The sequence below is a fragment of the Amphiprion ocellaris genome, chromosome 3 (assembly GCF_022539595.1).
Source record: "Amphiprion ocellaris isolate individual 3 ecotype Okinawa chromosome 3, ASM2253959v1, whole genome shotgun sequence".
Lineage (NCBI taxonomy): Eukaryota > Metazoa > Chordata > Actinopteri > Pomacentridae > Amphiprion > Amphiprion ocellaris.
In genome coordinates this window covers 13,690,906-13,818,344 of record NC_072768.1, presented here as the reverse complement: position 1 = coordinate 13,818,344, position 127,439 = coordinate 13,690,906, and the positions used below count along the sequence as shown (strand labels likewise).

Genomic DNA, 127,439 nt, shown 5'->3' with positions numbered 1-127,439 from the left:
ACAAGTGAGCAGCATAAAGTCAGAAACCAAAGAAGTGTTAAGTTTCACTTCACTGTGAATCCTGCAACACCACACCTCTGAATGACAATAACACCCAGACAACTCCTGCCTTACTGGATCACAGTGATACATTCTTAACTATCATCTCAGCTGAACGTATTTAAACATTCAATTTTCCCTTTTTTATTTTCACTTTAATGACACTTTTTCTGACAGTATGTCGAAAAAGTTGTCACTCCAGATCTTCACTATATGATGTTTATTCTGAGTGAAATAATTAAACTCAACATTTTATTTTTAGGGTTAGGGTAATCCAATCAAATCTGAATATTTTTAGATGTACATAAATCTCTACACATTTCTCCTTAATTCAAACTTTTTCTCATTTTTGAAGACAAGAATTTCAAGTAAAGTTCTGTGAGTTTGTGAAGATTTTTTAGATTTGTAAGGTTAACGATGAAAAGCTCTAATTTTGTTGTTTATGTAATGCTTGTTTGTATCATTCCTACTTATCCGGACTATTTCGTGTGCTGTTGTGATGCTAAATCCCCAGCAAAGATTAGCTTTACCTTTTCCCTCATCTTACTCCTACTACTAATAATAACCTGTGACATGTACAACAAAGTAAGTTTAACATACCGGAGATATATTTTTGTTATCTGGCTTCACTAAACCAAACAAACACAGATTATGTGCCAGTAAAAAGGAATATAGAGCAATGAAAAGGTCTTAGCTCTGAAAACTCTTACTTTCAGCCTCTTGCTATCTGCACACTGAGCTCAATATGGTCTTCCAGTGATGATCGTGACATTTTCAAAGTTAACGTGTTTATCTCTGCTCCAGAGCAGGTTTGGTCTTCAGCATAATGTACCGCCATCGTAGCCTTAAAAATCCAGGATTGAACCTGATGTTACCTCGCTAACCCCAAATCTTGCTTCACTGAACAGGCCTCAGGTGAGGGATAAAACAAAATATAACAGAAATGACAAAACTTTGATATACATTTTCTTTCATACAGTCCTGCTGATCTTATATTTAACAGTAAGAGGTGTTACTTTGAGTCATGTTTCCTGTTTCATTGGAGTCAGATGGGAAACACAAGCTAGTGGAAGACCAAATAATCGTTGGAGCTGATGGTGAGAAAAGTCAAACACTGTTGTTGTTGTTTTATTTGACTCTGGAATATTTGACTAAAAGTTTTGGTTTCTGGTCATTTTGACTAGATATATTTCCTTTTAGCAGCCTAAATCTAATTGTCAAATTCTATTATCTATTGTCAAAATTCAAAGCATTTAAAAAAATTAAAAACAAAATACACTGTTTTGGGTTATTTAGGATTGATGCAAAATTATTAGTTATTTGTAAGATAAATGATTAGTTAACTATGAGAAAATACATATTTTTTAGATATTTAAAAATGTTTTTATACTAGTTACAATTTCCTTCCATATTAAAATGCTTTGAATATGTCATGAGCTCTTTTGAATTATAGCATCATAATGTGGGGAAGAAGTTAATGGAGAGAACATTCCTCAGAAAATATCTTCAAGACAACGACACAGTTAGCACCAGTTTGTCTCTCAATTAGCATCCATCAGTGTCACAGAGGTCACCAACCATTTCGTGCTTGAATTGCCGATTTGTTTCCCAATAAAAGCAAAGATGGCTGCCCACCTGGGTGGAAAAGAATGGCACAAAATGTATTTGCATATTTTATCATGAGGTGGACATGGTGTTTTGTCATTGTGATGATTAGAAGAGTCTTTATGGGTTCTGATAATATAGTTTAGAACAGCATCAAGCCTATTGCTGCAGTGTAATGAAAGAGAACACTGGCAGCTCGAAAATTGGTAAGAAGCTATAAGTGACATGACATTAGTGCTTTTTTTGTTTTGTTTTAAACTTTATTGTTTTGGTTATATTCTGTTAGTGTTTCAGAAAAATGGTTTTACAGTAATGCTAATGGACAACACAGATGTTCTACTGTTATAGTTAAGCTTAAAATGTTTATTTTTTGTCTTCCATCAAACAGCAAGTTACACAACAAAAGCATAAAACCATTTTAAGTTTGCTCTTTCAACTAATATTTTGTGCATTTTTTGAAGCATATTTCTTTTCAGTAAGTAATTTCTTCATTTAATTATTGTGTTATATTTTAAGGCAAACTATCAGGGTAGAAGCAGCTTCATCTTATTATGTACATTACACATACTGTATGGCTGTAAAGTAAATATCTGTGCTTCGGGCAGAAGTCACTTGCACAACATTGTATGATTGCAGCATCTTTATTCAACTGTGTATCCTTGTTGTGTTTTATTTTACAGTTTGCACTGGCAGGGAAGTCTTTTAGACCAAATAATACACCAAAGCATTCAACACCAACCAAACTTCAGCTGTGATGACACCAAAATCAAGATGAGGTGAGTTTGTTTGCAGAGTATTATTTTCATTGGGCTTTGGTTTGAGTCAATCTGACACATTTATGGCAAATTACTTGAGGACATGTATTCTGTAACCTGAAGCAATTTGTTCTGTTTAAGGAATTGCACAGTTTTTTTCTGATGATGCTGAAGTCTAAAATGTACAGAAACTACCATTCAAATTAACCAGCTTTTTTCTTAACAAATGTTAATCTTCTATCGTTGATAAAGTTCAGTTACATGCTTGATTCTTATATTTTAAAAAAATATTTTAAGTTGTACAAAGTAGTTAAATTAGGTTTTAAAAAACTTTACAAAATCGCAAGGATTTGTTGTGTCAACCAACTATTACTCAAAGCCTTACCGGTTTCCCATGAGCATATATATCCTTCCAGTAGGTGGCACACTTCTGCTACAAAACAGTAAGAGAGAGGTGGGAATAACACTTACACACTAATTAACAGCTAATATTACACACAAAATAATGTTTAAATGTTCAAATCTTAATAACACCAGTGTCATCATTCAATGTATGGTATAGTGATAAGTAAATTGAAGCATATTTCAGTCTCTTTCATCTGAGTGCTGCTGAAACTGTCATCACAAAAATAACCAGTGACTCAGGAGACACTTTAGGTTTCATTTTAAATGAAGAAAAGCCCTCACCGCAGCATCTGTCTGATCCAATGCTCTGTTTCCTGCCTCTCTTACGGACACTGTGTCTAGTCAGGGTAAGGGGTCTGTATGATTCCTTCTGATGTTTAGTATCCGAATTAGCATTTTCTTGATCTAATTTCCATAGGTACTTGCAAGCACAGAATTTTGCCAAAATCATACTTTTCACCAGACTGCACAGCTGCTCAGTGGTTATTACTGTCGCCTTGCAGCTAGAAGACCCCCAGTTCGTGTCCCGGCCTGAGATCTTTCTGCATGTTTGCATGTTCTCCCTGCGCATGCGTGAGTTTTCTCCGGGTACTCAGACTTCCTGATTCACACCTGATTCTAAACTGTCCGTAGGTTGTTTGTCTCTATGTGTAGCCCTGTGATAGACTGCTGCCCGGGGTGTCTCCTGCCTTCACCCTAAGTCAGCTGGGATAGGCTCCATCCCCCTCGTGACCCTAATGAGGATTAAGCGATGGATGATAATGGATGGATAGATACTTTACACCATCCCTTTATACCCACAGAGCAAATGGGATCCTTGTCAGTGTTATGTGAGGCTATTCAAACATAGCATGCACCGATAGGCCTATCCAAACACAGACTTAAGCACACAATGAAAGAACGCACCAACCTTATGATTATTTTATAGTACTTTAATAGGGGCGTGAAGCAGAATATATAAATCCAGTTATTCTCAGTGTATAAACTGCAGTGCTGAGTAAACATACAGTTTGAAGGAGCAACACACTCAGTCTAACAAAACTGCTGACTTTACCTCATTACTTTCAATTTAACATTAAACTGAATGGATTTAAGATAAGGTGCTATGCTATGCTTGGAGCAGTAAGTCCATTCAGGGTTTAATTTTCGAAACAGCTACTTGGAGTCTTGGTCTCCAAGTCTTGTGGGGGAGGAGAGGAGGGGTTTGTAGTAGGAGGATTAACAAAATGATTTAAACCTATTTTCACTTATTTTCTTTCACTGAGAAGCAATGCTCTGAACTCCAAGCTCACCAGGCCAGCACCTAAGAAACAGTTCCCTGTACACCCGAAATATGTTCACTCTTCCAATCACACAAGTTAGCTCACAACAACAATGTTTAATTGAGGGTCTTATAGTCACTCCAGCTGGTGGTATAATCATGTAGCCTGTGTGCCACCCCAGTATGTTTATCTTTTTTTTACTTTCCGAAGTCCATTCACTCTGTGTTTGATCTGGGCTTCTTGGGACCAAAAGGAAATTACAAAATTATTTTTGCATGTTCTCAAATAACATCGCAGATGGAAGCTCCTCCAAGAGCAAACATGGCTTTGAACAACTCCCACATGTAGATAGCTGTATGATGAGGAAGGAAGCTCCATTTCTCAGTAACAGGGAGCAATATGTTTATTCAGGGAGGATAGATTTTTGGCTGAATTGCCCAGAGACACATTTGAATAGAGACAGGACTGTGCAAGATGTTATCAATATTGATATAGCACTATTTAACTTTCAACACCTGTTATCATTGCACACATGCACTGACATGACTGTCACTGAGGCCTGTTCAAACAGTAGTGTGTCAGAATACAACACAAGCTTTTCCATAGAAATGTGACAAAAAGCCACACAAGAAAATGATAAAAATACATGAACAAATTTTCCCCATTTTCATACTCCACTGGAAAACAAAACTGCTACATAAGCATATACTACAAATGTATAGCATCTAGTCTAAACCTCTGTTATGTGTTTGAATATATTTTATGCAACATTCAAGTAGGCTTTAAAATGTTTATGTCTAACAGCTAGTACTGAGTTATGATACTTCTTCTATTTTTGTGTATCTCATACTTCACCATGTCAGATTAAACATCAAGGCAACCTGAGTAAACAAAAAACACACATTTCTAATGATAATTACATTTACTAAAGCTGAAAAAGTTATCCAATACCTCAGCGACCAATGTGACAAAGTAACCAATAGAGTTCAGGCCCGGATTTTGCAAAGACCGCTCCAAAATCTTAATTTATTTAACTTTGAGCCAATCAGAGATAGACTTAAATCTCATGCTTTTGGATCATTATCTTGCTGCATAACCTAATCAGGCCTGAGCTACAAATTACAGAGTGATGAACTGATGTTCTTCTTCAGGAGTCCAAAAATGTGCTGAGGTTAATTGATTATTCTAAATTTGCAGCCCATGTCACAACCAACTCAGTCAAAATATAGAAGTAGATATGCATTTTTTGCCTACCATGTGGACAAATAACCTCAGAAACATATTTGAGAATTTCAGAAAGAGTCTCTGCACACATGAAGACACATTTCCAGCTAAATTTTTCAGTATCAACACGATGCCTTTCTGTTTGCTACATGTCAGTCCAATGGTTTCTGTTGGCTCTACAGTATGAAAAGAAAACACTACGAGCTGTCACAACACACAGTGTCTACTTTGATGGATTCTGTGGAATGGTTTGTTGACAAAACAAACATGACATTTGTTCTGATGATACTAGGAGCTAATGTTACTTGTAGCAGGCACAGTAATGACTAATGTACATGGCAGGTCCATCTCAGTCTGTGTTCTGGCCATAAAGAAGACAGGGTTTAAGCTGATGTGCCAGATCCAAACAAAGAAAAACGAAAGAAAGAACTCTTTATTTTACTGACATTCTTAGGATTTGATCCTTATCTCAGTATGAAATTAGCATAAAGTATCAAAGTAACATGGTACAGTCCAAATTTGAGACAGGTTTGGGCCACGTTTGGCTTGGCTGATATCTCATCTGGATTAAAGCCTGATGAAGTGAAATTAATCAAATAGGAAAGTGGGAGATTGGATTCCTAAAAATCCATCCATCCATTATCTATACACAACTTAATCCTCTTTAGAGTCGTGGGGTGCTGGACTCTATCCCAGGGTGAAGGCAGGGGACACCCTGGACAGGTCGCCAGTTTATCGCAGGACTACACTTAGAAACAAACAAGCATACTCACATTCACACCTACAGACAATTTAGAATTACCAATTAACCTGAACATGTTTTTGCACTGCGGGATGGAGCCAGAGTATCCAGAGAAAACCATGCAGAAAGATCTCAGGCCTAGGCCGAGCCACTGTGCAACCCTATTGTAATTCCACACCCAAAAAAATAAACTGATCTTGATTCAGTATTGAATAGTGATCAAAGGGGAAAACTTCCAAGCAGAGTGAATACTCTTCATAGACACTGTAGACAGACCGTAATGTGAAGGATCCTCTGACACATTTAAAAATAAGGATAATTATTTGTTAAATATTACTGTATTTCTTAAAACTCTGAAAAGCCACACCAATACTTATCTTTAAGATTTATTCATTTACAAAATGTATGCATAAATATAGATTGGGAAACACTGGAACATGAGATAAAATTAGTTGCAAGATTTGACTCCATCTTTTTCTGAAGATAGTCGTGTTCATCCAGAAAGGCATAATGGGGTGGAGAGATACTGTGCGAGATGCGTCATAGTTTGAACAGCATCCTTCACCCGTGACACCTGTGATCCTCTTTGTGAATCGATAATGATTAAGTAAACTGGAGTGATGACATTTGCTGTCATATTTTTCCTTTCTATACACTGATAATGTGTGCTCACCTCAGTTGGAGAATTTCCAAATGGCACTCGTGTACTTGTCTTGTGTGGCAGGTGTTATGAAGATGACAAGCAAAAATTACATTTGTACTTCCTGCATTCAGTGACTCAAGAGCTCCAGTTACATTAGTGACCACATATAAAATGCAAATTAATCTTTAAATTCCCTTTCTTTCTATGAAACATTCTTTTATTCTCTTAATTTTTAAAATAATATTCAGGTTAATATGTAAACTTGCTAGTATAAATCTGTAAATATTCTGCTGACTGTTCTAGAATATATAAGAAACAAAAAAATTGTATATACTGTCTATGATTAGAACATTACCATCTTTGCTTTGTGCAAAGAAGAAAAAAATCACAGACAATCTACCTACATACAAATACAGCACATAGGGCTGTAACAGCATGCTACAATAGTTTAATCTGCACAAAACTAAATCTAAAGGAAGGTCATTCAAATGTTGTGGAGGCAGTTTATATACAGTGGAGGTCATGGTGGCCTGAAACTAATTTCCCAGAAATGGTCAAAATGAAAGATGAAACAATGCTGTCATCCCTACATCTAGCATGACTGGATATCACATTGATAACCTTTATCCAAAAATGATCTCACCTGCCTGACTCTTTCACTATTGATTCTGAGTTTATCAGAGCAGGTTCACTAATCCTAACCTATGCCTGCATCAGATCCTCTGTATTAGCAAATGCCAAGTTTCCATGCGCTAGAACAATGCTGTCTGGAAAAGCAAAGCGGACCTGATACACCCACATTTCAGAGTTTTTATAAGTCTTGGTCAAATGTTTGGTCATTCCTGGCTCCAATGATAAATGGATTTACTTTTAACCAACACTCGGTCCTTAGTCGATATGGAGGCACAACCCACAGCTCAAAACGCTCTGCTTCAGTGAGAAAAGCATGCATCTCCTGTTTGAATAAGTCAACACACTCATGTTTTCCTCATGACAACCAGGACCTAAATGCAGTGGTGGAAAAAAGTTTTCAGACACCCTTAAAGTTTTATGCAATCTCAAATATTACCATGAAATATTTATGGAAAAATCTTTTCTATGTTTCAAAAGGTGTAGCTGCATTAGACAGGCAAAAAGAAATACTATATATATATATATATATATATATATATATATATATATATATTATATATATATATATATATATATATATATATATATATATATATATATGTGTGTGTGTGTGTGTTTTTATTGTTTACAAGAAAAACTAACAAAACTAAATTCTTGACAGTTTCAATATGTCAGTTCTCAACATTGTTGGTATCAAAGGCAACAAAAAACAGAGACTGTGTTTAAAACTGAACGAAAAATAAATAAACCATCACATCATCAGATTAATTTTTAGTAGTCCTGCCATTAGCATGCAGTAGAGCTCTAATCCTGGCTGGCATGTTCCCCACAAGCCTTTCACACTGTTGAGGGGTAATCTTGTCACATTATTCTTGAGTTACTGCTTTTAATTATTCTAAATTCTTTGGTTTTCGCTTTTGATAATCCACCACAGATTTTCAATGGGACTCATGTCTGGGGATTGAGCTGGCCACTCTAAGACCGAGATATTGGGCTCCTCCACTCATGCATCCCTAAACCATGATACTGCCTCCACCATGCTTGACAGTAGGTACTGTACATGCGGAGATAATGCTTCGCCTGGCCTTCTGCATACCCTCACATTAGCAGGAGGAAGATAAAGCTGGAAACTGGACTCATCTGACCACAGAATCTTCTTCCAATTCCTGGCTGTCCAGTTCTTACGTGCTTGGGCCCAACTACACCGGGCTAACTTCCGCCTCTCATTGATCAGGGGCTTCTTGACAGACAAACATTTTTCCACCACTGCAGAAGTGTTCTTGAATTAACTCATCAATTGCAACTCTACGGCAGTTCAGTTTCAAACTTTTCTCTTGCTGACATTAATGTTTTACCAAAGATTAACATCAACACAGATGCTTTGTGACACAGACAGACAAGGATGAAGAGATGTTGACAGTATTCTATTCATGGGTGTGATCTTACATAGAGTCAAAAGTCACAAAGCTTGGCGTGCAGAATGGATCTCTCACTCCTCCTAAACTGCAAACATCCAGTGAAGTATAATACATGACCTTGGCAGTGTGGTAGCAGTTGCCTCCACTAACCCCATCAGGACAGGGACAACTGAGTGACCATGAGAGGAGTCAGGATGCTGCTTGAATGGGTGATACCATGGTTCATCCTCAGCCTCAGACTATCAGCAGCCACCACCGGTATGTAAACCAATGGGACAGAATGTGAGCTAAGATGAAACCTTATCCAACTGTATAACCTTGGAGTGTCTGTTAGGCACTGAGTGTCTATTAAGTATAAAAGGCCACATCCTGTGAAGAACAATTGATCAAATGTAGAAGGTTTTTCTATTTTTTTTTTTTTTTGTGCATACTGGATGATAGAAATGTAAACACAGTCTGCTTTTGTCTGACTCTGTAATAGTGTGCAGTTATGATCTAAATGTTTTTTTGTTTTTTTTCAGTTATGGTTCAGACAGTGACCAAAATGCCAATAGTTACAGGTAATAATTTGTTTTTTTCAAAGATGAAACAAAACTAAACTTTAAAAAAAAAAAAAAAAAAAAAACATTTACACTACGAACTGCTGTGTAAGGAAAGTTTTTTGCTCCGCAAACTAGAGCTGAGATCCTCTCACAATGGCCAGTTGTGCAGCATATGGGGAAACTACCACTTCAAGACTTTCGATGGAGATTTCTTCGATCTTCCATTCACTTGCAACTACATCCTGGCGCACCAGTGTAAAGGCAGCTATGACAGTTTTAACATTCAGCTCCAGCGACAGGACATAAATGGTGTTATCACTGTTCAGAAAGTCTTGATGAAGCTGGATGTAGTTTTGGTGGAATTAACCAGCACTTCCATTAAAGTCAATGACAACCCGTGAGTTTGTTTGAATAATCTCAACTTTAATTACCAGCTGGGTACACTAACTGTTAATGTTTAATCATGAAACTGTTATGATTTCTTTGTCCTCTCTAGTGTCGATATGCCATTCAGCCAGACTGGCATTTCAATAGTAAAAACTGCTGAGTCCTATGTTCAAATCGAGGCAAATCTGGGTTTGGTCATCATGTGGAATCAAAAAGATTCCCTCTGGGTATGTGTATTCACAGTTTTTGTTTGTCTGTTTGTTTTGGGTTTTTAAAAATCTGTTTACATCATACATTTTTGTATATGACCTGACTGGACCATTCTGTAATAAATAAATTACCTTGAGCACAATTTGAAAGATTACCAAATTGAATTAGGGGACTTTATCATTTCTTTTAGCCCATGTTAAATCAAAATCTAGTTGTGTAGGTTCAGTGCCTTTCTAAAGGGCATGGCAACAGTTTGTTTTTTCTGGCAACGCTGATCTGATGGGAAGGTCTATAAAAATCAAATACTACCAAGGTTAGTGTAGCAATGTGTCACTAGTGTGTTAAAATTTATATTTTGTATACTTTAGAAATGTTAAAGAGAACAGCACACAATCACTTTTAGAGAGGCTCGATTATTAATACATGGAGACAGTAGTTGACAAAGCAAACTTCAGATGGAGATTTTAAATTAAAATAAACCATGTTGTTCCTATATGGCAGAACACAAAAAGCTTCACCAGACACTGCACAAAGGGCATCTGGCAAAAATGTAACACTGGGGGATTTCATCTTAATATCTGTGCTTGAATTTTTTTTTTCTAACTGGTTTTAAGATCGAGCTGGATGCAAAATTCAAGAATCAAACCTGTGGCTTGTGTGGCGACTTCAATGGAATCCAGATTCATGATGAGTTCATTCAATCAGGTAAATACAAAATGTTGATGTTTACAACTAACTGAAACACTGAAATCAGTCTTTAAACTTGATAAACCATCCCTTTCCTCTTCAAACAGGGGATTCTGTAAATCTTGAACTGTATGCAGCGCGGTGGAAAGTCAATGGTCCCACTGACAACTGTGAAGAAACAGCCTCTTTAGCCAAACAGACTTGTGCAAAGCAGGTATGGGAAAAAGTGTTTGTTTTTAATGACTTCATATTGTTTAGGTGCTGTTTAATAAGATATACTGTTACCCACAGACAAAGACCTGTGAGAGCCTGCTTACTGGACCTGCATTCCTCAGCTGTCAAGACCTGATTGACACCGACTCCTTCATTAAAGCCTGTGAGGAAGACTTGTGCTACTGTAGCAGCAATACTTCATGCTTGTGTTCGACAATATCAGAATACTCCCGACAGTGTTCTCATGCTGGCGGGAGCCCACAGCAGTGGAAGACCACACAACTATGCGGTGAGAACAGGAATAAGAATTGTCCATTCTCAAGCTTTGATTTTGTTACTGAAGTTACATCTCAATCTGTGCTTCTAAATTTACATTTTTGTATGCTGAATAGCAAAAACATGCCCCTTCAACATGGAGTATAAAGAATGTGGTAATCCGTGTACTGACACCTGCAGCAACCCTCGGGGAAGCCAAACGTGTGATGAACACTGCACAGATGGATGCTTCTGTCCATCTGGTAAGTTTCCTGGGTTGAAAACATCCATCAGTAATTTGTGGAGCTGAGTTGCCTGAAGCAATAGTTCGATATTTGTTTTCATCAATATCAGTGTAGGAAAGGTTATAATTTCACAGATGTTACGTGCTTGAATTATTTCCTGACCAAAAATAGACATCAGTGTGTCCTCTCTCTGGGTTCTCAGTCAGTCTATTTAACTGTGGGGAAGGGCAAGGTTCCACCTTAGGATCCCTTCCTTTTTACCAACACTACCAGTCAAAAGTTTGGACACAGCTTCTCATTTCATGTTCTTTTATTTCTATTTTCAGGTTTATTTACATTGTAGATTCTCACTGAAGGCATTAAAACTATAAATGAACACATGGAATTATGTAGTAAACAAAAAAGTATGAAATACATCAAAAAATGTTTTATATTTTAGATGATTACTGCTTTGCACACTCTTGGCATTCTTTCAATAAGCTTCATGAAGGGGTCACCTGAAATGGTTTTCCAACAGTCTTGAAGGAGTTCCCAGAGATGCTGAGCACTTGTTGGCCCTTTTGCCTTCAGTCTGTTGTCCATCTCATCCCAAACCATCTCAACTGAGTTTAGGGAGGTGACTATGGAGGCCAGGTCATCTGACGTGGCACTCTATCACTCTTCTTCTTGGTCAAATAGTCCTTCCACAGCCTGGAAGTGTGTTTGGGGTCATTGTCCTGTTGAAAAATAAATGATGGTCCCACTAAACGCAAACCGGATGGCATGTCATGTCGCTGCAGGATGCTGTGGTAGCCATGCTGGTTCAGTGTGCCTTCAATTTTAATTCCATATGTGTTCATTCATAGTTTCAATGCCTTCAGTGAGAATCTACAATGTAAATAGTCAGGAAAATAAAGAAAAACCATTAAATGAAAAGGTGTGTCCAAATTTTTGACTGGTAGTGTATGTCAGATGTGTTCCAATAGTTTTATACACTTTTATGCTCATAACACTGTTATTCGCTCTCCTGTTATGATATAGTAGAAATATAGAACTCTGTATTGTCCAATTTCAGCCTGGTTCAAAACTATTTCATATCAACAAACTTGTTTTACGTAAGAAAAAATCCTTATAATGATGTTGGGTATGTGATATATTGATTCATATCCTTTTGACCTGAACATTATTTTTGACGATGGGCCACATCTCGAGAAAGTTTAATTCACATTTGCATCACCCGCACATATATGACTCTTTTACAGGGTTGTGTAAAGCAACTTACTGTTGGTCTAAGACTAAGTATGTCATTATGCTTTTCCCAAGGGACCGTCTTTGATGACATTACACAAAGTGGGTGTGTCGCTGTGAACCAGTGCTCCTGCTTGCACAACGGTCAGCGATACGACCCTGGGGAATCCTACTCAAAAGCCTGTCAAAACTGGTAATTTTTACATTCACAACATGTGTTCATAAGATGGTTTGTGCAGTTGACATGACTGACCTCTATTGACAGCACCTGTTCTCGGGGTCAGTGGAACTGTCAGGATGTGGACTGTCCTGGTGTCTGCTCCGTCCGTGGCGGCTCTCACTTCTCCACCTTTGACGATAAAATGTACACTTTCCATGGTCACTGCTCCTATGTGCTCGCCAAGGTATTTATTCTGTCCTTTAACTGAGAAAGAAAATGACAGTAAATGTAAATAATAAAATAAAATGTAATTAAGTGTATTTTCTCTGCTTGACTATAGGATACTAATGGGACTTTCAGTGTCCTTGGGGACTTGGTTGAATGTGAAAAATCAAACAGGGCAACTTGCCTGACAACAATCACTCTACGACTGCGAGAAAACACGGTAAAACATATTTAAAGGCTTATTTATGTTGTTTTCTCCATCTAATATAAGTTGTACATCATTCAGATAATGTGTCCTGATGTACCACCTCACTTTGTCCTGCAGATGTTTGTAGTCGAAGCCAGTGGGCAGGTTTTACACAACAAACAGGTCTCCCAGCTTCCATTTTTCACGGGTGAATGTCTTTTATGGAATCACGACCCATAAGTGAGTTTGCTCAAATTGGAACAACTGATTTTGGATGAAACTTTTTTTTTCTTTTCAGATGAAGTCACAGTCTTCAAACCATCTACATTCTTTGTTGTAATCAACACCACCTTCGGGCTTCATCTTGAGATTCAGCTCGTACCAACCATGCAGGTCTACATCAAAGCCAGCACTTCCATTAAAGGAAAACTCAGCGGTGTGTTTTAAATCTGGAACAGAATTCATTAAAGTGTAAAGAATGAGCGCCTTGCATTCATCATTTTATTGACTAATGAATCAATGTGTCATTATCTTTATCCAGGTCTTTGTGGAAATTTTAATGATGTTGAAAGTGATGACCTCAGAGCAAGAAACGGACTGATTGAGGGAACAGCTGTGACATTTGCCAACACGTGGAAGACCAAAACAAGCTGCCCTGATGTGACAGATGTAGTTGCACACCCCTGCGATTTGAGTGCAGACAGAGGTAGGTTACAGACATCATGCTCTAGGTTTTAGAGAAGGACTGTGCACATTGATGCCTAATGTGCTTTCAAAGTTGAGTTATTTCTTTGCCATTAATGTTTAAAAACTCTATTCTGACCTTTCAACATATTGGAATTCAAGTGGTCTGAGAAGAAACTAAACCTCCTCTTGGCTCAATTTGAGGCCTTATAATATCATATCTTGTGATGGGAAGTTTTAGCAAATCACAATGCTTTTTCACTAAGAATATACAAATGCAGGACAAGATTCTGCCAACGGTTAAACAGTGGGGTTTGAATCCTTTGAATCCTACTTTTTAGCATGTTGCAGTCAGTGGGGTTCGGCTGAGAGCTGGGGGTGAAGTTACATTTTAACATCACTCTTCACAGTGCTCTACCTGTGAACATGTCTTTTTCTCTCTGCAGAACAATATGCCAAGCACTGGTGCTCCATGCTGTCAGACCCAGATGGGATTTTTTCAGAATGCCATTCTGAAGTAAACCCCGAAGACTATCAAGACGTAAGCAATGATTCTTATTCCTATTGCATACAGCCTAATGTGTGTGTACATATTTGTGGTATTTTACTTACTAGTGAACTATTTATATTTTAGTGTCTCATTTCACCTGTTGCTGCTCTTCTGTCTAGTCTTGTATTTATGACAGCTGTGCCTGCGAAAAGAGTGAGGAGTGCATGTGTGCTGCCATTTCCTCCTATGTCCATGCATGTGCTGCTGAAGGTGTCATCCTGGAAGAATGGAGGGCCAGCATATGCGGTAGGTTTAATCCAAAGCAGTTCGTGGTGGACTAAATTCAATCTGTCTTTCTTCAGTTTTTCTTCACTGAGTGACCTTTTCTTCTCTCAACAGACAATTACACAGAAGTCTGTCCTTCTAATTTTGTGTACGACTACCAGATGACAAGCTGCGGTCGCACCTGCCGCTCTCTCAGCCAGTCAGATTTAACATGTGAGGTTAACTTTACCCCTCTTGATGGCTGCGGCTGTGCTGAGGGAACTTATCTAAACGAGAAGGGAGAGTGTGTGTTGGCCAAACGGTGCTCCTGTCATGTCGGTGACATGGTTGTGCGCTCTGGGCATGTCATCACGGTGCATGGACAAACTTGGTGAGGATTTCAGTGTTTCCCGTGAATCAAAGCAGAACATTATAAACATTCTTAGTTTACTGATGGTAAACAGACAAGCAGACAGTAGATGAAAGAGAAACCTTAGGAAACCTTGAGGAAACTGTGTGTCATTCGGGTTATCTGAAGTACTCTTTTCATATACTCTTTAATATAAATACAAACAAAAATGTTTTGGAAGGTATAGTGAAGATGAACATAATGACCACTAGGGGGCACAGTAGTATTGATTTTCAACTGATTAATTGACGTATAGTGTTGAAGTTAACTGTCTTTTTGCCTAAGCAAAATCATTGGTGATGAATTTGATTCTCATTAAATATTTTTCATGGAACTGATTGGAATAAGTGAATGAATTTAGGGGTGGGATTAAATCAGCTTTAACTTCTTCCCACTCCCTTTCAAACATGTTGAAGTTTTGTTTTCCTCTCATTCTCTTTATAGGAGAAGCATGATGTACTATTTTAGTTGTTTTTGTGACTCATTCGTTGAATATTTTTAAATTACATTTTCAAAATAAACAAATAAATAAATATTAAGCATTATTCTTTGTATGCACTGAAGTATTCTACTTTCTGGCTTCAGGTCTCACCAGTAACACTGTTTATGGCAGCATTATTGTAGCAATAGATGTAAAACTGAATGCTAGTCTATATTTGTGCTAATAAATGTGTACTTTAATCTGTAATGTGTTCACAAATCTACAAGTGCTTTCAGATTTGAACATGGGTAAAAAGATCCCCCATTGTACACGCAGTGCCTTCTGCAAGTGTGATTTCGTGAAGCAGATGTTCTTGTTTCTGGTTTTCATGCAAATAGTGTAAATAAATGTACACAATTGCACATATAATTAAACGTTTAATGTATCCCAAATGTAACTGTAGATGGAATTGTAAGTGTACTGTCAAATGTGTTTCTCTTCTTTGTCCACTTTTCTTATCTTGCCTGTCTTTCTATGCATTGCAGCTTCTGTCATGGTGGAAGATTGGACTGTAAAGGAAGCCACATAAGTGAAAGTAGGTACAAAGCACTCTGACCATCGATAGTTAAGCACAGCATCAGCAACACCAAACATGCAGTAATGTCCTTTGTAACACATTGTCGTTGTCATCAGCATGCACTGCTCCAATGGTTTTATTCAACTGCTCAAACGCAAAGCCAGGTGACACAGGATCCGAGTGCCTAAACAGCTGCCAGACACTGGACACAGAATGTGTAAGACTGGGATAATAGTTCATGACTACTGTTAGATATTCTAGTCAAGTATACAAAAATCACACGTTTAATCAATTACTGCTGTGCTGCGTAGGTCAGTACACAGTGTATCTCAGGCTGCGTATGTCCTGAAGGCCTGCTGTCAGATGGTAAAGGAGGCTGTATAAAGGAGGAACACTGCCCATGTCTGCATAATGGAGAATCCTATAATCCTGGACAATCAATCACTGTGAGATGCAACACATGGTGAGCCTTTTACGGTGCACTGTAGAGCTGTGTCACCTCGCCATTGGTTGTAAGCTTCTGGAATTGTGGATACCCACGTAATAAATCTTCTTTATTTTAAATCTTAGCACATGCAAAAACAGACAATGGGAATGTACAGCTCACGAGTGTGATGAAACCTGTACTATATATGGAGCGGGGCATTACACCACTTTTGATGACAAGAAATTTAGCTTTAATGGGGACTGTGACTACATCGTCTCTCAGGTATAGTACAAAACAATGTTCAGTCTTTGTGACTCGCCAAATCCGTCTTGTGTTACTGACCTAAGAATCTTTCAGGATTATTGCGGAGATGATGACAAAGGCTCCTTCAAGCTGCTGACTAAGAACGTCCCCTGTGAAACCACTGGAAACATTTGCTCCATGAAAATCAAGCTCTACTTAGGGGTACGTAACTATGGAAGTTAAGTGCATTCACAGATGGAAAAAAAAACTAACTTTATCTCATAATTTGGAGAAAAAGGTTAAGGTGGTCAGTTATCTCTATGCTTTGAAGATTGGGGGTGATGGTTCTGGTTGATCCAACATACTGAATATGACCTTGATTATCCTTGTAAGTGGTAAAAGTCTTCACTTGTGAGAATCAGGTGTAAAGTTCTACAAGAGACAGAAATTATACCTCAATCAGCCACAACATAAAAGCACCTTGCACTGTAATAAGATTATTCATGTTATTCAGTTGTCAGTGGTTTCAGTGTTGTGGCTGATTGGTGAAATGCTGCCATGGATACAGTGTGTTGCACTGAAGGCAGCAGCGTGGACTGTGTTTCATATGTGCTTCCATTTTTAGAAAAATCATATTTAGGAAATTAGGATTTTTTTTTTTTTGGGGGGGGGGGTGTAATACACATCCACACAAACACTACTTTATTCAATTAAATTCTGTTTTTAAAATGCTCAAAATTGCTTTGCAGGATTCCAAATAATCGTACTTTGTTTCTTTCAGAATAATGAAATTCTTCTGTCAGAAGAAAATGCCAAAGTTATCAAACAAAGCAAAGGGGAGGACATACCCTTTAAATTCCACTCTGTGGGTTTATATATTGTCATTGAGGCAGAGAATGGTCTTGTTGTCATTTGGAATAAGAAGACAACACTCATGATCAGACTCAGCAGCAAATTCAAGGTGGGTGAGCACAAATTCGGATGGTCAGATATTAGATAATTTTACAGACCTAATTATTCTCATTGTATCCCAGGGCAAAGTCTGCGGCCTGTGTGGGAATTACGATGGGAAAATCAAGAATGATTTGACCACAAGAAACAAAGAAGTGGTAGTTAAACCGCTTGACTTTGGAAACAGTTGGAAAGTGCAAACTAAATGCCCAAATGCAAAGACTCAACAAAATCCCTGCAGTCTCTACTCAGATAGGATGGCATGGGCAACTAAAAAGTGCAGCATTATCACGAGTGACGTATTTGCTGCCTGCCATTCAAAGGTAAAAAAAAAAAAACAAAACTGGCAAGCATTGTCACATGGCAAATAATCTCTAAGTCACTGTAACTAGTAAATTGTGATTTCTGTATGAGTAGCTGCAGAATGTAGTTAGCAATCTACTTTTTTACATTTATAATGTCATCATTCAAAAAGGTGGAAAAAGAACACTATTATGATGCTTGTGTGAGAGACTCATGTGCCTGCAATTCGGGGGGAGACTGTGAGTGTTTCTGTTCCGCTGTAGCCGCCTACGCAGCAGCCTGTAATGAGGCCGGAGCCTGTGTGAAATGGAGAACACCCACAATCTGCCGTGAGTTCTTCCTATTTTGTATATGTTTATGTGAGGAAACTGAGAAAAAATGCTATGTGTGATGTGTCTGTACCTTCAATATATGTAAGTATGAGTATCTTATTATTACAAAAATTGCATACATTCTTTATCTTGTTAATATTCCTGTCTTTTCTTTAATTAGCTCTATTCTGTGATTTTTACAACCCTGATGGAGAGTGTGAATGGCACTATCAGCCTTGTGGAAAAAAATGCATGAAGACATGCAGGAATCCATCAGGAAACTGCTACAATCAACTTCCAGCATTAGAAGGTATGAATGACAAAAAAGGGCTCATATGTTCATTTTCAAGGTTAGAATTATTCAGTGAGAGGCTACTGACCATGCATGCTCTTTTCAAGTAAAATTTACAATGTGATTATGATTATGTTTTAAATTCAGCTGTTTATTGATGTGTTTACACCACTCAAAACTGTTCACAAGGTTGAGGTTAGATTTTGTGCCTGTACCCATTCTGTTCCAATTTTGCAATTTACAAAGACATTTAACTTTTTAAGGTTGCTATCCAACTTGCCCGCCTGAACAATCTTATTTTGAAGAAGTTTCTATGAAGTGTGTATCAAAGGAGGAATGTGGCTGCTATGATGATGAAGGGAAGCATTATAAAGAAGGGGACCCCATGCCATCAAAGAACTGTCAGAGCTGGTAGGGCACGTCCCAAAGATTAATAATAACTTTTGTAGAGTCTCTGAAAAAAATTAATTAGGTTGTCATATCATCATGTTACTACTATTTTATCTGGTATTAAACCAAATTAAATGTTGTATAAATTTAAATAACTTATATAAATAAGGCAATACTGAAAATACTCACAATAGCACAGAAACAAAGAACAAGTAAATGCATTTTGTTCTTAAGGTTATTAAAGATAAACCTTTCTTCTCTTGTTTCTCTTTCAGTTCTTGCAACTCGACAACCAGGGTGTGCAGCAATGATGTCCAAAGCAAGTAGAATAAACAATATTGGGCTTGTGAATGTTGCTTTAATTGATTGTCGTCACTAAGAAATGTAGCAGACAGATTTACTTAAGACACAACAATATGAACATGTCGAAACAATAATTTCTGTAATGTGCTTCTTTTGCAGAATGTTTTTGTTTATATAATGGGCAAACATACCACTATGGAAAAACAGTCTATGATACCCACGATGGAGATGGAACCTGTATCACTGCTGTTTGTGGAGAAAATGGAAATATTATCAGAGACATGAAACCTTGCACTACTACTGCTCCAACAACTACAACAATTTTTGTCTTTAGCACAACCGGTAAGAACAATACACTTAAGATCATAAAGCCTAGGTGTTTCTTCTTACAGGATTTGACCCTTGTGAGGAAATCTTAATGCTATGGTTTTGTTTTTGTCCCACAAACCACCACAGAAATACCCATTACAACAACTCGAAAGACTCCTAATGTTACAACTGAGGCTGTTACAACTGCTTTGACCTTCTCAACACCAGTGTCCAAAACAACAACATTGCCATCATTCTCGACAACTCTATCTACAGAAAAACCTCAAAAAACCACCGTTGCTACAGGAAAACCTACCACAATACCCACAACAACCGCTGAATCCACAACAATCACAGAAAATCCCTCTGGAACAACAGCAGAAACAACCACTACAGTTACAGAAAACACTAGCACAACAACAACTACAGAAAAACCTACCACAACAACCTTGGAAGCTGTTACAAACACAGTACAATACAGTACTACAGCAGCACAATCAACCAAACCTCTTGTTGAAATTACAACTACAACAGTCACAGAAAAACCCTCTGGAACAACAGAGGCAGCAACAACGGCAAGACCTTCCACAACATTCACAATCACAGAAAGACCCACTACCACTACATCTTTTGAATCCACAACAGAAAAGCCCTCTGGAACAACAGCAGCAACAACCACCACAACAAAACATGCAGCAACAACCACAGTCCCAGAAAAAACCACTACCGCTACAACTTTTGAATCCACAACAGTCACCGAAAGGTCCCCTGAAACAACAGAGGCAACAACCACCATAATAATCACAGAAACATCAACAACTGCTGGCTGCATTGTTTGTACATGGACAAAATGGATGACCAACAGTTACCCTGTCTTTGGTGCAGGTGGTGGAGAATATGAAACCATTCAAAGCATTACTTATCCAGATCTGAGTCTTTGTACAAAACCCCTGGAAATACAATGTAGAGCTGCAAATTACAAAGATGTACCTTTGAAGGACCTAGGGCAAAAAGTAACATGTAGTCCAACAACTGGACTGATCTGTCATAACAATGAACAATCCCCACCCATATGTTTTGACTATGAAATACGAATCAAGTGTTGCCGTGACATATGTGGGAAGAGCACAACACACATAATACCCACAACAACCCTTGAATCAACAACAGTCATAGAAAAGCAACCTACAACAACCACTACAACCAGAGAAAAGCCCATTGCCACGACAACTCTTGAATCCACAACAGAAACGCCTCATACAACAATAGCAGAAACAACCACCACAGTCCCCGAAAAATCCACCACAACTACAGCAACTGCAAAACCTACCACAACAACCACAATCACAGGGAAACCCAGTACCACTACATCTCTTGAATCCACAACAGTCACAGAAAAGCCCTCTGGAACAACAGGAGCAACAACCACCACAAAGCCTGCCACAACAACAACCATAGTCACTGAAAAACCCACCACAACTACAGCGACCGCAAAACCTTTGACAACAACGACAATCACAGAGAAACCTACTGCCACTACAACTTTTGAATCCACAACAGTCACAGAAAAGCCCTCTGGAACAACAGCAGAAACAACCACTACAGTAACAGAAAACACTAGCACAACAACAACTACAGAAAAACCTACCACAACAACCTTGGAAGTTGTTACAAACACAGTACAATACAGTACTACAGCAGCACAATCAGCAAAACCTCTTGTTGAAATTACAACTACAACAGTCACAGAAAAACCCTCTGGAACAACAGCAGCAGTAACAACGGCAAGACCTTCCACAACATCCACAATCACAGAAAGACCCACTACCACTACATCTCTTGAATCCACAACAGTCACAGAAAAGCCCTCAGGAACAACAGAGGCAACAACCACTGCAAAACTTGTCACAACAACCACAATCACAGAAAAACCCAGCACTACTACAACCCTTGAATCCACAACAGAAAAACTCTTTGGAACAACAGCAGCAACAACTATGGCAAAACTTGCCACAACAATCACAGAAAAACCCACAACCACTACAGTGACTGCAAAACCTTCCACAACAACCACAATCACAGAAAATCCCAGTACCACTACCTCTCTTGAATCCACAACAGAAAATCCCACCACCGCTACAACCCTTGAATCCACACCTGTCACAGAAAAGTCTCTCAAAACAACAGAGGCAACAGCCACTGTGAAACCCACCACAACAACCACAATCACAGAAAGTCCCACTACCACTACAACCCTTGAATCCACAACAGAAAAACTCTCTGGAACAACAGCAGCAACAACCACCGCAAAACTTGCCACAACAACCACAATCACAGAAAAACCCACTACCGCTACAACCCTTGAATCCACACCTGTCACAGAAAAGTCTCTCGAAACAACAGAGGCAACAGCCACCGCAAAACCGACCACAACAACCACAATCACAGAAAGTCCCACTACAACCCTTGAATCCACAACAGAAAAACTCTTTGGAACAACAGCAGCAACAACCATGGCAAAACTTGCCACAACTACAATCACAGAAAAACCCACAACCACTACAGTGACTGCAAAACCTTCCACAACAACCACAATCACAGAAAAACCCAGTACCACTACATCTCTTGAATCCACAACGGAAAAACCCACTACCACGACAAGTCTTGAATCCACAACTGTCACAGAAAAGGTCTCTGGAACAACAGCAGCAACAACCACCGCAAAACTTGCCACAACAACCACAATCACAGAAAAACCCACTACCGCTACAACCCTTGAATCCACACCTGTCACAGAAAAGTCTCTCGAAACAACAGAGGCAACAGCCACTGCGAAACCGACCACAACAACCACAATCACAGGGAAACCCAGTACCACTACATCTCTTGAATCCACAACAGTCACAGAAAAGCCCTCTGGAACAACAGGAGCAACAACCACCACAAAGCCTGCCACAACAACAACCATAGTCACTGAAAAACCCACCACAACTACAGCGACCGCAAAACCTTTGACAACAACGACAATCACAGAGAAACCTACTGCCACTACAACTTTTGAATCCACAACAGTCACAGAAAAGCCCTCTGGAACAACAGCAGAAACAACCACTACAGTAACAGAAAACACTAGCACAACAACAACTACAGAAAAACCTACCACAACAACCTTGGAAGTTGTTACAAACACAGTACAATACAGTACTACAGCAGCACAATCAGCAAAACCTCTTGTTGAAATTACAACTACAACAGTCACAGAAAAACCCTCTGGAACAACAGCAGCAGTAACAACGGCAAGACCTTCCACAACATCCACAATCACAGAAAGACCCACTACCACTACATCTCTTGAATCCACAACAGTCACAGAAAAGCCCTCAGGAACAACAGAGGCAACAACCACTGCAAAACTTGTCACAACAACCACAATCACAGAAAAACCCAGCACTACTACAACCCTTGAATCCACAACAGAAAAACTCTTTGGAACAACAGCAGCAACAACTATGGCAAAACTTGCCACAACAATCACAGAAAAACCCACAACCACTACAGTGACTGCAAAACCTTCCACAACAACCACAATCACAGAAAATCCCAGTACCACTACCTCTCTTGAATCCACAACAGAAAATCCCACCACCGCTACAACCCTTGAATCCACACCTGTCACAGAAAAGTCTCTCAAAACAACAGAGGCAACAGCCACTGTGAAACCCACCACAACAACCACAATCACAGAAAGTCCCACTACCACTACAACCCTTGAATCCACAACAGAAAAACTCTCTGGAACAACAGCAGCAACAACCACCGCAAAACTTGCCACAACAACCACAATCACAGAAAAACCCACTACCGCTACAATCCTTGAATCCACACCTGTCACCGAAAAGTCTCTCGAAACAACAGAGGCAACAGCCACTGCGAAACCGACCACAACAACCACAATCACAGAAAGTCCCACTACCACCACAACCCTTGAATCCACAACAGAAAAACTCTCTGGAGCAACAGCAGCAACAACCACCGCAAAACTTGCCACAACAACCACAATCACAGAAAAACCCACTACCGCTACAACCCTTGAATCCACACCTGTCACAGAAAAGTCTCTCGAAACAACAGAGGCAACAGCCACCGCAAAACCGACCACAACAACCACAATCACAGAAAGTCCCACTACAAACCTTGAATCCACAACAGAAAAACTCTTTGGAACAACAGCAGCAACAACCATGGCAAAACTTGCCACAACTACAATCACAGAAAAACCCACAACCACTACAGTGACTGCAAAACCTTCCACAACAACCACAATCACAGAAAAACCCAGTACCACTACATCTCTTGAATCCACAACGGAAAAACCCACTACCACGACAAGTCTTGAATCCACAACTGTCACAGAAAAGGTCTCTGGAACAACAGCAGCAACAACCACCGCAAAACTTGCCACAACAACCACAATCACAGAAAAACCCACTACCGCTACAACCCTTGAATCCACACCTGTCACAGAAAAGTCTCTCGAAACAACAGAGGCAACAGCCACTGCGAAACCGACCACAACAACCACAATCACAGGGAAACCCAGTACCACTACATCTCTTGAATCCACAACAGTCACAGAAAAGCCCTCTGGAACAACAGGAGCAACAACCACCACAAAGCCTGCCACAACAACAACCATAGTCACTGAAAAACCCACCACAACTACAGCGACCGCAAAACCTTTGACAACAACGACAATCACAGAGAAACCTACTGCCACTACAACTTTTGAATCCACAACAGTCACAGAAAAGCCCTCTGGAACAACAGGAGCAACAACCACCACAAAGCCTGCCACAACAACAACCATAGTCACTGAAAAACCCACCACAACTACAGCGACCGCAAAACCTTTGACAACAACGACAATCACAGAGAAACCTACTGCCACTACAACTTTTGAATCCACAACAGTCACAGAAAAGCCCTCTGGAACAACAGCAGAAACAACCACTACAGTAACAGAAAACACTAGCACAACAACAACTACAGAAAAACCTACCACAACAACCTTGGAAGTTGTTACAAACACAGTACAATACAGTACTACAGCAGCACAATCAGCAAAACCTCTTGTTGAAATTACAACTACAACAGTCACAGAAAAACCCTCTGGAACAACAGCAGCAGTAACAACGGCAAGACCTTCCACAACATCCACAATCACAGAAAGACCCACTACCACTACATCTCTTGAATCCACAACAGTCACAGAAAAGCCCTCAGGAACAACAGAGGCAACAACCACTGCAAAACTTGTCACAACAACCACAATCACAGAAAAACCCAGCACTACTACAACCCTTGAATCCACAACAGAAAAACTCTTTGGAACAACAGCAGCAACAACTATGGCAAAACTTGCCACAACAATCACAGAAAAACCCACAACCACTACAGTGACTGCAAAACCTTCCACAACAACCACAATCACAGAAAATCCCAGTACCACTACCTCTCTTGAATCCACAACAGAAAATCCCACCACCGCTACAACCCTTGAATCCACACCTGTCACAGAAAAGTCTCTCAAAACAACAGAGGCAACAGCCACTGTGAAACCCACCACAACAACCACAATCACAGAAAGTCCCACTACCACTACAACCCTTGAATCCACAACAGAAAAACTCTCTGGAACAACAGCAGCAACAACCACCGCAAAACTTGCCACAACAACCACAATCACAGAAAAACCCACTACCGCTACAATCCTTGAATCCACACCTGTCACCGAAAAGTCTCTCGAAACAACAGAGGCAACAGCCACTGCGAAACCGACCACAACAACCACAATCACAGAAAGTCCCACTACCACCACAACCCTTGAATCCACAACAGAAAAACTCTCTGGAGCAACAGCAGCAACAACCACCGCAAAACTTGCCACAACAACCACAATCACAGAAAAACCCACTACCGCTACAACCCTTGAATCCACACCTGTCACAGAAAAGTCTCTCGAAACAACAGAGGCAACAGCCACCGCAAAACCGACCACAACAACCACAATCACAGAAAGTCCCACTACAAACCTTGAATCCACAACAGAAAAACTCTTTGGAACAACAGCAGCAACAACCATGGCAAAACTTGCCACAACTACAATCACAGAAAAACCCACAACCACTACAGTGACTGCAAAACCTTCCACAACAACCACAATCACAGAAAAACCCAGTACCACTACATCTCTTGAATCCACAACGGAAAAACCCACTACCACGACAAGTCTTGAATCCACAACTGTCACAGAAAAGGTCTCTGGAACAACAGCAGCAACAACCACCGCAAAACTTGCCACAACAACCACAATCACAGAAAAACCCACTACCGCTACAACCCTTGAATCCACACCTGTCACAGAAAAGTCTCTCGAAACAACAGAGGCAACAGCCACTGCGAAACCGACCACAACAACCACAATCACAGAAAGTCCCACTACCACTACAACCCTTGAATCTACAACAGAAAAACTCTTTGGAACAACAGCAGCAACAACCATGGCAAAACTTGCCACAACTACAATCACAGAAAAACCCACAACCACTACAGTGACTGCAAAACCTTCCACAACAACCACAATCACAGAAAAACCCAGTACCACTACATCTCTTGAATCCACAACAGAAAAACCCACTACCACGACAAGTCTTGAATCCACAACTGTCACAGAAAAGGTCTCTGGAACAACAGCAGCAACAACCACCGCAAAACTTGCCACAACAACCACAATCACAGAAAAACCCACTACCGCTACAACCCTTGAATCCACACCTGTCACAGAAAAGTCTCTCGAAACAACAGAGGCAACAGCCACTGCGAAACCGACCACAACAACCACAATCACAGAAAGTCCCACTACCACTACAACCCTTGAATCCACAACAGAAAAACTCTCTGGAACAACAGCAGCAACAACCACGGCAAAACTTGCCACAACTACAATCACAGAAAAACCCACTACCACTACAGTGACTGCAAGACCTTCCACAACAACCACAATCACAGAAAGTCCCACTACCACTACATCACTTGAATCCACAACAGTCACAGAAAAGCCCTCTGGAACAACAGCAGAAACAACCACAGCCCAACCTCCCACAACCACCACAGTAACAGAAAAACCCTCCACAACAAAGTCCACTCTTGAAACTACTACTGTGACGCCTTCATCTATTCAGTCTTCAACACCAGGCAGAACAACTGTTTGTTTATGCGTCTACAACGGTGCAACATTCTTTCCTGGTAAGCAATGTGCTGTTGTTGTCATTTGCTGTTTATATTGTCACTGCAATATTTTTGTCATCTCCACAAGGGTTCTTCAAAAAAATTCTCAGCATCACCCAGAAACAGAGGCCGTACTCCCATTTGGGGGCCTAACTGCACATTACACCACAAGACCTTCGACAACAACGACAATCACAGAAAAACCTACTGCCACTACAACTTTTGAATCCACAACAGTCACAGAAAAGCCCTCTGGAACAACAGCAGAAACAACCACTACAGTAACAGAAAACACTAGCACAACAACAACTACAGAAAAACCTACCACAACAACCTTGGAAGTTGTTACAAACACAGTACAATACAGTACTACAGCAGCACAATCAGCAAAACCTCTTGTTGAAATTACAACTACAACAGTCACAGAAAAACCCTCTGGAACAACAGCAGCAGGAACAACGGCAACACCTTCCACAACAACCACAATCACAGAAAGACCCACTACTACTACATCTTTTGAATCCACAACAGAAAAACCCTTTGGAACAACAGTAGCAACAACCACCAAAACAAAACCTGCAGCAACAACCACAGTCCCAGGAAAAACCACTACCGCTACAACTTTTGAATCCACAACAGTCACAGAAAAGCCCCCTGGAACAACAGGAGCAACAACTACCACAAAACCTGCCACAACAACAACCACAGTCACCGAAAAACCCACCACAACTACAGCGACCGCAAAACTTTCCACAACAACTACAATCACAGAAATAAACACTACCACTACATCTTTTGAATCCACAACAGAAAAGCCCTCTGGAAAAACAGCAGCAACAACCACCGCAAGACCTTCCACAACAACGACAATCACAGAAAAACCTACTGCCACTACAACTTTTGAATCCACAACAGTCACCGAAAAGTCCCCTGAAACAACAGAGGCAACAACCACCATAATAATCACAGAAACATCAACAACTGCTGGCTGCATTGTTTGTACATGGACGAAATGGATGAACAACAGTTACCCTGTCTTTGGTGCAGGTGGTGGAGAATATGAAACCATTCAAAGCATTACTTATCCAGATCTGAGTCTTTGTACAAAACCCCTGGAAATACAATGTAGAGCTGCAAATTACAAAGATGTACCTTTGAAGGACCTAGGGCAAAAAGTAACATGTAGTCCAACAACTGGACTGATCTGTCATAACAATGAACAATTCCCACCCGTATGTTTTGACTATGAAATACGAATCAAGTGTTGCCGTGACATATGTGGGACGAGCACAACACACATAACACCCACAACAACCCTTGAATCAACAACAGTCATAGAAAAGCAACCTACAACAACCACTACAACCAGAGAAAAGCCCATTGCCACGACAACTCTTGAATCCACAACAGAAACGCCTCATACAACAATAGCAGAAACAACCACCACAGTCCCCGAAAAATCCACCACAACTACAGCAACTGCAAAACCTACCACAACAACCACAATCACAGGGAAACCCAGTACCACTACATCTCTTGAATCCACAACAGTCACAGAAAAGCCCTCTGGAACAACAGGAGCAACAACCACCACAAAGCCTGCCACAACAACAACCATAGTCACTGAAAAACCCACCACAACTACAGCGACCGCAAAACCTTTGACAACAACGACAATCACAGAGAAACCTACTGCCACTACAACTTTTGAATCCACAACAGTCACAGAAAAGCCCTCTGGAACAACAGCAGAAACAACCACTACAGTAACAGAAAACACTAGCACAACAACAACTACAGAAAAACCTACCACAACAACCTTGGAAGTTGTTACAAACACAGTACAATACAGTACTACAGCAGCACAATCAGCAAAACCTCTTGTTGAAATTACAACTACAACAGTCACAGAAAAACCCTCTGGAACAACAGCAGCAGTAACAACGGCAAGACCTTCCACAACATCCACAATCACAGAAAGACCCACTACCACTACATCTCTTGAATCCACAACAGTCACAGAAAAGCCCTCAGGAACAACAGAGGCAACAACCACTGCAAAACTTGTCACAACAACCACAATCACAGAAAAACCCAGCACTACTACAACCCTTGAATCCACAACAGAAAAACTCTTTGGAACAACAGCAGCAACAACTATGGCAAAACTTGCCACAACAATCACAGAAAAACCCACAACCACTACAGTGACTGCAAAACCTTCCACAACAACCACAATCACAGAAAATCCCAGTACCACTACCTCTCTTGAATCCACAACAGAAAATCCCACCACCGCTACAACCCTTGAATCCACACCTGTCACAGAAAAGTCTCTCAAAACAACAGAGGCAACAGCCACTGTGAAACCCACCACAACAACCACAATCACAGAAAGTCCCACTACCACTACAACCCTTGAATCCACAACAGAAAAACTCTCTGGAACAACAGCAGCAACAACCACCGCAAAACTTGCCACAACAACCACAATCACAGAAAAACCCACTACCGCTACAACCCTTGAATCCACACCTGTCACAGAAAAGTCTCTCGAAACAACAGAGGCAACAGCCACCGCAAAACCGACCACAACAACCACAATCACAGAAAGTCCCACTACAACCCTTGAATCCACAACAGAAAAACTCTTTGGAACAACAGCAGCAACAACCATGGCAAAACTTGCCACAACTACAATCACAGAAAAACCCACAACCACTACAGTGACTGCAAAACCTTCCACAACAACCACAATCACAGAAAAACCCAGTACCACTACATCTCTTGAATCCACAACGGAAAAACCCACTACCACGACAAGTCTTGAATCCACAACTGTCACAGAAAAGGTCTCTGGAACAACAGCAGCAACAACCACCGCAAAACTTGCCACAACAACCACAATCACAGAAAAACCCACTACCGCTACAACCCTTGAATCCACACCTGTCACAGAAAAGTCTCTCGAAACAACAGAGGCAACAGCCACTGCGAAACCGACCACAACAACCACAATCACAGGGAAACCCAGTACCACTACATCTCTTGAATCCACAACAGTCACAGAAAAGCCCTCTGGAACAACAGGAGCAACAACCACCACAAAGCCTGCCACAACAACAACCATAGTCACTGAAAAACCCACCACAACTACAGCGACCGCAAAACCTTTGACAACAACGACAATCACAGAGAAACCTACTGCCACTACAACTTTTGAATCCACAACAGTCACAGAAAAGCCCTCTGGAACAACAGCAGAAACAACCACTACAGTAACAGAAAACACTAGCACAACAACAACTACAGAAAAACCTACCACAACAACCTTGGAAGTTGTTACAAACACAGTACAATACAGTACTACAGCAGCACAATCAGCAAAACCTCTTGTTGAAATTACAACTACAACAGTCACAGAAAAACCCTCTGGAACAACAGCAGCAGTAACAACGGCAAGACCTTCCACAACATCCACAATCACAGAAAGACCCACTACCACTACATCTCTTGAATCCACAACAGTCACAGAAAAGCCCTCAGGAACAACAGAGGCAACAACCACTGCAAAACTTGTCACAACAACCACAATCACAGAAAAACCCAGCACTACTACAACCCTTGAATCCACAACAGAAAAACTCTTTGGAACAACAGCAGCAACAACTATGGCAAAACTTGCCACAACAATCACAGAAAAACCCACAACCACTACAGTGACTGCAAAACCTTCCACAACAACCACAATCACAGAAAATCCCAGTACCACTACCTCTCTTGAATCCACAACAGAAAATCCCACCACCGCTACAACCCTTGAATCCACACCTGTCACAGAAAAGTCTCTCAAAACAACAGAGGCAACAGCCACTGTGAAACCCACCACAACAACCACAATCACAGAAAGTCCCACTACCACTACAACCCTTGAATCCACAACAGAAAAACTCTCTGGAACAACAGCAGCAACAACCACCGCAAAACTTGCCACAACAACCACAATCACAGAAAAACCCACTACCGCTACAATCCTTGAATCCACACCTGTCACCGAAAAGTCTCTCGAAACAACAGAGGCAACAGCCACTGCGAAACCGACCACAACAACCACAATCACAGAAAGTCCCACTACCACCACAACCCTTGAATCCACAACAGAAAAACTCTCTGGAGCAACAGCAGCAACAACCACCGCAAAACTTGCCACAACAACCACAATCACAGAAAAACCCACTACCGCTACAACCCTTGAATCCACACCTGTCACAGAAAAGTCTCTCGAAACAACAGAGGCAACAGCCACCGCAAAACCGACCACAACAACCACAATCACAGAAAGTCCCACTACAAACCTTGAATCCACAACAGAAAAACTCTTTGGAACAACAGCAGCAACAACCATGGCAAAACTTGCCACAACTACAATCACAGAAAAACCCACAACCACTACAGTGACTGCAAAACCTTCCACAACAACCACAATCACAGAAAAACCCAGTACCACTACATCTCTTGAATCCACAACGGAAAAACCCACTACCACGACAAGTCTTGAATCCACAACTGTCACAGAAAAGGTCTCTGGAACAACAGCAGCAACAACCACCGCAAAACTTGCCACAACAACCACAATCACAGAAAAACCCACTACCGCTACAACCCTTGAATCCACACCTGTCACAGAAAAGTCTCTCGAAACAACAGAGGCAACAGCCACTGCGAAACCGACCACAACAACCACAATCACAGGGAAACCCAGTACCACTACATCTCTTGAATCCACAACAGTCACAGAAAAGCCCTCTGGAACAACAGGAGCAACAACCACCACAAAGCCTGCCACAACAACAACCATAGTCACTGAAAAACCCACCACAACTACAGCGACCGCAAAACCTTTGACAACAACGACAATCACAGAGAAACCTACTGCCACTACAACTTTTGAATCCACAACAGTCACAGAAAAGCCCTCTGGAACAACAGCAGAAACAACCACTACAGTAACAGAAAACACTAGCACAACAACAACTACAGAAAAACCTACCACAACAACCTTGGAAGTTGTTACAAACACAGTACAATACAGTACTACAGCAGCACAATCAGCAAAACCTCTTGTTGAAATTACAACTACAACAGTCACAGAAAAACCCTCTGGAACAACAGCAGCAGTAACAACGGCAAGACCTTCCACAACATCCACAATCACAGAAAGACCCACTACCACTACATCTCTTGAATCCACAACAGTCACAGAAAAGCCCTCAGGAACAACAGAGGCAACAACCACTGCAAAACTTGTCACAACAACCACAATCACAGAAAAACCCAGCACTACTACAACCCTTGAATCCACAACAGAAAAACTCTTTGGAACAACAGCAGCAACAACTATGGCAAAACTTGCCACAACAATCACAGAAAAACCCACAACCACTACAGTGACTGCAAAACCTTCCACAACAACCACAATCACAGAAAATCCCAGTACCACTACCTCTCTTGAATCCACAACAGAAAATCCCACCACCGCTACAACCCTTGAATCCACACCTGTCACAGAAAAGTCTCTCAAAACAACAGAGGCAACAGCCACTGTGAAACCCACCACAACAACCACAATCACAGAAAGTCCCACTACCACTACAACCCTTGAATCCACAACAGAAAAACTCTCTGGAACAACAGCAGCAACAACCACCGCAAAACTTGCCACAACAACCACAATCACAGAAAAACCCACTACCGCTACAATCCTTGAATCCACACCTGTCACCGAAAAGTCTCTCGAAACAACAGAGGCAACAGCCACTGCGAAACCGACCACAACAACCACAATCACAGAAAGTCCCACTACCACCACAACCCTTGAATCCACAACAGAAAAACTCTCTGGAGCAACAGCAGCAACAACCACCGCAAAACTTGCCACAACAACCACAATCACAGAAAAACCCACTACCGCTACAACCCTTGAATCCACACCTGTCACAGAAAAGTCTCTCGAAACAACAGAGGCAACAGCCACCGCAAAACCGACCACAACAACCACAATCACAGAAAGTCCCACTACAAACCTTGAATCCACAACAGAAAAACTCTTTGGAACAACAGCAGCAACAACCATGGCAAAACTTGCCACAACTACAATCACAGAAAAACCCACAACCACTACAGTGACTGCAAAACCTTCCACAACAACCACAATCACAGAAAAACCCAGTACCACTACATCTCTTGAATCCACAACGGAAAAACCCACTACCACGACAAGTCTTGAATCCACAACTGTCACAGAAAAGGTCTCTGGAACAACAGCAGCAACAACCACCGCAAAACTTGCCACAACAACCACAATCACAGAAAAACCCACTACCGCTACAACCCTTGAATCCACACCTGTCACAGAAAAGTCTCTCGAAACAACAGAGGCAACAGCCACTGCGAAACCGACCACAACAACCACAATCACAGGGAAACCCAGTACCACTACATCTCTTGAATCCACAACAGTCACAGAAAAGCCCTCTGGAACAACAGGAGCAACAACCACCACAAAGCCTGCCACAACAACAACCATAGTCACTGAAAAACCCACCACAACTACAGCGACCGCAAAACCTTTGACAACAACGACAATCACAGAGAAACCTACTGCCACTACAACTTTTGAATCCACAACAGTCACAGAAAAGCCCTCTGGAACAACAGCAGAAACAACCACTACAGTAACAGAAAACACTAGCACAACAACAACTACAGAAAAACCTACCACAACAACCTTGGAAGTTGTTACAAACACAGTACAATACAGTACTACAGCAGCACAATCAGCAAAACCTCTTGTTGAAATTACAACTACAACAGTCACAGAAAAACCCTCTGGAACAACAGCAGCAGTAACAACGGCAAGACCTTCCACAACATCCACAATCACAGAAAGACCCACTACCACTACATCTCTTGAATCCACAACAGTCACAGAAAAGCCCTCAGGAACAACAGAGGCAACAACCACTGCAAAACTTGTCACAACAACCACAATCACAGAAAAACCCAGCACTACTACAACCCTTGAATCCACAACAGAAAAACTCTTTGGAACAACAGCAGCAACAACTATGGCAAAACTTGCCACAACAATCACAGAAAAACCCACAACCACTACAGTGACTGCAAAACCTTCCACAACAACCACAATCACAGAAAATCCCAGTACCACTACCTCTCTTGAATCCACAACAGAAAATCCCACCACCGCTACAACCCTTGAATCCACACCTGTCACAGAAAAGTCTCTCAAAACAACAGAGGCAACAGCCACTGTGAAACCCACCACAACAACCACAATCACAGAAAGTCCCACTACCACTACAACCCTTGAATCCACAACAGAAAAACTCTCTGGAACAACAGCAGCAACAACCACCGCAAAACTTGCCACAACAACCACAATCACAGAAAAACCCACTACCGCTACAATCCTTGAATCCACACCTGTCACCGAAAAGTCTCTCGAAACAACAGAGGCAACAGCCACTGCGAAACCGACCACAACAACCACAATCACAGAAAGTCCCACTACCACCACAACCCTTGAATCCACAACAGAAAAACTCTCTGGAGCAACAGCAGCAACAACCACCGCAAAACTTGCCACAACAACCACAATCACAGAAAAACCCACTACCGCTACAACCCTTGAATCCACACCTGTCACAGAAAAGTCTCTCGAAACAACAGAGGCAACAGCCACCGCAAAACCGACCACAACAACCACAATCACAGAAAGTCCCACTACAAACCTTGAATCCACAACAGAAAAACTCTTTGGAACAACAGCAGCAACAACCATGGCAAAACTTGCCACAACTACAATCACAGAAAAACCCACAACCACTACAGTGACTGCAAAACCTTCCACAACAACCACAATCACAGAAAAACCCAGTACCACTACATCTCTTGAATCCACAACGGAAAAACCCACTACCACGACAAGTCTTGAATCCACAACTGTCACAGAAAAGGTCTCTGGAACAACAGCAGCAACAACCACCGCAAAACTTGCCACAACAACCACAATCACAGAAAAACCCACTACCGCTACAACCCTTGAATCCACACCTGTCACAGAAAAGTCTCTCGAAACAACAGAGGCAACAGCCACTGCGAAACCGACCACAACAACCACAATCACAGAAAGTCCCACTACCACTACAACCCTTGAATCTACAACAGAAAAACTCTTTGGAACAACAGCAGCAACAACCATGGCAAAACTTGCCACAACTACAATCACAGAAAAACCCACAACCACTACAGTGACTGCAAAACCTTCCACAACAACCACAATCACAGAAAAACCCAGTACCACTACATCTCTTGAATCCACAACAGAAAAACCCACTACCACGACAAGTCTTGAATCCACAACTGTCACAGAAAAGGTCTCTGGAACAACAGCAGCAACAACCACCGCAAAACTTGCCACAACAACCACAATCACAGAAAAACCCACTACCGCTACAACCCTTGAATCCACACCTGTCACAGAAAAGTCTCTCGAAACAACAGAGGCAACAGCCACTGCGAAACCGACCACAACAACCACAATCACAGAAAGTCCCACTACCACTACAACCCTTGAATCCACAACAGAAAAACTCTCTGGAACAACAGCAGCAACAACCACGGCAAAACTTGCCACAACTACAATCACAGAAAAACCCACTACCACTACAGTGACTGCAAGACCTTCCACAACAACCACAATCACAGAAAGTCCCACTACCACTACATCACTTGAATCCACAACAGTCACAGAAAAGCCCTCTGGAACAACAGCAGAAACAACCACAGCCCAACCTCCCACAACCACCACAGTAACAGAAAAACCCTCCACAACAAAGTCCACTCTTGAAACTACTACTGTGACGCCTTCATCTATTCAGTCTTCAACACCAGGCAGAACAACTGTTTGTTTATGCGTCTACAACGGTGCAACATTCTTTCCTGGTAAGCAATGTGCTGTTGTTGTCAGTTGCTGTTTATATTGTCACTGCAATATTTTTGTCATCTCTACAAGGGTTCTTCAAAAAAATTCTCAGCATCACCCAGAAACAGAGGCCGTACTCCCATTTGGGGGCCTAACTGCACATTATAAGGCCTTATATTACTGTCTATACAGCTCAGATGTTTTTTGTACTTTCTTTTGGAAGAGAGAAAAGCTTCAAGCTGGCATGCTGTTGCTCCAGCATAATGCACTTGTCCACACCAGCACAGGTGGCACTTCTACACTTCTTGAAGTCAGATGGTGCCAGGTCAGGTGAGTAAGTTGAATGGGGCAACAGTTCAAAGCCACATATGGCTGCTTCTGCTTCTGCTACCTGTGCTGTGGAGACAGATGCATTGTCCTAGAACAACCGCATGCCAACGTGAAGCTTTTCTCTCCTTGCTGAGAAGTCATGACAGACATTTGAATTTGTCTGGCTTTTTAGCATACAGAATGCCCTGAAAATGGGAGTTACAGCCCTTGTTTCCAGTTGAAGCAGAGAACTTTTTGAAGCACCCTCATACACCTGTCCGTTCAATGCAACCTGGCATGTCTAATCACAACAGGAAAGGGTACCTAAACTATAGGGTCCTGTTTATATTGAGATATCATAATTTACATTCTGAGCTGGCCGGTATTTAGGACCAAGGATGACATGCCACCTCTACAAAATGTGGTATGTGAACAAACACATTCATTATGTTCAAAAGAAGAGCTTTTAATCCAAATCTATGTGGTAGTGACTTAGTGGCTGACTTGCACAATGGAGGAATAAGTGACTGCAGGAAATTTTGGTCTTTACCAAGGTCCATGCCCAGCCTTTGGGCCAACAAATGCAGCAATTGGAATGCTTCATTTTATTCATTATATTGTTGGGTCAAACTTGATCTTAACATGGACTTCCTGTTTAAGTATCCACTGTAAAAGCAAAAATGTGATTAGACTTCACAAAAGCAGCATTATAACAACTGTAACTTGCTTTTGTCTTGTTTTCCCACATCATTACTCATTTTGATCTCTACCTTGGTTTTATACTCATGCAGGTAACTTAATCTACAACATGACTGATAAAAACGGGTGGTGTTACACTGCGTATTGCAATGTGACATGCAATGTTGAAAAGCATTCCATACCATGTCAGTCTACTACTCTGCCACCTCCTGTGATTACCACAACAAGTTCTGGCACTACAACACCCATTAGCCAAACAACAACCACAGGGGAACCGCCCACAGACTGCTCATATCTTATTCCACCAAGGAAGGTATTTGTATTTACATATATACTGTAAAGAAATGAAAATGAAGACAGTTAAAAGAAATATGGAAACATGGAAAATGCCAATACTGTTCCTATGTACTGGTGCTTAATATTAGTCAGAAAGGCTGAAGTTTTGCCTCTACTAGCTTGTTACCAGGCTGACACAAGGTTATCGATTCCTGCTTTGATAAACCATTTTGATTACCATTTTGATTACCATTGGTCCATTGAGTTTTGAGCAACAGCATCTCAGTGAAGTGCAACAACACTCAATTCAACTGACATTGATAGATCAATTTAAATCCATAAATTTATGACAGATACAGATATTTCACTTCTTTCTTGTTTAATCAACAGCGTTTAGCTCCTCCATTTGGCACAGAAATTATGGTCAGCAGAGTTGCAGAAAGTAAAAGCAAAGACAATACCTAATAAGTTCTGTAAATGTAATATAAATTCTAGATTTGTATGTTATTGAATAGAATTTATGCACCTGGAGGTATCAAATATAAAATTCCTGTCACTAATAATAGATTGCTAAAAGTCTGATTTTGTGCTTTACAGCATGGTGAAACTTGGAGTTCGAACAACTGCACCACAGAAACATGTGACAAAGGTAAAGTAATCATAGTACATGTACCATGCAAACCGGCACCTAAACCTGCTTGTGAAAATGGACACCAACCAGTTCGAGTTTATGATGAAACGGGCTGCTGTTTCCAATATGAATGCCAATGTAAGTTGAAATCGAAGCATTTTAAAGTATCACATTCAAGCAACATCTTAAAACTGCTACACATACAGCAAAATTAAAAAAAAATTTAAAAATTTCTATGGTGTAACACTCAATTTAATCGTGATCTGATATCTGCAGGTATTTGCTCTGGATGGGGAGATCCTCATTATGTCACATTTGATGGCAAATATTACAGCTTCCAGCAAAACTGTACATACATCCTGATCAAAGAGATCAACATCAAATACAATTTTACAGTTCTCATTGACAATGAAAACTGTGATGCCTCTGGAACTGTGACCTGTGTTAAAGCCTTGACTGTGCTGTACAAAAGCTATACAGTGATTCTTACACAGCAGAGAATACCGAAGACTGTAACCATGGTAAATATCACCGCAACTAATTGTCTTAATATGTTTAAATAATTTCCAGTGATGATTACAATTAATATGCTTTTCAGCTACAGTAAATAATGTTGCAACTGTTTAGGTGTCCATCAACGGCAAGCGGGTAATCCCAAGCTACTCTAATAAAGACCTCAACGTCACAAGTACAGGAATCGAGGTGCATTTGAGCATCCCGGAAATTAAAGCACGTGTGATGTTCAAAGGGATTTCTTTCTTCGTTAAATTGCCGTTTTCTCTTTTCCACAACAACACTGAGGGACAGTGTGGTAAGCTGATAATTGATTACCTGTTAAAATAATATGTTGAAATGTGAATCGGGCTTCCTGTTACGTTCATAAATTTAAGGAATCATTTCTTTTTAAACCATATTGCTAAACTGGGAGTGACACTCTGCTAAGCATTTGTAGCCCAATAAAAAAAGTCTACAAAATGTGTTTTTACTAATATATTACAGCTAGCTAGAATCCCAGAAATACACTACCTGGATTGGTTGTCACTGACAGGCTATTAGTAAGTCTGACAAGGCCAGTGGCTAATGAATGTTTATATCAGGGAAATGACAAGCCTTTTCCACATGTTTGTTTGTAAAATCTTTCATTTGAATATTTCCTTTCAAAAGGAAACTGTGACAATGACCAGAAAAATGACTGCAGATTACGAAATGGCATGATTCATCCGTCATGCTTTGATATGGCCCGTGACTGGCAAATACATAATATCACAAAGCCATACTGTGAAAAGGTGCCTTCTCCAATCCCAACAGTACCAGCGACATCACCAAAACCATGCCAACCTGAAATTTGTGAAATTTTGATGAGCACGTAAGAATTTCCAAGATAAATATGAGCACAAGACGTCAATTCACTGTGCAGTATTGACTAATCTCCTTTCTTTTATTTTGGACATTATAAGGGTATTTAAGGAATGCCACAAAGTAATTGATCCAAATCCATTTTATGAGGCCTGCAAATATGATGTTTGCCACATGTCAAATCCCAACATGAGTTGTTCCAGTATGGAGACGTATGCCTCAGGGTGTGGTGAGGTATCTGTCTGTGTGGACTGGAGGAATGCCACTAAGGGAGAATGTGGTAAGAGTATTTTCTTCGTAGAAAGCAACCATTTGTTTTCACAGACAACAATTTCTTCACATCATGATGGTAAACCCACTTTCTCTTCTTGAAGAGCATAAATGTCCAGGAGATAAAGTCTACAAGCCTTGTGGGCCGGAGGTTGAACCAACTTGCAATGAGAGGTAATCACTTAGTTCTGTTTAAACAGTACCAGAAATTCAGTAATGTCAGTAGCTTGTAATTAAAAACTAAACAGTGTCTGCAGGTATGCTAGCAATTCAAACAGTCTGCTTCGATTGAGCTAAATGCAACATTTGCATATTAATATTTGCACTCACTTGAGCATGCTAACAATAAACTAAATGTAAAGTGCAGCTAAAGGTGATGTGAAGTGCATTGGTTTTGCAGGTATTTGGACAAATTGCACATTTAGTGTGATGATGGTGCTCGACAAAAAGCTAAAAGGTTACCAAAATAATTACAGTTAATCCTGAGGGGAATGAGAATGTCTATACCAATTGTCATGACATCTGATAGTTTGAGATGTTTCACTTAAAGCTACAAATGTCAACCTCATTAGTGATAGAAAAATCATATTATCATTGGGATTCATCACTTGGTAGCCATGAATTTCTGTGTAAAATTTCATTACGACCCACCAAACAGATCCTGATATATTTCAGCTTGAACCAAAGTGGCTGATTTTAGACTGAAGAGCACCTGAAGAGCCATGTCGCTTGAATAGAAAGAAAAAAGTCCATAAATTAGAAACTCTAGTGTGCAGGACTGGGTGTCTATGATTTGTAAAATAATTAAACCTGTAAACTGTCAATTGTCTTCATATTTAGATACAATAAAAAGTACACCCACCAATGTCAAGAGGAAGAAGGTGACCAGATCAAAGTTTGTGGTGGATTCACAGAGGGATGTTTCTGCCCAGAGGGAATGACGTTGTTTAGTTCAGCTACCGACACATGTGTCACCTCCTGTAAGTTCTGTTGTCTACTGAGGTGCAACCTCATGTGAATCTTTGTTAAAAAGTGAAGATACGGTTAAATTGTTTCTTTTTATTGTTGAAGGTTGTACTGGACCTGATGGCCAACCTAAACAGGTAAATGCTACAATACGTTACATAAACTTACACGTTTTCTCTCTCATATTTGTTGCTGTTATGATATTTACTCTTTTCAATCCCTCAAACAGCTTGGAGACACATGGGAGACCGACTGTCACCACTGTGTTTGTGATGAGGACAGCCTGAGTGTTCAGTGTGAGCCTGTCATGTGTCCTACGCAAAAACCAATCACCTGTACCAAGGAAGGACAGGTGTTGGTGAACCGCACAGTGGACTGCTGCCAGAGCCTAACATGTGGTGAGTGACTTTAGATAGTAAGCAAGAGAATGCTTTAACAGGAGCATGTTGGAAAAGGTAACTGATCTTAAAGTCCCTGTGTAATCGGTAATTAAATCTCTAAAAACTCATCTCTGCATACCAAAATTCACATTTGGTAGTTTGGTTCCCATGGAAATAATCCCTCCATGCCTTAAGGTGACTTAGACGTAACTGAGCAGCATTCATTCCTTGAGAATCCGTGATCTGCGTAGTCTCACTTCTCTCTCCATGCACCCCTCCCTACTCGCTGCAGCTCAAGCACACCAGCTCATCTACACTACACAATTTTAAGCTGCAGTACTGGAGTTACTCCACCATACACGTTTCAAACCGGAATTCAGATTCCCAGTAAGAATAACGATACAGAAAGTCCAACCCTGCAAGTTAGCACGATTGGTTCCTTAAGTTTCTTATTTCTAAAACACTTGAACTCTGAATCTGTGTTTTTGAGACTATCATCGCTGCACTCCACTTTCAAGATGAAAATGTGATACGGTGTTCACAGCTTTTGTCACTCATTGAATGTCTTCTAGCATAAAAAAACAATGTATTGATACGCTAACAAGGTTAAAAAAAAAAAAAAAACAACTCTCTTTTTTCTTTACCAGAAAGGGTCTTTAAAATAAAGATTAAAGAAACACTTTGCAGAGTTTAAACACCTCGACCTGTTTAATCACTATGAGGTGTACCACTCTGCGTCATGGGGAGTGTAGAATCCAGCATACCTGGAGCTTGGAACATGCTAGGGACTAAAAGTACAGATATGTTGGCCTGTGTTGCAACAGTGTCCAGTTTTTGGTTGCTTTTTTTTTTTTAATTTGTAGAGTTGAGTTCCCATTTCTACAGAACAAAAACACTCAGTTGAAACAAACAAAAAAATATATTCAGAGAGGCACTTAAACTGTGCCAAAGAAATATTACCATCATAAGGTAGTCAGGGGCTGCACGGTGGCTCGGTTGTTTGCAAGTAGGCAGGGGACACCGTGGACAGGTCAGCAGTCTATCACAGGGCTACATATACAGACAACCAAGCACACTCACATTCACACCTACAGACAATTTAGAATCACCAGTTAACCTCAGCATGTCTTTGGACTGTGGGAGGAAGCCAGAGAATCCGATGGGAACCGATGCAGGCATGGGTCAGCTGGGACAGACTCAAGCGCCCCCGCAACCCTGCATAGGATTAAGCAGTGTATAGATAATGGATGGATATGGCAGTCACTATTAAATAATTGTGCGTTTCATACAGGTATAATCTGCAACATGTGACTCCATATTATGTCAAAAGGATTTTATAAAAATCGCCTATTGGTAATATGTAGTAACCTTTTTTTCCAGAGGCACCTGATTCATTTCATCTACTCAATGTGACAATTTTTGGTAACCTTGATTTTATTTTTCAATATTATACTAATAGAGTGTGATAAGAACAGCTGTTCATCGCAAAAACCGAAGTGCGACTTGGGATTTGAGTTGGAGATCCTTATATCAAATGATAGTTGCTGCCCCGTTCACCACTGTGGTAAGCTCAGCATATAGGCTTCATTTACTCATCATATTTGTGTGTGAAAGGTTCGATTTTAATGCGATCAAATTTGTAAACATTGTTTTATCTAGTACCCAAAGGTGTCTGTGTCTTCAACAACACTGAGTACAAGGTAAGGAATAACATACTGTATGCATTTTTGTTACAAGTACACCTGCTTGTTAAATTCTCACTATAAGTCTTTGTATGAAATTGATACAGACTTTACATTTTATTGTATACAGCCTGGTGCAGAGTTCTCAAAACGCCCGTGCAAACATTGCCACTGCACTGAAATTCAGGATCCCAGCACGAAGCTCAACAAGTTTCGGTGTTCTCAGATTCAGTGTTCTTCCTGTCCACAGGTACGACTGCATGGAAACACTTCTGCTTATATCATCATTTGTGACTGATACTAGAAAAGTTACATCATTCCATACATTCACATACTTTATTCTCAGAAAGCTAAAAGGAGTGCACAACTGATCTTATAACAGCTGGTGATTTATTGGTTTTATTTGTGCCCAGATGATGACAGGTTGGACGATCAGACATTTTAGAAATCACGGCCTTAAATGGGAATATTCATTTATGATTCTGGTGCTGGAAAAGTTCCATTTAAACACAAAGAGCTGTTCAGTTAACCATGTCAGATCTAGAATGTAGCCATGCAGACATATTGGTGTTTTTCACTCTAGTTGAAGAGGTATAATTGTGAAATTTCTGCTGCCGTTAGAATACCAAAGAGATTAATTAAATTTTATTGCGTGGCTCATACTGAAGAAACTGTCCAGCATTCTAAAAATCTGCTGCTCTAACATTTTTAGCCAAAAGTTGCATTTTTAACTTAGTTATATCTAGTTCAAATTTTGCTTTGCTATAGAATTAAATCTACCTGAATGTATTGTGGTAAAAGAGAAAAACTATCCTTAAAGGTAGAAATACTACATTAATACGACTACTTGGTAAATATACAGACCTAATATGCTGAGGTTACAGACTATATTGATTTGTCCATTTTTCAAATAGGGCTTTCTGCACGAAGTTCAACCCGATAAATGTTGCGCATGTGTTCAGACACATTGTGTTTTGGACGTCGACTCTCCATCTCCTGTAATTATTAAGGTGAGTACAGCATAATGGAAACATCTGCGGAATCTGTGTTTGTATCCTGAATTTCAAGTGATCCTGAATCCAGAAGGTATTTTAACTCTATATTCTTCCTCTACACCTCTATCAGCCCTCTCAGTCTTGGTCGCCACCGAATGACAACTGTACCAAGTACGACTGCAGGAAAGTGAATGATAGTTTCATAACCTCTGCAAACCAAACAACGTGTCCGGAATATGATCCAGAGAACTGTGTTCCAGTGAGTGTAATCCAGTCATAAATAATCCATTACTTCTCTTTTCAGGCAGTCTGTTATCACATTTTTAGATTCAAAATGTGCATACCATATTTGAAAGACAAGGATTAAGGGTCATTTTTTAATTTCTTAATTTTTAATCAACACAAACATGATTAAACAGTAGGGACGATAATATCGATCCACCGATATTATCGGCCCGATATTGGCATAAAAATGCAAAATCGGTCAATATCGTTATCATTTTGTTCTGGGTTTTTTTGCCTATTATGAAATCCAATAAAATAATGCCTCAATTTCGCCGGCATTTACCGGCGCGCAAATGATGACATCATCAAACTGCATCGTGAAGTGTGTAAACAAGTCATGTGGCTGCAGTAACAAGCTGTGGCTGACTAACAATATGTCTGTGGTTTGGAATTATTTCCAAGCCCACATATAGCGGTATCGGTATCGGTTGATATTGGAAATTGAGAGTCAGACAATATCGGCATATGGGTTATTGGCAAAAAAGCCAATATCGGACATCCCTATAAAACAGTTGAGAGTTTTGAATGTATTTAAAAATATCTAAAATATTAAATACAAACAAACAGATCTGCAAATGAGGTAAAATTGTAAATACTGTGTTTAAATAAAACATTTGTGAAAAACCACATGTACTCAAACACACAAGATACACAGTGCAATGGAAATAGCTTTGAATAGTGTCGATTCTTTTTTATACATGTAGGTCATGTACGTTTATTAGTGTTGTCTTCCTCATAATATACATTATATTTTGTCTGTGTTTCAGGGAACTGAGAAGAGTGACATGAATGGTTGTTGCAAAACTTGTAAGTATAAATACAGAGTACACAATATTCCATATTTTTAAAAGTGCAATTACTTATGAATATACACCTCCATAAACCAGTAGCAGTATATTTTATTTTTGTTGTTCTATTTAAATAATTCAAATTAAATGCAAACTTTTGATGTATGATAAATTTCTTTCATGTGGAGATATTTTTCCCATATTATTTCTCTGTTTCTCTGTTACTCGTATTGTTTGTCTCGACATGCAACTAACCCACATGTTCCAGAGTCTGAGATGAGGTCTTCAGTTTCTGTTCTCTCTCTCTTTTTTGTCAAACCACAGAAAAGAAACATATGCAAATAAATACTCTGTCATTCATGGCAGGAATACTCTCACTTCAGGGCTCATCTGACAAACATCAGACAATGTTGTTTTATATATGAACTCAAAATCCTGACCAAGTCACACAAGTGTGAATCCTCCATCCAGTTATCCAGAGCTCCCATTGGTCACTAAAGTCATTTGCCTGTAGCTGCGTTTCCCTTGTAAAGTCATTCATAATGTCTTTCACAGGTACTCCTCGTTTCAACTGTCTGGTGAGAAAGAAAACCACCTACCTGAAGATGAAGAACTGCGAGTCAGTTGCAGTGGAACTCGGAACCTGTGAAGGATCCTGTGGAGCATCTTCATCAATGTGAGATTTATGACAGAGTAGTTCAATACAATCTGCTAACTCAGTCCTGCTAAAATCACCAATGTGAAGAATAATTTTTAAAGGTTTGCATGCTATTTAACCGCAGGCGTCTGACTCTGAACCTGTCTTTACCTGCAGGTACTCAGCGGAAAGCAACGCTATGATGCATTCCTGTTCCTGCTGTCAAGAAATGAAAGTCAGCAACAAGACGGTGGAGATGAAATGCTCCGATGGCATCATGAGAACATACACTTACATTTCAGCTGACAAGTGTGGCTGCAAAGTCGCTGAATGTGAAAAGCAAGGATTAGTGTAAAAACCGTGAAAAGGCAAAACCGACAACCGAGCTTGACTGAAGGGAAAATCTGACGAATATGTTTTGGCAATTCCTATCCAAAATTATCAGACAATAAAAATACTTAATATGTGAAACAGAGCCAAATAAGTGGAACCTTTTAAACAGCAAAAGTGTTCTGGTCTGAAATGTTCTCTTTTAACTAGTGCATTATACGTTCACAACAGCTGTCAACACTTTCTCATCTATTGTCTGGGAGGCATAATGTCCCACGATAACAGCACATATTTGAGTAATGGTTTTGTCTTCTAACTTTTGAAGAAGCAATTGCTTTAAACACTGTAAAATTTTGTGTTTCAGCCTTAAAGGGTGTTTTTTTCCTCCTTTTACTATTAATGATAGAGAGATATGGCTTCAGATATACAGTACATACGATAGCAATACTCTTTCTTTGGTTTGGGAAAAGAGATTAGATTTGTGCCGAATTATGACAAATTTTAAACATGGATTGGAATTTTAAATTAGTATTGATAGTAAAATTATGTAACAATGCTTTGAGCATGTAAAAAGAAGTGTTTAAAGAATGTCTAAGTTTTCTATGTCTAATATGTGGTGTTTCAAATGTCTTTCTTTAGTGTCTTTAAAACTCAGGTTTACTGATCATCATGTGTTCAGAGTATTTATTTCTTGTGTGTTTGTTATGTGGATTTGATGCAGGGTGCATCATGGATGGTGAAGAGAAACATTTAATTTTAATACAAAATGATTTTTTTTTTGAGGTAGGCAAAGATGAGAAACAATGACTGTCCCATTTCTAATTAATAGAGATCCCTAATGTTGGTCACCAGTCCAAAGATTATCTGAGGCACTTTGATTTTAAACTAAAATCCTCTATTAGTACATATTTAAACCAACACATCACACCTCAGAGAGTCTTCATCAGGGTGTAGGGTGTAGTGGAAACACAGTCACATTTAAAATTCCTGTTACACAAGTCACATGATATGGAAATCCTGCTACTTGGAAAAGCACAATTGAAACCTGACAAAATACAAACATATGTGCATCTAGAAAATTTTCCTGCTGGACTCATACTGAAGCAGTGGCAGACTTTGACTGGTTAGTATTCCTGGTCCAATAATCTAGGAACCAAATCTGATTAAAAATATAGACAGAAAACTCATCATTATTCCGATTTTAAGAAAAATGAACAAAAGAAACTCTTTTGTAACATTGTTTGAGGGTGATGGGGACATGGGGAAGTCTTTGGATGGGTCTATGAGTGAGTGAGAAGATTTAATACACAACTTTGAAAATGTAAATAAGTAAAGCAGGCAAAAAAAGCAGGCTAAGAGCAGCTGAAATCATTGGATGGAGGCAGACTTTAAATAGCAACACACCTAGACTACTCATGCTGATGTAATCTAACTATGGAATAACGTAAAGATGAACAAATTAATAAGACAGCCTGTAATTAGTTATATGTTTTTTATTGTATCCACATTTTTGCCATTGTACATTCCTTTTAATGTGAAATATGGAAATACAGTACATGAAATGAGTAAAATATTGATAATTACACAAATTACTGTTAATACTATAACACTACAATACTATTTCAAAATATCTTCATTTTATATTTTAAAGAAGCATCTTTTCAGACGGGTTATTCAAAGTGCTTCAAGAGGCAAAGGTTTAAAAAAAATTAAAAACTTAAAATATGGAAAAGATAAAATTCAAAATAGATCAGGATAAAAATAAATAAAATCTAATAAATCAAAAACAGTTCAGAATTGTTGAATAAAGTGAATACAATGTTCTAGGTAATGTCACAGCGATAGACTAAAAAAAGTGGGGGGGAAAAGATGCGAAAAATGAAAACACGTATTTTATAAAACAAAAGGGATGAATTTAAAGTAGTGGAACAAAGAACCGTCATTAGTAGTATCATATTTGTTAATTTGCTCAAACTGTATCGCAAATATTCTCTTTATCTTTCGGTGTTGAGTAGCTCGGTCTCGGAGTGGAACATTTCTTCACCGCCTCATCCCACCGGAACATTTTTAGTGTTACGCACCGCTTGGCAGTCATGTCGGCGCTGAAGTCAGATCGCTCACTGTTCGAGTCGACAAAATTCAGTTAGAAGTAATTTCTTGCGCCGTTTTTACACTCGAGAGAACGTTAGCCGGTGATTATGCGTTGAGGAGAAGCGAAGTGTTCGCTGCAGTGTCGGTTTATTTTGAGGTAAAGTAAGTTTCGTACCGACTTCTCCCGGAGGCTTTCTCTCTTCTTCACTGCGAGCGTTAGCTAACGTCTGGCTGCTCAGCTAAGTTCACAGAATAAAACTGTCAACACAGCAGCAACCTGCAGGTGTTTAAAGCGCATTTACGTCGCGTTGTAGGAGACAGAACATGTACTCAGGACATTGTGAGCTCCAATCATTCGCTCCCCTCACAGAGAGCTCCATATCTCAGAGTAGTGAAGTAGTCGCTTTATTGTTGCTGCCGTTCATGTTGCCAGTGTTAAATCTGTAACTTCAGGTCGAGTGAGGACAAGACGGTTTGTTCAGAGCGTTGCATTCGTGTGAATTAGCTGCCACACATCCCCTACTGTTCTCCATTTTATTATTTTATATGTGACATTGTGTCGGGCCATGGTTGGTCTTTATAACATGATTATTGTGGATAATCAATGGGAGTTCATCTGTTTTCTCAGTTGTCTGTTTGAGCCATGGCATCACTGTCAGAGGAGGTGCTGCTGGTGGTGAAAAAGGTTCGTCAGAGGAAGCAGGATGGCACACTTTACCTGATGGCTGAGCGCGTAGCCTGGGGTCCAGAAGGCAAAGACCGCTTCACAGTCAGCCACTTGTATGCAGATATTCGATGTGAGTACTGGAGACCCTCAAATCAGAAGCTAATAGAGTTGAAATTGAAATTTTAACCAGTGCAATTAGCAAATCACAGAGGCTACATCTGTGGATTTATGAGGTCTGGCTACTAAGTAATGAGACTAATGCTTTTACTCTACTTTGCTCAATTGAAGCAGATTGAAACTTTCAGGGGTTGTTTATGCTTGCATCTTGATCAGTGTGTCCTCTTTGCTTCAGGCATGCACACCGTATTTGAACAGACATAAGCTCAGTCTCATTTTTAATAGCCATCTCACACATTTTGCAGATCTAGAGTTTAAACACTCGTGTCAGTGGTTTTGCAAATTCATGCTGTGTAACAGTCAAGCCAAAAGTGTTCAGTTTGCTGTCATAGACGAGCAAAAGAAACCAGGAAATAATCACATTTAAACAGCTAGAATTAGAAATTACTTTTTCCCTAAAATTGCCCAAACCAATTAATAAATTATTGAAATATGTCGCGATTAATTTTGTTGTGGTAACCCATTGATCAATAGTTGTAGCTCTTCTTCCCATGGCTTGTTTTACTCGACCAACAGTCTCAAACCCAAAGATATTCAGTTAACAGTAACAGGAAACTAAGAAAAACAGTCATGCTTTTAATAGTATCTTACGTGCTACTACTCCATCTCATGTTTTAAAATATACAGTGAACATTGAACTTATGGTTGATTTTAAAACATGATATTGGAATCTATGAGAAAACTTGCTATTATATATATTTCCAGGCTGCACAGTGGCTCAGTGGTTAGCACAGTCGCCTTGCTGCTAGAAGATCCCCGGTTTGCGTCCCAGCCTGGGATCTTTCTGCATGGAATTTGCATGTGCTTCCTGGGCATACGTGGGTTTTCCAGCTTCCTCCCACAGTCCAAAAACATGCTGAGGTTAACTGATAATTCTAAATTATCCGTGAGTGTGATTGTCTCTATGTGTCGCCCTGTGACAGAGTGGCGACCTGTCCATTGTGTCCTCTGCTTTCGCCCTAATTCAGCTGGGATAGACACCAGCCCCCACACCACCCTAATGAAAATTAAGCAGTGTATAGATAAAGGATGGATGTGTATATTTCCCCAATCGTTCAGCCGTAATTACAAGTAATGCTAAGATACTCGTGTGTTGGTGTATTGCTGTTCCGTACAGGTCAGAAGATCAGCCCAGATGGTAAAGCCAAAATTCAGCTCCAGCTGGTCCTTCACACTGGCGAGAGCACCACATTCCACTTTGCCAATGAGAGCAGTGCACTTAAAGACAGAGATGCCACCAAGGAACTGCTGCAGCAGCTACTGCCCAAGTTTAAGAAGAAAGCCAATAAGGAGCTGGAGGAGAAAAACAGGTGAGACAACAGGCGGTTTTCTCAAGATTGTCCCAAAATGATAAGTCTGCTAATATTCTGTCATTAGTTTCTTATCATCAAAATGTATGAGGATACCAACATTGACTTTATCCAGGTAAAAAGTATTGTCTGTGTAGGAATAAGTTACACAGACAATACTTCTCACAAATTCCAACAAGTCACAAGTTGCAGAGGCTTACCTATAGCCTGTACTACGAAGGAAGTTCAACGTAGTCAGGTTTTCTTTGTGCTAGCTGGCTTGATAAAACCTAAAATCCCAATTGGATATAATGGGTATCATGGCAGTGGTATCAACTTTCTTTGTTAACTCAGGTTTTTTTCATCAGCCTGTGTGTGCTCCTATAAAGGGGCAATAGTCCACAAACTGGACTAATAATGGGTGAGCGACTTCAGTCAAGAGGAACAGGTTGTTAAGAACTGAAAAGAGCTGGTGAAATAGTAGTGCTTCTTACAGCTGATTTAAATCCCAAACTCTGATTTTGAATTTGAGATTCAGACTAAATATGCCTCGCTAACCCAATAATCTCGTTTCGTAGCACAGCCCTCTGTTCTGGTGTATCTAAAACTTAATATTGCATCAAATCTATCTATAACCAAAAAGCTTATCCTTGTTTGAGTAATTTAAAAATGTGGAAAAATGCCTACACTACATTACTATGTAACTTTAAATCAAGTGGCCATGCTAAGGGGTTTACATGCTGCTTGCATATTAAAGCCATGTTAAAGGTCGATGAAAGGTAGATGAATGTTTGCCTGCAGAGTTTGCATGTCACCTTCTTGGGGCTGTCTTTAACCCTCTCAGAATGTCACACCTTAAATTTCCTGCCCGACATATGTAATGTGTTTGCCGTATAACCGATAATATCTATGACTGCAAGCAATCGACCAATCCAAACTTGGTCAACCAAAACTTTTCTCATCAACTTACGATTGATCAACAATTAATCTCTTATGTTTGTTATTTCATCTGCAGGATGCTTCAAGAAGATCCGGTGCTTTTCCAGTTATATAAAGACCTTGTGGTGAGCCAAGTGATCAGTGCTGAGGAATTCTGGGCCAACCGGTTAGGAGGCATCAACAACACAGACCCCGCAGTGGTCAACAACAAACAGGAAGTCGGTATATCTGGAGCGTTTCTGGTGAGTATATTTCGTAACATCAATTAAAGTCTTAACGAGCATTAACCGCTGAACAATTTCAGCGTTCATAACATGCAGCACAGCTAAACATAATTTTTATACTTCACAGGCCGACATTAGACCTCAGACGGACGGCTGCAACGGCTTGAGATATAATCTGACAGCTGACATTATTGAATCCATCTTCAGAACGTACCCTGCAGGTAAACGGTTAATGTTAACCCATCAGCTGTAAACATATCGACTCACAGATTGCTCAGATTTTATTTTACGCAAAGACTTAAAAGATATTACTGATTAACTCTCTGGAAGTCAAAGAGGAAGAAAAGATGTAATGTAAGATTACCTTTATTTAGCTAGATAAAACCGAATGTAGTGCAGATTTTTCTTATCTCAGTACTTGATATTAGTCATGCATCTGGTGTTCCTCATCATGTATATTAAAGATTGTAATTATTGTATTTATATTTACTTGCTTTGTACTTGCAGTGAAGCAGAAGTATAGTGAAAACGTGCCTCATAACCTGACGGAGAAGGAGTTCTGGACGCGCTTTTTCCAGTCCCATTATTTTCACAGAGATCGCATCAACACAGGAACGCAGGATATCTTCTCTGAGTGTGCCAAGCAGGATGAGAAAGGTAGGAGTTATGCACATTTTTTTTTTGTAGGGTCAGTACATGTCTTATCACTTTAGTGCAAAGTAAACCACTCAGCCACAAGTCTGTTTTATAATCTATCATTCAGGGTTAAAGTCCCTGGTGATTCAAGGAGTGAAGAATCCTTTGGTTGACCTCCTGTCGTTGGAGGATAAAACATTAGACGAGGTAAGAATTTATGAAACTCATTGATCATTTACATGCACAACTTTGCTTTTCTTTGCTGCCTTCAACCTCAGAACTTGGTATTTTTGTGACACAGGGTTATGGAATTTGCACAACACTACCCTCAACTTCCAACGCAAACAAAACCGTGAAGGAGAGCAGCAACTCTGCCATTATAAAGCGATTCAACCATCATAGTGCCATGGTGCTGGCAGCAGGCTCACGCAAGGGGTAAAGAAAGTCAGATTTACAAACTCTGAACAACCTGCTAAGTGTCTTCACCTCTCTGCTAACTGCTTCGTGTTTTTAAAGGGAGGCGCCGACTGACCAAGCTAGTGAGACGAGCAGTACCGATGGAAACTCGAGGGATTCTGACTTCTTTCAGCCTCCTGTTAAGAAGGTGTGATGGCTCTGCAGATGCGTAGCCCAGTTATTGCAAAATATAGCCGTGACTCTGTAACAGTCTAAGTTATTTTGTTTTCTTGGCAAATGTTTTAGGTTAAATTACAAGAAGCCATAGAATACGAGGATCTGCAAAGGGAAAACAGACCAAAAACAGTCGCGTTAAACCTGAAGAAGTCTGACAGGTACAGTTTGTCCACATTTATTTTTAGAACTTCTTGTCTGTTTTTCTTTCTGGTTAACTGAAATTGTTTCTTTTATCTAAACATCTATAAGAACAAGTGGGTGGTGGTTGGAAAGTTCTTATTTTGTCAAATTGTCACATTACTCAGTCTAAAGAACCAAGGGTTTTTATTTTAGAATTGACGTGAAATCTTTTCAAATTAAACACTTAATTCATCTTATTTTCATTACCCTAAAAGAGACTTAACAATCACTTAGTTGTTGATGAGCTGTGCCAGCTTTAGCAAAGTCAGTATAAATTTTAGCTCAGCTAAAAATCAACAAGAGGGCTAGTTCTTGGATGGAGCTTTCACTTTGCACTGCTTCATAATAAATACGTCATATGTGCTATTTGCACAGGATTAGCATTACCTGGGGATCTCTGGTAATTTGTGAATTACCCCCCAATGTCTGTGTTTCTTGCAGTGCATTTGCACGAGATAAGTGAAGTCTGTATTTTACTCAAATTTACTGGCATTACAGCCTGGGTATGATATCAAACCTGTGCACCTCGCAACATCCGCTGCTGTCATGCTGTTAAGGTGGTATGTAGTCGTCATGGCAACAGTAAATATGTCAAAGCAGCAGCGTGACTTGAGAACAGTGGGCAGCGTTGTCGGGATAATGGGCCGTCAGGGCGTTTGTATTAAGCCTGTTGAAAAATAGACCTAGAAAAATGTTTCTTACCGCATGCTGCTACGCATGTCATCCATCTCAATATCCTCCAAAATTTCCCTCTCCTCGTTGATCTGATTTTGCTGTTTCTGCGAGTTGTCCATAGGCCTGTTGTGTATAGGCCTATTCCTGCATTTGCACCTAAAATGCTGTTAGTACTTTCCACCACAGTCTCCATAATTCAACAGGGAAAGAGGGAGAAAAAGGTGCGCAATAAATGAAAAACAACTAAAATACCCCAATCACTGAGATGCAGATTTGCACAGGATTATTATTATCACAGGACGTCTGAGTGCGAAATATTGTTTATAATTTGCAGTGGAATTTTTACTTTACAAATCACAGACGTGGCACATTCACACAGGATTGAAATCACCGTCATCCTCCGCAATTAGTACAAATCACCACTGGTGCCGAGGTAATACTAATCCCATGCGAATAGGGCTATATATAAGAGTAATAGAATCTCAGAGTCTTTGTTTACTCTGTTAAAAACCCTCCCAGTGTCTTTAGTTCAACACCACCCTGTCGCTTCAGCACAGAAAGTGAGTGTGTGAGTCTTGAGTAGCGAGGACGGCGCTTCTATTTTACAGCCACTGACTTGTATTTTAGGCTGATAAAACAATCCCGTTGTAATCATCACACGTTTCTCACGTCTCCTCTTTTTTTCTATCAGGTATGCTCATGGCCCTGTGCCGCTTCAGTCCCAGCACTATACAACCAGCCAGGATATCATCAACTCTGTCAACTACATCCGGCATGAGATGATGAATTACAAACCCAACCTCACTGAGGTGAGATTTTACACTGCATTTCTGTGTTTTTATCATGTGTTGTTTTGGTTGAAAGGTAACGTGAAAATCATTCTCATCAGATCTTCACCAGGCGTTTACGCTATTATACACAAAATGACCACAAAGAGACACAAAACAACAAGAAAAAGACATAAATGTTGACAGGCTTAAAACAGCCACAGAAATGGACAGAATTACCTTAATGACACACAAAATGATCACAAAGACACTCAAAATGATCACAACAGCCATAAGTAGACTTAAAACCACCATAGAGAGACACAGAACAACCAGGAAGAGTCATAAATGTTGACAAACAGCCTTAAAACAACCATAAAAGTGGACTAAATGACCTTAATGATAAATGACCACAAGAAGACAAAAAAACCTACTAAAAAGAGACAACATGAACACAAAGACACTCAAAATGATCACAAAAACACACAAAACAACCATAAGTAAATGGAAAAATGGCCACAAAGAGACATAAAGCAGCCAGGAAGATGCACAAAAGGAACACAAAGAGAAAAACCACTACCAGAATAATTCAAAATGATCACAAAGACACACAAAACCAACGTAAGTAGACTTAACATGACAGGACAACTTAAAACTACCAGAAAGAGACGTAAATAACCAAAAAGAGGCAACAATTGACCACAGTTATACACAAAATGACCACAAAGAGACCAAAAAAAATGCAAAAAACAGACAACATGACCACAAAGACACTCAGAATGATCACAAAATCACACAACTACCAGAAAGAGACAATAAATAGAAGTGAGATTCTACACTGTATTGCTGTGTTTTTGTCATGTGTTGTTTTGGTTGAAAGGTAATGTGATAATCATTCTCATCTGATCTTCACCAGGTGTTTTATCTCATCCTGCATTTACACATTCACCAGACTGTAATCAGGTCTGCTCAAACTAAACAGGTTTTGTTATGATTCGACAGTCACTGACCTTTGGACAGAGCTAAGATAATTTTTGATTCTTTCATGGCTCCACAGTCCACTACAACACATATCTAGGTTAAGATCAGGAGGACGATATCTTCCTGTTATACACCTCGAGGTCTCCAGCCTGTAAGCATTCAAGACCCCCCAGATGGGAAACGTCTTATTACTGTCTTAGCAATCTAAATGACAAGAACAGTTGTAAATGAAAAAAAAGCTTGACTTTATTCAAAAGACTTTATAGAAATGGCCCTAATTTCAAATGATTAACACTTGAGTCGGTATTTTAAAATACGTTCAGAATAAATTCTGAGCATTTAGATTGTGACAAAATGGAATCTGCAGATTCTTATTCCAGTCTTGAAATGATTATACATGATAAAGCATGTATAACCAAGCCTCTCAGAATTTGAAATGTGATTTATTTAATCTTGAAATAATTAAGAGCTTGCAAACTAAATCAAGAGTGTGTTTAATTTTTTTGGGCAGCAGCGAAGAGTTGTTTTTGTACTTCATTATTCTGCCGATAGTTTCCTTTCAGTTAATTAATTGATTTATTGTTGCAGCATTGTTGAATTGTTAATTAACTGTTACAGGTGTTGTCCAGCACAGCAGCTAGTTCTGCCATCGCAGCACTTTCTCCAGGTGGAGTCCTCATGCAGGCAGGTGCACAGCAAGCCATAAACCGTAAGTGTGTTTTATAAACGAGATAAATATTACTTACTGTAAAATTGTTGTCATCTGTTGCTCAAGATGAAATGCAGCTGAGCAACACAATGAACGTCAAGCTGCTCCCACTATTTATCATCTATCGTTGTGTCAAACTGGGGCTTATCTTGCAAAATCTAATGTGTTTAATAATAATAATTTAGCTTTTCATGTGTTTTTTTTTTTTTTTTTTTTACAGAGATGGTACCCACTGAGGTTCAAGGAGAGTTGAAGCATCTTTATGTTGCTGCTGGGGAGTTACTGAGACACTTCTGGTCCTGTTTTCCTGTAAACACGCCGTTTTTGGAGGAAAAGGTGACTATAAATGATCCCCTTGGTCTCTGATTCTCATGATTTTGGCAACACAAGAAAATCAGCTGACTTTTCTAAAAAATAAATAAAAGTACTTACACACATGCAAATCAATTATTTGAATTTCTTTGTGATTTACAAATATAAACCACAGTTGTCCATAACAGTGTATCCAACAAGAGATATATATTCCATATATGCAGTATTTCATACATAATAATTAGAATACAAATCTGATTAAAGGTATTCATGCCTGTACAAATGCAAATATAAATTTTGCACTCACAAGCTTTTTGACAATAATCACACCATTTAGTTTTTTCTATTAAATCACGATGTCACCTTGACATTACCATTTCTTTTTCTCTCCGTCAGTGGCAGAAAATGCTGATTTTATTGGCTTTCTGTGTTTACGTTGCACCACAAAATGTCCTAAACTTAAGATTTTTCCATTTCCTATCGTTTCATATTTTTCTTGCAGGTGATGAAAATGAAGTCAAATCTGGAGAGGTTTCAGGTGACCAAGCTTTGCCCCTTTCAAGAGAAAATCCAGCGTCAGTACTTGAGTACAAATGTAAGTGTCCGAGGTATTTACAGTGACACCGAGGCTTTCATCATTTAGTATTGTATTACATCTCTTTGACGTTCCCACAGCTCACAGGGCACTTGGAGGAGATGCTGCAGACTGCCTATAGCAAGTTCCACATCTGGCAAACCCGCCGCATGATGAGGAAAACCTGAGCTCTTCTAGTTTGTCAAAGAGGAGACAAGAAAGACATTAAATGGACAATTGACTTGTAAAGGTCCTCTAGACTGCTGTGAGGAGACCACAGACCACAGCCGAATGGAACATAGTTCACAAGGGCTTAACGAGGATGATATCAAGGGACACTGCTACACCCCCAAATGTTCAACAGAGTCTAACTGCATTTCAGTCACAAATGACTATAATTAGTCTCTCTCTTTTCTTTGTGTTTTTTTTTCTCAGTGGTTGAGAGATTGATGTCGGTTATGGCTAAACAGGACTTTTAAAATAGTGTAACATGACCAAATTTTGGATGGAAATCGGAAAAACAGGCTCTCAGGACAACAGACTGAGGTGTGAGATGCACACAGAGGACTGGCGACGTGTTTGATCCGTGCACTGAGCAGAGAACGAGCGCTTTGACATACGAGGAGTCTCTCTGAACACTGGGTCGATCCGTGGAGCAGCGTTCCACAAAAGCCGAAGCGAGAGGGGGAAGCGAATATAGCAATACTGTAAAGACATTTCACACTTGAGTGCATTAGTGTGTGTGTGACTCAGATCACACTGTCACTGGTTTGTAACGTCTGCACTATCTGTAACTCTGAATTAAAGTGAGGCATAAGGCTTTTATTCCTGCCGCTGTCTATTCAAACTGCAGTTTTCATTCAGTTTCCAGGCAGTAGATGTTATATTTTGTTTTGTGTTAAGAATCACATTCCTCCATCTCCATCATGGTGCATTATAAACTGCATTATCCAGGTGTTACCTCACTAAATGTGAAGCTGCTCTTGGTGGAGATGCTTGAGTTGTGGTTGTGACAGACTGGATCCTCCTGCTGTGAGGAAGCAGAGCTGCAGCCTTCAGGAAGTGTCCTCACATCAGCTGAGCGGGGCTGTCACGGGTCGGCTGACAGCAGACTGACCGCCGACTTTCTCCCCCCCCAAAAATACCGCAACAGATCCAGGGATGTAAGGGAGGTTTGGTGTGGTTTTACAGGCGGTAAAGCTTCAATCTGTGTCCGTCTATCTGGTGAGTTTTAACTGACACAACAGCGAGTGAGCGTTTCAGCTAGCATGTTTGCTAACTTGTTGTTGAGTCTCGGGCGAATGGGAGCTCAAACAGAGGTTTACCGTTTATTTTAATTATAATAATCAGTCAGACATGTAATTTAACATAGCAGAGCTGTGTACTACGGGTTTTTCCTCGTCTTTTCGTGTGGTTACAGTAGTTTTGACAGAAGCGTTAGCATCAGTGTCATCGGACGGGTCTCGTGATGCAGCCATGAATCGGCTGATCGAGCAGCAGCTTCTAATCAATACCGCAGTTTAACTAATTATTATCAATGAAAACTGACATAAATTCGCCGTCTAGTTATTCTTAGTCGCAGCAATTATCAGTATTGAACGTCAGGTGAACCGGCAGAGCTCCAGAGTTTGACATTTCGAGGTTTGTTGAGGGTTATTAACATTAGGACGTTAAGTTTCAGTAAAAAGGTGTGTTAGCTCACAGGTTTAGCTAAAGTTAGTATGTTTACTATAGGGGACTAATACACATTTCAGGTTTAATCAGCAGTTTTAAATTTCATTTTACTTAATGCTTCCACTGTATTGCAGTTCCTTGGGACATACTGCATTCACACTTTCACTTTTATCCTGCTACTGCAGCTCCAATGCTGCATACCAGCGGTGGAAAGTACAAGTACTCTGCTTAAGGGCAAGTTTGAGGTATTTGTACTTCCAACTTCTAAGTTATGCTACTTCATATGGGATACTGTTCTATTCGACTTTTAATATGTACATAAACAAATAACTAGTCCCATTAAAAAAAACATATACCTGTGATAAACAAATAAAGAAATGAGGCAATAAAGGGCTCCTGAAATACATAAAAATAGTCCTTTAAAAAAATGTCCATTTATTTTATATGTTTAGTGCCTCAATTGTTTATTTATTTTCAATGGAATATTAATATATTTGTGTTGTTATTTTTACAATATTGAGTAAAATGGAACTTTATGCTTCAGCTCCACTACATTTCACAGGTACTACATCATAATATTTAAAGTTTTCAAATTGCAAGTTAGTGGTTCCAATATTTTTAAGCTTTTTACTTCTTGCAAAAAGCAGTCGGGTCACATTTCAGATGTCTATGAGCTGTTAGCAGCTCCACAAAATAGATTTTTTTTTTTTAACCAAAAACAAAGCTTAGAACTTAAAACTTAAAAACCTGACATCAGATTTGTAGTTATTCTTCTTTTATCTCCCATTAATCGTCAAAGTTAATAGTTCGAACAAGCGCCACCTGCTGCTGCTGACACACTGATCTTTCACAGTTAATAATCTAAAAATGTTCTATAATATTATACCAGTCAGCCAGTCCAAACCAGTACTTTTATTTTAGTTGGATGTTTCATGCAGAACTTTTGGAGTATTTTTAAATTGCTGTAATGATACTTCTACTTAAGTAAAGAATCTGAAAGCTTCTTCCGGCGCTGTATCTAAAATATGATGCATGATGATGGTTTAATTGTGAAATTTAGTTCCAGCTACACCAACTAGAACAGGGAAATGCTATTTGTATAGTAAGGCTTCAGTAATGATTGTGTATTTGTATAGTTCTCATAAAGCCTAACATCCAAACCAAAACCCTGATTATCAAAGAATCTGTGTTGGACACGAATTCCAGATGTGAACATCCCCCCCAAGGAGCTTGACGTTAAATGTGTCAATTGACTTGTAATATGATTTGGTGCAACATTCAAGAAAAATTTGCTATAAAAACATGGGCTCCAGGGTGGCCTTGGATTAGATTACAGTTTTTCTGAGCCCTTACCTTGTCTGGCAGGGACCTTTTTTCACATTCACTCCTCTAGCAGCTTAATTCAACTATATTTAGTCCAAATTTGTGCACAAACTCACAATGAAATACATCCTTGTTACAGTAGAGTGCTAACAAAGACAGGGACTGTTGTTGGAGTTTACTGCTGCTTATCATCTTCTGTTTAATTGCTTCTCTAAACTACTACAATGCAAAGAAGCATTTAAAGCTCAACACTTTGTTTTACAACATTTTTCTAGCATTCACATTGAAATATTTCCTCCTACAATTTGCTGTCTGGTTAATCCGATGGTTTACAGTTTTAGTTTTACTTCTGCTTCCTTAAAAATACATGTAAAACCACAACAAGTAAGTCAAAGCCAAAGTATACCGTATCATAGTGTATTTTGTAGTGAATAGTGTTCTGTCAGAATGGTCTTTCTGACAGTATTGACTTCAGACTTTAAGAGAAAGTTCATTTAAACAACACTGATTCTACAAAAATAGAGCCTTTCAACCATTTTATAGGATGTTTCATCTCTATATATTTAGTGATAGCTCTTTCTGCTTAATGCTCCTATTAACTACAGGAAGCAGTAAATGTTGCTTGATTCAAAAATGTCTTGTAAGTGTGGTTTGTGCACCATATCACTCTTACAAGAAAGTCTGAAACAGATTTTTTCCAGGCTGCAGTCTAAAGTGGAGTCATGGCTCCACAATTAAAGAGCTACTGAAAGTCATGAGATTCCACACAGCTGAGAGCCGTGGCTTCACATTTATTTTTCAAACTTTACTGACACTCTTTCTTCTGCAGTTGTGTTGGATCACCAGCGAAGATGCCTCTGATACCCGTTGTGCCAGAGAACCACAGTCACGTCCTGGCAGAGTTCGACTGCCTCGATCCACTTCTCTCTGCGCTGCGCTTAGACTCCGGCAGGCTCAAGGTAGGTTTTGCCATCACATCACATCTGAGACAGTCATATTTAGGTTGTTAGTTGAAGTTTTATACATGCCTCCTGGTATTTTTAAAGTGACTAAAAAGTGGAAAAAATACACTGACATGCAAAATTAATTGCCTGCAGCTACAGCAAAAGAAATGTGGATGAAAGAAAAAGAATCAGTTTAAAATTTTCTGTCTTGCTACACAGGAGATAAGGTGCACTTGTTCTAAACGTGACTCACTGTTGTGTTACAGTGCACCTGTTTGGCAGTGTCGAGGAAGTGGCTTGCATTGGGAACATCGGCAGGAGGTTTACACCTGATTCAGAGGGAAGGCTGGAAACAAAGACTCATCCTTACTCACAAAGTAATATCAACTGAAACCTTGCACTGACACAGCTGCATATAAAGAGGATTGTACAGTAGTTGTTTCTCTGAAAGCCTTACTAACGCTGCACCAAATGTGCGCTCTCTTCTTCAGGAGGGGTCTATCACTCAGGTGGCATGTTGCCCTCATGATGAAGATTTTATTGCTGTTTCAACGAGGTCAGAGTTTGTCGATAAATTGAGGAAATATTTTGTAGTTGTCTGTGTTTAAATAAGAATCACCATTCAGCCACCCTCCTCTTTTTCTCTCCTGATGCTGCCGGCTGTTTTGTTCACGGTGTGTGTCTCCCGTCCAGTCAGGGTCTGGTGGCGGTGTGGGAGCTGCAGCTGGAGCGGCGAGGTCGTCCAGAGAGAGTCAGTGTGTCCTGGGAGCACCGAGGTCAGAGCATCACTGCGCTCTGCTGGGATACCAGCACGCTCAGAGTTTTCGTCGGGGACTCTGGAGGGAAGGTGTCATTCCTCCGTGCAGGGTCCTCTAAGTTGGGCAAGGTAACGACTGCTGATCAGTGATAGTTAGGCTGTAGTGTAAAGCTGGCTAAAACATGCACATGCAAAGTCCTTTTAATAAATAGGGTGGTTTAATCATTTTCTATGCATTACATGTCTGATAATGGTGCATGTAATCACAGGGTACTTTTTGTTTTTCTGTCTAAAAAAAAATCATCTGTGTTTTTCTCTTACTGATGTTCAGCTCTCTACATTTATTATGTTTTATTGCGTCTGATTTATATCCATGTCTGTGATTACTTATTTCATTTTCTCTTTTGTCTCTAGGGGTCAGCATTCGTCATCTTCCCTGTCCAGACTGTCACCACTGTTGACTCCAGAGTAGTTCAGCTTGGGTACCAAGATGGCCGCCTGCTTGTGTCTTCCCTGAGCCGCTGCTACCTCTGTGACACTGACAGGTGTGTCTCTATTATTCTGTCCTGAGGGAGGGTCACGTTAATGCCCTCAAATAAGGAAATACTTCCAATACAAAGGTGTAATTTAGTAAGATAGTGAATCCGTAAGGATTATAACAAATTTTGGATTTTTACATTTATATTTTTTTAACCAAAAGCTAATTTCTCTGGTAAGAAATGCATTCTTTGTATCATTTGTCCTGATTTCCCTGCACAGAAAAGGCAGGTATAGAAAGTGGGTAAAAGTAAGTTGGATTATAAGTGATGAAAATGGTGAATAATTTGGGTTCCCAACATGTTGATGTTCTGAAATTGATCCCTCTCCTTGTCTTAAATACCCCTCAGTGGTTGTGTATTTTTCTGTCCCTGTTTGCCTTCAGAGAGAAGTTCTGGCGTGTTGGAAACAAGGAACGTGACGGGGAATATGGAGCTTGCTTTTTCCCTCAGAACAAGGGGTTATTATTGGGTCAGCCCCCGCTGCTGTACTGTGCCCGGCCAGGTTCTCGAATATGGGAGGCCAGTTTTAATGGCGAGGTCCTGAGCACCCATCAGTTCAAACAGCTGCTGGCTTGTCCTCCACTACCTCTCATCACTTACAGGTAATGTATGTTTTTACTTATGAATCTGCTTTCAATGGCCACATTCATAATGTGTCTTCTCTACCTTTTTTCTGCAGAAACGAGCCAAATTACAATCCAATGCACAAGAGTCCACAGTCAGTCGCCTTCCCTAAACTGCTTTATTTAGGGTAATATCAGTTAGTGTTTTTAAATTATTCGATTCGTTTGACTCATATTGTCCGTATATTTTATTGGAAACACATTATTGAACACATGATAATGTTCTTAATTAAACTTTCACAGCAGTAGTAACACACAGAGACATGGCATTTTTGTCACTTATCTAACGATACACATTCCTTATTTGTGCAGAGACCAAAACCTGTTGACCTGGACTGAATCAGCTATTTACATCTTCACACCTCAGAATGGACAAGTACTTCTGTGGAGTGAAGTTAAAGGTGTGTTTTCACAAAACACCGTCAATCCTTAGGAGTACCAGAGAAGTTCTCCCATAATATAATTATATACTGTCACTTCTGTCTAATATTATCCTGTTCTAATTTTCAAAATATTGCAATTATCTAAACATAGACTTGAAAACTTAGTCACAAAATTATCGAGAGATACCCATTTATAATCCCATGATGTGAGTGTGGAAAAATTATGGGAGTTGCAATTCTAGCAAATCCTTTGTTGTATTTATTTGTAAATTAATTCAGACTTTTTCTCTGGTTTTGTAGATTTGGTTGATGTCGCAGTCTACCGCAGTGAGCTCTTCTGTCTCCATGGCAGCGGGCATCTGTCCCACCTCTCCTTGTTATCTGCAGAGCGCTGCGTTGAGCGTCTGTTGCGTAGAGAGTCCTGGTCTCTAGCTGCTGCTGTCTGCTGTATGTTCCAGCACGCAGTCACCATCAGCAGGGTAAGATGGAGCCGACTGCTATACTGACTGGCTTCAGTTCTGTGCACAGTGTAACCCAGATTCCAGTCTTATCCAGCCAAAGCTGTTCTTTGAATTCTTTGCATTCTGGGTTAGTAAGGATAAAGCACAGAATATACATATTGTACACCTAAAAAGAAACGTGCTAATGCTGGATATGATTCCTGCAATTGACAAACAAACAGCATTATAGTTTTTAATTCAGCACATAAAAATGGCACTTTATAGTCCAAAGTGTTATAGCTGTATGAGTTTGTGCAGATGGTAAAAGACAAACTTGAGACGTTTACATGATAGAGGTTAAAGTTTTAGTGCATCGAGCATTTTAGAAATCGGGTATCTTGATAAGATTTTTTCTGATCTCAGGCCAGGAAGTCAGTTCCCATTGACCGCCTTGAACACCTAAGATCTCAGCTCAGTTCCAGCACAGACCTGGAGCTGATTGGCCAGCTGGAGGAAGTCATCTCAAAGCTCGAGCCTCTGGACTCTGCCTCCAGCAGCCGAAGAAGCAGCATCTCCTCACATGTAAGAACGAAAGTCTTTTTCGTTTGATGATTTTCAGTGGAAATAGTTTGCCAGACGATAAGACAATTATAGACGATAAGAATCCAATTTCCTTTTAGTTTTGATGTGGAACAAATGAAGCTCTTTAGCTATTCAGCTGATGAGGAACATTTGTTGCTTTTGCATAAGTTTATATTTTCTGTTTGAGGAGGATTAGCAGGCTTCAACTGTAGAAATAAACTTGTATGTATAAAATCAGCTAATCAACGACTTAAATAAATTCCCCATGACATGTTTCTCCATCATGACTGGTCATGAGGTCCAAAAATGCAAAATAATTTGACAACAAGCAGATAGGTCGCTATTGTGAAAACAATTCAGTACATTTTTATTTCTGTGAACATGCTTAAACTAAGACATTTAACTTCTGTCAATCTGCATGCACGTGTAACAAATGAGTATAGTGATATCAGATGCGTTATTTTCCAGGAGAGTTTCAACGTCCTGGACTGTGGAATCTATCGTGTGATCAGTCGCAGGGGAAGCCAGTCAGATGAGGAAACAGGCTCCCTCATCAATCCATCCACATCAGAGGAGGAGAGGCTCAAGGAATTTAGTTTTGTGCAGGAGGATGATCAGGGAGATCATGGTAAGAATTCCATCTTTAGCACCAGCAGCCAGAAAAAACAGAAAAACTAATGGTAATGCTAAACTGCTGTCTGAAATGACACAAAATAGCTATTTAAATTTATGCACTTCAGATCCTTTTCTTGGTGGCAGTCACGTTTACAGGTTTTAACATAAATAGTAATAAAAAACAATGACTTATTCTCAATAAGTACTTTCTGTATGTGTCACAAATACATACAAATGATGAAAAACTTTAAAATTCCCCGGACTGAAAAGCTCTTTGTCCCTGCTTGAATTTACCTGTGGAGAAGAAAGTGGACACAGCATCCTACTAGAGGTTGTGGTGTTTTAATCTACTGTCAGTCAAAACAAACCCTTTACTAATATGATAACAGTGACACAACAAACCTGGGTTGATTTGGAAAAAGCATAACTCACTCACACTTGTTCTTCTTTCTTCCTTTACTCGTTCTTTCTCTCTGTTACTGGATCTCTTCTCTTTGTGTTCTCTCCATACATGCATATAATTTGTGTGCGTGTTTGTAGCTCGAGCAACTTTACTTTCTCCTCCTTCTGATTTAAATGTTAAAAGAGAGTAAAGTTATTTTCAGTTCTACATCTAACACTTTATTAAAATACCTGAAGAAAATGAACCTGACGTTGAAAAAACCAAACATTTGGACTTGAACATTTGTAGCTGCTAGATGTTTCACTGTAAAAATTACTGATAATAATTTGCCTCTTTCTCTCTTTTGTAATCATCATATCTACCTGTTTCTAATACCTGTCTGTATTTTTGTCACTACAAAGAATGTGTTTCTGATTTGAGTTGAAAAAAATCATTTGAATTAAAAATGTTGCTATGCTGCTGCTGCACCAATGGATTTGCTGTGAGAGCTGAACTATCACTGTGATGACTGACTTGCTTTACAAATACAATCTTCACTTTGCCCCACTGTTAATATCAAGTTTCTTATGTGTTCTTATGTTTCACTGTATCACACATACGTCACCATTTTGGTTCTGTTTTTTTGTGTTGTGCAGCATTTGATTTACTTTCTCTCTACAGTGTTGTCTGGCACATGTGCTTTATCTGCTTGCATTATATCCACTGCCTCTCATCACTCCACTCCAGTACTCCATCCATGTGTGTTTTTCCTCCGACTCTTGCCCCCATCTTCATTCAGATCCACAGAGCAGTGAACGAATGGAGGCAGAACGATCTGATCAGGGCCTGCAGTTCCATCTCCCGCTCTCATTCCGTCCCAAACCCCCCCGCATCGCACTGCAGGCCGTCAAAGACAGGTGAATTGACGTCCGGATAAAAACAGGACAGACGTGCAAATAGCTTTAAAAAGTGTGTCATAGCAGCTCATGCTCTACGGGCATGTAGCTATAGAGTGTAGCTGTGAGTTACACTGAACAAAAAATATAAACGCAGCATGCAGATGGTCTTCTTTTCTGACTTTGAGAAGAAATGTAAAATTAAACTGTTATTGTTCGACCCTTTCTTCGTCGACCCTTCAGAAAGAGTAGAATAACATTCAAGAAATCACTTAACAAACCTATTTAACTCTGTCACAAATGTGTGAAACCATAAACCAGTAATGACTTGTGATTTCTGGTCAATGAGCCCACTTTAGATCTTCACATTATTATTTACAATATAGTAGATTGTAGAACAAATAGTCATTCCCATATGTTAAAAAGAATGGACAGAATTTATGAAATGTTACATGCTGCATTTATATTTTTGATCAGTATATGTTTTAACAGCGATGAAAGTATTTGTGGTTTGTACTTCTGTCTGTTTTTCTTTTGAGGACTGAAACTCCTAGTTTAAACTTTCACTCAAGTGCAGCTGTGCTTTCAGACGGCTTACTTCCTCTTTCTACTGAAGGCCCACATCTTTGTTTTTTTATTCACATGTTCATCTGGGGGCTGGCATGTTTCATTTATAAGCCTTGCAGTCATATAACATCAGTATGAAACCGTTTCATGTTTTTTTAATCTTCTTACCTTTCTGGTAGGTACATTGTAAAACCGTGTAACAAAACTCGTTACGTTCAATTTTCTTTCCGTCAGTGTGTCTAGTTTCGTTAAGAAGACAACAGAGAAAATCAACACCCTCCAGATGAACTCGGAGCTCTTTCAGCGTCCTGAATTCAGGGAGGGCGGACAGGCGGAAATCTCAGCCACTGCAAGTCCATACTCAGAGGAAATGGAGAACGAGTAAGTACAGACCTGTAAAACTGGAAATTTTTAGAACTATTTCTACTGAGAACTAGCATATGTTAAATCCAAAGTAATTTCTTATTTTCTCGTGCTTTCGTTGTGAATACATCACTGCAAGTAAATCAGATGAAACCAGTCAGTTATATTTGTTGTTACAGAGTTTATGATGAAATATCCAACACCGAAGCCGACATGCAGGAACTTCGATTGGCAACAGAGCGAGCCATGTAAGTACTCCACAGCACTTTGTTAGAATCCTGACTGCAGATTTTTTAACTCTTTTTTTTTTTGGTTTGCAGTAAAAACTGAACAGCAGTGATGTATTGAAATATTACAAATATTTTCCCTACATCAGCTCACAGATACAAGATCCTTTGGTGCTACTAGATCCAGTCTGCCTGGGAGAAGCTCTGCTGGATTGGCTGCCGACGCTGGAGCGAATACTCGGACCTGCAGAGCCCGGGTCAGCTGCTGCAACTTCAAGCATGGATGGGCCAGAAGAGGAGAGGGATTATATAAACACCAGCTCAGAGCAGCAAGAGGAGTCTACCTGCTCATTAGAAGAACCCACAGAGATTGTGACAGAGGAGAAGAAAGAGACCTGTGAGCTTGGACAAAAAGAGGGCCAGTGTGAGAACCAGATGACAGCAGACTCAGCTGAAAACGTTGTTTCAAATGGGAGCCCTCCAGAGCCTGTCCGAGTGGCGTCCCCTAAACCTGTTCCACCAGATCTACTAACTAATCTCACCGAGCTGGCCACACTGTACACGGAGCTGAGCTGCTTTAGAAACCAGAACGAACAAACGCTGGGTTGCCTGACTTTCCTGCGCCGTTACTTCTTTCTGCTGGACCAGGAGCGCGTGAGGAGAATGTGTCTGCTGTGTTATCAGGAGCAGCCAGAGATGAAGAGCTCCTTCATGGAGGCCATGCTAGGTCCGACCCTTATCCTCAAATTGCTTGACTGTACAACAACCACTTATTTTATCTATTTGTTTCTGATTTTATTTTAAAAAGAAAAAAAAATTTAAATTAAATTTGAAGGAATGGTCTTCAAACATCCAAAATGTCATGTTTTAACATTAAATCAATGTATCTGCTCTAACTGAATGATGTAAGGAAGAGATAAGGACAACATTGGATTTTTGTCAATATATATTCCAATATTCTACATCTCATTTTGTGATTGCAGTTAGAGATATATAGACTTATTTTTAACTAACTGCAGAGAACATTAAGTCACTCCTGTAGAAGAAAGACCATAGAATTATGCCTACTGATGTCATGAGCAGGTGCAGGTATACAATACAAAACTTTTCAAATGTTCATATTCAGTGGGCAAAATAAGAAAATGACTTAAACTTACATGCCATGTATTTTTCTATGTAGGATTTGTGTCCATATCTCATCCGGTGACTCCACATCTACATCTTAGGACCTTTTATTTTTAATTACTCAGTAATTTAATCTTTGATGACTGACAAGATTTAAAATGTCTTGCTCACTGTAGAGCGCACTCAGTCCAGCAAGGTGGTGGAAGTTTTTCAACGAGGCGATTTGCTGAGATCTCTGAGAAGTCTGAGAGAGCTGCAGCCCTGGAGTGCTCCTCCCCTCCTGGCTCACCTGCACAGGTCAGCACCACTATTTCTTCCTAACACTTCAACACATATTTAAACTTCTGTTCCACTTAGACATGTGACTTGGTGTTACTCTCGATTAGCTGAGCTTCCAGAAAGAATGTTCACACTTTTATGTGGGAGATTGTTATCTAACTCTGTAGAAAGTTTCGCCGAAGTCATGTGAAACCTGAAATCTTGTATCATAATTCTAAACTTTTGAAATGAAAATATAGTGTTGAACCTTAGAAAGTTTGCTATGTCATTTTCCAGGCTGTATGAGAAGCACGGGGAGGCAGCGGTACGATCTTTTTCCCAGTTCTACCCCACAATAACTCCTGCTGATGTAATGACCATGGCTCAGCAAAGCCACTTCCTGGCATACCTGGATAATCTGGTACAGTCACGAGCTGAGGAGCACAGGTACATCCTTACATTCATTTCCTTGTCAAATATAGATACAAAGACACTGAACTCCCTTTGTGGAATAATTTTGCATTATTTCTCCTGTTAGGTTATCATTTCTGCAATCCCTTCTTGAATCAGAATCTCTGAGACAGGATTGGCTGGAGCTCGCTCTTACCCATGATGCTCCTCAGCACTGTGATACTATGACTCCTGATGGACAACCCAGGTCTGATACTGTTAATGTTGTGTGAAAAATGCAAAGTAGCACTTGTGTATCAGTTGTATCCATGTATACAGGTGTATAAAGAATACAAGTAATATATTTGTAACTTTTAGAGGCCCTGTAAATGTACATGGTAAAAAACATGTTTTTACGGTAAAATTCCAGCAGTTGTGCTTGCCAGAATGCTACCGTAAAATTAGGATAAAACATTTTCTGCATTTACGGTAAAGAAATGTATTGATACTGTTGATTTTAGGGTTAGCTTCATTCCATATTTTACTGTAAAAAAAAAAGTTTTAACCTTTCAAAATAGGAAAATTTACATGCAAATGCTATATAAAATAAAATTTGTGTAACTTATAAATATTACAGCATTTTTCCATTATCAGCACAACAGTTAGTATATTTAACATTAAATATATATATTTTTAGCAAAAATTGTGGTTAAAGCTGTCATAAATATTAAAGCATATGTCCGTTATTAACACAAAAGTACATTAATTTGACCGGTAACAAACAGTATTTTTTACATGTAATAAATGCAGAAATTGCCATGTTACTTGTTATAAATATTGCAGCATGTTTCCATTATTAGCACAACAATATGTGCATTTAACTGGGAAAAACTATATTCTTTTCGAAAGTTAAATGCAAAATTATACAGTATTATTATACATATAATGGCATTTTTCCATTTAAAACTGTGCTGGAGTCAGGAAATGTATTTTTTCAAGAGAAAGAAAATCTAAAAAACACTGTTTTCTCCTGATTAACCTATTTACGTTGATTTAATGTTATATACATGGCATCAAAGTGTTTTAGAGTTTACAGATTTTTACCATCATGGTTTGACAGTTTTTCATCGTAAAATGTACATTTTTTACGGTGTAGACATCAACAAAACAAACACAAACTTAGAATCCCCACAGCTGGACAGATGTGAACTAAGCTGCTGTCATGGTTATGCTTCACTACTGGATTCTATTTGAGTCACAACTAGATGAGATACTGAAGTGAAAGTGCAGCACATGAATAAATATAACTGAATTACTGTGTCTCCTGCTGCAGGTGGCATTCACATTGTTTCAGTTGGGGTTATGGTCGTCTTCTGGCTCTGCTGATTCGTCTTCCTGCAGACTTTTCCTCGAAGCAGAAGATGGCAGAGACTTGCCGCAGTCACGGGTATTTCTAATTTTCTTAGTTTGAAAAGGAAGCTGTGTTGTGTTGTTGATTTTTGGAAGGGAGTTTATTGTCAAATACTGTGAAACCTTTTGTATATTCTGTGTTTGTATGCTTACAGGTACTGGACCGGTTACCTCTACCTTTGCAGTGAGCTGCAGCGTCGCACGGAAGCGTTTTCCACCATCTGTCAGCTGGATGACATCAGCCTGCTGGAGGAACCCGATGGTAGAAGTGTTCTATCGAAACATTGTCTCGTAGACAGGAGAATTACATTGATTAAATCTAAAATGGGCTGAGAGGAAAGTGAGTCATCAAATTACGGAGATATGCTGAAACTGATACCTCAGCTGCATGGCCGTCCAGTGCACTTACATACATACAGGAAATACAGAAGAAGTGCTGCCCCACTGTAATCTCATTACAATACAAGATATGAGTCCAATAGCCAAACTAGACAAAGATAAACATCAAAGACAAGCAAATATCATCTAAATCTGAAACTACAGCTCAATTATCTTTATAGGAGGAAAATTCCACCTGTACTATTCTTTTTACAGATTGCATTAGAAGTCAGTATATGTTATCTGATTATATTTGGAGGCCTGACCTTGTTGAATCTTATTAAAATTAGCTGTCATTATTAGCACGTAGCTGGAGTTAGATGTAACTAAATAATCTGTGATCAGCAGCTGTTGCTACATGAAAAGCTAGATTTACTACAGTAGCTACTGAATGAATCCACATTACCATTAATGAAGATAGACTCATTAGTACTAGTAAACTGTAGCTACAGCCTCAAAAGCTGTTGAGCAGCAGAAGATGTTGGCTACTGACAGTTGTGGCACATTGAAACAGCAGAAACACGATGACTTTACTGACTGTTTTAATCTCAGTAAACCCTGGTGTCACAGTGCTTGCCCCAGTTTAACACAAGCATTTATGTTCTGTTGGCCATTTAGGAAAACAGCCAGGTGATAAACATGGAAACTTTACAACTGACTCCTTATAAAGACAAGGTTCAGACCCAGCTGGTCCTTTTACACCTTTATGTTCCACTTCCATTAGAGGATACAACTACTGTTTGTTGTGAAGCTCTGCTACTGCTTCACCTTGTCATTGTGGTGAAGGAGTAAAGTGGCAGCACCTGAAAGTATCTACATGAATTAATTTTGGAGTAACATTAACAACTTTTTTGGCTTTCAGGTGCCCATTTGATTATTAATTCTTACAGTCAGCATTTAGATACAAGTAAAGAAGTATCCAGTTAATTATGAATTTACCTTACTGTGTGTGTGTTTTCACTCACTGGAGTGGCTTCACTGTCTGCTCTGCCTCTGTGTTACTTTGCAGGTGTTGAGCCACAGACCTTGGATGAATGGAAGCTCCTGATCCAGCTGTCGCAGCAGTGCAGCCATGCAGCAGACTCAGAGCAGGTCACAGGTGTGAATGGGAGCAGCTGGTCCAACGGCTCAGCAGACTGCGGAGGAAAGATCAGCCCCGAGAATCTGACCCTGATGCTGGCTCGGACCGCCGGGCCTGACCGAGCTCTGGAGGTCCTGGAGGATTGTGGAGTGCAGCTGGTTCTCTCGCCTCATTCCAGACTGGTCTGTGAGCTGCTGAGAGTCACTGAGAAGAGGCAGAGGTGGGTCGATTACTAAGCTATCAAGCTTTTTCAAGCCTACAAGATGTAGATGTAGACAACAATAAAGATCTCCCAGACACAAATATCTGGGTTTTTTTGTGGCACCAGACTAATGTTGGGATTTCCTGGTTTGATATTCATCTCCTGACTTGGAATTTTTGAAGAAAAACACATAAACAAACCTGCATTTGTTAACATGTTGGGATGCGCATACACTACAACACATTGAAATATTAGGGGAAAAATATACTTTGACCCATCAGCTTAATTCAGTTTGCTTAGAGCAGAATAAAATGTTAGATATATTTGTCAGTGGTCTCGAGAATGTTACAGTTATTTTAGAGATGTTTTGAAGTAAGTAGATCCTGAACCAGAATGCGTGAAAGTAGTTTGTCACATCTTTACATTGTCATACAAAAATCAAACTCTAGAAACGGAGATGTTTTCTTTTCCAGGGCGATGATCCAGACGATGCTGGAGCGCTGCGATCGGTTCCTGTGGTCTCAACATGCGTAATGATACATCACACTCTGTGGACAGAAGCCGCTCTGAAATGAAATAACACAACTAACACTTCATGTAAGTCTTCCCACTAACTGCTGTCGAGGCTGTGACTTCATTTAAACACTGTGATACTTGTCAAAGCTTCCCAGCTTACGTGAAGGTATTTACCGTCTAGTGAAAACAGTATTATCTGTTTAACTTGTCTACAGTTCATTAACTTGACAATTTTATCAGTATTCAGGTGTTTGTACACCTTACAGATTTTTTTTTTATAATTTAGGTGAATTCTTTTTGCATGTGCAGGTAATAAAATATCTCATGTCCTTTATCTTTGTAGTTAAAGGCCAAATCAATCAGTAAATTTTACCGCTGTGACAAACAATAAACTGGCAATAATAACAGTGTAATATTCTAACGAGGTAATATTATGTCAATAAAAGCTGTCTCTTTGGAACCTGTTACTATTTTGGTTGTTTTTTGTATTTTTATTTATGATTAGAAGGATGATAATCAAGCCAGAAGCATTGGGGAAAATCCACAAAAATAGCTGAGTGCAAACACAAAAGAGGCTCAAATCCAGCCTGAAGATTAGTTAATAATCTGCTTTTGTTTATTTCTGCACAGCAAAAGCATTAAAAAACCTCCTTTTACTTTTAGGTTGTTTTTTTTTAAATGATCAAAAACAAAAGCCAACTCATCCCCATTATCCAACTCTGGGGACAGTTTTGGTTCATTTGAGGTTTTAAAAGAAAAAAATCCACACGACTAGAAACCAATATTTATTAGAGGGAAATGTGGGTCAACTGGCCTTTTATCTGCCTGTAAGTCAAATATTTGGTCGCATTTTTGAGAACAGACAATTTCTACAATATCAACACTCCTTCCCGCTCATACAGCAGATGATGGGTATTGTGGATCAACAGAGATAATATTAATAACAGCGTAATGAAATGGGATTGATGACTCATTTGATAGTATCACACACCTGGAGCATCAAAGAGGAGAAAGTGGGCAGGTCCAAACCTGGTGCTTCACATTTGAGTTTTAGTGGCTCACATTGGATGCGGCCACTGAGACCTTTCTGTCTGAGCCTTTGTGGGGCTTTTTTTTCCCTTTTCATCCTCACGCTTAGTTCGTCATTTCCCAAAATCCCTGCTTCCCTCATCTTCCAGCTCACCCACCTGCCTGTGTCACTGGCACCGGGACGATCAGATTGAAACTCTTGGCATGTGGCAAAGACACAGACACACTTGTCATTAAAATAATCAAAACTGACCTCGCTGTCATTGTGAAATTCAGTTTGGCCACTTAAAAATAATAACGGAGCCTGACTTTTTAATCTGCTACTAAAGTTACCGTGACATCTAATATTTCAACTGCCTCTTTGTTTGGTTGATTGGTCCACTACAACAAAGTCATAGATTCTCTGCTCTTTCAAAGGATGGGCAGAGTTGTTTCATTTATTTGAAATGCTGATTTGACAGAGGGTTTTCATCATGGGCGAGAGCGGAGGAGTAAATTTGATTTGAAAGGTTATTAGGTCGCGGCAGTGAGTCCGGTGTTTGATGTTGCGTTCCTGTCACCAGAAGGACAGATAAGGGGATTCTGCACATACCTGTTGGCCCCGCCCCCAGTGTATACATAGCAGCCTGGACACTTGGAGACACACACACATGCTTACACCTGCTGACTTTCAAGATGAGTCAAATTGAGCGCAGCAGCAAGACACTGTGAGCGTCATTCGTCTTCTAAACCTGAAGTGCTTCCTCTTCAGTGAACAGTTTACAGGATCTAGATGGATGCAGCACTCATGGTGAGTTTCTGCTTATTTGTTCAAATACATTTTACAGACCAGTTTGTTTTTTCAACTTATTCATTTGGATGTGTTTTTCTTTCAGGTGTCTGTGTCTCTGCTTGGACTGGCTGTTGTCCTGCTCTCCTTGCCTGAGCATGCTTCACTGAACAGTGTATTTGACAACACCTCAGGTAGGATTTCTGTGTCATTATTACCAAAAAATAGCAAATACCTAAGAGCGCTTCTAACCGCATCTTTTTTCTCCTTTCTGATCATCTCAGAAACTGTGTATCTGGGTTCTGTATATGTTGACGAGGCTCTTCAGAGGGCGACTGAGCTGACTGATGCTGCTTATGCTCGCACGAGTGAAAGGTAAAATTCCTCTGTTTGGGTCTGACATAGAAATATCTCAAACCCACAGCAAAACACAGACTGTGATTTTAAATCTGCGAGGCACTAAAAGACAAAGCTCTCAATGTTTCCAGAGTGACAAAGTCTTTGTCCGAAGGCGCTCTGAGACCCAGTGACCTGCTGGCTCAGTTTAAACAGACTGAAGCCAGAACCAGAGCTCAGATCCGGGCTGCTGAACTGCTGGACAACACAGTGGAGCTGATCAGAGAGATGGTCTACACCAACACTATGACGCAGCCCAAGCCATACGGTAGTTAGCAGCACTGTAACACCACGCATGGATGTTTCTGCACCTGTAAGCCGCATTATTTTTCTGCTCAATTTCAAGGATTTAATTAAGGATGAAACAAACATTTAAATACACCATACTTAAGTAATATCATCTTTCAGATTGTTTCAGGAGACAATTTAATGCATTAACTCTCTTGTCAGTATCCAATCAGCTGCATCACTGTTACACTTATTTCAGAAGGCCTTTAAAGCTATGAAACCTTGCAGTGGTTGTGCAGATTTGAATTCGTAGAACTTCCTCCTGTCACACAGAAATTTGTTGTGAATATGCAGTTTTCAGTTAGTTAATTTCAATGTACTTCCAGTATTTCACAGTGTCGGAAAATGTAACAATACAGAAGATATGAAGAGTCAAAAAGTCTCAGAATTAAACTCCTCCAAAGATGCTGTAAAAATACAGAATCACATTTCAGGAGCGTATTGTAAAAAATGGCTTGTAACTCAAGAGCAAATGATCTGATCTTTCTGATGATGAAGTATTATTATCATCACTTGGGTTTTGCTGTGTTTCCTGTTTGTTCCCACAGAGCTGCTGAGTGGAGCAGATGTGGAGAATCTGCTGCAGGTGACGGGCTGCTCTGCTGAGCTGCAGACACCCAGCTGTCAGACAGGCTGTCTGTCTGAGCGCTACAGATCCATCACAGGCGAGTGCAACAACAGGTCAGAGCTGACATAGAAAAGATGTAGTAACAGAATATTGCTGTCCTTAAGAGGCTTTGTTGTGATTTCTAGGTAACCGTCTCCCTTTTGTGTTCAGACAACATCCACGGTGGGGTGCTGCAAACATCCCGTATTCCCGCTGGTTGCCTCCAGAGTACGAGGACGTGTGGGGGATGCCTAGAGGCTGGGAGCCCAAACACACCTACCACAACTTCAGCCTGCCTCCTGTAAGAGCCGTGCAGCAGCTCTCAATCCCCCTCCGTCCTCTCAGCTGCTGTAACTCCATCATTTCTCGTCTTATTTGTGGTCCAGGTGCGGCTCGTGTCGCAGGAAGTGCTGTTCACTCACAATGACAACATCTCTGTGGACTCCACTCTGTCCCATCTGCTGGTGGACTGGGGTCAGTGGATCGACCACGACGTGGTGCTGACGCCTCAGAGCCCCAGTAGAGCCACATTCAAGACCGGAGCTGACTGCACCCACACCTGCAGCCGAGACACACCCTGCTTCCCCATACAGGTGCGCTTCACTGTCTGCTGCTCTCAGGTGCTTTAATTTTCTGTCTTTTATCTTGTGATCTTATAGTATACCCTAATATGTGTTCACATTAAAGTAAGCTAAAGCTGGGAATATCACCTGCAAACTCTATCAGTACTTTCCTGTTTGTAAAGTAAACCTCAGAAACAGTGCTTCCCATTGTGATGCCCTAAAACAAAGCAATGTCTACTTGTGACTTCCTGTTGCTCAGTATATACTGTTGATGAGTTATGACGAGGTCATGCAATGAGAAAACTGTTCCTTTGTTGGGAAGTAAAGGTATCCTTTAATGTTTGGTCCTTAGGTTTATCTTGCAACTTCCAGGTTGGGAATCACTTGTAAAATAGTTTAAAGGAAAAGAAAACCAGGCAGTTTCAATTTTTTAAAATATATTTCTGATTTCATTTGAAACCAAAAAAAATATATTTAGCCAATAACCCGTTGTGCTGAGGATGGAGCCAGACTATTACAGAAAGTGATGGTTGTAATGTTTTTTAACACCTTTTCCATCTAGTCCAAGATGTGGACCTTTCTCATTATGGATGTTTGCAAAAAGTTTCTGAGTGTGTACACTGGATCTAACATATTTGGAAGAAACTGATAAATGTTCTACCAGACTTGGAATCTGCAGTTTGGATGTTCTTTGTTCTTTAGGAATTGATGTAGATTTTTTTTAAGTCAATATTAGTTTTGCAGACTATGTGTGTTACAAATGAATGGTACTTTACTCTCATCAGTTTCTTGGCTGTTATAAAGCCAATGAATTGCTTTTTGAGAGGAGGGCCAGGACATGTGTCTTACAACCTCCATCTTAGCCATTACTTAATTCAAGATCAAACTGGTTAAAATGAGAACATTTTCCCCCATCATAGCAATTCAAAGCATGAACTTTCTTTTCCAGATCCCACTTTCTGATCCTCGCCATGGCATCCAGAGTTGTATGCCTTTTTTCCGCTCTGCTCCCAGCTGTGGTGCTGGAGTTCTGCCTCATCGCCACAGGGAGCAGCTCAACGCCATCACCTCGTTTGTAGATGCCAGCATGGTGTACGGAAGCACCAACAGTCTGGCCTCCGTTCTTAGAAACAACTCGTCCCCTCTGGGATCGATGGCTCTCAACCCCCAGCACTCAGACCAGGATCTGGCCTACATGCCCTTCCTGCCTCGCCTGCAGGCTCACCTGGACCCTTGCGGTCCTCGCAACTCCACCACCTTGCAGGCATCAGACAGATCTGTGCACCGAGACAACACCACTTCCTGCTTTCAAGCTGGTGGGTTAGTGAATGAATGTAGGGAATCGCCTGCTCTTTTCAGGTTTCAGTGCAGCTACTCTTCACAATTTATGTTTCACAGGTGATTCGAGAGCCAATGAACATTTGGGACTGATCGCGCTGCACACGCTCTTCCTGAGAGAACACAACCGACTGGTCAAAGAGCTGCACCTTCTCAACCTTCACTGGAGTCCTGAGACTCTCTATCAAGAGGCCCGCAAGATCATAGGAGCCATTCATCAGGTATCAGCAGCGGTTACAGCTGGATATTATTTCACATCCACATGTTTTAGAATTCTCTTCATTCCAGGTTGTTTTCTTTATCTTTCTAGATCCTAACATGGGAACACTACCTGCCGCGGATCCTTGGTGAGAGTGCCATGTCTCTTCTGATGCCTCCCTATCAGGGTTATGATCCCGATGTGGATCCCAGCATTGCTAACATATTTGCAACTGCTGCATTTCGTTTTGCCCACGTCACGGTGCAGCCAGTGGTGACCCGGCTGGGCCCAGGATACACCATGAACTCCCAGTATCCCCCACTGCCACTGCATCATTCACTCTTTGCCTCTTGGAGGGTTGTGCAGGAAGGTAAAAAACGATGCCGTCGTTGTGTTTAAATCACATGCGAGTCCTTCTGTGTCTGCATTTCATTTTGTCCTGGTGTTTCAGGGGGGATAGACCCTGTGCTGCGTGGTCTGTTGCTGTCTCCAGCTAAGCTGCAGACTGCAGGTCAGATGATGGTGGAGGAGCTGACGGAGAGGCTATTTCAGGCACAGGGAGGGATGCCGCTGGATCTCGGGGCCCTTAACCTCCAGAGGGGTCGGGATCATGGCCTGCCAGGTAACCAGCCTTCTCAATTTCATCACAGCACACAGACTTTATCATTTTGCTCTGAAAGCCCTCTACTGATTGTAAGCACGGATTGCTTCAACAGTCAGGCTGTATTTTTTTCACTTTCTCAATATTTATATTTAAATTTCTGTTGTTAAGATTTCAATTAACTTATTTTATTCTCTAACAGAAATTACTAACTGTAACAAAAAAAAATGTATTCTAGGGTTAAGATTGAATTTAACTTTAACAATGTTAGAGAACAAACTTAGTTAGGATTGTGAAGAAGTAATTACAGCATTTTGATCTTTTATAGAAAAAAGATACAAGTCATTGTAAAGTCTAAATAAATTATGTTTGTTGTTTTGCTACAATTAAATGCTACATTTTAATTCTTAATTTGTTAAACAGTTCCAGATGTAAGTTTATTAGCAGCGCAGTTTCCCACTAGTCCACATGATGCTTTGTATTTCTTTGTTGAATTCACCCTAATCAGAATGAATCAGATGAAAAATCATTTTGAAACTTTCATAATTTTTTTCCTTTATAACTTCACAAAGGGATAATTGTCTCTCAGTGCAATTTTCAGTTGTTTATGTTTTGGTTATTACTTCAAAACTAAATTATTTTTAAAAATAGACTAGCGCATTATGTAGGCTCAGTGGTTAACATCTCTGGTTTGGACCTGGGATCTTTCTGTGTAGAGTTTGCATGTTCTTTCCGTGTATGCATGGGTTTTCTCCAAGTACTCCAGACATGCTGAGGTTGATAGATAATTCTAAATTGTCTGTAGGTGTGAATGTGAGTGTGATTGTTCATTTCTATGTGTAGCCCTGCGATGGATGGATGAATGGATGGATGGATGGATGGATGGATGGATGGATGGATTTTGGTGTCACATGTTAACACTACTCATAGATTGGTGCCGCTGTATGAGGTGCTGATATTATGACCCAAATCCTCAAATGTTGTATATTGGCGAATAAATGAATGAATGGATGAATAAATAAACCAAAGAAAGACATGTTATTCTAATAGTGTTATAGCTAATATATCATCTATAGTATTTTAGTAATCCCTAATATATATTGTAGCTGATGTCACTGCATGGTCAGATGAGGTATATTACAGGCTACATAATGTGGTTGTGCTACTGGGTCTGTGGCTGGCTGCAGACTCCTCTAGACATGTTTTATTTGTGTTTACAAATCAAATTCAGAAACAACAAACCGAATGTGAATGATTATAAATCAAACATTCAACTTTTCATTTGTGAAATTATCAGAAAAAGGCATCATAAAAGTTTCAAACCCAATTTTCATTTGATTGGCTTTGATGATATGAATTAAACAAAGAACTGCCAAGTGTTACACAAACTCACACTGGTGTATTAATGGCTGTATGAACATGTGTTACTTGTCAGTTTAGAAAAGGACCTTAGAGACCTATCATAGGAATTGATTTGCTTGAGGTGCTAAGCCACCTAGATCTGGCTGCATCTCGTCATGCAGCAGTTTGTCGATGTTTGATGCTTGAGTCTGCAGAATCCTTCCGGAAAATTTCAGAGAATTCTTTAAAAAGCATCTAAAATTTGCTTTCTTTTTTATTTTGCTTTGAGTTGCAGTTATTTCCTCCTGTTACCTGCGCAGTGTTTCCTGTAAAGGATATTTTAAGGTCTGTTCTGAAAAGTGCTACTATTTAGTGCTAGGGATAGAATTTTATTTCACTAGACAAGGTGGTCCATGTCCAATATAAAACACTGCGGGACACATTTGTACTTAAAGCTTTCATACTCTTTCAGGATACGCTTCTTGGCGAAGGTTCTGTGGCCTTCCTGTTCCCACCAATACATCCGAACTGGCTGAAATTCTTGGCAACTTCACTCTAGCTCACAAATTCCGACGTTTGTACGGGACTCCATACAACATCGATGTGTGGGTGGGAGCCATCTCTGAGCCTGCTCTGCCTGGAGGCCGAGTCGGGCCGCTGCTGTCCTGCCTGCTGGCCCGACAGTTCAGAGCACTGAGAGACGGAGACAGGTACAACTGAAATGAAAACAAAATGATTAGTATTATGATGCAAGGAGTGAAGTCTACATCTGCCTTTCTCTGCCAAGGTTCTGGTGGGAGCGGGAAGGAGTGTTCACCAGCACCCAGAGGAGAAACCTGCACGGCGTCTCTCTGTCCCGCATCATTTGTGACAACAGCCACATCACCCACGTCCCTGCCGACCCGTTCTCACGAACAGAGAGTCCAGAGGACATGCTGGCCTGTTCCCACCCGCTCATCCCCCACCTCGACCTCAGCCCCTGGAAAGAACCAGACTCAGGTGAGGAAGTGGGAATAAAGACATGCTGAGTGTAAAATCAGAATTTGTGTTTCCAATGACTTCTCTCTCCCAGATCCCAGCTGCGGTCCGATACCCAGGATTCAGTCCGGCTACTCCGTGCTCTGTAACTCCGTGATTCTTTATCAGTGTGCCTCAGGCTTCAAGCTGCTGGGCTCTTCGTCTGTCAAGTGTGATTCAAACAGTCAGCAGTGGAGCCCTGCGCCCCCAACATGTCAAGGTACAGAGATTAACCCCAAGGCCTGGTCTACTGCATCACATGATTTCCCTCAACTGTGGATTTAAGCTCTGTTAAGACTTTCTGGCCATGCTAGCTTAAATTCTGAGATGCAAAGTTCATGCTTACTCTGAAGTCAACAAAACAATCTCACTGCAATTTAAATGTAAAGCCTCACAACTTTTAATCCAGGGTGGATGAGAAGTTCAGAAAGTGCTAAATTATTAATTTCGTGACAAGTGGTATTACTGACAAGCCACATATTTCCAATAAGTCTTACACCTCTTTAACTTTTTCTTGTCACTGGTGCACTTTAGTTAGCTCTATACTGTATACAACAATCAGCCACAACATTAACCCTGTAAGACCCAAATATAGAAAAAAAAAGAGCAAAAAATAAAATCAAACAAAAAATCTAGAAATAACAATAAGCCCAAATACAGAAGAAAAATGAGCAAAAAAGAATATATGTACATGTATATATATATGTATATGTATATATATATGTATATATATATATATATATATATGTATGTATGTATGTATGTATAAAAACCCAAATATAGAAGAAAATGAGAAAAAAACTATATAGAAAAAAATATCAAAATACTATATATATATATATATATATATATATATATATATATATATATATATATACACACATATACATATATAAATAGTATTTCAAAAAAATAAAACTGATTTATTTCTGCAACAGTGGGTTTTCCAGGGTTAAAACCACCTGTATAATATTATGTCTCCCTCGTGCTGCCAGAACATCTGTGACTTCCTCAGACCTCTGAAAGTTTCCCGTGGTATCCAGCACTTTAACAGCAGATTCTTTAAATCCTGGGAGTTGACCTGGGACCTGCTTGGAACAGACTATTTTTCCCAGTACATCTCACAAATGCTGTATCAGATTGAGATGAGGGGAATTTGGAGGCCGTGTCAACACCTTGAACTGTCTCATGTTCTCTACATCATTGCGGTACTTTTTGCAGCGTGGCAGGAAGCATTATGTTGCTAAAAGAGGCTGTCACTGCCATCGGGGAATATTGCTACTATGAAGTGGTGTAAAGTAACATCCTCATGAATGCCAGGAGCCATGGTTTCCTGGCAGAACACTGCCTAGAGAATCACATTGTAGGAGCTTTCAGTGGTGGATGGGTCAGCATGGATGTTCTGACTGATCTGAAGATACATAGCTCCATATCCTCCTGAGAACCAAGGGAAAACAGTATCTTATAACCTAATTTTTTTGTGATTTACTGCATTTTTGGAGCTAAAACAACTCACAATTTAGAATTTTTAAAAAAAATATTTATATTTTAGAGACAACAGAACAATTTTATCATTAAAAAAAAGCAACACTTCAAAATCAAAATAGGCCGACAAGAAAACAAGAATGTCAATCTATTTTCTAATGAAACTTTAAGAAACTAAATTAAATAACAATAGTGTAAAAAATTAAAAGGTTGAACTAACCCTATCCCATAGTAATAAACAACTATTTATTTATTACTTTACATTCAACATGTTCATTACCCCTCAAAGAAATGTGTTTTTGGGGCAGAAATTTGAACGTAAACAAAGTTAGCTATCAGCTAACCCCAATAAATCGGTCTCATGTCCGTAACAGCTATCATTCATAAAGGGGCTATTATTTTTCCTAACAAAAAGTTTAACTTAACTCTGACCCCAATTTATAATTCTTGACATATTCATAAACAAAAAAAACATGATTACCATACATGAATCAACCATATCTTATCTTTTCTCTTTCCCTGGCATTTTGCTGCCGTCTCCATTTTGTCTCAGCATTAAAGCATAGTTCCTCTCATCCCACCCAATCACTTGTGATATCATTGGAAAGGCCAGGATGTCCTCCATTAAGCATGTCAGGATTTAGTAGGGTAGCGCAAATGAGTCAAAATACGGTATATAGATCGAAAACAAATGTCCAGTACAGAGGACATAGGATATGCAGGAAGCTGTGATGCACTGTCTGTTCTTTCCATCATCGTCAGCATTAAGGTTTCAGTCAGTTTCTGTGGGATCAGACCACACAGGCCAGCCTTCACTCCCAGGTGCATCAGTGAGTTTTAGCAGCGACCTTGATCACACGACAAGACCTGCTGTTTTAGAGATGCTGGGACATGTCGTCTAGCCATAACTGTTTGGCCTTTGTCAGAGTCACTCAGATTCTTGCCCAGTATTCCTGCTTCCAACATATCAGCTTCAAGAGCTGACGGTTCACTTGTTGCCTAGTATATCCCACCTCTTTGCAGGTGTCATCGTAGCAGATAGTCAATGTTCACTTCAGCTGTCAGTGGGTTTAATGTTGTGGCTGTTTGTGTCTAGCTATGATGCTACTCATATCTTTTCACACTATTATGGGATTAAGAATTCTGAACAGCTACCTCTCCCTTCCAGAAACAAAGCTGATTTTTCATTGGTCTGTTTGTTTTGTCTGATTGTTGCAGATATCAATGAATGTGAAGAATTGATTTCTCCTTGTCCACAACAGTGTCTCAACATACCAGGTTCCTTTATTTGCTCAGGTTGGTTCAGATTAATTACACACTTGTGTTACTCTGCTCTTTCCTGTACAACACATCACCCACGTCTGTCTGTCGGTTCTGATCCTCAACATGTCTCTCTGTGATCCAGAGTCCTCTTCGCTGTCTGCTGTCTCTGTTGTCACTGCCGTGATCGTGGTGATTGGTGGTGTTGCTGTGCTGGTGATGATCATGATCTGTTATCGAAGGTACGTCACTGGAGCTACATGGGTGCTGGTTTATCTGTTTCATGCAAATGTGTGACTGTTGACTAGAGTGCCTTCATATCAGAGTAGAAAATGCTCATTTATAGAATAAAATGAAGCCATAAATAGCCAGTGAAATAACTAAAGCAATTATTGTAAAAACTGTTTTTTCATCCCTGTCTAGAAGGACTATTTGAATTTGTGAATATGCTCCTTGCAGATATTTCCCCAAGACAGAAGAGTTGGTCACCGCGGAATGTTGCCAGGGGAAAAGTTAATCACACCAGTTAAGTCAACTTTTCTTGTAATGTTCTTGTTCTATGAAAGTTATCTTAATGTCTTTTTATTGTATTTAACTGACTGTAACAGTAGAATTTTTGTGATGTTAATTTATAAGAACTATATTACGCTAAGGCTGAACAACTCAATGTTACATAACTGCTGCTGTTGTTGACCGCTGATGAAGACAACTAGACTGTTTCTACATATAGACCATGACTTGATCACGTGCAATCATGTTTTGCCTCCTAACTACACGTTACAACAGCAGCCAGGCTGATTCATAAACCCCAAGTCAAACTATTTATTAAGGTCTCTGGTGTTGTGTACAAAGAGGCCATGAAAACAGAAGCTTACAGAAGTTTTTTCAATCCGGAAACTAAAATCTTACTGGAATGTCTGCTCCAAAAACAGATTTTCAGACTATAAAGCCCCTCTGAGCAGGACACGGTCTCAGTATTTCCTCTGTATCCTTGTACCTGCTTCCTGCTTACAAACCTGTTAGGCAACTGTGGGTGTGTGTCAGAGTGTTTTGTGTCGGGGTAACCAGGCAGTTCCTGGCAATGACCTTATTCTAAAACCAAATCAGGGACCGGCCCTGAGTGAAACAAATCTCTGTGTCACCTGGTTGAAATTAGTAACACTGATGAATCACCTTTCTCAAACTCAAGTCCAGGTGTCAAAGCCAAACCAGCTTAACTACCAATAGCTGTCAGGTTTTGTACAATCAAGACCTATAAATGACACACGGTACAAAGGTGATAGTCAGGCTACAATGCCTTGTGTTTAATGGAGCGTTTACAGTTAATTATCAGTACACTGACATTATGAACCTCAAAGCCTTTAATAAGGCTGAGAAGCAGTTATTGCACTTTCTGTCAATATTCTTCATTTTCACCTTCAAAAGAGTTTGTTGTAAAAAATTGGCCATTAATAATAACAAATCTAGACTATGAGGTACAACAAGTATACACTGTGTAATATGGCTATGGTTTGCATTCATGCAAAGTCATGTATGGCTTTTACTCTATGTACATACTGTTCATTGTAGACGTGCAAAACTACAGTTGAAACATGTAATCACTTGCATTAAAGCTCCATTTTTCTGTCTATGTTGTAAAGCTCCCTCTATTTTGTGCATGGAGGTCTAATAATTAATTTGTTAACAATACATGTGATTACTAAGTCCAGGCCGAACATGAAGCTGTTTCTTACAAGAGGCTGAATGTGGCTAATTTATGTTTTAATACAAGGCATCAAGACCAGGAAGTGCAAGAGTGCATCAACATAATTAAGGCCATGCTGAGAAAGAAGGTCTTGGCTGTGGTGTTCGAGCTGATGACGAACTGAGATGCTAGAAAACAATGAGAATCTCTGCTTTGTGGAAACAATATAACATTACATAGTTGTAATAATTGAGGTAAACGACCAGCTAAACTCTCTAGGCTCCGTCCTGTGTTGTGCTCATCATTTCAACAGACTAACGCCTGAAACATGACACATAGAATCTACTGTGTGAAGTTGTGTTTTCTCCACCCGGGAGATTAAAAGCTCACAACAATAAAAAAAACATCCTTTATACTAGTGGAAACGATTACTGGAAGACAGTAGTTAGTTTGGTGGCATGCGGTACGACAGAAAAAAAACATTTCTGGTTTAAACGTCATCTTTAAAGTAATTTTAAGTCTTTCTTGTTGTGCTGGTTTGATTCTAATTGTCTCATTACATATTTCCAAAAGTGGCACATGAACATTTACTGTTTCCCTTGTTGGTTGAACTCTGCTGCAGCACTAATGCTGTACAACCTGATCAAAAACTGACCTGTGTGTTACCATAGTTACTGATCTGAGTAATCAAAATCCTGGGATTATGTTGTCCTGTTGGGTGTTTCAGTGGACAGTCAAGACCTCTAGCCCTGGTCAGTGAGATAGAAACCTAACTTGGCCACAGTCATCTCTCTGCGAAGACGCATCACCTCCCAGAACATCTGCTCCGCTGGACGAGGATGAAGACACGACAACAAAACAACAAGTCAGTTATGTGGAATCCTGTTTTCAAAGCAAGAAAAAAACATCAAGATTTTTAGATTAGACAAATGTTAACTTACCATCATGTCTCACGAGGCCCTGCTGGATGTACCGAATGTAAGTGAAAAAATTGCAGACGGCCGTGATCTGAGAGGTGAAGTAAAGGACAAGGTCACATGCAGCCGCTCCTGGCAGTAGAAACAGAAATGCTTCTAATGAAAGTAGCAGAAAAAAATGATACTCACCCGCGCACGGCTGGAAGGAGAGATGTAATAGTAGCTCCCCTTGTCGCCGAGTTTAATGCGATGTCGGCAGAGTCGCGACATGCCACTTAATGCACATTTTCTACAAGCGGAGAACAAAAGCTGTCAAGAAATTACAGATACAACACGCGGATACACAGTCATTGTTTTATGATAACATACACAGAACATAAGTTACAATTCTTCAGGTATTCAGCAATGAAACCTACGTATCTGAATAAAGCTACATGAAAAAACATGTTTCAGTTGGAAACACATTGTAGAAGAAAAACAGCACAAAACAGGTGCACAGTCAGAGAAAGTTAGTCACAGAAAGACGAGGAGAGAGGACATGGTTGTAGGTGTTATTAATGTCAAACCAGACACATGCAGGGCCCTGTGTGGGTCATTCATTTACAGATTTGTTTACAACTTCTCACACATCTGGATAAGCAGACGTCATTTCATGCTACAGCTTAGTTAGTGAAAAGCTGAACAAACGATTGGTTCCTGAGAGGACTTACGTCTCTACTGCAGCCCTAAAGCCACTGAAAAAAAAGATTTTAGATCAGACAGTGATTAGAAATGTGCCCACTGATTAAACCACTCAGATACATGGTAAGACAGTGAAAAGGAGTCAGCTGTAATCAGAAATCACCAGTGAAGGAACCAAAACCAAATAAGAGTGAATATCCAGTGTTGACCTGACTATTGTTTAGCAGTGATGGTGAAACAGAGGACAGAATAACAGTTATTACAGATGCGGCAACTCACTTAGGACCTCCACACTCTATCGCCGAGGCTTTAACCATCGGTAACGCTGACATGGCCACAGGCTCGATAGTCAGAGAGTTGCTTTCCACTGCGCTCTGAACCAGCTGGGACAGCTGTGGACAACAGTAAGCACTAATGTTTACAATAAAATACTAATGTGGCAGCGTAGTGGTTGTACAACAAAGCAGGCAGAGTCTGACCTCTGATCGTGTGAAGGAGAGGCAGGGTCCGATTTCTTCTGAATAAATTCGACTCAGGAAGGCAGAGGAACGGTCCAGACTCGGATGTTCTTTCCACATCAAAAACTCAGCAAACAGAACTGAGTCTATCTACAGAAAGAAAAAAGAAAATCAATCAATGTCAATAAAGTACATGAAGCTACACTTCAGATGCAATGTGTTTTGCAATCACCTTAGATCATTTTAGAGTCATCACATGAGAAGTTCACGTTCTGCACTCATCTGTCAGGCTAACTCCCATGTCTATGTAACCCACATTCTGATTCTAGGACATATGTAGAGACACTTTTGTTCTCTTTGTCTTTCTGTGAGAGATGATTGCCCTCCTTTCGTCCTTCACACTTACAGCCCCACCTAACCTAACCTATGCTGTTGCTCAAGAAATATGTATTAAAAATCTGATGGATACAAAGTGTTCCATGAGGAGAATCTGAACTACCAGCATCTGCCATTGTAAACTATATTGTCCATCAGATTGATAACAGATATTGGATCGAGACATCAACAAACTGACTATAAAAAATTTAAATGTTCCTTCTACTAAATATACAATACAGACATACAAGACAGTTTTCTCACACTGAAAATCTCGCTGTACACATTTATGGTAGCTGTAATGTTTATAGCACCTCCACAAATATTCAAAATAAATGTTTAAAAGCCCACATTGCACACTTTTAACTGATTCAAGAACATTTTTCCCAGTAAGACTTCCATCTAGCTCCTCATGCTAACAGGAATTTAAGGTTCTATGAATATGTGCTTACTCTTCTCCACTAATGAAGACTTGTAGTTTAACAAGAAAAGAACCAACTTTCACTACAGCCTGGTCGACATTGAATTTTTCAGGCTACTATGATGACAAAAGTATATTATCATTCTTATTTAACACACGGAAAAACATTTTTGATGAGGTTTTGCCTATCATTTGTTACTTTAAGAGTAACAACCATGATATACACTGCACAAGACCATTTAACTGTTAAAAATACAACTTTGGCATTTCTGTTCTGCAATTTCTTGTAATTTATAAGGCAAAACACACACAGATAGTCTATCCACAGTCAACTGATATTTGCCAATATATCTGTAATTATTAATGGGACTTAGTTTAGAAACATTTTGTTTAACCCTTGAATGCACGAGTGATTGGACCCTACACTCTTCTATAAGTAGGTCAAAAATGACTCATATAATAATCAATGTGTTTTTATGTCATTTTTGTCATTTTGGTTAAGAATAATAATTTATATTATTGTTTGCATTATATTTTTTTCCACACAAGAATAATTTCATGTTTGAAACAGGTTTATTTGTCACTTTATAACAGATTTTGAACATTCCAATGATTGAAAAAGACGAATATTTCACACTACAGCATTAGAAGAATGCTAACATCCATTTTGTAGACATTTTTCCACTCTTTCCTCCAGCTGTTGCTGCTCTCGGTCCCTCCATGTTTGTGCACTTCATCACCTCTTGTATGATATTATCAATGATAAAGAGCTTGGGGTAGTAATACAAATATTACAATCTTTTGAAAAGTATAAAAGGCAACTTAATAATTTAAATGGAATGATATTAAAAACATGTTTTTGAGGAATAGCTGGAATATGAAATGATAGAAACTTTTCAGTACAAAGATATGGCAAGAAAACAACCTCACCAGGTCATTTTTGACCCACTTGTGCATCTAAAGGTAAACATAAAAAACATATTAAAAATCCAAAGTTGAAGTCAAGAAGCCCATTTTCATTTAATAGCCACACTGACAAAGAATCAATACTTTGACTCTTCAGTGTGTCTTTTATAAACTGGAGGAAGATGCTCTAAAACTAGACTGGTTTATAAATAAAGAGAATTACAGAAAACTACGCCAGCAGCTAAACACGAAAGACTTCTGAGGCCAAGTGGGAGGGATGTGAGTTACCTGTCTGCTGTCTGTGCCCAGCCCCTCTCTGTGCTGCTGCCATGAAGGGTCATAGTTGACACTGACAGAGTGTCCAGGTACCAGGCAGAGAATCAGAGAGAGGAGAGCAGGAGCAGTAGGCTGACAGAGGAAGAGCACCAGAGACCCACAAGAAGAAAAGTCAGAGAGAGGTTAGTAGTGAGAGAAAGCGACCTTGGCTCAATGCAAGAGATAAGAGAGACTGGAAACGGGGAAAAAGATACAAACAGAGGAACGCAAAGTCCAAAGTTACACAAACACACTTGCAGGGGAGAAGAAACAAACGTACAAACTTCTTGCAGGTTACCTCTCGGTCCTCTTTGGGCTGAACAGAAACAGGTGAAGGTTCTGGTTTTCCGGATGAAGTTGGAAAGCCTCCGCTGGCACTCTTGTTCCGAACGTGGCCGCCGACGTGCTTGTACGCTCCCCTGGTACCTGAAGACTGCAGCTGAGGATGCAGCTGGCGGTTTGGTGAAGAAGGTGTGGAGGTCAACACCAGAGTCTTCAGCGCCGTCACCTCTGCCTGCAGAACGTCAATCTGGGAGACATATGCAGAAAAAAGGCTATTTACAGACCTGTAGTATTCATAAAGAACCACATTAGTTGTTTTTTCAAGTAGCAGAAATCTGATATTGATCCTGAAATGGTTGTAGGTGCAACACAAGTACAGTAATCAAACAAACAAGTTCTGAAAATGACCACTCCTCACGTTTCAGCTGCAGTAAAGAAACACAGCAGAAACTTCACACACCTTCCCCTGAGCCTCCTTAAGCTGTTTCTCTGCTGCTGCTTGTTTGACATTAGCTTCACGCACCATCTTGTGAGCTTCCTGTTAAGAAATACATTGAAACAATAAAAACCTGACACACAATGTGCTCACAAGCCAACAAAAATTAGTAAGACAAATATTATCCTCAAGAGTTGGTGGACACTAAAGAGACCATCTAAAATGGGAGTAAATATTGAAATTGCTTTTATTAGATGAACAGACAATAAATAATAATGTTGGTTCACATTTGCTGGGCAAATAACGCCAACTGTTTTCTAAACTAAATGTAGGAGCAGATTTGAAACATGCTCTGTAAATTATATTGGTGTCAGTGGGTTTCACTTGTAATTGATTGTGTATTTTACCTATATAAGGTAGGAACCTTTGTGGCTAGGTAGGGTTTCCAGCCGGAAGGGGACAAATCAGTTTTTGACCGCTAAACGCCGAACGCCAAATGCTGCACGCCGAACGGCAACTTGTAAATGGGAATTTGTGCACTTTGGAGATTTTGGGAAACCAATAAAGACACTGTGTTCAAGGCAAGTTAAAACGAGTTGGACTTTCATTCGTTAGTTCGGTTATTAAGCGCGTCAATTCCGTTTTTATGGTTCCCGGTTGGAGGCTCTCAGTGGCTTAAAGCATTGGCTTAGCCCCTTTAACACAAGTCAAAAACTGATATGAAAAGTTCAACAACGGCTGCTAGGACTTTTTTGTCGCGTTTTGCTGGTGAGGACGGGAGGACAAGGGAGGCATGGCGGTGGCGGAGGCTTGGAGGAGACACCTGAGCGGAGCATCACCTGTTTACCTGCGTTCCTGGACCCAGCTGCGGGAGAAGAGGAGAGACGCCGGTGAGGACGCGGAGGAGCTTCACGGTAGCGGCTTTGAATGATCAGTCTTCTGAAATAGGTATGTGTAGCGCTACCATTTATAATGATGGCCATCTAAAAATAGTGTGCACAAGTTATGGTGTAATCCTAATGCATTGGTTGGTGAAGTGGAAAAACATTTTGACTGTGTATTAAGTGAACTGTGCGGAATGCTGTATGCCGAACGGCAACTTGTGAATGGGAATTTGTGCACTTTGGAGTTTTTGGGAAACCAATAAAGACACTGTGTTCAAGGCAAGTTAAAACGAGTTGGACTGTCATTCGTTAGTTCGGTTATTAAGCGCGCCAATTCCGTTTTTATGGTTCCCGGTTGGAGGCTCTCAGTGGCTTAAAGTATTGGCTTAGGCCCTTTAACACTAAACTAAAAACTGTTTTTAGTTGCTATCTAAGTGGTGCAGGTTTAAAAACTAGAACACCTGTAATAAATTCAAGTTGTGCATTTCAACACCTCTACAGCATCATCACCGCTTCCCTCATTATCAGCTCTACAAATTACAGTTCACTCAGCAGACCGTCGATTACTGCTGACCTCAAACAGACTGGCCGTCAGCTCCTCCAGCTCCTGTTCCAGCTGATTCCTGACTTGCGACAGACGCTCGCACTCTTTGTCTTTTAGTTTCAGTTCCTGAGACGCAGACGAGAAAATGTCACAACCACTTTTAACAGGGAACAACATTTGCATTGTCATCTCTTTTTTTTTTCTCCAGGGAACACCATCTTTTGTGCGTCTGTGCATGAGAGCATGAAGTAGGTTACAACACCTTCTTTGCGGCGTCCAGCTGTTCCCTAAGGATCTCTGACCCCTTTTCTCTTATTTCCTTTTCTTTGATCTCCAGGGAGGAGCTGCGGAGTCGGGAGAGCTGGCCATGACCTCTGCCTGAGGTGGGCCCAGCCTGACCTCCTCCCTCCACTCTGGACTCTGGCTCTGGATCCAGATCTACCAGCCTTCACAAGACCACAAACAAAGCCATAAATCAGCACAGTAAACCTTTTTTTTTTTTGTCAAACCATAACAGCCAGTATAAAACCTCGTAATTTACTTAGAATCTTATTGTGTGATGTTGACAGATACGTCTATGTCATTCATGAAACAAAAAGTATAGCCTGCCTAACCCTGAGGATGAATTTATCCTTATCATGTAAAATGTCACTGCTTCTACTGAGCCATATTTACATGTTCAGACTTTTCAGAGAAAAGTTTCCAATAAATGAGCACTGGATGTTAAAATCATCAGTCTTTCTTTTTTCATAGACAAAGTGCAGGTATTAAATAGAGCTGCAATGATTTATCAAATAATCAATTAGTTCTAGATAACCAGTTAACCGATTCCAGTAACATCGATTAATGTCAATGTTTGACAGGCAGATTCATCGACAATGAAAACAATCGTTAGCTGCAGTTTTAGTTTTCAATGTTATCCGGATTTTTACTGGCAAAACACTCTGATCAATTATAAAAATAATCTAGTATTTATCATTAGTATGCATAATAACGTGATTTTTTTTCAAAAACTTCTTTTTACTAAACTGATTAATCAAGAAAATGAACAACTGATTAGACAATAATGAAAACGGGTATTTGTTGCAACCCTAATTTAAAACGGAGATCTGTTTAAAACATTATATAATTATAGTTAGCAGAACTTGGAAGCTTTAGAGAACAACGTGTGAGACACTGAAAATAACAGTTAATTACAGCTGTAATTACAAACATCAGCAGTGGCTCCAATGCAGTCCAGAGTCCCAGTGAACCATTAAAATCCATCAGAGCCAGTTTGCATGAATCACAGCCCTGAAACTGAAGCAGATAAACTGCATTCATAACTTTATTATGTGCATCAGTGCGTTTGAATCTTTAAAAACTACTTGCCGATCATCCATTTCTGCAGCCGAACTGTGTCTGACAACATTAAAATAGTTTCTCCTCCAGCTCTAATGTGTCACACATGTTCCCAGCTGACGACCCCGGAGGGACCCCGGACCACAGTTTGGCACCCATACTACATTAGCATTCCCAGCGTTTCATTTTAAATAAACCATCAGAGCTCACATTGTTCTTCGCAGTAACTTTTATCCCGGATTTGTAGTTAAAGTCCACAGCAGCTCACTACCTGCACACATTAGCAGACTTTCAGCTAACTAGCCAGTTAGCTAACAGTTAAAGTTTTCTCCACGGAGAGGTGCTCCGTCAGCGTCCGCCCTTACCCTGTCAGTGTCCGGGACAGCAGACTAACCTCCCAGCCTGTCTGTCCGTCTGTCTCTGTGTCTGTCAGCTGCTCCCCTCCAGCTTCCTCCGGCTGTCGCTGTTATTAAATGAGCAGTTTTATCCCGGACGGAGCTAATGTTAGCGCGTCTCACTGACACAGAGGCAGCCGTTTGGAATCACAGCGGAGGAATGCGGACGCTGACGTAGACAAACAACAACAACAGCAGCAGCAGCACAGTGACACAAACAAAAACAAACAGCCGCGATGCTCCCACTGTCTGTCCGGGTGCTTCTGTCAGCGCTTTCCTCTCTGTATTTCCAGTTAGTGACTCCTGTGTTGCTGCTTACTCCTTCTCCCGCAGGTCACATGACAGCGCATCCACTCCCAAACACACACATCCTGTCCGGACACACACTTCACCTCAGGCCTGCCGGGATCCACACACACCTACCCGCAAATACCTTGATCGGAACCTGGTCGTTGCTCCATTTTAAAAGTAATTTCGGAGTAAAATTAACATTAAGTGTGAGACACTGTGTTCTATGCAAAGCTCAGCCCGTGTTCCACTTTAATATGACACTGAGTGCAGGCAGCTGGATCAATGATTCTCTATATGTGTGACTAGTAATTACAATGCAATATAAAAAAACTTTATTTGTTCCCTTGAAGGCAATTTAACCCTCCTGTTGTCCTCATTTACGGGCACCAAAAAATACTGTTTCCTTGTCTGAAAAAAATCCAAAAGTTCAGCAAAAAAATTCCCCAAATTTCAGAAAATTTGCAAAACCTTCAGGAAGAAAATTCCAATAATTCCTTAAAAGATTCCCTTAAAGTTTTATTTTAAAAAAAATCCCCCAATTTGGCAAGAAAATTCTTGTAAATATTTTCAAAAAAATGAGTTAAAATCTTCCAAAAAAATCCTAAAAACATCTAAAGTGATTACATATGTCAGTAAAACTTCTAATATTTTCTTTAAGAACATTCACAAAAAACCAATCAAAATCCAGCAAAATTCGCTGGATTTTGGTTGATTTTTACGTGAATGTTCTTAAGAAACAATTTTTAACATTTCTTTTTTTCCACTAAAAAATGTGAACATCACAAGGTTCACTGTGAATTTTTTTTTTTCCCCACATTTTCAAACTTTAAAACGGGTCACTTTTGACCCGCAGGACGACAAAAGGGTTAAGGAACACAGAACAACTGGATCAACAAATAAATACTTTAAGGTGCACGCAGATTGAACATAAATAAGTTAAATTAGTCTAATTTATGATGATTTACGGCTATTATCATGTGTAAATGTGACAAAAATGTTTAAGAACCACTGGGTTCATCCGGACCCACCTCGTCCTGAGGAGGTTGAGATTTCAATTCTACTGGTTAATTATTGAGACCATTCTCATTAGCAGCATCATTTTATATTACATGAACTCAACTAAAAACAAACCACAAGTGCCTGCAGAAAGCGGTCAAGTCATCCCTGCCATCTCTGCAGGACATTTACCAGCAGAGGGTCTTCAGAAGGACCAACATCCCCTCTTCACACTCCCACCATCTGATGCTGAACTACCCCCATATTCAAGGACTGTTTCTACCCTTATGTTAAAAGACTCGACATTAATATCCATCCATCCATCATCAACAATGCTAACCACTGAGCCACTGTGTAGCCCCCTACCCTAAAATGTCCTGCAATTTTCTTTTTTGTTCCTGTTGTGCGTTTATGTAGAAATTACATTTGTCAAACTTACGTTAGCAGATTTTTTACACTCTTGAATGCATTAAGATTATTAGTATCACCAAACCTAAGACACTCAACATGCAATCTCAGGATCCTTTCTCTGAGTTTAGTCCTTTTTCTCCCCTAATTTCCTGTCTGCTGTACCCTCTAATAAAAGCTAAAGGCACAATCAAAACAAGTCCTGATCTGACCCTGCTACAAGCCTACACCAACTCTGGTCGTATTTTACTACATCTGTGCGGTGGCTGTTCTGCACAATGAGACTTTACATGCAAAACATGCTTGAGATATAATCATGCACTATCTGAGTTACGCTAGTGGATAAATATAGACGTTTGCTTGCTAGTTTACATAATGTATGAAGTCGTTTGACGTGATGCCTGGCTGCTACTATATTGTGATGATTATGAGTGAAAGCATCTACAGTCCAAGAGGGAAAATTCTTCATAATGAGCAGGAGCTGCGTGTAAATAATTCACAGGCCTTATTACTTTTAGATCAAGGGTGTCAAACATGCGGCTTGTGGGCCAAAACCAGCCCTCCAGAGGGTCCAATCTGGCCCACGGGACGACTTTGTAAAGTGCGAAAATTACAGAAGACATTAACTGCAGATTGTAAATTTGTAAAACCATACATTTTAAATAATTTTTAGACCTTGACAGGTTGTTTTGATCATAAAGTAAAATATTAGATTGCTCATTGTTCTCTTGTCATTATGTGTCTAATTTTTATAATTTTTTTTAATAATATATTTGTCTTGTTTTTTGTCTAACTTTTGTCGTTTGTCGCATGTTTTTGTTGTTTCTTTTTGTTGTTTCGTGTTTCCTTTTAGCCTCGCTTGTGTTTTTTTGTCTATATTTTGTCGTTTTGTTCTTTTTTGTCCTTTTTTTAATCTCATTTGCATCCATTTTTTGTCGCCTTGTAATTTTTCACTCTAATTTTTTGTCTCGTTTTGTTTCATGTTGTCTCATTTTTCTCATTTTGTGTCTCATTTTTGTCATTTTGTGTCTCATTTTTGTAATAGTTTGTCTTGTTTTTGTTGTTTTTTTTTTGTCTGACTTTAGTCATTTTGATCATAAAGTGAAATACTATATCATTCACTTCCAGATACCTGTGACTAAATGTTTTGTTCCTTTATAGACACTCTGTGATATGTAAGTTGTAATGTGTTAATGATAAACTGAGGCATTATGTTCTTGAAACTAAATTTATTTTTTCTTGAGAAATTTCAGGTTGTTCATAATGTTTTGTAAAAAGGTAATTCTTTAAATGTGAACATTTACAAAATGTACTTTTTTTGCACTAAAACAAAGGAAACATTTGGAGTTGTGGTTATTTATAGGTTTTTATGCTCAGATTTTACTGGTCCGGCCCACTTGAGATCAAACTGGGCTGAATGTGGCCCCTGAACTAAGATGAGTTTGACACTCCTGTTTTAGATGTTTTTCTAAGCAGGATTCTTGGAAGCTGGACTGAATATTTTTCCAATAAAACCATCTCTCACAAGGCAATTTGTTAGATCATGTTCACTCTTTCACATATGGCAGGAATCATAAATACGTACCTGTACATGCATGTACTAAGTTAGTGCAACAAATGAGCATCATACATTATGTTAATGTCCTTAACTGTATAAAGAAGGTGAACTTTACCTCGACTGGAGCAAATAACACACCAGATCTTCCAGCCTGACATTTTTAACAACCAAACTTTATGTTTATCCCATACAGGTAAGATCGAACTCATCTTTTTTGCCCCAGAGCTTCGGGATTTAAAACTTACCGTCCAACAACGCAGCCTCCCTCCTCAGTGACTCTGCTGGACTTATGTCTGACTGCAGCTACATCAGGAGTCCCAAAGAAGACGGTGGAGGAATATACTGCTATTCCTGATCTTCCCGCTTTGAGGACTTCATATCCCGGGTTCGATGAAGTTGAAGATGGTGGAGAGGAGGAAATCTGGACGCTATGAATTCCCTCAAAAGCATCCATCTGTCCCTCTCAGGTAGCGCAGAGACTCATTGGAAACTACTGGAAATTGTCACTGTCACACTCACTCAAGGTTTAGCTTGTAGAATAGTTTGAACGGTGTCGGGTGATGACGATATCTGTAGCTGTTCAGCACCTAAAGTACAGAAAAAACTGAATCATATACTGCAACTTAAAGCCACATGAAACTTAATTGTCTTCTGAACAGTCTTCCAGTGGACAAACCATGACCTCTCCAGTGTTTAAACTGTAACTTAACCACACTTTTCCCCTCTGAACACTGCAGAGCTTTACTTTGCAGGTTGTCACGCTAAAGGAATTTTTCTTTGAGATATCCAAAGTAAACAGAAGTTAAGCACAAGTGGAATGTAATACAATTCTACAAAGATTCAAAGACAACAAATACAGAGAATACACTCACCAAAATGGACAAAATTGATTCTCAGTTGTTGCAAGTGCACCAAAAATCTGCAAAAACAGCAGAAATCCTGCTTTGATAATCTCTAGCTTGAGCTCAGTAAAGTCTCCGCACTTCGCCCTGCTGTTGTTCTCCTGGTTAGACTGGAAGGGTTAATCACTAACACCATCTGACTAGGAACAATTCACAGTACACAGTTGTTTCCAGCAGAGGGGGTCACACACAGTCTCACCTGACCTCAAGTCTTTCATGATAACTTACTGAACTTTTCAGGTGGAAAAAATAGTATTTAAAGACGAAATATGTTCAGAGGTGGGTGTTTGATAGAGTCAGAGGTAGACAGAAATGATTTGCTGAACTTTGAATCTTTGCTGAAGTTAATTTTGTAGCCCTATTCCTAATTCAAACACGTCTACTCAGCACTCGTGCCTTTAACCAGCCCATTTGTGGCGTTGTGTGCGCTCCACTCACCTCAGATTTGTTCAGATTAACAGGACCCGGCCTCACAATGCAGCTTTGTTGCAGAAACAGATTAACACATCAAGTGACCGGAGGTGTAGAAGTCCTTCACTCTCATTTTCTTTCCTACTTTTCTTTCCCCAACATTCTCTCCGGACGCTGCCGGCACACATCTCAAAGCCACAGAGAAACATTTCCATTTTCAGTGGTAAGTAGATAATTTGACCTATTGTGACCTTTATATATATAGTATTTCTCTGGTTTATCTCTGCAAAGTTTATTTACAGATGTAGTGGTATATTTAATCAACCAATAAAAAAAATGAGACAATCTATTAAGTTCTTACTTAAGTAGTAAATGGAGATTCATTTTAGTTGATTTAGTTTCCGAACTGTGCTCCGTATAAATCCAAATTTGTGAATTATAGAATAAGTAATAAACATATGAGAACCGTTGTTTTTCCTTGCAGACATGGCCTTATGAGACTGAGGTCGATCACAGACATTGAGCTCAGACGAAGCACAGAAAACATCCCATTGGTCTCCTTCATGTCAGGCCACAGTCTGCCAGAAAGTTGGGCATCGAGCAGCAGAAATGACAGTGACATATTCACGCAGAGTTGCTGATGCAGGTCTGGGGACCTTCTTTAATCTGCTCCTGCGATGGAAGGGCAGCATCTACAAACTGCTCTACAGAGAGCTCATCATCTTCACTCTGCTCTACTACTTCTTCAGTATTGTTTACAGGTAAGCTCTGAGAAGAGACACAGTCCAGCAATCTGCAGACATAGAGATGAGTAGTACTGATAACCAAATATCAGCTCCAGTAATAACATTTTTTTCACTATCTGCTTAACAAATGTACAAGATTTTAAAGCTGTGGTCTTCAAACAAGGATCTTCAGACTCCTGGGTATCTATGAGTTATCTTGAGGACATCAGATTTACCGCAACAAAACTAATTTCTAATAGATGTTAGATTAAAACTATATCAAAAATACAACTATAATATAGGATCAACTGTCTGTTTTTGTTTCAGTTGTTGTAAATATAAGCAAGAACAATTTTCTTAAAAGTGAGAAAAATTTTCACGCAAGTCAGTAGATGTCTAGGAGATCCTTACAACAGCACTTACACAAAGACATGAGTGGGTCATGACATGATGTTACAGTTATACACTGATCAGCCACAACATTAAAGCCACCTGGCTAAAGCTGTGTTGGTCCAACTCTTGCTGCTAAAACAGCTCTGATCTGTCAGGGCAGGGACACTGGACCTCTGAGGATGTCTAGTAGTGTTTGGCACTGGGATGTTGGCACCAGTGGATCCTTTAGGTCGTGTGGGTTGCAGGGTGGGATCTCCATGGTTAGAGTTTGTCACAATTAGATTTAGATCCAGGAATTTGGAGGCCTTGGGCTCTTTGTGGTGTTCCTCGAGCTGTTCCTGAGCAGTTTTTGCAGTGTGGTGGGGCACATTACCCTGCTGAGGGAGGTAGCTGTTGTGGGGAAGCGCTACTGCCAGTGAAGTGGTATGATTGCAACAAATTTTGGAGGGTGGTACATGTCGAGGTAACATCCACATGAATGCCAGGACCCAATATTTCCAAGAAGAACAGAGCTTTCTACATTCATTTTTTCCCACTGTGTTTATTTGCTTAACAAATGTAAGGGATTTTATGGCTGTGGTCTCCAAACAAGGATCTGGAGAGCATTCAATATTATTCAAGCCACCTGTCAGTGGTTTAATGTTAGAGCTGAACAGTGTAGTTTTCAAATAGTTTTTAGAGTCCTAAAAGATAAACATCTCATATTTGACAAGAAAAAAAGGTTTTGACAAAAGTAAGGATTGGGAACCACAGTTATATTTGACTAGTAAGCGCAGCACAACGTCTTTGCCACAGAACTCCTTAGCATTGGAGGACTTACCACGTATCTTTCACCAGATTTGTGTTAAACAACGATCAGAAGAGGCTGTTTGAGAAGCTGTCAATATACTGTGACCGCTATGCAGAGCTCATCCCAGTGTCGTTTGTGTTGGGTGAGTTTAGTTAATGGTTTTATTTCTGTCAAGTTAATCCAAACTGCTGTGAACACCATAATTAAAAACTGCCATCTAATTCTTAACTGTCTTCAAACCAGGTTTCTATGTGACCTTGGTGGTGTCCCGTTGGTGGGGACAGTTTGAGAATGTACCCTGGCCAGACCGTTTGGCGGCATTAGTAGGAGGTCATGTTCGTGGTGCTGACGAGGCCTCCAGACTGACCCGTCGAACGTTGATGCGCTACGCTAACCTCTCTGGTGTTCTCATCTACCGCTCTGTCAGCACAGCCGTCTACAAGAGGTTCCCCACCATGGAGCATCTGGTGCAAGCAGGTATGATGTGATTCAACCGCTAGACTTACTGGAATTGTCCTGGAGTTTTATCATAGAGAGCACACCCAAAGCTGCTCACTTAATTCTCCTGCACCAAAAAATGTTGTTTCCTTGTCTGAAAAAAATCCAGAAATTCAGCAAAAGATTCCTCAAATTTCTGAAAATTTGCAAAACCTTCAAGAAGAAAATTCCAATAATTCCTTAAAAGTTTCCCTTAAAAGTTTTTTTTTATTTTTTTCTTTTAAAAACCCTAAATTTGGCAAGAAAATTCTTGTGAATATTTTCAAAAAAATAGTAAAAATCTTCCAAAAAAATCCTAAAAATATCTAAAGTGATTACACATATATCAGTAAAACTTCTAATATTTTCTTTAAGAACATTCACAAAAAAATCAACCAAAATCCAGCGAATTTCGCTGGATTTTGGTTGATTTTTTTGTGAATGTTCTTAAGAAACATTTTTAACATTTCTTTATTTCCACCAAAAAATGTTCAAAGATTTCCCAAAAATGTTGAAAATGTGGACATCAGAAGATTCACTGTGAAAATATGTTTTTTCCCCACATTTTCAAACTTTAAAACGGGTCAATTTTGACCCGCAGGACAACACGAGGGTTAATTTGCGTCATTTAAAAGTCTTGAAGAAACAGTCAAATGTTCCTTTTGGACATACAGGGTAAAGAACGTAAAGGTCCCAAAGCAAAACAGTTCAGACTTGCTGTCTCCATCTGATGTGGTTGAACTTTCTGTATGCTACATGTAACTACTTGGCGACTGAGACCACAAGTTCAGGTGACAGAAATCAAAACAATCATTATTTGGCTGCTTTCATCTCCACGCTCTATTTTCGCTGTCAGGTCTGATGACATCTGAGGAGCTGAGACACCTGGAGGATCTGCCATCTCCACATAACAAGTTCTGGGTGCCCTGCATGTGGTTTGTCAGCCTGGCTCTGAGAGCACGGACTGAGGGTCGCATCAACAACGACGTGGCACTCACAGCAATCCTCACTGTAGGTGTTCATGTCTGCTGGCCTCAAGAGCCTGAACTTCTTCACTTTGAAGAATTCTTGGCCTAAAGAAACATTTTCTGGTTTTACATTACGTGCTTTTTCTTTCCTCTGTTCAGGAGTTGAATAGTTTACGGGCAAAGTGTATGAAGCTGTACGGTTACGACTGGATCAGCCTGCCTCTTGTCTATACTCAGGTTTCTTTGATACTGCATTGTATGCCGTAACTGAAGAATAGCTGATGATTTGGCATTAGAACAAATACTCAGTCATTTTCATTCATTGTCACAAACTAATGACAAATGAAAAACAATGACAGTAAACTAATACAAGTTATGTTTTCTTACAGTAATTCTTCAAATCCTTGCAATGATTAAGTCAATCACAATGCATTTGATGAATGAAAAGAGAATAAAATAATTAAATTAACTCTGCAAATTCTCTCTGAGGTTGTTGTGAACACTGCCAGACTTAACTAAAGTTAATTATTTAGGTGGCGACGGTAGCAGTCTACAGCTTCTTCCTGGCCTGTCTGATTGGTCGTCAGTTCTTGGATCCAGCTCAGGGTTACACCGGTCATGATCTGGACTTCTACCTCCCTGTTTTTACCCTGCTGCAGTTTTTCTTCTATGTTGGTTGGCTGAAGGTGAGGCACAGCTGATAAATTATGTGATCCACTCACAGAAATTCGATTCATTTGTCCACTTCTAATGTTTATTGAGGATGTCTTTTGTTTCGTCTCAGGTGGCTGAGCAACTCATAAATCCTTTTGGTGAAGACGACGATGACTTTGAAACTAACTGGCTCGTTGATCGCAATTTGCAGGTGTGGATCTAAATCAAAATGTTTGCCTTTTATTGACCACATACGCTGCAAAAACTCAAAATCTTACCAAGTCTATTTGTCTTATTTTTAGTCAAAATGTCTCATCCCATTTAAGATAAATTCACTTAACAAGTGGCATTGCAGCAAGATGGAGGGACTTGTTTTAAGACAATGCATCTTAAATAACTTGTTTTGAGTTGTATTGTACAAGAAAACTCAAAATAAGTTTAATACATCTCAAATTAGAAGGTTACATAAAAGCAAAAATCAATTTTTGAGTGAAAAACTGCTGTTTTTTAGCATGTCTGGCTGATTTTAAGACACCTAAGCTTGACAATCCTGGTAAAATATAGCTTAAAATAAGTTTTCCCAGCTAATTTTAAGATCTCAATATTCTAAATATCATATCTTATTTCAAGAAATCTTACCAAGCCATTTTTCTCTTGTTCGATTGGCAGATTTTTTCACTTATTTCAAGGTACAAGTTCCTTGAAATAATTTTTTTTTCTTGTTTTGAGACAGGCATTTTTCCAGTGTATTTTAGCTGTCTTGTTTGACCTGCTGTGGTCTCCCAGGTGTCCTTGTTGTCTGTGGATGAGATGTACGACAACCTGCCGCTGGTTGAGAGGGACATGTACTGGAATGAATCTGAACCGCAGCCTCCCTACACTACTGCCAGCGCTGAACATCGCAAACCCTCCTTCATGGGCTCAGCGCTGGATATCAGGTTCACTAATGTTTTTGTTTTCTCGCAGACAATTCTCGAATCTTCTCCTTCACATGTGGTTAACCTTCTGCTTGATCTAAACCAGTGTTCCTAAAGAGGAGATGGAGTTTCAGTCCAATCTGGAGCAGATCAAAGAAAATGAGGAAGCCAACTACTCCACGCCGCTGCTTGGAGGACTGGGTCGTCTTCTTGGTGTCCAGTCCCCAAACTTCCCTCGTTCCTCCCGGGTGTCTCTGCTGCGCCGCCGCCCAGGAGCTCCACTAAGTCGCTTCCCTCTTTACCTGCACCCAGAGGCGCCACTGACTCCAAGTCAAGGCCGCCACCCTTCGAACCAGGAGCGAGATCCAGACTACGCCTTCTCCACTTTGCCTTTATATGAGAGACCAGGCTTCTACAGCTGCCCTCAAACACCCATCCACTGTGTGCCTCCTGCGGTGCCCCGACCTCGACCCGCCCGGAGAACCCAGAATGAGTGGGATCGCAGCTGCAGTTCCCTGGCTCCTCCGCTGGTGGGCTCACAGTTTCTTCCTCCTGACACACCTAACCACATCCCCCCGCCGCCGTCCTCTGCTTTCCCATGGCTGAGTGAGGATGGTGAGATGCAGAGTACCCCTACTTTCTCCTTTCCTGACCCTCCGCCCGAACTTTGTCCGATATCTAAACTCAGACCGGGACACGGCCTGCTGTCTCGTCGCCCTCCCCCTCCTCGCCTCACTCTGGACACCCTCCCATCAGGAGACAGCCAGCCTGGACCCCCAAGTGCTCGGGCGGCAGGAGGTGGAGGAGAAAGGGTGTTCTCGTTCAGTCCTCCCTCTCGCACGGCGCCAGCAAATCCCAGTAATCCCAACAGCAGCTCTAGCAGCATTAATGCAACAAGCACCAACAACGCTGGCACGACGGGAAGTCTCTGCAACGGTACAGGTCACGGTAATTTCAGTAACCATGGGAACTTCAGCGCCAACATGAAGGCGAGCAATGGGGGCACCAACGGCGGGCTGAGCAATAACATGAACACTGTTTCCACTTCAGGACCATCGCAGCAAGAAACCAATCAGCAAAACTCACCCAATGATTCAGGGATCTCATTGGCTGAAGGGGACCTGCTGGGCGTTCTGGTGGACGGTGGGGCGAACAAGGCAGCCGGAGGGAGGGAGCAGGACTGAGAAAACAAGGTGTGACACACTGTTTTTTGTTTTTTTTTTGTGTGTGGTATTCAACATGCTTCACACCAACAGGTACTGAACTGTGTCACTTTAGAAATGCTTTACAGCCATCTGGAGCCTGCCTCAAGACAGAGTTATTCTCTCCTTCCTGATGAACTCTCACAGAAGAATTAACCTACTTGTAATGCAAAAAGCACCTTAAGAGATTTAACCGTCAACATATAAAGGAGGAATAAGAAATACTTTCCGGTTTCCTCTGAAACTCAGCCACAAGAGGCCAAAATGTGTATATTCTTAACCTCTGGTAGTCTTAGCATCGTTTCTATCAGTGTACTCTTTAAGAAAGATTACTTGACACATGTTATGGTTCTTTGTCATTAAAATAAAATTGAAAGTAAGCAATAAATAAATAAAAATCATTAAAAATCACATTGTTTTAAGCAATACATAGTGTAACAAGAATGTCCTGGAGGGGTTTGTGGCTGTGGTCCCATTTTTTGGAATATGACTCCTTAAAGGGGGAGTAAGCCATTCCTGAGAGTTTGGGATATTTCAACTCAGCCTTCAGTGTCCTCACCCCCAAATTCAATAATACTAAGAACCGGGCTTGCTGACGAAAAAAGTAGCATTCAGGCCTTACAAGTGTGGAAATGAACGTCTCTTTCTCACCACTGGAGCAGAACATGAATTGAGTAAAAACTAGTGGGATGTTGACGTTGTTTTTACCGGCGAGTAGAACCATAGAGGCAGCTGCAGACACCATCTTCAGATCAGCCAGACGGACAATGTGAGTCTCGGTCTGTGTCCATGAGCAAAGAAGCAGAGCCTGGTGGTGTTGAAAAGTTGCTTTATGGTCGTGATTTCTCTTTGGAAACAGCAAGGAGAGAAGCGGTTAGGTTAGCTAGCCACTTTGCTTTTTTCCCTTTCACAGAGCCAGAGCTGTGTATGGACACCACAGGATGTTTCAACACACAGACAGAAAGGACACCTAACAGACTGAGAAAAGATATTCACTAAATTTGACATTAAGTGTACTGGATTAGAATGACTCACTCCACCATTAAAACGCGTGACTGAAAAAACTTCTACTTCCCTCATCACAGGTTATGGCTTTTGAGTGGACGAGGGTTAAACTAAAGAGCAATTGTTTGTCTGAAGGGAAGCACAAGCATGAAGTATTCCACAAAAGAACAAATCAAACATTTTGAGAAATCAGAAAAAATGAAATTTTATGTAAGAGATACATATTTTTCCTTCTCTTAAGATAAATACAAACATTCAAAGCTGAAATTCACACTTTCCCAAACACTTAAATGTTGCAGTGGTACAGACCAGCCTCCACTCACACTTTATAGTCAAAGAGAAGCAAACACTTACTTAAACCCTAAAACAATGAGTAAAATACAATGACTTACTTTAAGGGATATCTGCAGCAGTCCAGTTTAGAGTGCTACAGTATCTATGGCTTTTTCAAACAGCTAACAAATATAAATAAAGCAGCGTTACGTTGTCATCTGCAGGAGACGTCAGGCTGGTGTCCCAGCTTTGTTTAGCTGCCCTCTTCAGCCATGGTGTGTTTGTCAAAGAGGTACTCAGCCATGCCACTCTGCGGCGCTCCCATACGGTGCAGGTTTGAGATCCAGTCAGCGAGATCTTTGATGGATTTAACCTGCTCATCCAGAAAATGTGTTTCTATGAAGTCACACATCTGTCGAGAAAAAGGACAAAATGTTGCATCTTATCAGAGTGTCAGAATAAAAATGACAGATTCTGTAATTTCTCTGGCTCTGCTTCTTACATGAGGGTCATTGTGCTCAGTCGCCATTTTCTGCAGGTCCAGCAGGGATTGGTTTACACTTTTCTCCAGCTGCAGGGCGCACTCTAAAGCCTCCAGGCCGCTCCCCCACTCATCCCTATCAGGTTTCTGGCACATAGATAGTTCATGAAAACACAACACTAATCTGTTAGATTATAATTTTAGTCCAAGAAAATCTGGAGACTTCACTTTAGACTAGGCAATTATGAGGACATTGTGTGTTTTTTGCAGGCTTTAATCCAGTTTTCCAATACAACATTGTTTCCAGTCGTGGAAGTATCCTTACATACCCTCACATCCTGCAGAAAAATTCTCCCTCCTCGCTTGTTCTGCAGACTCATCAGCTTCTCTGCATGCTCACGCTCCTCTTTGGACTGTTTGTGAAAGAACTTTGCAAAATTTGGAAGGGATTTGTCATCCCTTTCAAAATAGTATGCCTAAAATCCAGCAGAGAAACAGAATAAGAAACATTTGCTGTCACTGGTTTAGCACTGAGCTACGATACGTGATGCTGCTGGCTTGAAAGAATTTCTTACCATGGAGAGATAAACACAAGAGGCGTACAGCTCCAGGTTTATCTGTCGGTTAATGGCAGCCTCACAGTCCTGGTGGAAGTTTTGTCGGATTTGTGAAGTCATTTCTGTATAGATTAAAACAATCAATATATAAGTGAAAAAATAACTTAATCACCTTTATACAGCGAAGGTGGTGAAAATAATTTACCTGCATCTCTGGATGCTTTTCTGTAATCAAGTTTCAGTGGACTATTACTTTCTAACAAAACATCCATCCAAGTTTGGAAGCAACTCCAGGTTCCTGTTCACAATGTCTTTCTTACAATTATTCAATCAATGTTAACAATCGAAAGACTGGCTTAGTTTCAGAGTTGAGAAAATTTACAAGAGTCACAGCTTCAGTGCAAAAGTGAAAAACAAATCACAGTTTGCATTATTCTCTTTAGATTTTTGGCTTTTGAGAGTTTGCATACAAAAATCCCAATAAATCTCAACTGTGTCCACATCTCTGTAACTACCACAGAAATGTCTAGAAAGAAGCAGCTGAGTAGAGACAAGAGTACAGATACAAACACTTGACAATTATAGTGAAAATATATTCTGATGAGTGATTGCAAAGTATACCAATGAAACTACGATCTTTTTTTTGTACAAATCTGATCTTTCTTGCAAACTTTTGGCCTGCAGTGTACATTAAAACAAGCCGACTCCCAGGTCTGTGAGCTCACTGGTTTGTGCGCATTAACCCTTCAAGAGTATAACTGCATTCACATCGATCCAGGTTAAATGACCTTCAAGTCACACTAACAGAGAAAAAGCTGGTTAACTGCTTATTTAATTGAGGCGTTATTAGTCAAATATAATAAACTAGCTCAACTTAAGTCTTCAATTTACAGGTAGTTACTGCTATGAATGTTTTAAACGAGGTGAACATGAGAACACACGCTGGGTCTATGCAGTAATTTATCCAAACCACAAAAACGTTGAAACAAATATTGTTTACCTGCTAATGCAAATAAAGTTGAGTTGGTCTCATGAATGATGCTAACATGGAGACTGGGCACTATATTGAAGGAGAAAGTAGCCTTGACCGGTGATAATACTGACTTTACTGATGCAGCCTAACATGTCCCTGTTAAACCGGGTAGATATCGCGCTAACGGGCTACTAGTTAACTTATCTAACGATGCTAGTCACCGTAAGCATGGAAACCTGCATCAGCTCATCTCATAAACAACAGGACGGTTACTAAGCTAGCTGTGAGGTCGAGCTGTTATTTCAATAAACTCACCTGCTTTTCGACGACTCCTCGCGTTTTACAGAAGAAATGAAGCCGGTTGTGTTACAGTCCGATGTTTACGACGTTATATGTCCACAAACACAGACGTTATTTATCAGACCAGTTAACGGTCCCTGCTGTCAGCGGCGCAGTCTGACTTGAACAGGACGCAGAGACGTTTGCGGGTAAAGCTGCGTCACGGATAAATCAAAATTAAATTTTAAAATGGCCTTATACTCACGTTTATAGTCTGCCAACAACTGTAAATGGATTCATAAAGATTTAAGCCGCGGCCCCTGTATCCACAAGCAATAATATAGTGTTTTATCTCCTGTATTATTAATCATTTCATTACACACGACTGGATGTAAACCTGCTGTTTCCAAGTTTCCCTAAGTTTCCTACACGTGTTCAGATTTAAGTATGGAAGGCTTTTTTTATTCAATATTACATAGATATTACAATGAAATAAATATGGCTATCAAATAAAGCCTGAAAAAAATGCCATATAAAATGTAAGACCTCTGAAATAGAATAAACATATAAATGTTCTTTTCAAAGTAAAACAGTTATATCTTTTTAAAAATGTATTTATGATTTTATTGTATAGTCATAGCTATTTCATGGGAATACTTATGTATTTATCTAATACCGAATAACACAGTTTTCCATAGTAATAAGGGCATCGCTTTGTATTGAAAAGTGGGGACATAATGCCTCAGATGAAAAACATGTTCTAAAAGGTCTTCATTATTTGCACTATTTACTGTTTTCTTTTTCAAATGTGCAGTGTCAGAATTAACAGCAACTCAAACAGCATGATGTCCAAGATAGAAAGGATTTAGGCATTAGAAACTACTCCAGTTAGGTCACAATCTCACCACAAGTTGGTTCTTGCTTACTCTTAGTTATGTTGTGCTGCACATATCAAGTCCTGGGTTAAACATTTGTCATAATTTTGGATCAGAATCTGCATTAGCCAGTTTATCCACAGGAATAGATGGACAACAGGAGAAGGAGCTGGGAAGTTTCTATTATATTTCTAATGGATGCTGTTGGGTCGTTTTAGACTAAGCTTTAAGCTTAAATTGGGGTTTATTTGTAACTTAATGGTATACACCAGTCAGGCATAACATTAGGACCACCTGCCTAATATTGTCTTGGTCCCACTTTTACTACCAAAACAGCCCTGACTTGTGGAGGCATGGACTCCACTAGACCCCTGAAGGTATCTGGCACCAAGATGTCAGCAGCAGCTCCTTTAAGTCCTGTAAGTTATGAGGTGGGACCTCCATGGATCAGACTTGTTCGTCCAGCACATCCCACTGATGCTAAATTGGACTGAGATTTGGAGACCAAGTCAACACCTCAGACTGGTTGTTGTGCTCCTATGATATAATTTATTACATAACTAAGACAGCATCTGAACAGGCTCCATGGTTTTCCTGTGGAGAGTTTCCCAGCCAATATGAATCTCCCCTCGAACAAAGGGCTGGTGGTCATTTTATATGCTTTGGACAAGAAGGTCAAGTATGAGGTCACAACAAATGGTTTCTGCTAAAAGAACAAAATAGCAAACAGAGGACCCCGTCACTCTTTCTCCTGGACACAGAGGCCCCTAAGAGCAATATCAATCAATATCTTGGACATAGGTATCCTTATAAGGATACCTTCTAAAAGGAGAACACATTCCATCGTGATAGGCCACACATCCCAGATTCCATATGATAAGTAACACATCAGATACCACTCCTCAAACCATTCCTGAACCATTTTTGCTTTGTGGCACAGCACATTACCCTGCTGAAAGACGCCACAGAATACCGCTTCCATGTTGTTGTCTGTATTTACACTGCACTGCATGTTGTCTTATTGTGCAAATAAACAGTTTAACAGTTTTTACTTTTGAAAAGTGATAGTCAAAATCATCCATTTGAAGAAGTTGTCAGGACACATCCAAAGTGTCCCCAGTTGTAAATTTGACATACATGCAGGTAATGCTCATTCTTGTTCTGAGAAAGGACAAGCATGAAGCAGACAATAACCTCAATACAGAATCAATTGTGCAGCCATTTGGCAGCTTTCAAGGTCCGTGTACGGATCTGGTAATTGGATTTTCCGTTCTGAAGCGGGTATTGAAAAACAAAAAACGAGTGGTTATTTGATTTTCGTTTTAAAATACAAAAATTAAAATTGAAATACAAGGCGTTTTTCCTTTTCATGAACAAAAAGGGATATATGAAATTTTAAAAATGCTTTGATTGTCATTTTATATTTAGAATAACAAAAAAATAAAATCAGTAAGAGACAGAAACGAAAAAAAAGGTCCGTTTTTTTTTTAATTTTCTGGGACCGGAAGTGGTCATCAGCAAGTGTGGAGCCAAACGACAACAAGATTCTCAGAGGGCGGAGCCAGAGAGCAGTGATTGGTCAGACCATAGATAATATAGAAGACAGCGCGCTAGTGTATCTAGTCTACTATGTATATCTATGGTCTGCACGTCTGGTAGCATCTCTGGCTGCTGTTGATCTTGTTTTTGGAGTAAAACACGGTAAGAAGACAAATACTTACCAGTACCGTTATTTTGTTGTATGTTAAGTCAGCGACTTGCGAAGAGTTGTGTTTTGTCGTGTTTGAGCAGTTGGTCCGGACGCGTTAGCTAGCTAAGCGGCTAAGTTAGCTAGCGGGCTAATTAACACAGGTGGCTAACTTACCGCTGAACACCTGTGTTAGTTGCTGCTGCAGCTGTCCTCCTTATAAGAATGAACTTCTCAACCCGTATTTCTCTGCTGTGTATTTTAGTTTTTAAAAAAGTTATTTTACTTTAAGGTTAACTGAAACCCGCTGAGCTGCACTGAAGTTTAACATTCAGCTGATTTGAATTAAACTGCGCTTAACATTGCGCAACATTACCTCTATGAATCTCCATAATTTCATTAAATTCCTTCTCTCTTCCACTGCTCAAGTTCAATCCAGTATATAAAGTGACATTAATAGTGAATAAACTAACAACCGGCCATTGTATTTATTTATTACTGCATGTATTTGTAGTAAAACATGAGTTGAAACATCCTACTTTTGGATCTAGAACTGCACAAGCTGTTCATTTTCAGTCACCTGACGAGTTAAACTCCCCTTTTTATGTGAGGTTGAAGCAGAAAGTCTGAGTTAACAAAGAAAGTTCTTTATAATTTGCGATACCTGTTATCTCTGACTGAGGCTTTAGTTTTTGTTGAGCTGATTTACACGTAGAAACTTTGTTCAGGAAGATTTCTCAGTAGCTCAGAGGACAGGCTGCTTTTTACACAACCTTGTAAGAGAATGTCTGTCAATGCTTTCAGCAGAATTTAGAAGCACAACACTTCCTAAACAGATATTTTGAGGTTGAACGTTTGAGAGTATATCAGTGTGTTTGTGGTCTTTCTGTTTCTAGGTGGAAGCTGAATTAGTGAGGATGACTCCTGCTCCTGTCATCTCTAAGCTCCTCACACATCTTTACCTGCACATGAGGAAAATCACTCCTGTAGAATGCAGGTATGTTTGTCATTATTATAAAAAGATGTTGCCTGGTGACCTGTCAGAAACCCATTATACAGAGTCAGCCAAAATAATGTTTACACACATCAGGAAAAGAAAAACTTGCATAAATATTTCAATACCAAATTTATTCAGACATCACGAGATTAATAAAAGTTGTCTTTGGCCTCTACAATTACAAGAGGTGCTCAAAGTGGTGGCCACTGGCTTCCAGACATTTCTGTTGTGTTGTAGACGTCACTTGTTGATGCTCCATTCATGAGGGTAGCGCCATCTGTTGGGAAAACATCGTACAACAGGACACAGAGTTGTGATTTGATCAAACTTAGAAAGAGGAATCTAGATGTATAGAAGTACTTATACAAATGAAATATTTATAAAAGTTTTTCTTTTCCTGATGTGTGTACATTATTTTGGCTGACTGTGAACTTAATGAGAACAAAACTGTCATTTAATTGTTGCTTTGAAAGCTTCTTTAGTGAAAACCAGCTGGTGTTCTGCTTTGAAACAAACTGCTGTTGAGGTCTGTGTTTTTAGGTTTAACCCCACAGTTTCTGAATGAACTGATAGTTTGTTTTTTTTCCTGATCAATGTGGATGTTATAATTGATGGTAAAATTTACTGATCATATAATCAGCATGACAATATAACAGTATAACATTCTGACCACCTGACTAATACTGTGTTGGTCCCTTTATGCTGCTAAAACTCCTCTGACCCAGTGGTTCATCAGAACCTCTGGGGATGTCCTGTGGATCCTGTGGGTTGCAGGGTGGGTCCTACCTAGACCAGGCTGATCCTGGACCATCCCACAGATGCTCCATCAGATCTGGATGTGGGGAGTGTGGAACCCAGGTGAACAGCTTAGCTCTGTCGTGTTCCTCGGACCACTGCTGAGCAGTTTAGTTTGTCCTGCTGAGGGAGGCAGCTGGCATCAAGGACTGCTGTTGCCATGGAGACTAGGGGGTTGTTTGTCCTGCAGTGTTTAGGTGGTGGTACATATCAAACATCCACATGAATGTCAAGGTTTCCCAGCAGAACATTGCATTAGAACAAGATGATGGATGTTGTTCTCTTCAGCTGTCAGTGGTCAGAATGTTGTGGCTGATCAGTGGATCTGTCTGCCTTTACTCTGACATCCAGAGTTATACAAAAGTGTAGTATGTATGCAGAGCAGAAGAGATTTACTTTATTGTATGCAGTTTTGTTTTTTTTTAAGGGAGAGCATTTTTTTCTTATCCACCTGAAGAAGACCTAATCTTTCCCTTCAAAGGATAGTTAATAATTACTACGGCTTCCATAGTGGTCCCATCAGAGAAAATCATATCCATATAAAGATTTTTATTAATTCCAGGGCAGGTTCAGTAAAGATTATAATAATAACTACATCAGATAATTCTTGGTTGCAGTTGGAATTTTGCAGCCTGAGAGATGGTTGAGAAGGTTTGCAGTTCTTGTTTTAGCAAAATATGTTATAATAGAAGATCTTTATTGTCATTGTACATGAAATTATCTGCAAACCAGCAAAGTGCATCAGTCTGAGGTATCTAAAAATAAATAAGTAAAGAAAAATGCTTCTAAAGCCAATAATAAACAGAATATTTTGAGGGAATATTCTAAAAAGGAAAGAAAAGCTCCATTCTCACTCCTCTCAGGATAAACTGTCATTAAAATTGACTTTAAATTTAGCTTCAACACAAGATAAAAACATTTACTTTCATTACTGATATTGTCAAGTTTTAATAAAATTCATGCTACTTTTATAAAATGATGAAAGTGAATAAATTGTATTTCTGTGATCTGTGTTTGATTTCTGTCTTTTCTCCTGTCATCCAGATGTTCAGAGGGAGATGGCACATCTGGTCCAGCTGATGGAAGGTCTTGAAGTTCTCTGACTGGCCTCGACTGAAGATGGTCGTCTCACTGGATTTAAGGTTCAGATGCTCAGTAACAAACTCCACCAATGAGCCAACAGGTAAGTTTTAGGTTTATTAAATGTTGCTATGAAGGTATCGCTGTTTTTCTTTGTGAATGCAATGTGCTCCAACTGAAACTTGAATTAGAACTTAGAAGTAAATCCTTCCATCTGAAAGGATTTAGTTGCATTAATAACCTCATAACATTCTAATTTTTATTCAGTCTTGGCTGGAAATAGAATCTCTGTATTGATTCAGGTAAAAACTGAACTTCACAGCATGTTGGAGCAAAACAACCAGATGAAAACTGTGATGGTGTTGGATTGTCAGACCGTAATGTTGCAGCTCAAAGCAGCTTTTCTATCTCAGTTCATTCTGACATTCAGCTATGAATCAACACAGCAGATGGTGATCCATGCTGTGGAAGTCTCACATCTCCTGATTTAATGGAGCTGCTTTGCACTTTTTACACTGTTTATTCACCAACACTTTATTTAATAAAAGTCTCATCTAGTTTTTATGAGGAATGTGATGTTTTAATTTCTCTGTGAATAACTGCAGTCTAATGGAACAGCTGGAGTTGTAACATCTGTCCTGATATTGATCATGAAGTATTGATCAGAATACTTATGGTCAGCAGTCATCCCTGAAGTTTTACATTAAAACCTTTACTTGTGTTGTGAACTTTGATAAGAAGCAGAAACGTTAGCGTTGCCATGGATACATGAGTGTTAAATTCTGTCCATGTTTCCATTTTGGGAAATGCAGTCCAGTTCCAGAATGTGGAGGAATTTAGTCTCACAATCACAGACAAATATTATCTGAAAGTGGGGTTATTGTTGTTTATCAGCACAATACAAAAAGATTAATGTTAGAAATATTCCAGTTAAGACTCTAGAATATCATGATTTATGTAAATTTACCTCAATAATATGAATGTTCAGGTTAAGATTGTGCAGTGATATTTATTATGCAAGTTTAGCTGATTAAAGTTTATGACTCTGCACTAAAATATTATTTAAATTGACATCATTATTATAATATTTAGGGTCAGACCCTACAGTATTGAGATTAAGAAATCAAATATTCTATAAAATGTAAATACACTGAACTCATTTGGATATATTTAAGTGAGACTCTACAATATTATTTGACACAAATCTATCTAAATCAAAATTTTAATAATTTTCACGCCAAACATTTACTGGACTGATTTAAATATTAAAATCACTCCTTTCTAATCCTCTGCTGTACGTTCAAACTTGAGGCCTTAAATGGAAACACACAAGTATTTTATTGAAGGAACTTCTGCAGAGTCCTGGTTCCAGAACATGATGATAGAATTATAGACAAACTTTAACAAAAGCTGCCTGAGAGTTTGCAGGTTTTTATGTTGGATTTCTTCAGTAATTTAATGAGCGTTATCAGCAATAATCAAGTGTTCATTTGATGAACTTCATTTCCTAAAACATCCAGAATTGGAGCTCATATCTTTGGCAGCTGTAAAGTTTCTGCTCCTTCAAAGATCACAACACAATGAATGAATTCCTAAAACACTCTCAATGCTGGAGAGTGTTTGTGATGCTGAAGCAGTGATCAGTTTTTCTGTTTCTTCTCTGGAGATGCACAATGAGGGACGTCTGCAGAGACTGAGAAAGAGTCTCACCACATCCTGACATGAGGAAAAAGACTTTATTGAAGACTACAATGAGAAAAACTATCAGACAGCAGACGGCTGCATTCAAGGTGAGCTCTGAACATTTGATCTGGAACAAGAATTCAATAACGGCAGCATGAGCTTCATTTCAGTCTGTAGCTGCTGAATTCATGGATGAATCATCTGGCACTAGAGAAGAAGACCATCAAACATCCACGTCAGCTGATGGAGGTCCAAGAGTCTCACCGAACAACCAACCTACAGAGTGAAGACCTCAAATCTGATTGGACGGCCTCCTATTCAGCCACATGTGTGAACAAATGCCTCTAAGCTGATTTGTTTTCTAAAATAAATCTAGTTTGAGTCCTAATCTATGCCTGAGTGTTTGCTTCTTTACACTGCTGTTAACAGTTTAGGATGTTAGATTGTTCCAGATAAGACAAGTACAAGATTCTTCAGAGCCGTTCTACCATGAGCCTGACAGGAAGAACTCCAACAGCTACTGAATGTTCCTGTGGTTCCCTCAAGGCTCCAGGAGGAGTCCTACGAGGACGAGCTGGTCCACCTGATGGAGGCCAGTCGCTGCAGTTCAAAGCCAACACTGACTACGTGGACTTCTACTGGACCACACGGAGGCCTTCAAACCGGACCAACAAGTTCAGCGACTCCCCGACTCGTGGGTCTGAGGACGCCGCCGAGCCTCGGCCCAGCCGGCCTCCTGTCTGTGGGTGTTTGAGTGCTGAGAGGTTTGTGGATGCATGTGAACATGTCTGTGTTGAAACAGCAGCTTTTGACTTAGTAACGCCAGGAAAAACCAAGAGCTCCTTTATTTGTGACTTCCACTAAAAAAACTGATGAAAATAAGTTTGCCAGGGTTCTGACTGATAACAGATTATTAAATAATGAAAATAATCATTTAAATATTCCTTTAAACAATCCTTTTAGGTCTACATTTCCCTTAAACTGGCTTCTTGGTATATGTGCAAGTATTTTGGGTGGAATATACCATTAAGACCAATGTTCAAGGGTTCTTTTGGGAATATACCATTACACCAACCTTTTAGGTAAATGTTCCAGGATGTTGAGTAGAATATACCATCAGATCAACCTTTTAGGTCAACATTGGAAGATTTAAGGTGGAATATTCCTTTAAACCAACCTAAATTTCATGTTTTGATCATTATCAAGTGAGAAACCTCAATCCAGACTCCTCATAATGACGTTTGAGATTTATGCTGCTGTTATTTGTTTAGTCCAGACTAAATGACAGTAATCCACAACTGTAATTTTATTTCAGGACTCGGTTATTAAATGTCAAAACAATCCATGTGACTAAAAACTCAACAGCTTTACAAACTCTAAGATTAAACTCTCCACAAGGATCCAAAATAAGTTGGACTTCTACATGAGAGCTTTAATTATTCTTCATGTACTTCCTGAAAAGTTTGGTCAATAAAAAAGACAAAAGCTAATATTTTCAGCTGAACTAAAGACAGACTTTGTGATTTTTCTGCTCACATGTTGTGTTGTTGTAAACTTACTCTTTCGAATAAATAGCCGCCTAACCCCCTGGAAACCAGCGTTTGTCCTGTTTTTGTGTTGCTCCTCAGCGACCCTAGACAGCCGGGTCTTAATGTTTTTTGAGCAACACACCATACTATGATGTTTTTACAATGATGGTTCTACTATGAAGCCAGTTTGACATGTTCAGGTGTTCTTTGTGTGAAAACTCAGAGATTTCAGGTATCAGAAGGTGGTTTTCAACTTTCTTTGTGAACTTTCTGCTTCAACTTTAAACTAAATTTCCTTCACTAACCCTGCCCTCTGGACTTCCAGTAAGCTGTGTTCCTATTGGCTGTCCAGGTGGCTGCTTGGTGTTATCAGGAACACCTGAGCAACTTGGTATTATCAGGAACACCTGAGCAGCTCGGTGTCTTCCTGCTTTATTTAGCTGCATTCAAACATTTCCTCTGCTTCTGTTCTCCACTGAACCGGGTTTGGCTCCGTTGCTTTAGTCTGTTCTTTAGGCGTTGGCTTGCAGCTTCCAGCAGTAAAATTGTCTTTAATGTGTTTCTTGGTGTGTTTTAGGGCTTTGTACTGGATAGTAGTCTTGGTAAATGTGGTTCTTTAGCCACAGTTAGCACATGGTGCTAATGTGTGCAGTGATTAGTGGATTTGGTACAGCTGAGTTGTGTCTTTATCTTGGCTGTAGTGAGTCTTCAGAGGTTTTTGGTCAGACACATTCTGTATTCTTGTTTGTGAACCAACGTTGGTTGTCCAGAAGGTAAGAGTTCCTGTCCTGATTCTCTGTTCTCAGAGGTTTTCTGGTAGGCTGCAGGAGACTTTAGTGTTTGGGTTGTACTAGTTTGGTTTTTGTATGGTTTCATTTGGATGACTATCTTGACACCCCTCCATGTGGTTTAGTGAGGTTTTCTGCAACAGTTCTACAAAGCAACCTGCAGCAGAAGAGACTCAGAGTTTTTAGGAAGTTCTGGAGACCAGACTTTAGAGCAGCAGAAACATTTGTCAGCAGTTTGAGCAGGAGAAGGTGAGCTTCAGAGTAGAAAGGAGACGGAAACCTTCTTGACCCGTGTGGTGAGGTCCTGTACCAAGAGTTTGAGCAGGTTGTGAAGAGTCTGTAGTTCTTTGGTCTGAAAGCACAAGAAGAGTCGACTCATTAAAGGAGAAAACAGGAGACATTGTTGGTTCTTCTGTCGCTCTGCAGTTTCCTTAGACTGAATATCAAGTTTATATTTTACATGATTTACCATGTGAGCCCAAGAAGACTTCAATAAACTCCCTCCATCCCCTGGACACAACATATTTTATTACCATGTTCAATCTTTTTTTTAAAAATGTTTTTGAGTTTTAATCATAGTTTTAGCATAGTTTTTTTCTCTGTGCTTGTTTAGTTTTGTCATCTGTGTAAAAGGTGCTAAACAAATAAAGTTGAATTGATAAACTGAATAATTGACTAACTCATGATTGTGACAACAGAAGTATTTTCATTGTGATTTAAGGGTTTATTTCATTTTTAAGGTTGGGGTTAAAATCTTGACTGAAAAAGAAGATTAAAGAAATAAACTACATCACAAAAAGCAATTAAATCAAAGGAAAAAAAATTAATACAATAAAACTTTTAAAAAGTTTTATTATTAAAAAGATTTAAGAAATGTAAGATGTAATTTTCTAATTAAACATTATTTTTTTAAATTAAATGTTCTGTCTTTTTAAAGGTTTAATAATCTAATTAAATGTTTTGTATTTTTTAAATGTTTAATATTCTTCGTGTTTAATTGTATTTTTTAAATGTGTAATTATCGAAAATATTTTATCTGTAATTTTGAATATTTGTATTTTAAAAATTTTGTTTAATTTCATAATTGCATGTATTGTATCTTGTTGAATTATCTCATTCGATATTTTGTCTGTTTAATATCATTTAATTGTATTTAATGTTTAACTTTATTAAACAAAGTATCAAATGAGATAAGTCAACAAGATACAATACATGCAATTATGAAATTAAACAAAATTTTTAAAATACAAATATTCAAAATTACAGATAAAATATTTTCGATAATAACACATTTAAAAAATACAACTAAACACGAAGAATATTAAACATTTAAAAAATACAAAACATTTATTTAGATTATTAAACCTTTAAAAAGACAAAACATTTTATTAAAAAATTTAATGTTTAATTAGAAAATTACATCTTAAAGACAAAACTTCAAATCGGAATTAAACAGAAAATACAATGAAGCATTTAAAAAGAAAATTAAACATTAAAAGGTGGTAAAACATTTAAAAAGAAAAACCTTAAAGATCTAATCGAAAAATTAAACACGGGGAAAGAAAAGGAAATTTTTCAAAATGGCGATATAACATTTGAAAAAACAACAAACATTAAAAAGACAAAACATTTGGAAATCAAATCAGACATTAGAAAAGAATAAAACTAAACGTTTAAGAAGAATCAAACTAAAGAGAAAACATTTGAAAAGACACCAGTTATACTTTAGAAGACCAAATTAAACAGAAGAAACAATAAAATGATCAAAAGAGCAAAAACAGATAAAGGTCTTGAAGTGTTTTCTTGTCTGAAATGAAAACATCAAGTTGTTTCTTCAAACGTTTCCTCTTTCTATGTTCTAGGTTTGATTGTGGACAGATTTACTAAGAACTAATTTAAGAAAACTGCTTTCCAGATAAAGTCTACTAGTAGTTGAAGGCATTGATCAAACTGTTACCTTCCGATCTCCACAAACTTTACTGCTTAGTGAAGAGAATCAAAGTTTGTTAAGGATTTCTAAAAAAGCCACAGGTGAAGGTCTGAGAAGAACTCAGATGGATGATCTAAATGTGAAATCAAGACTCATGGTCACAAGTTTTAAGGCTTCTGTTAACTAGAAACTTCAAACTAACAGAGACATACTGAGAAACTTTCAAAATTTCAGTCCTCAGACTGTCTAAAGGTTCAAACTAACAGAGAACTACTCAGGAACTTAGAGGATTTCAGTCCTTGGACTGTCTGAAGGTTCAAACTAACAGAGAACTACTCAGGAACTTAGAGGATTTCAGTCCTTGGACTGTCTGAAGGTTCAAACTAACAGAGAACTACTGTGGGACTTAGAAAATTTCAGCCCTCAGACTGTGTGAAAGCTCAGGTCCTGAGGACTCGGGAGGTCTGGAGGCTTGGAAAGTCTTGGAACTGAGGGTTCAACCCTCCAACACAAAGGCTGAAGTCCAACCTCCTGAGAAAAACGGTCGAGTCGAGACTCGAGTTAAAAAAAAACTCGAAAACAACAAAAAATAGATGATAAATGCGCAAAAAAAAGAAGAATTAGTATCTGAGCGAGTAGCTCAGGAGGATAAGAAGAGGACTACCAAGTGGAAGGTCGCAGGTTCAAGACCCGCCACCGGCCTTTTACTTTCTTTGTCTTTGTTCGGATTTTCAAAAAACTTAAGAAGGGTCTGGTCTTGAACCAGCGACCTGCAGCTCCATAGGCAAATCCTTAACTCACTGAGCTACAGATCAGATACAAAGAAGTAAATTCGTCGTCCCTTTGGCATCGTAGTTCCTGAAGTGACCACATGGGCAGAGCCAAGGCGGAGTCTGGGTGGAGTCAGGGTGGAGAGTAGGCGGGGAGGTGGGTGGCGGCCTCCCCCCTCTACTCCCCCACCTTCCCCACCGCCCACCACTCCTTCCCCCACCCGACGAGTTCTTCGAGTCTCGACGAGTTCTTCGAGTCTCCACGGGTTTTCCCGAGTTTCTGGAGTTTCCACCAGGTCGGAGGCAGAACAACTTGTCATGAAGAGATGTTGAAGTCGGCCAGGATGGACTGACTTTTTACAGCGACTAGAAGGAAGACGACTAGAAGAGCAGGTCTTTAACCACCATCCATAAAATCCATGGAGTCGCTCCAGAGAAATGAAGGGAGGTCAACTTTTATCAACCTCCATCCACATGTTCAACTTTATATCTTTACTTGGACATTTTTAGCACCACAAATCTTTAGTATCACACTTTATTATCATTTATTAGGACTTTAATGGAATCCACCAGCAGATTTAGTTTTTGTTGACAAACTTTATTCTTGTCATCGTGGGACTGCAGTATTTAAAACTGTTCCTTCTATTTGACCTCATGTTTATTAGTTTTAGTGGAGAAAGTTATTTTAATTGTCCATTAGTCTCTTAAAAACCAAATAATAAATTGGATTAGTCAAGAAGTTTAAATTTCCTTCGTTGTCATATTTTAAATGACAAAAAATATAAAAATAAAGTGTCTTGAGACAATTTGACCTGTAATTGGCGTTATATAAATAAAATTGAATTCAAATTGTATGTATCTTGTAATGTTGGAGTAATTCAGCCATATATGTTGGAAAACACATTTTCTTTGACCATTAATCTGTTGTTTTCTCCAGTAATTCATTTCTTGTTTTGGTTTATAAAATGTCAAACCCAAATATAATAAGTTTACCGTCATAAAAACCGAAAAGATGATGCAGGAATCAGGCAGTTTTTCACTTTTTATCTTAGTTTAGTCAGAAAGATAGTTGATAATGTGTGAATTGTTGCAGCTTGTGAGCCGTAAAAGGTTTCAATCTTTGGGGCCGAGTGTCAAAAACATTTAGAAACCAACATCAACAAAACACTCAAAGATTTGAACATCATGTGCATGACAATGTCTAATTAAAGGACATTTATTTCCAATGTAAATGTGTGATATTCATCCTCTGGAGCTTTCTCTTCACATTGTCTTCCACCTGGACTGGTTTGGTCGGGAGCATGTACAACAAACATTTGAAAAACCGCACTTTAACATCAATGAATGACACTGAAGTTTAATCTCTACATAAATGAGACTGAGTCTGGATGTGCTGCTCTGTCATTAACTCCTAAGTTTAGGGAAAGTTCAAACAAAAGAGGACAGTTTAGATAAGACTTGAGAATGAGCTTATTTTGAACAAACATCTCAGACTTTCTGAGCTTCAGCACCTACAGCAAGATATTTTAACAACAAGTAACTCAAGAGATCCAGAAGTTGGAGAGAGTTAGCTTTAGCTGAGCCAAAGAACATGTGGGACGCTAACCTAGCAAACATTTCAGACTTTCCTCTGTGAATTCTGAGAAATAATTTCCTATTTAATGACAGAGCTACACATCTTAACTCAGTCTCATGAAAACAGACTCTAATTCAGTGTCATCCATCCATATTAAAGTGCAGTTACCCAAAATGTTTGTTGCATGAGCTCCAACAAAACCTGTCCAGGTAGAAGTCCACTTTGACAAACAGGAAGTGGAAGATTCCAAGCAGATTTATAGAAGGGGGAACTGGACTGTACTAAGTGCGGTCGAGTATAGAGGGGTGTTTTGTGGGTTTTTAAGGCTGATAATGATTATTAGTGAGACATTTGGAGTAGATATTCATTTGCAGTCAATGAAAGTATTTAAAATCTTGGAGTTAAACTTTGAAGAACACAAACTCTAACAGGAAACTTTGTTGATACGTTTTTGTTTTGTTTACAGATGTTAAAGGAGTTTTATTCGTGACGTATAACCAATCAAATCACTCCAGAAGACAGAGCGACCACAGGTAGATTAAGGTTCAGAGCCAAAGTAGCACCATTTTTAAATGTATTTATTACCATAAATTAGTAAAAAATAAAATACTGATAATCAGTAAATCAGTCAGCCCACAATTACTACAATTCTACAATGTATGTCTCTTTCCTTTGACTTGTTATTTGTACAATATACGATGTATATGATGGCGTTTTTTCATACCGAAGGCTATACTATGATGTTTTCTAAGAGACATACGATGCTACTCTGTTTGTTCTGGCTCTGGGCCGCTGCACTCCTCCTCTGTTGTTTTCTGGATTGTACTCAGCTGCATGCCTTCGTCCACCCGGCCTCCGTTGACTCGTCCCGCCTGCCGTCTCTGGAGCTGAAGCTGGATTGGAACAGACCAAAGTACAGTCCAATCATGATGCCAGCTGCCTCCCTAAAGGCTCCTTCATCTGGCGGAACTTCTTCTGAGGGGAAGCTGAGCTGGCCTGGCAGAACTTTGGAGATGTGTTCCAGTGGTTGGTGGATGTGTAGGGAGATAGAGAGGGACCTTTGAATTGTTCAGAAAGGAAAACAGGAAACCCATTGGTAGTTTTAGTTTAGGGTGCTACTGCGGTGTGTTTTTGGGCTTGAAGAGGTGAACAGAAAGAGGATTTTTTTCGTATTGACTATCTTTTACTTTGTTCCTGGTTGGAATGCCCATCAATGTCAATGTGAAGTTCACTTTTAGGTCTGTTTATTTATTTTTATTTTACTAACACCCATTTGCTTTTAACTCCCTCACATGTTGTGTTGTTGTAAACTTCCTCTTTCAAATAAATACTCGTCTAACCCTCTGGAAACCAGCATTTGAACTGTCTTTGTGTTGCTCCTCACCTACGTCAGACAGCCGGGACATAACATTTTGTGGACTAAAGGCTATACTATGACGATTTTTTGGCCACATGCTATACTCTGACGTTTTTAGAACGACATGCTATACTATGACGTTTTTAGAGCGACATGCTATGTCAAGCGTCTGAAAAATAAAGTTGCGCGAGAGCTAATGTGCTAAACTCACATGGCTTGCAACACAGAGATACAAAGCAAATGATCACACATGGAACGCGCGACTCCATTTTCTGACAGCGTCAAACGGCATTACAACTCCCTCTTTTCACTCGAGCATCAGCACTTCTCTTCAGAAGGCCAACCGCTCAAGGCTTGGAGGGACTGAACCGGACTCAAACCCAACGAGAACCTCTGCGGTTAGATATTCATAGAGAGATATTTTCTGCCATGACATCACCTGTGTGAAAGCTTCCAGCGAGCTTTTTCGTTTAGAGGACTGAAAGCTCAGACAAATGCCCAAGAGTCGAGATGAGGCCACATCTGAAATTGATTTCAAATCTGGGGAAAAAAAAGAAAAAAAAAAGTGCTCATTCAACCGGTGTTAGAGTGTGTTTGTGTGGCTGCAATTGTGATTGCATGCGTGCGATTTTTCAACATGTAAAAACGTGCCATATGATGAAATAATGTAAAGGAGGCCGTAAAAAACACTATGGTAAGGTTTTCTTTGAAAAAAAAAATCATCATGAATATTGGTGCAAAAAAACGCCATAGTATACTATGTCAAAAAAAATGTGATTTTTCAACATGTTGTAAAAACGTGCCATATGATGAAATAATGTAAAGTAGGCTGTGAAAAACACTATGGTAAGGTTTTCTTTGAAAAAGAAGTCATCATGAATTCTGGCGCAAAAAAACGCCATAGTATACTATGTCGAAAAAAAAAATGCGATTTTTCAACATGTTGTAAAAACGTGCCATATTATGAAATAATGTAAAGGAGGCCATGAAAAACACTCCAGAAAGGTTTTCTTTGAAAAAAAAATCATCATGAATTTTGGCGCAAAAAAACGCCATAGTATACTATGTCAAGAAAAAAAATGCGATTTTTCAACATGTTGTAAAAACGTGCCATATGATGAAATAATGTAAAAGAGGCCGTAAAAAACACTATGTTAAGGTTTTATTTTTTTGAAAAAAAATCATGAATTTTGGCGCAAAAAAACGCCATAGTATACTATGTCAAAAAAAAATGCGATTTTTCAACATGTAAAAACGTGCCATATGATGAAATAATGTAAAGGAGGCCGTAAAAAACACTATGTTAAGGTTTTATTTTTTTGAAAAAAAATCATCATGAATTTTGGTGCAAAAAAAGGCCATAGTATACTATGTCGAAAAAAAAATGTGATTTTTCAACATGTTGTAAAAACGTGCCATATGATGAAATAATGTAAAGGAGGCCGTGAAAAACACTCCAGAAAGGTTTTCTTTGAAAAAAAAATCATCATGAATTTTGGCGCAAAAAAAACGCCATAGTATACTATGTCGAAAAAAAAAATGCGATTTTTCAACATGTTGTAAAAACGTGCCATATGATGAAATAATGTAAAGTAGGCCGTGAAAAACACTCCAGAAAGGTTTTCTTTGAAAAAAAAATCATCATGAATTTTGGTGCAAAAAAAACGCCATAGTATACTATGTCGAAAAAAAAATGCGATTTTTCAACATGTTGTAAAAACGTGCCATATGATGAAATAATGTAAAGTAGGCCGTGAAAAACACTCCAGAAAGGTTTTCTTTGAAAAAAAAATCATCATGAATTTTGGTGCAAAAAAAACGCCATAGTATACTATGTCGAAAAAAAAATGCGATTTTTCAACATGTTGTAAAAACGTGCCATATGATGAAATAATGTAAAGGAGGCCGTAAAAAACACTATGTTAAGGTTTTATTTTTTTGAAAAAAAATCATGAATTTTGGTGCAAAAAAAACGCCATAGCATATTATGTCGAAAAAAAAATGTGATTTTTCAACATGTTGTAAAAACGTGCCATATGATGAAATAATGTAAAGGAGGCCATAAAAAACACTATGTTAAGGTTTTATTTGAAAAAAAATCATCATGAATTTTGGTGAAAAAAAACGCCATAGTATACTATGTCGAAAAAACATGTGATTTTTCAACATGTTGTAAAAACGTGTCATATGATGAAATAATGTAAAGGAGGCCGTAAAAAACACTATGGTAAGGTTTTATTTGAAACAAAAAATCATCACGAATTTTGGTGCAAAAAAAGGCCATAGTATACTATGTCGAAAAAAAAATGTGATTTTTCAACATGTTGTAAAAACATGCCATATGATGAAATAATGTAAAGGAGGCCGTGAAAAACACTCCAGAAAGGTTTTCTTTGAAAAAAAAATCATCATGAATTTTGGCGCAAAAAAAACGCCATAGTATACTATGTCGAAAAAAAAAATGCGATTTTTCAACATGTTGTAAAAACGTGCCATATGATGAAATAATGTAAAGTAGGCCGTGAAAAACACTCCAGAAAGGTTTTCTTTGAAAAAAAAATCATCATGAATTTTGGTGCAAAAAAAACGCCATAGTATACTATGTCGAAAAAAAAATGCGATTTTTCAACATGTTGTAAAAACGTGCCATATGATGAAATAATGTAAAGGAGTCCGTGAAAAACACTCCAGAAAGGTTTTCTTTGAAAAAAAAATTATCATGAATTTTGGTGCAAAAAAAACGCCATATTATACTGTCGAAAAAAAAATGCGATTTTTCAACATGTTGTAAAAACGTGCCATATGATGAAATAATGTAAAGGAGGCCATAAAAAACACTATGTTAAGGTTTTATTTTTTTGAAAAAAAATCATCATGAATTTTGGTGCAAAAAAAACGCCATAGCATATTATGTCGAAAAAAAAATGTGATTTTTCAACATGTTGTAAAAACGTGCCATATGATGAAATAATGTAAAGGAGGCCATAAAAAACACTATGTTAAGGTTTTATTTGAAAAAAAATCATCATGAATTTTGGTGAAAAAAAACGCCATAGTATACTATGTCGAAAAAAAATGTGATTTTTCAACATGTTGTAAAAACGTGTCATATGATGAAATAATGTAAAGGAGGCCGTAAAAAACACTATGGTAAGGTTTTATTTGAAACAAAAAATCATCACGAATTTTGGCGCAAAAAAACGCCATAATTTACTGTTGAGAAAAAAAATGCGATTTTTCAACATGTTGTAAAAACGTGCCATATGATGAAATAATGTAAAGGAGGCCGTGAAAACACTCCAGAAAGGTTTTATTTGAAAAAAAAAAATGAGCATGAATTTTGGCGCAAAAAAAACGCCACTATACTGATATTTTTTGAGCGACATGCTATACTATGACATTTTTAAAGCGACATGCTATACTTTGATGTTTTTAGACCAAAGGCTATACAATGACGTTTTTAGAGAGACATGCTATACTATGATATTTTGTTGACCGACATGCTATACTATGACGTTTTCAGACCAAAAGCTATACTGTGACATTTTTTGAGCGACATGCTATACTATGATGTTTTTAGAGCGACATGCTACACTATGATATTTTTAGACCAAAGTCTATACTATGACGTTTTTAGACCAAAGGCTATACTATGACGTTTTTAGCGTGACATGCTATACTATGATATTTTGTTGAACGACATGCTATACTAAGACGTTTGTTGGACCAAAAGCTACACTGACATTTTTTGAGCGACAGGCTATACTATGACGTTTTTAAAGCGACATGCTATACTATGATGTTTTTAGAGTGACATGCTATACTATGACGTTTTTTGAGCCACATGCTATACTATGACGTTTTTTGGACCAAAGGCTATACTATGACGTTTTTAGATCGACATGCTATAGTATGACGTTTTTAGAGCGACATGTTATGCTATGATGTTTTTAGAGCGATGTGCTATATTGTGACGTTTCAAGAGCGACATGCTATACTATGACGTTTTTAGACCAAAGGCTATACAATGACGTTTTTAGAGAGACATGCTATACTATGATATTTTGTTGACCGACATGCTATACTATGACGTTTTTAGACCAAAAGCTATACTGTGACATTTTTTGAGCAACATGCTATACTATGACGTTTTTAGAGTGACATGCTATAGTATGACAATTTTAGAGTGACATCCTATACTATGACGTTTTTAGAGCGACATGCTTAACCACGATGTTTTTTGGACGACATGCTATACTATAACGTTTTTTGGGTGACATGCTATACTATGACATTTTTAGAGCGACATGCTATACTATGACGTTTTTTGGACCAAAGGCCATACTATGATGTTTTTAGAGCGACATGCTATACTATGACGTTTGTTGGGCGGCAATCTATACTATAAGCTTTTTGAATTGACATATTGCTATGACGTTTTTTTTTGTTTTAGTTTTTTTTGTTTTTTAGCAACATATAAGAATTTGAACAGTTTTAAAAGTTACTATACTTTTACTTGTGCAATGAAATATTATTCTATGGCATTTTTTAGATGACACATTATACTCTGATGTTTTCTTGAAAAACATACTATTTTGACAATATACTGCACTATGACATTTTTTGAACCACATATCATACATGACAATTTTAGGCAACATCCTATCATTTTGCACTTTTTGAACCACATAATAATCAGTTTGGGTTTTTTGCCGACATGCTATACTATGAACTACAGGCCATACTACGTCATTCTTGAAAAGTATCCTATACTTTGACATTTTCTGAACTACATCCTATACTATGGCATTATACACAGAGTGCCTTGGTTATATGTTGATTTATAATCTCGATTTTTTTCTGTTTTGTTTTTTGACGGGATTACCACAGACCTGACCGTGAACACCGTTGACACCCACCCAAGGAAGACGCTGCCTAAGATCTCAAGGCTGCTTGGTCGTGGTCTTTCTGGTCCTGCTCCAGAACGCCTTCATCAACTACGTCTTCTTTTGAAGAGGCCCTCAGATGCTGCAATCTCTGACCTTAAGGAGGAATTGCTACTTTTACTCTGTAACGAGACGGCGGTTATTTTAAAGACCCAACTCCTGGCGGCTTTGAGTGAAAGTTTAACACCCATCAAAACGGAACTGCAGACAGTTAAATCTGAGCTGTCGATCAGTATTTCAAACATCAAATCCGACCTGGCTGCCCTAAAGCACGCTGTGGGTGAAACGGAAACTTCACTCTCCACATCACCGACGACATCGTTACAGTCCAAAGCAGAGCACCTGTCTTCTGAACTTTTAAAAGTGGACTATAAATGTGAAGAATGTGAGCAGCAGCAGACTGTGAGCAGCGGAACAGATGTGATCAGAAAGAAGTCATTTTCTTTTTTCTTTTCTTTCTGGTTAACTTGATGCTGTCAGATGCAGATGTTGGAGCTGATTCTGATCTTTCAGGATAAAAAGCTGCTTTTCCTTCACAGACTTTTAAGGAAATTATTCTCTCAGGTTTTCCCTGCTATTTATATTTTTATTATCTGTGATTATTTCATTATTTCTTTATTGTAAAGATAAAGTTTGAGGCATAAAGACTCATTTAATTATTTTAATACTGAAATGTTTGATGTAGCAGAACTAAACTTCCATTTTCCTTCTTGTACTTCTGATACTAGAACTAAACGTATCTTCAACATGGATCATCTGCTTTTAATGAATC

General features: G+C 39.4%; 7 protein-coding genes and 1 long non-coding RNA gene across 17 annotated transcripts; 6 read left to right on the top strand and 2 right to left on the bottom strand.

Moving 5' to 3' along the window:
- The first annotated feature begins 8,821 nt into the window (after positions 1-8,821).
- LOC111584083 (mucin-2-like) lies at positions 8,822-45,998 on the top strand. Its single transcript, XM_055009183.1, has 48 exons — positions 8,822-8,984; positions 9,248-9,286; positions 9,404-9,665; positions 9,765-9,882; positions 10,480-10,570; positions 10,660-10,766; positions 10,844-11,054; positions 11,158-11,283; positions 12,568-12,685; positions 12,758-12,896; positions 12,993-13,097; positions 13,203-13,272; positions 13,363-13,500; positions 13,606-13,770; positions 14,195-14,289; positions 14,418-14,544; positions 14,638-14,893; positions 15,878-15,927; positions 16,026-16,126; positions 16,221-16,372; positions 16,480-16,618; positions 16,694-16,801; positions 17,361-17,540; positions 17,614-17,853; positions 18,006-18,162; positions 18,326-18,454; positions 18,700-18,847; positions 19,102-19,145; positions 19,289-19,471; positions 19,586-35,749; positions 36,830-37,050; positions 37,611-37,782; positions 37,921-38,165; positions 38,272-38,455; positions 38,809-39,010; positions 39,102-39,280; positions 39,375-39,444; positions 40,111-40,250; positions 40,342-40,373; positions 40,466-40,634; positions 42,076-42,180; positions 42,276-42,316; positions 42,429-42,548; positions 43,213-43,308; positions 43,424-43,552; positions 44,346-44,385; positions 44,922-45,042; positions 45,181-45,998. Exons 1-48 carry the CDS (start codon positions 8,906-8,908, stop codon positions 45,356-45,358), a joined length of 22,485 nt encoding a protein of 7,494 aa, XP_054865158.1. The 5' UTR covers positions 8,822-8,905; the 3' UTR covers positions 45,359-45,998.
- Positions 45,999-47,397: 1,399 nt separating this feature from the next.
- Positions 47,398-57,012, top strand: gtf2h1 (general transcription factor IIH, polypeptide 1). The gene is made up of 15 exons (XM_023293366.3): positions 47,398-47,581; positions 48,053-48,221; positions 49,386-49,578; positions 50,573-50,738; positions 50,848-50,941; positions 51,228-51,377; positions 51,484-51,563; positions 51,658-51,791; positions 51,873-51,960; positions 52,059-52,147; positions 53,536-53,653; positions 55,211-55,301; positions 55,522-55,637; positions 56,116-56,208; positions 56,289-57,012. Exons 2-15 carry the CDS (start codon positions 48,068-48,070, stop codon positions 56,373-56,375), a joined length of 1,653 nt encoding a protein of 550 aa, XP_023149134.1. The 5' UTR covers positions 47,398-47,581; positions 48,053-48,067; the 3' UTR covers positions 56,376-57,012.
- Positions 57,013-57,228: 216 nt separating this feature from the next.
- Positions 57,229-72,329, top strand: hps5 (HPS5 biogenesis of lysosomal organelles complex 2 subunit 2). Its single transcript, XM_023293359.3, has 23 exons — positions 57,229-57,411; positions 60,014-60,143; positions 60,395-60,505; positions 60,620-60,684; positions 60,822-61,014; positions 61,300-61,430; positions 61,808-62,026; positions 62,104-62,175; positions 62,360-62,448; positions 62,731-62,909; positions 63,294-63,452; positions 63,921-64,080; positions 65,249-65,366; positions 66,147-66,293; positions 66,455-66,523; positions 66,652-67,229; positions 67,804-67,924; positions 68,183-68,332; positions 68,424-68,543; positions 69,609-69,722; positions 69,841-69,947; positions 71,073-71,364; positions 71,820-72,329. The coding sequence occupies exons 2-23, from the start codon at positions 60,036-60,038 to the stop codon at positions 71,878-71,880; spliced, it is 3,363 nt and encodes a 1,120-aa protein (XP_023149127.2). The 5' UTR covers positions 57,229-57,411; positions 60,014-60,035; the 3' UTR covers positions 71,881-72,329.
- Positions 72,330-73,387: 1,058 nt separating this feature from the next.
- Positions 73,388-84,385, top strand: epx (eosinophil peroxidase). The gene is made up of 17 exons (XM_023293363.3): positions 73,388-73,681; positions 73,767-73,854; positions 73,945-74,035; positions 74,149-74,324; positions 74,893-75,025; positions 75,123-75,252; positions 75,338-75,544; positions 76,464-76,830; positions 76,913-77,073; positions 77,163-77,421; positions 77,503-77,673; positions 79,466-79,703; positions 79,781-79,992; positions 80,066-80,230; positions 82,714-82,791; positions 82,901-82,997; positions 83,215-84,385. Exons 1-17 carry the CDS (start codon positions 73,664-73,666, stop codon positions 83,270-83,272), a joined length of 2,649 nt encoding a protein of 882 aa, XP_023149131.2. The 5' UTR covers positions 73,388-73,663; the 3' UTR covers positions 83,273-84,385.
- rab3il1 (RAB3A interacting protein (rabin3)-like 1) lies at positions 84,033-96,669 on the bottom strand. 5 transcript variants are annotated; one of them, XM_035958657.2, is made up of 13 exons: positions 96,520-96,669; positions 95,893-96,234; positions 90,921-91,104; positions 90,689-90,784; positions 89,255-89,332; positions 88,811-89,041; positions 88,486-88,605; positions 86,517-86,645; positions 86,317-86,429; positions 86,067-86,090; positions 85,546-85,645; positions 85,381-85,447; positions 84,033-85,268 (listed from the first exon to the last, which is right to left on the bottom strand). In XM_035958657.2, exons 2-13 carry the CDS (start codon positions 96,099-96,101, stop codon positions 85,183-85,185), a joined length of 1,437 nt encoding a protein of 478 aa, XP_035814550.2. In that variant the 5' UTR covers positions 96,102-96,234; positions 96,520-96,669; the 3' UTR covers positions 84,033-85,182. The 5 variants fall into 5 exon arrangements, with proteins under 5 accessions (XP_035814550.2, XP_035814552.2, XP_035814554.2 ...); XM_035958659.2 differs by lacking the exon at positions 86,067-86,090; XM_035958661.2 differs by lacking the exon at positions 88,486-88,605 and having other exon boundaries at positions 96,520-96,668.
- Positions 96,670-97,453: 784 nt separating this feature from the next.
- best1 (bestrophin 1) lies at positions 97,454-104,176 on the top strand. 3 transcript variants are annotated; one of them, XM_055006975.1, is made up of 10 exons: positions 97,454-97,721; positions 98,916-99,010; positions 99,112-99,345; positions 100,202-100,356; positions 100,473-100,550; positions 100,847-100,999; positions 101,098-101,178; positions 101,754-101,905; positions 101,991-102,820; positions 102,935-104,176. In XM_055006975.1, the coding sequence occupies exons 1-10, from the start codon at positions 97,570-97,572 to the stop codon at positions 103,066-103,068; spliced, it is 2,064 nt and encodes a 687-aa protein (XP_054862950.1). In that variant the 5' UTR covers positions 97,454-97,569; the 3' UTR covers positions 103,069-104,176. The 3 variants fall into 3 exon arrangements, with proteins under 3 accessions (XP_054862950.1, XP_054862944.1, XP_054862939.1); XM_055006969.1 differs by having other exon boundaries at positions 101,991-102,832; XM_055006964.1 differs by having other exon boundaries at positions 101,991-104,176.
- A 104-nt stretch (positions 104,177-104,280) lies between these two features.
- fth1b (ferritin, heavy polypeptide 1b) lies at positions 104,281-106,867 on the bottom strand. Its single transcript, XM_023299200.3, has 5 exons — positions 106,691-106,867; positions 105,421-105,524; positions 105,175-105,321; positions 104,867-104,992; positions 104,281-104,776 (listed from the first exon to the last, which is right to left on the bottom strand). The coding sequence occupies exons 2-5, from the start codon at positions 105,520-105,522 to the stop codon at positions 104,618-104,620; spliced, it is 534 nt and encodes a 177-aa protein (XP_023154968.1). The 5' UTR covers positions 105,523-105,524; positions 106,691-106,867; the 3' UTR covers positions 104,281-104,617.
- A 3,225-nt stretch (positions 106,868-110,092) lies between these two features.
- LOC129348152 (uncharacterized) lies at positions 110,093-114,159 on the top strand. 4 transcript variants are annotated; one of them, XR_008600628.1, is made up of 4 exons: positions 110,093-110,213; positions 110,939-111,071; positions 113,755-113,878; positions 113,942-114,159. It is a non-coding gene; the product is annotated as an uncharacterized LOC129348152 (long non-coding RNA). The 4 variants fall into 4 exon arrangements; XR_008600629.1 differs by lacking the exon at positions 110,939-111,071 and having other exon boundaries at positions 110,104-110,213; XR_008600630.1 differs by lacking the exons at positions 110,093-110,213; positions 110,939-111,071 and adding an exon at positions 112,084-112,191.
- Positions 114,160-127,439: the final 13,280 nt, after the last annotated feature.

What these genes read in the sequence shown, in the direction of transcription:
- epx (XM_023293363.3), top strand. An exon ending in TATGCTCGCACGAGTGAAAG is followed by an intron (nt 74,036 to 74,148) that starts GTAAAATTCCTC and finishes CAATGTTTCCAG; the next exon opens with AGTGACAAAGTCTTTGTCCG. An exon ending in AGGTTCCTTTATTTGCTCAG is followed by an intron (nt 82,792 to 82,900) that starts GTTGGTTCAGAT and finishes TCTGTGATCCAG; the next exon opens with AGTCCTCTTCGCTGTCTGCT.
- gtf2h1 (XM_023293366.3), top strand. Translation starts at nt 48,068, where the DNA reads ATGGCATCACTGTCAGAGGAGGTGCTGCTGGTGGTGAAAAAGGTTCGT. An exon ending in TGCACAGCAAGCCATAAACC is followed by an intron (nt 55,302 to 55,521) that starts GTAAGTGTGTTT and finishes TTTTTTTTACAG; the next exon opens with AGATGGTACCCACTGAGGTT. An exon ending in GTCAGTACTTGAGTACAAAT is followed by an intron (nt 56,209 to 56,288) that starts GTAAGTGTCCGA and finishes ACGTTCCCACAG; the next exon opens with CTCACAGGGCACTTGGAGGA.
- best1 (XM_055006964.1), top strand. Translation starts at nt 97,570, where the DNA reads ATGACAGTGACATATTCACGCAGAGTTGCTGATGCAGGTCTGGGGACC. An exon ending in TTCTTCAGTATTGTTTACAG is followed by an intron (nt 97,722 to 98,915) that starts GTAAGCTCTGAG and finishes ATCTTTCACCAG; the next exon opens with ATTTGTGTTAAACAACGATC. An exon ending in TCGTTGATCGCAATTTGCAG is followed by an intron (nt 101,179 to 101,753) that starts GTGTGGATCTAA and finishes GTGGTCTCCCAG; the next exon opens with GTGTCCTTGTTGTCTGTGGA.
- rab3il1 (XM_035958657.2), bottom strand. Translation starts at nt 96,101, where the DNA reads ATGGATGCTTTTGAGGGAATTCATAGCGTCCAGATTTCCTCCTCTCCA. An exon ending in TCTCCTTCACACGATCAGAG is followed by an intron (nt 86,430 to 86,516) that starts GTCAGACTCTGC and finishes TGTTGTCCACAG; the next exon opens with CTGTCCCAGCTGGTTCAGAG. An exon ending in CTCCTTCCAGCCGTGCGCGG is followed by an intron (nt 85,448 to 85,545) that starts GTGAGTATCATT and finishes TTCACCTCTCAG; the next exon opens with ATCACGGCCGTCTGCAATTT.
- LOC111584083 (XM_055009183.1), top strand. Translation starts at nt 8,906, where the DNA reads ATGAGAGGAGTCAGGATGCTGCTTGAATGGGTGATACCATGGTTCATC. An exon ending in ACTATCAGCAGCCACCACCG is followed by an intron (nt 8,985 to 9,247) that starts GTATGTAAACCA and finishes GTTTTTTTTCAG; the next exon opens with TTATGGTTCAGACAGTGACC. An exon ending in TTTTGTCTTTAGCACAACCG is followed by an intron (nt 19,472 to 19,585) that starts GTAAGAACAATA and finishes AAACCACCACAG; the next exon opens with AAATACCCATTACAACAACT.
- hps5 (XM_023293359.3), top strand. Translation starts at nt 60,036, where the DNA reads ATGCCTCTGATACCCGTTGTGCCAGAGAACCACAGTCACGTCCTGGCA. An exon ending in GGTCCTCTAAGTTGGGCAAG is followed by an intron (nt 61,015 to 61,299) that starts GTAACGACTGCT and finishes TTTTGTCTCTAG; the next exon opens with GGGTCAGCATTCGTCATCTT. An exon ending in TCTGTGGAGTGAAGTTAAAG is followed by an intron (nt 62,449 to 62,730) that starts GTGTGTTTTCAC and finishes CTGGTTTTGTAG; the next exon opens with ATTTGGTTGATGTCGCAGTC.
- fth1b (XM_023299200.3), bottom strand. Translation starts at nt 105,522, where the DNA reads ATGACTTCACAAATCCGACAAAACTTCCACCAGGACTGTGAGGCTGCC. An exon ending in CTTGTGTTTATCTCTCCATG is followed by an intron (nt 105,322 to 105,420) that starts GTAAGAAATTCT and finishes GCTGGATTTTAG; the next exon opens with GCATACTATTTTGAAAGGGA. An exon ending in CTGAGCACAATGACCCTCAT is followed by an intron (nt 104,777 to 104,866) that starts GTAAGAAGCAGA and finishes TTTTCTCGACAG; the next exon opens with ATGTGTGACTTCATAGAAAC.